The 144,179-nt window shown below is 43.2% G+C and overlaps 1 protein-coding gene and 1 pseudogene across 2 annotated transcripts; both read right to left on the bottom strand.

Annotated features, from left to right (window-relative positions):
• Positions 1-46,286: 46,286 nt before the first annotated feature.
• On the bottom strand, positions 46,287-73,529 carry LOC121445431 (transmembrane protein FAM155B). Of its 2 annotated transcripts, none has more exons than XM_041647569.1 (3): positions 71,737-73,529; positions 49,499-49,670; positions 46,287-48,283 (listed from the first exon to the last, which is right to left on the bottom strand). In XM_041647569.1, exons 1-3 carry the CDS (start codon positions 72,595-72,597, stop codon positions 48,129-48,131), a joined length of 1,188 nt encoding a protein of 395 aa, XP_041503503.1. In that variant the 5' UTR covers positions 72,598-73,529; the 3' UTR covers positions 46,287-48,128. The 2 variants fall into 2 exon arrangements, with proteins under 2 accessions (XP_041503503.1, XP_041503502.1); XM_041647568.1 differs by having other exon boundaries at positions 48,154-49,098.
• LOC121445434 lies at positions 72,974-92,260 on the bottom strand (annotated as a pseudogene).
• Between the last annotated feature and the right edge of the window lie 51,919 nt (positions 92,261-144,179).

Below are 144,179 nucleotides of genomic sequence, written 5' to 3'. Positions count from 1 at the left end.
ATGAAGTCTCACCACCAACATGGCTACCAAACATGACCTCAACAAGGACAACACCAGTAGACATGTTAACATGAAAGGGAAAAGCATAGGAAGCTTCAACCCTAGACTACAGGCAACTAAGAAATACTTGTAGCTATGGAAACAGTCTTCTCAAGGGAAGAGAACACCAATTGGTTATCTAGTATCACATGATCAGTCCTGAAAACATATACATACGAGCAACATTAAATAGGCTGAAAAGGATGTATTTTATACTTAAGAGAGAGAGAGAGAGAGAGAGAGAGAGAGAGAGAGAGAGAGAGAGAGAGAGAGAGAGAGTGTGTATGCTAACAAATAAAGAAAAACAGGCCATGGTTTTATTATTATTATTATTAAATTTATTTTTTAAAACAATCTTTTCTTATTTTACATACTTATCCCAGTTCCCAACTCCCCACTCCTCCCGCTTACCCCATCTTTCTTCACCCAGCCTCCCATCTACTTCCCTTAGTGTGGGTAAGGCGTCCTAAGAGGAGTCAACAAAGTCCCCTTGAGGAAAGACTGAGACCCTCCCCCTTATATTTAGACTGAGCAAGATATCCCTCCAAAAAGAATGAGCTCCAAAAAGCCAATTCAAGCACTAGGGAAAAATTCTGGTCCCACTGCCAGTGTTCCCACAGACTGCCAAGTCACACAACTGTCATTCACATTCAGTGGGCCTAGTTTGGTCCAGAGTCAGTGAACTCTCACTAGCTCAGATCAGCTGTTTCTATGGGTATCCCCATTATGGTTTTGACCCCTTTTCTCATATTATTGCTTCTCTCTCTCTTGGACTGGTCTCTGGCAGTTCAGCCCAGTGCTTAGTTGTGTATCTCTGCATCTGCTTCCATCAGTTGCTGAATAAAGATTCTATGATGACAATTAAGGTAGTCACCAACTGGATTACAAGGGAAGGCCAGTTCATGTACCCTCTCCACTATTGCTTAGGGTTTTAGCTGGTCATCCTTGTGGATTCCCAAGAAATTCCCTAGTGCCAGGTTTTTGCTAGCCCCAGAATGGCTCCCACAATCAAGATAGCTTTCTTTGTTCTCCGTTTCTGTCCTTTACCATCTCACCAAATGATCGGCCTTGAAAACATGCATACAATCAGCTTTAAATAGACTGAGCAGGATATATTTTATACTTAGGAGAGTGTGTGTGTTTGTGTGTGTGTGTGTGTGTTAACAAAGAAAAAGAGACCATGGATTTGAATGAGGGCAAGGGGGTACATGGGAGTATTTGGAGAGAGGAAAGCAATAGGAGAAATAATACAATTATAATCTCACAGATTGTTTTTAAAATGTGGGTATTGAGTGGAGAGTTAAATGATATCAGTCAAATGAGTTCTGGGAAGGCACTTTCTAGGTAAGAAGAAATGGATGCAGTTGTAACCCCAGCTCATCCCCTAGACCTTCATTTATCCCAGGCATCATAGCACTCTAGTGCCCAATAACTGCTTCTCTTTAGACATTCAACTCAAACATCATTTTTCTCTCTGGAGCTTCTGCCCTTCTTACGAACGACCATTTGATGCGAGGCAGGGATACATCATCACAATACCCTATATCAAATATTATGTCATCAAAATATAATTAGACTGTATCTTTAGGACTCCTTACGTCTATATAGGACCACCTGAACCACATGCCATATTGCTTTGGGCCAAAACAGTTATGAGAGAGTATGCATTCCCCACTCTGTCTTTCTCTTACTATTCTACCCAAGTGATCTCAGTGCCCATAGTGAACAATGCAACAGGTTTTTGTGGAATGAACCTGCCCTTCCTGAGAGCAAGAAATAAATTTGGTTGTACTTAGTCATGGAGATTTGAAAGCTCAGCTATTACAGCAACTAGCAATATTCATCACAACTATTGCATCATTTTCTACCCTGACTGTATCTCAGCACCACTGAGTGTGTGTGTGTGTGTGTGTGTGTGTGTGTGTGTGTGTGTGTGTGTGTGTGTGTGTGTTGTGCTAGGTCTCAGAGCCATTTCTAATTATTTAGTTCACTGGCTTGTTTACATGACTGTCTCCCCTCTATTAGAAACTACATTCCATGATGTATCTTTTTCCTTTCTGAATCTTCAGCAGCTACCACAGTGCTTAGCAGTCACAAATATTTAACTATTTGTTGAAAGAATTAATAACTGAACATGTAATGCCCAACCTTTTCAGCTGTCTTGCTCTCCCTTTAAAACCCAGGCCCACACTGGGAAACAATCACACTCTCTGGTTTCCCTTAGCACAGTTTATATTCTCTAAAGGAATTTTACTGAATCCCAAGGGAAAATAGAAATAGTAAGTGTAAGTAGAGTCGGGTTTCTGTACTACAGATTCTGAATCCCACAATTCCAACAATGAGAGGCTTTCTTTACTGAGTCATCAGACTCTCTTGAAACAAATGGATGGCTTAGGACAGTTCTCCTAGGCTTCCCCCCTCCCACAGCTTCTGCTTGCATAACTCACTCCAGTGGGTTGCAGTTCTCTTTGCAGGCAGGTGACTGAGAGGCACCGATGAGTTGATGCAACTTGGCAGCTTCCACTGGTCTTGTTTTCCTCCTGCCTTGTCCTGCATCCTTCCTCTTGTTTGCTCACAAATATATCGGGCCCCAAACTCTACCACCTACATCTTTCCATTTCTAGCTAACAGCAGCTAAAAACTTCACTCTGCTGCTTCCAATTTCCTAAGCCTTGAAAGGGTTTGCACTTCAATTCTGGTGTCTGGCCTGCAGTGACTACCCAGTTCATAGCCAGTTTACTGGAGAGGAGTGATTATCACCCTTGAGTCTCCAGAACTGGCCCTGGAGCTTTTTATATGAGCTCAGGAGAGTGTTTCTTATCTTTGTTTTGCAGGGCACTACACCATACCCGGAACAAGCCTGAAGTGAGAATTTGAACTCTGCAGAGGTATTCGCAGGAATTAGACAGGAGACACAGAGCAAGCTTTAAGCAGTAACTGTGTGAGAAAAGGTGTGCTAGGCCGTGCTGATGATGGTTGTGTGATTCACAAGTTTTTGTAAAAGGAAATAGCTTTTTGCTCCCCCTGTGTTCACTGGTCAGTAAATATGACATAAGTTAAGTAAAAATATAAAGCAAGATTAAAGAGATCCTCACTGTCTGTGCGTACCTGATGTTATAGGTGGACATTACCCATGCTTTGGGAATAAAGATAATCATGCTTCGCTCCCATGTCAATACCAACATTAGAAATTTACCCTATTGGTGCAACACAATGAAGTACATGGCTGTTGAGGGAGCTGCGGGCTGCATTCCTGCCGCCCCAGCTCCTGGTCTCCTGGCTAGCTTATGCCCCGAAATAACAACAAACAAATTGTATTCTTTTAAACACTGCTTGGCCCATTTCTATTAATGTGTGTAGCACCGAGGTGCGCTTACCGGGAAGATTCTAGCCTACATCCATCCTGGGTTGGAGCTTCATCGTGTCTGCCCCAGAGAGCAGAGCTAAGGCATATGAGCTCACTTCCTCTTCCTCCCAGCATTCTGTTCTGTTTACTTCACCCACCTATGTTCTAACCTATCAGAGCCAAGCAGTTTCTTTATTAATTAACCAATGACCTTCCCCCATCACATGGCGGAGCAGAAAACTGTGTATCCTGCACTGAATCCTTGGGAGCCAGCTTCACTTTCTAGAATAGACCACCTAGTTGCTGTTTGTTCAGTAGGTAAATTCTCAACAAATACTCATTTTTATTTTCATGAAGATCAAATTCTTTTAGGAGAGAAGACTTGCCAATTCATGATTAGTTGAGGAGATTGCATCCTCATGCCCAAAAGTTCAGATGGTGAGGGAGAAGACACTGCAAAAGGGAGTCCTGGCTACCATGACAAGCATATGATGCGGGTACTACAACTCCTTAGTTTGTTCTTTACCCCTCACAGACATTCCTAATCAATGCTGGCTCTCTCAGATCAAGTCCCTGGACAGCCTCGGACTCCTTAGCATACCATGCCAAGCATTTTCTACTATGCAGTTGGATGGTAAAATATCTTGAACTTAGCTTTCCTTGAATATAAAGAGATCGTGAATAAAAGCCTGAATTAAGAGTAAGACATTTCAATAGTAAGTTGAGAAAAATCTCTAAGTATACTATGACGCACATACACACTCATTTATGACTAAGTTTTTTTTTGCAGGGGGTTTCCAAAGATATCAAATTTTATTAAAGATACCTAAATGACCCAAAAAAGGAAAAGATACAGGTAGGTTCTGTTGAAATTAGTGTACATAGGCCTTGATTTCTTATATTTCTGAGTCTGGCCATGCATATTCTTTATTCTTGAAATGACATTTTCATTCATCTTTCTGAGGAGTACCTACATGTGCCTCGTAATCTAGGAGAAGCTGGAACTTCTCTCTAAGGTCTCATGCCCCCATTTTCCCCATTCCAAAGAGGGTTAATTATCTCTAAGTTATTTTTCTCTCTCCCCATTTGTTATGGTCTGGCCATGAAATGCCTCCTATGTTGGGAACATATACCGGGGGCTTGGCTGGCAGCTGATGGGGTTGGGGAAAGTGACAGAATGAGGAGGACTCTGGCTAAGCAGTACAGTGCCAGGGGGAAGTTTCCCCAATGCAAGTGGTGCAGCTCTGAAGGGAAAGACATCCTGGAAGTAAGGAGCCAAGGACTACCATAAAGTCACATCCCACAAAAAAAACACTTCACACAAGAGTTTTATTAGGAAAGACACAGAGAGTGGCTGCCTCTGCTCAGGAGAGGAACAGAAGAGAACTGAGCAGGAGGCAGGCTTTATATAGTGTTTCTTTGGGGTCATGTGGCCTGATCTTGGGCTTTTTTTTTCTCTGTAAGGCAGACTTTTGCTGCCTGCATCTAGAGGGGCTGGCTGTGGCCATGAGAGTAATCCTGAAGTAGGAGGTCGGGCCACCTGTCCCTTAAGGGGCTTACACTCTGCCTTCATGAATGGATTAATCCATTGATGGATTGAAATTTGAATGGGATACTGGGAACTGGTAGAATTGGTGGGAAAGGGCATGTTCCTTGGGACTGAATCTTGCCTGTGCCTTTTCCTGTTTCTTCTTCTCCTCCTCCTCCCCATCCTCCTCCCTGTCTACCTGAGACAGACACATGCTCTTACTGAGGCAGGAGAGAAAGACATGGAATTATGATCACATGGAAAGAAAACAAACAGGAGAGGGAGGAGGCTCTGTTTATGGGGCTTGATCTACTTCTGTGGCTAAGAAAGTCAACAAACTCCAAACTGCACTCATAAGGACCTAGTTCACGGAGACAGTACGTATTTTCTAAAAGGTGTCTTGTTAAATAAATAAATAGTTTGTGCTTGTTTCAGGCCAGAAGATACATTCTCAAAGATCTCAATCAAGGATGTTAATGAAAATAATCAAGCCACACTCACTTAGGACTAAAATGCCGAATAACCTTAGGCTCATAGAATCCCCTTAACCTCCCTTAGGCTTAAATGATGCCCCTCATAAATCCACCTTACAACTCTGTTTACTGAGAAAAGCTCCTTCAACTTTTAATCTTGCTACAAAATATACTCTGTGTACAATGTTAGGAAGAACGAGGGTGATTTCTCAGCAACCTTTAGAGATAAAATTTGAGAGCCAGCAACCTGTGATCTAGGTAGCCACTGTAAAGAAACCCGCTTGGGAGTTTCTCAGAGAAGACTATACTTGTCCTAAAGTGTGTGCCCCCTCCCTTCCCCGGCTCTGTTTCTTTTTTTGTCTTTCTCCTTTCCTCCCTCTCCCCCTCCTCTATCTCTAACCTCTCTTAGCTCCTTTATTTCTATTTTTAAAAAGCCTCTGCTTTGGATTTGACTATCTCTGAAGTAAATTTATTTCTTCAAACAATGCATCTCAATTTAGAGTGGATAGGGGTCTCGGAACAGAACTCTTCAGGAAGCTGCTGGCGTGTTGTGAAGCTGTGTTTCGATTAGCAGTGACCCCGCCACCATGATATTCGTTCTCATGGAGAATCAACAGAGCTAAGAGCCTTTGGCCTGAAATTTCTAAAACGATAAGCAAAAATAGCCTTCCTCCCTTAAGTTGTTTACATCAAGCACTTTGTCACGGCGTTGAAAAGTCGAATAGCAGACGTGTTTATTACATACTGACTAGAAGGCTCATCCCTACTCTTTATTGCATCTTTTAATGAATGGGTTCCACAAAGCTCTTTTCCCAGGTCCCCTCTTTGTTTTCTTCCTCAACACTATTGTTAGGTTATCCTAACCACTTTTTTGGCTTCAATGACCAGCCCATATTTATCAGAACTGTGTCAGCTTGACTGAGGCTAGAGTCATCTGGGGAGGGAGCACCTCAATTGAGAAAATGCCTCCACAAGATCAGAGTGTAGTTAAGCCTATAGGGCATTTGCTTGATTAGTAATCAATGGGTGAGAAAGCCATTGTGGTTGGGCCCATCCCTAGGCTGGTAGTCCTAGGTTCTATAAGAAGGTGGGCTGAGCAAGCCACGGTGAGCAAGCCCGTAAGCAGTTCCCCTCCATGGCCTCTGTATCAGCTCTGGCCTCTAAGATCCTGCCCTGACTTTCTTTAGGGATGGATGGTGATGTGAAAGTATAAGCAAAAGAAACTCTTTCCTCCATGTTGCTTTATGTGTGTGCAATGTTTTTCTCAAATAAGTCTAACACACATCCTGTATCTCTTGCCTGATCTTTAGCTCTCCGTATCTGTGTATACTTGTCTATTTGAATGTTTATAGGCACTTCAAAATCAAAGTACTCAAATCTGCATCACATTTTTTCACCTTACATCTGCCCCTACCCCGATGCTCCCCATCCTAGTACATGATATTGCCATCCACCTAAGAGGTTAAGTTATAAATCTGAGAAGTCTGACTCTTTTCTCCTCGGTCCCTATAGATGATCAATGATCACCCTAGTCCTGACAGTTAGGGCCATTTATCTCTTGTGCATGGTTCCAATTTATTCTGTCCCTGCTGCCACCACCCCATCCAGAGCAAGACTAGCTGTCATTTCCATCCCAATGTGGGCTTTCCAAATTAATGTATTTGCTTCAATCCTAGGTCCAATCTATTCCCCAATAATAAGAAGGAATAATTTTTTGGCCATGCTGGGGATAAAGCTCAGAAGCTCATGCATGGAAGGCAAGGATTCTATCATAGAGCTATACATTGAACTTAAATTATTTGTTTCAGTGCCTAGCTCTTCCTCTAGTCTGTGAGCTCCATGAAGCTAGAAACTGTGACTGTCTTATTCTCATTTGTCCATTTAGTGATTAACACAGTACTTGGTGCATAGTAGTTGTTCCACTGAGTGGTTGAAACTCCACAGACATGTTTGGTCTAGACTGGGCATCAGTTTGGAGGGGTGATAAGCAATCCCTGTGTTAGTTACTTTTCTGTTTCTGCAGCACAATACCCTAACCAAAAGAAAAAACAACTTAAGGAAGAAAGGGTTTATCTTAGTTTATGGATCCACCGTGGCAAAGAAGGAAGGCATAACATGGCAGCAGGAGCAAGCATCTGGCTGTTCACACTTTCATGCACACACACAGGAAACAGAGCAAGAGAACAGGACATGGAGAAAGGCTAGAAGCCCTCAATACCAGCCCCGTGTGGCATACTTCCTTCAACAAAGCTACCTACACCTCTAAAGATCCTATAATCTTCCCAAACAGAACACAAGCTGATACCAAGTACTTAAATACATGAAACTAGAGTAGACATTTTTCTTTCAAGTCCCCACAATCCTCTTTGAAGTAATGTTTCCCTATACATGTTGATTGCAAATGTTAATGTATGACCAACAAGCAATTGCCTTGGAAGCAGAACAATAGGTGAGAAACAAATTGTTCCCTGATATGTTGAGAGCAAGGCATGACTCAGGAAACAATAAAACGAATCAGGATTGAATTAGCTGCAACAAATGATTAGCATGAAATACCCTTGGGGAACCGAAGAGTGGGCAAGCAGGAAAAAGACTGAGTCCACAGCTGAAACTGATAAGCTGGAACAGGTTATGGCGCTGAGTGTTTTATAAAGCCCTGCACATTGACTGTTCACTGACTTCTCACAAAAGCCTACTATTCTAATTGTTGTTATTAACACTCCCCTCTCTTCAATTTTAGCGCAGAGGAAATGGAGGCTCAAAAAGCACAGCAAGTTAGCCAAATCCAATAGCAATCTAATAACAAAGCCAGGACTCCAATCGAAGTACACTAATCCTAGTAACGTGCACTCTGCAGCCTGAAGTACCTTGATAACAGGGGAAAGTGAGGCAGTCACGGCACCTGAGGCAGCTCTTGCCTTCCAGATGACGCACATATGTACCTCCCCTGACGCTATGACACCCCAGGACTACATTCAGCCTGCTTCGTTTATGTTACATTTATTTTCCTCTCCGTTAGTGTTGCTCCTGTTTTTTTTCTAACTTGCAGTGCTGCAGCCTTACTGAACAGCACAAAACAAGCTGTCTGAGAAGTGGGGACTAACAAGACAGCAGCTGAAAGGGAAAGGTAGCGAAGACAGGGGCAGAAAGCGCCAGGCCTGCGACTGTCCCTTCTCTCCAGAAAAACCACTCAGCTTCTTCAAAGTCTGCCCCTGTGAGGCCCAGAACCACATAACCAAAGAGGGAATTTCTTTTAAGAATGCTCGAATTCCCCTGGCCACAGGGTGCTCAGAGCCCTGCAGTGGTCATTCAAACGAATAACAGACAGCTAACAGACCATAAACATAGACAGAAGAGACACAAACAAAAGTCATGAAGCCTGAATGGCCTCATTTCTCAGGCAGCAGAGGACAAGGCAGAGAGCCTAAGGGGAATTAAAGGAGAAAACACCTTGGACTGTGAGATAGAGTAAAAATGGTCCCGAATAATATATCCAAATACCCATCCCCTGAGCCTGTACAGGTTATTTTTATGCCAGAAAATAAGGTTGCAGACATTAGTTAAGGATCATGAGTTTAAGAGATTATCCTGAATTACCTGGATGAACACTAAACACATATGTCCTTCTAAGAGAGAGGCAGAGAAAACTTCGACATGCAAATAATAGGAACAGGCAGTGCAACCATGGAGACAGAGATGGAGTGATGTGGCCACAAGCCAGGAGATGCCAGCAGCCACCAGAAAGCTGGAAGAGATGAGAAGCAGATTCTCCCCTAGAGCCTTCAGAACAAGTATGGTCCTGTCAATGCCTTTATTTCAGCCCGGTGATATGGATTTTGAATGTCTGCCCTCCAGAAATATGAGAAAATAAATCTATGTTACCCTAAGCCATCAAGTTCGTGAACATTTACCACAGCCAGATGACACTAAAACAGATGTTCTTTGACTTACAATTGGATTATGTCCCATCAGACTTCTAATTTCAAAATATGCTTAAGCAGATAATATATTAAGTGCACACACCATACTGAATGTTACAGTTTAGCAACACAGTACATTATAGCAGTGGTGTCCAACCTTTTGATATTGTGACATGACTCTGTCAACTACAAATATTTTGGATCACATTCATAGCTATGATGGGACACATGGGGCCCACTGGCCACTGGATGGACATGCTTTCAAATTGTCAGCTGCTCACTCTTGCCATTTTATCATTCTGTCCAATATCACAAGAAGGCAGTATACTGCATATTATTTTTAGCTTAGGCAAAGATCAGGAATCAAAGCATCATTTATACAGAATGTGTATTGCTTTCACACCATTATAAAGTAAAAACGCCAAAAGTCAAACCGTTATAAGTGATGGACCATGTATATGTATATGTATGAAGATATAACTGCTCCATGGTATGGTTACGGGAAAGGTTTTTTTTTTTTATTGTAGATATGAGAGAGAGAACAATCAGAGTCCAGAGCAGAGAGAGAAAGTGGTAGACTGAACATGATCAGCCAACTGGATCTGGTAGAGAGAGAGAGAGAGAGAGAGAGAGAGAGAGAGAGAGAGAAAGGTGGAGGAACATAAGGAGGGAGAGACAGCATATCACCAATAGCAGGGTTATAAGGAGAAAAAGTAGCTGGTAGACGGAAGCCTGTGAGCTAGAGAGAGTTTAGGGTGGGGAGGAAGTGAGAAAGGCTAGGATGCTAGCATGGACTTTGACACTTCTAGCAGGTACTTATGATACTGAAAGAGCCTGGAGGCCAGCATATGCTTTGATATGCTCATAGGCACCATAAGTAGCCATTTGTCCTTTTTGCCAATTATAAGGGAAAGGAGTCCTTTGGCAGAGAGGAACCAGCTTCACAAGTTCCTGAGGAATGCTGGTTGTTCTCTAACCACCAGATATTCTCCTTTAGTTGAGCCCATTTCTGGATATATGGATTGCCATTTAGAGTTTGGGGGACTGGAGTCTCCTTTGTACCTAAGTGCAAAGCATGTTCAGGTAATTTTTTTAGTCTGTCATCAGTATATACTGTACAGAGGAGACAGATGCCCGACCTCTTTCTGCTTTCTCACCTTCCCATCAGGGAGGAAATCTGGGGTCACTTGTCTTTGTTTATTGTTCCAGCGAGACAGATACATATCCAGCAATTTTGCTTCTGTGGCTTTTTTCTTTCTTTTTTTTTGTTTTTGTTTTTCCAGAAATACCTATAAAGCAAGATTTGGGTTAAGTGGAAATTGATGAGGTAAGAGTGATATCAAAGTAAGATGGTGGGATCTGTCTGCATTGAAAATTCTGGGAGGCAAGGTTCAAGCAGCATTGTAAATCAGGCCATAGCATGTAGAAGATACGGATGGTGATAATGCCAGAAATAGGCATATGAAGTCAGGAGACATAACCAGTTTCACTAAGAAATCAAGTAATAAAAAGCAACAGTCTGGCTAAGGCTACAATTCACAACCTCAGAGAAGCTAGGAAACAAGGAGGACCCTAAGAGAGACATGCATAGAAGCACCTGGGAAGGGAAAATAGGTAAGATCTCCTGAGTAAATTGGGAGGGAGGGAAGGAAGGGGTGAAGGGGAGTGGGGAGGAGAACATGAGGGAACAGGATGGTTGAGTTGGGGAAGGGACAGAAAGGGAGAGCAATGAAAGAGATATCATTATGAGGTTAGGAAGAAACCTGGTGCTAGGGAGATTCCCAGGAATCCACAAGGATGACCCCAGCTAAGACTCCTAGCAATAGTGGAGAGGGGTGCCTGAATTGGCCTTCCATTGTAATCAGATTGGTAACTATCCTAATTGTCATCACTCAACCTTCATCCAGTAACTGATGGAAGCAGATGCAAAGGGTCACAGCTAAGCACTGGGTTGATCTCCCAGAGTCCAGCCAGAGAGAGGGGAAAGATTATATAAGCAAGGGGGTCAAGATCATGATGGGAAAACCTACAGAGACTACTGACCTGAGCTAATGGGAGCTCACTGACTCTGGACTGATAGCTGGGGAACCTGCATAGGACGGAACTAGGTCCTTTGAATGTGGGTGACAGTTGCGTGGCTTGGGCAGTCTGTGGGCCCATGGCAGTGGGACCAGGACTTTGTCCCTAGTGCATGAACTGGATTTTTGGAGACCATTCCTTATGGAGGGATACCTTACTCAGCTTCAATACAGGGGGAAGGGGCTGAATATGTCTGACTTTGTTGACTCACTTTACTGAGAAGTGAATGGGGGGTTATGTGGGGGGGGGGGGGAATTCAGATAGTAAAACAGCCCCACTGGTCAGCCTTACAGACCAGGCAGTGGTGACACACACCTTTAATTCCAGTAGCCACACTAGTTTGCCATAGAAACTGGTGGTAGTGGTTCACGCCTTTAATTCCAGCCATAGAGAGGAATATAAGACTGGAGAAGACAGCTCTCACACACAATTCACTCTGAGATTCCTGGAGGCAGGATCGCCATTTCAGACTGAGGTAGAGGTAAGAGCCAATGGCTGGCTGTTTTGCTTGTCTGACCTTCAGGTGAACCCCAGTTTCTGTCTCTGGGAGAGGGGTACTACAGTTATTTCTGTTTCAAAGGCAAAATCATCCAAGTGTGGGGAGGTTATATATCTATTCAAAACCCAAGAAATAGAAGTTAGAAGAGAGGAAATTAAATCTGTTATTCAAAAACAGGACTGTCTGCCTCAAGGACCATTTGGTGGGTAAATCTCAGCTTCAGAGATGATTTGGGGGTTTTAAAAAGTGCCTCTGCCCAGGCTTTATCGCCAGAGTGTCTGATGTAAGACCTGCTCATCAGGAGAGCAACCAAAGAGATGTCTTGATAGAGGGGGTCTTTATGAGGTTAGGAAGAAGCCTGGTGCTAGGAAAATTTCCAGAAATTCACAAGAATGACCCCAACTAAGACTTCTAGAAATAGTGGAGAGGGTGCCTGACCTGGCCTTCCCCTATAATCGGATTGGTGACTACCCTAATTGTCATCGTAGATCCTTCATCTAGTAACTGATGGAAGCAGATGCAGAGATCCACAGCTAAGCACTGACTCCAGCTCTGGGAGTCCAGTTGAAATGAGGGAGGAGGGATTATATAAGCAAGGTGGGGTCCAAGATCATGATGAAGAAACCCACAGAACATAGACAGATGTGGAAGTGTCATATATCAATCTGTTGATTTCATTGGTTAAGCAATAAAGAAACTGCTTGGCCCTGATAGGTTAAAACATAGGTGGGAGGAGTAAACAGAACAGAATGCTGGGAGGAAGAGGAAGTGAGCTCAGAGACGCCATGCTCCCCGCTCCCGGGCAGACACACCCGATGAAGCTTCGACCCAGGATGAACGTAGGCTAGAACCTTCCCGGTAAGCACACCTAGCTGTGCTACACAGAAGATTAGAAATGGGCTAAATTAATATGTGAGAATTAGCCTAGAAGAGGCTAGATAGAAATGGGCCAAGCAGTGTTTAAAAGAATACAGTTTGTGTGTTGTTATTTCGGGGCATAAGCTAGCCAGACGGCCGGGGTGCCGGGGACGCAGCCCCGCCGCTCTTATTACAACAATGGACTCAAGATCAACAGCTAGTGAGCCTATATGGGACAGAACTAGGCCCTCTGCATACAAATGAGAGCTGTGTGGCTTGGCCTGTTTGTGGGGCCCCTAGCAGTGGGCCCAGGCTCTGTCCCTAGTGCATGAGCTGGCCTTTTGGAACCTATTCCCTGTGATGGGTTGCCTCGCTCAACCTTTGTTGTAGGAGGCCACTTGTTTGTTACTGGATGCCCAGACTCGAAATAACCACTCAGAAACTATATTATTTAAACCACTGCTTGGCCAGTCACTTAAGCGTATTGCTAGCTAGCTCTTATGTCTTTGGCTAACCCATTTCTATTATTCTGTATATCACCATATGGCTGTGGCTTACTGGTAATGTTCTAGCATGTCTGTCTCCGGTGGTGGCTACATGGCATCTTGTGACTCTGCCTTCTTCTTCCAGCATTCAGTTTAGTTTTCTCCACCTAGCTCTATTCTGCCCTATCATAGGCCAAAGAAGTTTCTTTGTTCATTAACCAAAAAAAAAAAAAAAAAGCAACACATATATAGAAGGACTTCCCACACCAAACCTTGATGCATGGGGGAAGAGGTTGGTCCTGCCTCTGCTTGATATTCCACCATGCTTTGTTGACTACCATGGGAGGCTTTACCCTTTCTGAAGAGTGGATGGGTATAAAGGAGGAGGGGGAGGTAACTGTAGGAGACGAGGGAATGGAAACTGTGGTTGGTATGTAAAATACATTTTAAAAATTTAGTAAGAAAGAAAAAATAAGACCTGCTCGTTGTTTTAGGAAGAAATATCCTTCCTGGGTGATGCTAATAGACAGAGTAAAGAACCATTAGACAAGGCTATTTTGATTTTATTTATCAATTTGTTTATTTTAAAACAGTCCCTTACCATATAGCACAGGCTAGCTTGGATTTTCTATGTAGCCCCGGGCTGGTCCAAACTCATCCAGTTTGATCTAGTGCTAAGGTTTCAGGTGTCGGGCATTCATTTGGCTTATCTTGAGTTCTTGATTCATATGGGTTCTTCAAGAGATGTTTCCATGTTATTGAAACAATTCCCTGATGGAGGAAACTTCAGGCTAAGCTAGTAGACATAGGAATAACTAAAATGATGATAATAATGATCCTACTATCTGTTCATAGTTTTGGCTTCTTCATTTCCAAAACAGCTTTTCATCCAAGTATCTTCCATTTACTCCACCAAGTGAACTTGGGAGATGACATTGTTAGCTATACTTTATAGATGCTTGCATTGACGCTCAGAGAGGTCACTGAATATATCCAAAAGATCCCATGGTTAGTCAGGAGAATGTCAGTCATGTAATTTCAAACTCCCGACTCTCGGTTACATCACATGTACATCTATCCTGGCTACAGATGAGCAGAGCGGCAGAGGACAGACAACAGCCATGTGTGTCTATTAAGAATGCTCCTTCTTTTCCCTGCCAGCAGCCCGTGTCCCAGTCTTTGTCTTCTTTCAGTTGGGTAAAATAGCTTGTGTGATCTCCATCTCTGTTCCCCACACTCTGTTTTTTCAAGGTCATGAATTCAACATTATTTTCTCCTTTGTAGTGGCATAAACAACATCAACTGAAAGGGAAGAAAAAAAATTGCTGACAATACCGCTACCACAATGAGTCATGTATTTCCGTTTTTATGTTCTCCTCTTTGGGGCTTTGTTACATACATAGCTCATTTTCACATAATTGCAATCATAGCATGGACAAATTTGTATTCTGTGTGCATTGCTAAGCATTATATGATATTCATTTGCTGTGTTGTTACAGTGTATTCATCATTATCATTTTAATGGCCACATAATATTCCATTAAGTGGACATAACATAATTTACTTATTTCCATATTTGACTACTATAGATGGTGTTACAGTAAACATAGAGCCCCTCCTTCATCTGAATGGTTTCCTGAACATTACATCATGTTAGCATGCTTCTTCTCATTCAGTCTTCTATTCGGTGTTCATTGATTCAGTCTACAAACATTGGCAAGGCATTGGAGCGTATACACAGAAGAGTTGGGCATGGGCCCTGGGCTCAGCATTGTGCTACAACAAGCTGTCACCCTAGTAAACAATTACATTGTTCTCTAAGTCAGTGGTGTTCAGTGGAGGAAGTGAGACATTCTGCCTTTTCTCCCCTAGGATGGCTTTTCAGTGTTCTCTTGCCAGTACTTTGCCTCCTATCTGGCAGCTTCAGTTAATCTCATTTGTTCAGTCTCATCTTTCTTTGTTGGCTGGCCCCTCCTCTCTCTTCCCAAGCACTCTTCCTTTCAGCAAACTGCCACAACTGAATGTTGGAATGCGTATACCCTAGTTCACAAATTCCATTTCTTTCTTAATGCTAATGTGTCCAGCTGCTACATCCTCCAAGAAGACTTCTCTAAGAAGTTTGCAAGTTGGCTGTGCAGTTTTCTTGCTTGGTGGGTGTTTTCAGTTGTTGGAATCGGAATGTCCCTGGACTGGCATTCCTCCGCTTCCCCTGAGGCCCATCCCTATCTACTGTCTCACACTGTCAGCAATATTCAGGTGCACTATTTCCTGCTTGATCCTCACTGCCATTGCAGACTATCAATCCTGATTCACTGTCTTTTCGCAGTCCCTGGCCCCTCTATAGAGAAATTAATTAATCTCGATAGAGAGATTAATTAAATCTCCTATAGTCCAACCTTTACAAGCACTCTTGTTATTAAATGTGTGTCCATTTGCCTCATTCATTTATTCAGTCAGATTACTGGCCAGATAAAGGAGACTCCCTACATCATGCCAGGTAGATCCTGACAGGTTGTTGACCACTAGCATTTATCTTTCGCTGCTTTCTGATTGTGGATTCAATGTGATGGTTGAATCAAGTTCCTGCCACCATGGCTCCTCAACCATCACGGATTGTACCCTCAAACTATGAGCCCAAATACCCTCCCTTCCTCAAGTGTATTCTCCAGTTATTTCACCCAGCAACAGGACAAGTAACTAATACATATATTTAGCAGAATTGCTGGGTCAAGTGGAAACTGTGTTTAACCTTTCAAAGAACAGTCAGGCTTACTTCTCTATAGCCTTGAGATATTGCCATGTTCCTGTTCCTATCAGTGCTATTTCCAAAATTCATAGTTCAGATTCCTCTCTGAGCTGCCTATGAACTGTTCTCCCTGAACTTACCAAGGATCCTTCAATCTAACATTTCAAAATGTAGCTAATCATCTATTCCTGATTGCATGCTATATTTCTTCTCTCCCTCTCATGTTACCTATCTCAGTATGTGATATGTTAATCTACCCAGGACCCAAATACCAGTCAAGCATGAGACTCTTACCCCTCCCTCAGTCTTCATACCCAGTTTCTCTCTCCCTCTCTCTCTTTCCTCCTTCCTCTCTCCTTCCCCAATTTTGATTGACAGATCATTCACTCTGTAGTCCAGGTTGGCCTCAAACTCATGATACTCTTGCTACAGTTTTCCAAGTGCTCTGTTATATCCAATTTATGTCTAAGCCCAAAGGCTCAGTCTTCCCAATACCTCACTAATCCACCTCCCTTTCTTCAACTCCTGTTGCCACTGCTCCAATTAGTCTAATTTTGCCCAGAATTTCTTTCATCTAAACTTTGGTTTCACTATACCGTCAGATTAGCCTAAATACCACTGTTATTGTGGTAATATATTTGTTTTGATTTTTTTGAGACAGGGTTTCTCTGTACCTTTGAAGCCTGTCCTGGAACTAGCTCTTGTAGACCAGGCTGGCCTCGAACTCACAGAGAGGTAATATATATACTTTTTAAAAATACTTATTTTTATGTGTATATTGTTTTACCAGTAAGTATATCTGTATATCACTTGAAAGTTTGGTATCCACAGAGGTAAGAACAAGGAAACAGGAACTGGAGAGATGGTTCAGCAGAAAGGAGCATGGTCTGCACTTCCCGAGGTCCTGGATTCAATTCCCTACATGGCAACTCTCAACTGTCTGGATCTCCAATTCTAGAGGATTTGATAGCCTCACACAGACACGCACGTAGATAAAACACCAACGCACATAAAATAAAAATAAATAAGTCATTGAAAACTGTAAAAAGGAAGAAGAGGGCCTTAGATCCCCCTAAGACTGGAGTTAGACAGTTGTGAGCTGCCATGTAGGTGCTGAGAATCGTGCCTGAACCTCAGTCCTCTGAAAGAGCAGCCAGTGCCCTTAACCACTGAGACATCTCTCCAGCTTGTATAACCCACTGTCTTAATCAAAATTCTTTGATAATGTACATATATACCATAAGCTGTGGGATAAAATTGACCTTTTTTGCCTCAGCCATGTTGAATGAGTTTTGGTCTCTCAACTGTCTGGGCCTTGGCTACACAGTTTCTTCAAATGCTTCTCCCAAGCCTCTTGTCTACCAAATAAATCTTGCTCATCTTTCAGAGCCTATATATCAAATGTATCTTTCTCTATGAAGCCTTTCCTGGCTTAGTAGAATAGATAGTGGTCATACTAGTCCTGTGTTCTCACAGAGCCTGTACAAATGCATATGACTTTTCCTGCTTCCTTGCCTATCTTCGTTTCTATCTATACTATAAAATAATGGAAGGCAGTGATTACTTCACATATGATTCTTTAGCCCCTAGCAGAGTGTGGAGCACATAGGTTTACTACTGGAATAAGGGGAGGGAGAAAGGAATAAAGTAAACTTTAGTGAGTTTATGGTTATCTGTCTTCTGTGGATCAAGAATTTTTTTTAAAAAAAACTTTATAACTCATTTAATACTCACTTAATATTCTATGCCATGTGTCTGTTGGGAAATGAGGTTTTACGTGACTAGGTAACTTGTAGTATATCGTGTGTGTGTGTGTGTGTGTGTGTGTGTGTGTATGTGTGTATGTGCACGCGTGTGTGTTACAAGGGCAAGGGTAAGAAAGTGAAAATACTTTCATTTTCTTAGGAATAGTGTTTTACAGAATCCTCACCAACATCCCCCCCCCCCCACCGCAGTGCTCAGCAGGAAACCTTTGCATATCCTAGACAAGTTCACTAGCACTGAGCTACATGCCCAGCTCTTCCCAGCTTGTCACAGTGTCCTATCTACAGAGCGCATACACTACCCAAAAGGTAAAGCTATAAGAACCTTCAAATCCCATAAAAATGGCCCCTGCTTTTATCCCATGCTTGGGATAAAACCGGACTTGCTGAACATAGTGGACAATGAGGACTCCTGAGAACTCAAGAACAATGGCAATGGGTTTTTGATCCTACTGCACGTACTGGCTTTGGGGGAGCCTAGGCAGTTTGGATGCTCACCTTACTAGACCTGGATGGAGGTGGGCTGTCCTTGGACTTCCCACAGGTCAGGGAACCCTGATTGCTCTTTGGGCTGACGAGGGAGGGGGACTTGATTGGGGGAGGGGAAGGTGGGTGGTCCTTGGACTTCCCACAGGTCAGGGAACCCTGATTGCTCTTCGGGCTGATGAGGGAGGGGGACTTGATCGGGAGAGGGGGAGGGAAATGGGAGGCGGTGGCGGGGAGGAGGCAGAAATCTTTAATAAATAAATAAATTAATTAAAATGGCCCCTGCAAGATCTACCTCAGGTTCCACCTCTTCAGTATGAAGCTTCAGCTGGGCCTATCAAGCCTTGCCCATTCCTCTTCTCTGGGTAGTTAACAAACTTTCTAGTCATATTGATCTTTCTATAGTCAAATGTTTTTCAGTGGAATTGATCTAAGACTAAGTGATAATTTTCTTTACTATTTTTATTTTTGTGTTTATGTGAATTGTACACATATGTGTATATTTGTTTTCCCGCATATGGGAGGGCACATATGGGCATGTATGCGCATGTGTGTGTAGGTGTATCTATGTGTGCACATGATTTCAGAGGGCTAAAGTTGGTGCTGAATGCTTTCTTCAATTATTGAACACCTTTTATATTGAGATAAGGACTTTCAGTTGAACCTAGCGATCACCATAACAGGCTTGCTTCGGGGCTCTGTCTCTGCCTCCTGTGCATGGAGATCACAGACTGGCCTCCATGCCCTTTCAATATTTATGTTGGTGAGGCTGGGTGAACTATAATCTTTACCCACTGAGCCTAGAAATAAATGAGTTTACAGTTTATGGTGATTCTTTTTTCCTGGTAGATTTCAGATAGACTGGGCTGGCACAGATTATCGGGCACTCAATCCCCATTCTTATTTTTGGCCTTGGTCCTGTCTGACTTGGACCGTTTTACTCAGACTTGTTACCTGGAAAGTCTGGCTTGGTGCCACTTCTCAGCCTGGTAGGATTCCCTGTCCATTCCAGAATCTGCTTTATCCATCTAGCTTTGCCAGAGGCCTGGGCAGTATCACTTGCTACATTATCTTTTGGCTCTACAAAACTCTGCACTTGCCCAGGGTACTTCTTCTGGCTCTGGAGAGAATTAGTTCCACGGATAAAGATGGCACTTTTCCTCTGTAGCCCCAAAGAGGCCCCTGTCACACTTCAAACTGTCTAGTTAGTGTTTCCATAACTCTTCTTAAATGGCTCAGTGAGGAAATCCAATGATAAACATTTATGAAGATATCATAATAGAAAGCATTATTTTGTATGCTAATCAAATAACAACAAAAATTCAAAATAAAATGTGATTGTCTTTGTTTTTATTGTCTGTTTATTTTTAAATTTTATCCTTTTTTGAGATTGTAATTTAATTACTACATTTCTCCCTTTTCTTTCCTTACTTTAAAATACTCCTTCCCACTCTCCTTCAAATCCTTGATGCTTTTTTATTGTTATTACATGCATATATGGATGTGTGTGTGTGTGTGTGTGTGTGTGTGTGTGTGTGTGTGTGTGTGTGTGTAAAACCTTTTGAGCCCACATAAGGTTGCTTGTATGTTTTCAGGGCTAACCATTTGACACTGCACAATCATTTGGTGTGCTCTTCCCTGGGGAGGACCTTATATTCTGATCCCAACTTTATTTAATTGCCTGTAATTCTTTGTAGAGCTGAAGCCTTGTGGGTGTATTCATTGGTATCACCCTTGTTCAGCTCCTATTTGGGCAGGCATATTGGTGAGACTTTAGGGGGTAGCTTCTGTATTTACTAGGAGACACAATCTCACAGCACAGTTCCTGATCCTCTAGCTCTTGTGATCTTTCTGCCTCCTCTTCCTCAGTGTGCCCTGAGCCTTAAGTATGGAAGTTATTTTTTTGTAGATGTATGCCTTGGCATTGGGCTCCACAACTCCTCATTTGATTGGTTGTAGCTTTCAGTAGTGGACTCTGTTGCTAAGAGAAGCTTCCTTGATGAGGGCTGAAGACTACACTTATCTGTGGGTATAAAGACAAATGTTTATAGATTGTTGCTAGGGATCATGCTCTTTTAGTAAATTAGTGGTTGTAGACGCTGCTATAATAACCATGATTTCACTAGCACTGAATAATTAGCTAGGTTTCCAATACCAGGTATGACAACCCTCTTGTTGAGCAGGTCTTGACTCACATTCAGTAGGAACGCCTCCATTCATAGGACCAAGTCAACCTTATGCTTAATAATCCCATTTCCTCTGCATCGTTCGTTGTTTCAGGATCTAGTAATCTGTTCCAATTTAACCCAATCCATGTCACTCTCTAGAACCTGAAACGGGTACTGGGATACATAGCAAGGCAGCCAGTCATTAAAGCTGGGTCCTCATGAGTACTAAGTAATGCATTAACCAAGAGGGGCCACCCACTTCTGTTTGGGGCTGCAGAATAGTGTTGATTCTTGGCCTTAGCCACAACTCCTCCTTGCACCTGAATGAGACTTAGATATCGACATGCAACCAGTGAAGCATCAGGACTAAAAATGGTCCTCCACTTACGATGCTTGATTGTTCTGCTTTGTATAGTGCAAAAGTCAGACACATTCAGTAGAAACCATACTTTCAATTTTCATCTTTTCTGGAGCTAGCAATATGCCAATAATACAATCACAAGGCTAAACAACTCACACTCCACTGTATAACATGTTGCTAAACTATCGTTCAACAGATTAGATTAATCAAGTGCAATATATATATATATATATATATATATATATATATATATATATGGTCAGGCAGTCCAACCTGACTCTCCAACCATTTTAAGTTGAGAAGCATGGGGGGTCTACCCTTCTGTGACACACTGTTATCTTGGGCCTGAAAAGAGATTGTTTCCATTGCTTGTGCCAAGGCTGACCCATAACAGTGTTTGTCTAGCTATTCTGTTAAGAATGACTTTGAAGTAGAATCAGCAATGAAGTTAAGGTTAGATTTCTACTCTGGTGAAGGGGTGGATACTCACATTGCTTCTCAGGTATTTTCAGACTTTCTCTGAGCTAATATCTGAGACGACTTCTGCCTATGAGCCTATGTAGCCTCTTTTTGATGTCTGTTTGCCTAGTTCATACACTGTGACCTTGGACAAATTTCCTCCCTTTTCAAGCTCCAATTCCTTGAGTGTCAAACAGAGACTGGGTCAGGCAGTCCCCAGGTCTCTGTTAGTTCTACGAGTCGAGCCAACCTCTTTATATGTAGACACCCTGTTTCTTCTGGCTTCATCCCCCTCTATTTCCCCTACGCAACAGAACCACTGAGTTCTAGTGGCTTCTTTGAGAAGCATCTCCAGTTCTCTGTTCATTGGCAGTGTGGAGAGGACTGACAAGCTTTGAGCCTGGGGAGTCACTGAACCCTTTCCTGCTCAAGTTATGGACTCCACCCACTTCCCTAGGGTTTCTTTGATGATTCTTTCAGGTGCCCCCTCTTATCCTTGAGAATGACTTTCCGGAATTTTATCTCCTCAGATTTGCAATAGGAACACACTTCACATGCTGAGTTTTAGTAACAGACAAAATCCATCAATGGCAGAGAGAGAGAGAGAGAGAGAGAGAGAGAGAGAGAGAGAGAGAGAGAGAGAGAGAGAGAGAGAGAGAGAATAGGCTGCAGATGCCCCCTCCCTTCAAACAGTCCTGCCTTCCCCACAACTTTCTCTGTTCAGCCTCAGCTTGTTCCGTTCCCCTTGCTAGGCTCTTCCTTTTGTAGTAACCCAGCCTTCACCATGTCCCCTCCCTGCCACCCAGCTCTAGCCCCATTGCCCCCCTCATGGGCCTCTCCCTCTGCAGCTGCTACAGACTGAATAAGCACAACAAAAAACTTACCACATGCATTGAAATGGAGCTCTCCTTGGACAACTGCATCTTTCCCTGGGCAGGATTTCAGTCTGCTTTTCTCAGGGTTCCCATAGAGCCTGAGTTCCTGCCCAGAGCTCCCCCCACAGATGTCTGGGCCTGTGGTGAACCAGAGCCCTTTGCTTCTCTGGCCAGTTCTGAAGGACCAGACTCCTCCCACTTCAAATGTCTCTGTCCACTGTTCATGAGTCTAACAAACAGCGAGGGCAGGAGAAAGTCAGCCAAACAGGCCAGGGAGGCAACAGTCTGCCCCAAGAGGGGCTGTTTAACTCAGAACCCGGGCCCCCACGGCAGGGATCCAAGCTCCCCTCACTGAAGCAGAAACCAATCTTGCAAACAAACATATAAACAATGATTACCCGTGAGTCGGGAAGGGCTGTTAAGGGCTGGAGAGCTCTGAGCTGTCCCTGGCACTTACCCCAATGTTTAGGCCTCAGTATTGCCCAGGAGGGCCTGAAAGTGGGATTCAGTCTCCAAAACCTAATCTCCACCCAACCTCTGAGCAGCAGAGGCTGATGGCTGGGGCCTCCCTGTCAATCATTGCCTCTTTCTTCCTGGCCTCTCCATCTTGAATCCCACTCCCACTCATTTTGCTTTGCAAGCCTGGGCTCTTGCCCATCTCTACTGTGTATCTCTGCCATCTTTTGGCAGTCTTTCACCATCCCCAACCACAATTTAATAGCCACAAAGTGCATTTGCCATAATGTCCCGCTCATATGGGTTCCCTTTCCAAATGCCTACTAGCAATTGTGAAAATGACCCCAGGGAACACGTCACATCCTGCCTTCTCTAATGTTTCAGTATACTTGGCATATAGTTTAAGTTTTCTTAAGACACTGAGAGCCCTGTTCAATTCCTGTAACACCACTGGGGAGTGCCTATATGCTAACAACATCCAGGTTCTGGGTCTCAGACAGGTTTCCCAGCTTGCAGCTTCTTATCTTTGTCCCTTTCTGCCATTCCCAGAAGAACCATTAGTGGCTGGTACTAAGCATTTAAATACTTAGGGGGGCTGGTAGTTGGTGAGGCTTCCTGTATGTCACAGCTTTCAGCCTTGGCCAGAAGCACGGACTATCATTGTCCAGTCTGGAAACCAGGCTGCAAGTTTCACTGATAGAGCCATGTCCTGCTATTGCACTGTCCAGCCTGAGCCCAGTATCTGTCATACAGGAGTCACTCAAACATGCTGAATATGCTTATAGAGAAGTATCTAAATGAGTACAGCTGCCAGCAATGCATTGCAAGGCCTGCCGTGACCTTCTCTCTGTAACTAAGCTCCCTAGACTCGTGAGTTAGCTTTCTGGGAATGTTGTAACATGTTAGCACAAACATAGCAGCTTATAACAGCACCCGTGGACAAGCTCACAGCTCTGTAGATCCGAAATCTGAGTGGGCTCAGCTGCGTTCTGTACAGGTCCCATAAGCCTTAGATCAAGGTCTGGGCTGCCTTGGAAATCTAGAGCCAAGTAAGAATCGAATTCCAAGTTTATTTAGGTTATTGGCAGCCTCCGCTTCCTTGTGGCTGTAAGTCTCTGACCACATTTCCGTGTTGGCTGTCACTGGAGGTCACTCACTGCTCGGAGAGGCTGCTTGCATTTCTTCTCATGCACCCTCTTCAAACTGGCAGCAGTGCCTCAAGTCTTTCTCATTTCTTTGTCGTTGCCTTCTGCCAACAGATGGAGAAAGTTCAGTGCTTTTGAGGACGCACATAATTAGATTAGATCCATCCAGATGTCCTCCTTTTCCTTTCTCCTTTCTTATTAGTTTTTTGAGAATTTCCAACAACGCATTTTGATCATATTTACTTTCCCTCCCTCAGCTGCTCCCAGATCCATACCTGGCCCCAGTTATATGAGGGCAAAGGTGTTTTTATTCCCCAGGGAAAAAACAACTACCAAGTCTAATTTGTAAGGTCTATATATTCTTAAATGTGTCGACTTCTACAGAAACGTGATTGCCCAACCAGGGTCACATTCCTGCAGGAAATGCATTTCTCCTCTCCAGCATCTGTCAGTTGGGAGTAGTATCTCAGCTAGAAGTGAGACTTAGTGCCCTCCTCCCCTTTCCGTGTTGAGGTTTGGTCTGGCTTGAGCTTGCCTGGCCTTTTGACGCCATCATGACTGTTGTGAGTTCTTATATGCAACTGCTCTGCTGGGTCCAGAAAACACTGTTTTGTTATAGTCGCCTACTGCCTCTGGCTCTTATTGATCCTTGAACCTTGAGAGGAGGGGTGTGATATAGATGCCCCATGTAGGGGTGAACATCTTACAGTCTTTTGTTCTCTACACCTTGTTCTGTTTTAGTCTCTGTGAAAATCACTATCTACCCCAAAGAGAAGGTTCTCTGATGACACTTGAGAGATGTACTAACCTATGATTATAAAGAATGAGTTCATAGGAGTTAGTTTACTAAGATCTCCCCCTAGGGTTTATGGTCTATCTGGTCACAGGTTCTTGGCCCCCCGAAAAGTAGGTATGAGTTTTATCTTGTAGAGCAAGCCTTAAATCCAATAAGAAAGTGAGTGGTTACTCCTATGACATCCTTGTCACGATTGTACCAGTGGGTATATCTTTCCGGGCCAGATTGGCAGCTGGATAAGCTTGAAGATTACTTTCTCTTCTAGTGTGTAAAGCATCTTCTAACCTGTGACAGCTAGTCAGTATAGACATAGCTTTCAGATGAGTCTCAATTTGATTTCTCAGGTAATGTGGTCTCTTTGGCAATAAGGCATTACTATCAAATTATGGAGGATCACTAAGAGCACTGACAATCACCTGCAATGTTTAGGATGTCCATGGGTTCTCAGTGACTAATAACACTAAGAGGTAACCCATTCCTGGCACTGGGGCTTTTATTTGTTAGCTTGTGATGTCTAGCAGGGGTATTGTCACCCTATTACAGGGAAAGTCCATTTGCACTCATTTAATATGTGTGTGTGTTTCCAGAAGCTTCTATAGCAAGTGAGTTTCCATACGACTTTTTGAAAAGGTCTTTAGTGTTAGTGATCCCTCTCCACTTATTGTCTCCTACACTCTGCTCTCCCATTCCCAATAACATTTAATCCTTCTGTTTCATTATTCCCCTTTCTCCTCTCTCTTGAAAGGCCACCCCCAGCCCCATTACTACCTTCCTGAACTCTGTGGATATTCCAAATGAAAGACACATATCTGAAAATTCAAATCTAACATTCACAAGCAAGATAAAATATGTAATGTGCATCTTTCTGTGTCTGGATTACTTCACTCAGGAGGACTTTTTTCAAGATCCATCCATTACCTTAAAATTCCATAATTTCCTATTTCTTTACAACTGAACAATATTCCATTGTGTAAATGTACCTCATTTTAATTATCTATACATCAGTTGATCAGATCTCTTTATTATGGTGGTAATAAGTGCAGAATATACCACTTACCTCTTTTATATGTGTAATATAGTAGTATTATTACACTTATTATGTATATAATATAGTATTATATACTATTATGTAACCATTGCCAACATCTGTTTCACAACTTTTTCATTCTCCTAAAGTGAAACACTGATCCTATTAATAAACAAACAAACAAAACTTCCTTTGCTTTCTGTTGCTGTGATAAAGACCATGACAAAAAGCAACAGGAGGAGGGAAAGGTTTATTTCATCTTATAGTTTATATTCCTGCACTATATATATATATACATATATATATATATGTATATATATATACATATACGTGTGTGTGTGTGTGTGTGTGTTGGAGAAGGGTTTTCTCTGTGTAGTCCTGGCTATCCTTGAACTCACTCTGGGCGATCAGGCCAGCCTGAAACTCACAGCGATCTGCTTGCCTCTGCTTTCTGAGTGCTGGGATTAAAGGCGTGCTCCACCACCTCCTGGCATATATATGTTTTTATCACTTTTTTTCACGTAGCATAATGCTTTACAGGTTTGTCCATGTTGTAGTATGTATTATGGTCTCCCTTTTGTAAGGGCAAATGGGCCATGAAATATAATGACTGTGGGAGACATAGCTCACAGATTCCAGGAATTAGGACTTGGAATCCTAGGGACAGTCTTATAAATTTTGTCTACTTCAGTCTCTAGTCCAAGGATATGGAATAATACCATTTCCTACCCCAGAGTAAAGGAGAACAGTGTCTCGAGCAGAGAGACCATGCAGGGACAGGGATGGAGAGTGGTCTGGGCAGTGCAGCCGGCTAGGCCACTCCTCTGTACCACGTGCCAACTTCATCCAAGGTGCAGTGCGGATGCTGAGCTTTCTTTTTTTTTTTTGCTTTTTTATTATTATTATTAAAAATTTCCAACTCCTCCCCTCCTCCCATTTCCCCCCCCCCACTCCCCTTCCCCCTTCTTCTCTAGTCCAAAGAGAAGTCAAGGTTCCCTGCCCTGTGGGAAGTTCAAGGTCCTCTCCCCTCCATCCAGGTGATGCTGAGCTTTCAAACTGAGAAATAAACTATATTATTCTGTCCCTTTGACAGTGGCACACTGAAGCTCAGGAACCTAGTTAAGGCGTTAAAACTCTAAGAAGACACATGCAGTTGACCCCAGTCTGGAACTGCTCCTAAAAGCTTGAAACAGGACAATGCCTATTTGTGAGGATGTGACCAAGTAGGCGGTTTTTGTACTTCTCACCAAACCCTGCCACCGGATTGTAAATCTGGCAGGGTAGTAGAGGGTGATTGCTGTGGACTGACAGCTATGTCCCACCTACATTAATATACAGAGGCCCTAACTTCCGATGTGACTACTGGGAGACGGAGCCTGGAAGAAGGCTGTAAAGGTCAAATGAGAATATAAGGACTCGATTCTGATCCGATAGGGCTAGTGCCTTTCTAGAAGAGGAAGAGAGGCCAGACCAGCGTTTCTACCACATGAGACTTGGATGAGAAGACATCAGCCTGCAAGCCTGAAAGAGTCTTCAGCAGAAACCCAAATACCCAGCACCTTTATTGTGGCCTTAGAGTCCCTAGAAGAGTAAGAACTTAACTTTCAGTTTCAGCGAAGGTCGTTGGGAGTATTTTTGTTCTGGCAGCCCAAGCTAACTACGTCAGTGATCCCGATACACTGCAGCAGCAACCGGGACCAAAAGGAAGTTTCCAGGCCACTGTGCAAGCTTCCCTCATGTCTTTGGCCTCTGTAGAAGTCATCGAGGGCCAGCCTGGTGTCCTGATGGTTTGGGATCTAGGGTCCGGAAGGAAGGGGAAAGAGGCTAGCATCTGAAGCTCTGACTGACTGGCATGGTGCAGCTGTCTGTGGACAGGGCAGAGTTGTGAGAGCAGCTGGGACTCTGGGTGCAAGGCCACCACACCAAGGGAGGCCAGGAAAGCTGCAAAGGGAATTAGCTCCAGCTGAACATCTGCAGCAAGAAGGGCAAGTGCATGGTGCCATCAATGTGCAATTCATTTGTGATTGTGAACAGCATACTTGGGATGTGACAGCAGACAGCAGGGTCAAGCAGCCAGCAGAGCTGGGGTGCTTTGGAGGCAGTTCAAGACTCTGAACTGAAAAGTCATTTTTTGGGGAAAGACCATGAGCATCTGTTTCAACTCTGAGACTGGCTCGTCTCTGCTGATGTTGCTGCCTTCTTTTGTCAGACTATGTAGGTCTAGGCTGTGGCCTTTGGAAGCGAAGCTCTCGGTTGTTTAATGGCATCTCAGCCTTGGGGGTGTGCATTAGTGTCTACTGTTGTGTAACAAATTACCATACGTTTAATGACTTAAAACAGCAGGGCTCCTTGGCTCATGGTTTCCATGCATCAGGAGACTGGGCAGAGTTTAGCTGGTTCTCTGTTCAGGCCTCCCCAGGTTAGAATCAAGGTGTCTGCAGGGCTGCAATTCATCTGGCTGCTGGCAGGGTTCAGTTTCTTGTGATTGTAGGACTTAAGCCCCTATTTTCTTGCCAGTTGTTGGTCAAGAATTACTGTCATCGGTGGGGGTCAACCTGAGGTCATTGTCATGAGGATCCTGTCATAAGTAATTACCAATATGATTGTTCCTACAATGTCAAACACAGTTTTTCTCTCTCTCCCTCCTTCCCCTCCTATCCACGCCCTGTGTGCTGTGTGACTGCCTTAGTCAGGGTTACTATTACTATGACGAAGCACCATGACCCAAAGCAAGTTGGGGAGGAAAAGATTTTTTTTTTTTTTTTTTTTGGATTACACTTACCCATGGTAGACCATCACTGAAGGAAGTCAGGACAGGAACTCAAGCAGGGAGGAAGGAGCCGATAAAGAGGCCATGGAGGAGTGCTGATTACTGGCTTGCTTCTCAGTGCTTACTCAGCCTGCTTTCTTACAGAACCCAGGACCACCATCCCAGGGATAGCCCACTATGGGCGGGGCCCTCACCCATCAATTACTAATTAAGGAAATGCTCTACAGGCTTGCCTACAGCTGGAGCTTGTTGGCGCCTCTTCTCAGCTGAGGCTCCTTCTTCTCTGATGACTCTGGCTTGTGTCAAATTGACAAAAAACCAGCCAGCACACGGGGAGGTGAGAGGGCCATTTTGTCGTGCTGGGTCTTTGCCTTTTTTCAGGGATCCACCTCTGGTCATCAAACCTTCATGTCAAGTGTCTTTAACCACTGAGCATTCTCGGTGGCCCCACCAATAGTCACATCTTATAAAAGTGCAGTACACTATCATCCTGAAACTGGCTCTGTTAAGTTCTAGGTCATTTTATCATGTGTAGATTCTTGAAACCACCCACAAAACGCAGTCAAGATTCAGAACCAATCCTGGCTTTAAAGGTTACCTTGTAGTACCACAAACTCTGTAATTATATTGAGAAAGTTATATACCATACGGTATGTAGCATTTTGTGAATCAGTTTTTGCCCACTCAGCGTAATGCTTTTCGGTCTCATCTGTGTGTTTGCAAGTATCAATAGTTCATTTCTTTTTTACTGCTAGATAGCAGCCCATATTGTGAATGTACAAATTGTTTAATCAATCGCCTAGTAAGGGAGATCGTAGTGGTTTTTAATTCTGGCCACTGCAAATAAAGCCTGTTATAAGCAAATGTGTGAAGATTTTTGTGTCAACCCTGTTTTGTTTTGCTTTTTTGCTCTGTAATAAACATCCAAGAGTGCAATTTTGGATTATGTGGTAATGGGTTGTATAGTTTTAAAGAAATTTCCAGTCCTCTCCAGAGTATACATTAGTATTCCCAGCAACAAGGAATGTGTGATGCTGTTTCTTATATCCTCGCCAGCATTTGCCATTGCTGTGATTTCCTCAGCCTTTTGGATAGGTGGTTGTAATTAGCAATTATCTAATGGCTAGTGATGTTAAGCATCTTTGCATTTACATACTTAGTATCCACAGATGTTCTTCATGACATGTTTCTTCATGCCTTTTCCTTATTTTCTAATTGGGTTGTGTATCTGTTATATTTAGAGACTTTATGTAGCCTTGATGATGACTATTATCAAATACATGGTTTACAAATATTTTCTCTTTATATAGCCCCTTTTCTTCTTAGCAGAATTGTGTACCAAATAAAAAGATTGTATTTTAATTTGTATTATTAATGTGTGCATGTGTATGTACTATGCATTTGAGTATGGGTGCATTTGTGTCGTAATACATATACTGAGTTGAGGGTTTGTTTTTGTTTCTGTTTGGTTTGGTTTGGTGTTAGGGATTGAATCCTGTGCTTTGCACATACTAATAGTGTTCTACTACTGAAAACTGGCTGTGATATTGAAGGCATATGATTCCAGCAATTGGAAGATGGAGGCAGGAAGATTGGGAGTTCAAGGTTATCTCTTGCTACATAACAAGTTCAAGGCTGCTATGGGCTGTATGCGATTTTGTCTTAGAAAAAAACCACAGAGAGAAAATACTTTAACACTGACCTACACCCCAGCCTATCCCCCAGCTTTCAATTAGTTTTAATGTAATGTGTCAACTTCATGCACAGTTTTAGCATTTGCCTATGGCTATCTAAGTGCAGCAACACTGTTTCTTGATTTTATGGTCTCACATGATTAAATTAGATCCAGTCCGAATAATTTCCATTTATTTTAAACTCAAAGTCAATGTACTGTGAACCTTAATTACACATGAAACATCTCTTTCCCCATATAACAATGTAATAATATGAATTACTATTCATTATATCTAAGGGTCTCACCCTCACTTTAGGGAAGGGGGATGGTGCAGCACTGTACTGTTAAGGGGGAAAGCCATCCTGAAATTCTACTTGTCCCAGGCTGTGAACCTTCTGTTGATACTTTTCTACCTCTTGGAAACTAATTGGCTGTTTTGGCAAGGCTAGGGTGAGGTACTGTTTGGGTGCAACAGCTTTGGAGAAGAGGGCAAGACTGCCACCAGGATGGCTTTTTCTTCGAAAACGGATTTGGGAGGGTGGTTGAGACAGGAGGATCAGGAGTTTGTTTGAGGCCAGCTTGGGTTACATATTCTTTCTTAATAAAGAGAGGGGGAGGGAGGGAGGTAAAGAACGGAGGGAGGGAAAGTACCCTTAGTTTAGCTAACTCACAGCAGAGCCCATCATAGGCCCCAGTGACATAGGAGTCTTTTGTAGTTTGTTTTCAAAACTTCACCCAAGTCATTGTTCTGGCATTAACATTAAGTTAGTAAGAAGGGCTTGGAGGTCAAAGTCATGACCTCCATAACTGTGAGATCTTTTCTATCTTCTCTGAGACTCCTATAATGTCTTACTTGCCTGAAAGAACCAAGCCTATGGAAGCAAATGCCAATCCAAGCTTTGTATCCAATGATTCGGCAGCCATAGCAGGCCAGCTACAAATCATGTGGCCCCTGGACCTCTTGACTTTTTGTTTGGCAGTACTAGGAGTGGAACCTAAGGTTCTGTGAGCCACAGCATCAGCCTGAGTTCTCTGGCTCTTGAATAAAAGGCAGCTTGGTGAAATCAAGTCATGAGATTGTCCTTTCAAGTTGGGGGCCATGGATGATTGCACAGAGAAAATGGTTGAGAGGGGTTTGAGAGATAGATGTGAGGGAACAGTCACTAGAAGAAACCCACTTGAGGTGAAGCCCCCCCCCCCCCCCCCCCCGAATCTGTTAATCAGCCCTTTGTAGGGTGGGAAGAAGAGCTAGAAGCACCGGAGTCTCCTAGGATCCCAGTCTTCTATTCTCTCACCCTCGTCCTACTCTGGGATCTCTGCTCTCAAGCTCTGTCATTACCAATGCAAATGGCACCCCTGGAGCACAGCAGGGTCCCAGTCCTGCTTCCAGCCTGTGCAGTGGAAATGAAACTCAAAGGTCAACAAACTTCCCTGCTCTTAAAACCTCTTAAGTGCTCCTGCTCTATCTACCTTCCACACTAACTGGTGAAATTAGGTTCTTCTGGCACCATTTCGGCACCACCCAGATCCTCCCCAGCCCAAACACCGCAGGGCTTCAAAACGGGGTGGGGCTACATTAAATCCCTGCAGCTGCTTCTGCAGCACTGAGCCGCACTGCTGGGTAAGGAGTCTTCCTCCTCTCAAAGGCATTCCTTCTGGGGTTATTACCCTTTCTACTGCTCCATCTGCCCACATTGTCATTTCACTTTCTCCATTGTCGGAGGATTTTTAATATCATATTTTTATTAAATTTGAGAATTTCATACATTCATACAATGTGTTTTGTTCATATTCACCTCCTAGCCCTCCCTTTAACTTTTTCCAGCTCCGGCTCTTCTTTCCCACCCCTTTCCAACTTCATGTCCTCCTTTGAAAAATTCTTTAATCTACCGAGTTCAGTGTTTATGCCCATATATTCATGGGTGTGGGGCCATCCACTGAAGCATGGGGCCTACCTACCAGAGTCCATCTCCTTAAAGAAAATTGACTTTCCCTCCCCAGCAGCCATCGCCTATCCGTAGCTCCTTAGCAAAGGGTAGAGTTTCATGAGCCCCTCGCTTCCGTTTCTGTGCTGAGATGTTGAGTGTGCTGATCATTAGCACATATTGTGTGGGCAACCACCCTGCTGTGAATTCACGAGCAACCGTCCCACCGCTTCTAGACAGAAAGTTCTACCCTAATCCTCCCAGCCCTCTGCTTGTCACCGTCTTTCAGTCCCCTCCTCTGAGGTGGAGCCTGAGTTCTGTGTGGAGGCAGTGATGGAGATGTCCTATTTACAGGCAAGCACTCAGAAGGCAGTTATTTTCTGCACTTTTCCCTAGTCGTCGGTTTCTGCATTAATGAAGGGACATTGATGACATGAAGGACAAGGGACAATAATGGGGTTTAAATGGAGAGAGAGATGGGAGAGCACAGCGGAGGAGGAAGTGACAGGAGGCAAAATCTAACACTAAGGATGTTTGAAAAAGACATATAGAAACCTATTTTATAAGCTGCCCCTCTCTCTCTCTCTCTCTCTCTCTCTATATATATATATATACATATATATATATATATATATACAATTGGCTATCTATAAGATAATTTGAGTTATCTCACATAGGGGATTATGACTCTCCCAGAAAGCACCGGTTAGCAAATACAAAGCTCTCTGCCAGGTATGAGACATCTCCCCTGGCATTGTTGGTGAGAGGTGCTTTGTAAATCCCCCAGACCAATACAGGTTATTGCCATTGTTCTTGATCGCCCATCAGAACTTGTTGAAGATTCCACACTCCTCAGTCAGAGGACTTGGAGAAATCAAGTTGGTACCCATTAGGAAGCTTCCTTTCTGTTAGCCAGCGTCCATACTGCTAGAAGGTGCTCTATAAACTGCTGTGGGGGAAAGTCTCCAATTGTCTTACTCAGCTGCGAATCCTGTGAAATGCAACGTTGACCAGCATGACAAGATAGACCCATGGGTGCAATAAATGATATGGTGGGACCCAACTACTGTCTGACTGGATTTAAGGCCCACTCCACCGGAGGAAACGCGTGCCTGGTACTGTAAATCCAGCCAAGAGCCTGTCTGTGAGGAGCTCACAGGCCTCAGAGAGTGAAACTACTGCTGTTATTTTGCTAAATGCATATCATAGCTAATTGTCCTCTAAATTCTTATCTCTCCACCCATAGATTAGTGCATCTTATCAACAAAGTGTCGGGGCAGGCTTCTGTCCCTCTCCATTCCAGTTCCGGGTGAAGCACTGGCTGATCGCTGTTGCTGCCGATGGTTTGTTCAATCTCGATCTCCACCATTTCCAACCTGAAATTGCTTAGAAAACCTTTAGGAAGTATGGCTTCTTGCTCAAGCCGATTGGTACTACATCTTCAGGGCTGCAATTTGGGCATGACTCTCTAATTTCTATAGGGATTCTCTGGTGCCAGGATCGCAAAGAATGCTTGGAAGCTTTTCGTTGCCTCTTCAGCCTAGAGCCAGCCTGGCCACACGGTGCTTCAAGTCTAAAGATCTCATCTCTGCTACACCTCAGGAAAGCAACCTACTACCTTCTAGCCGACATTAGAATCACCTAGAAGTTCATCGCCTCAACCTTTTGATAGCCCAAGAATAATAGAGCAGTCTTCTGCATTTGTTACTTGCCCCCTCCACTACCTCTTTCATCTCCGTAGAATTTTAGATTTTTGATTGCCCATAATCCTTGCTCCGTCCCCGACCTATCCTGACTCCAGGGATTGATTATTCCCGTCACTAACATTACCACCCAAGCTTGCCTATTAGTTTGTTGTTCTTGCCTTAAAAATTGCAAACCTTGAATTGATATGACAGCCAAGATTCCTGTTCTTCAGCCAGAATGTCCGGAGAAAACCTGGGTGCCATTTGTATGGGTGCTACTACAAATATGTGGTTTCTAGTTTTAGTTTATAAATGTAGTTTAACCTGTGAATTCATCCCCCCCCCCTTCCGTCACTTCCTCCCATGTTCCCTGGCCACTATTTTAAACCGTTGTACCTTTGTAAGTAGCAGCCATGACTAGGCACTCCCTTTCCATAACTACAAGCTTGTTTCCATCTTCCACTGTCCTTTTCCTTTTACTGTTTCTCTATACAAGGCTAATTATTCTTTCTATGTTGTGGATCATATCATCATGTCCTTTTCTCTGTTGAATCTTCAACCTCTGTCAGCTTCTTCTTCTGATAACTGAGAATGAACACACACACACCCCTCCCATCTCCTCTCTTAAGCTTGTATTCCCCTTCAGTTACCATCTTCATTTATTTGATCCCAACTAATTTTTTGAGAGTATGGTCTAACTCATTGTCTCCATTTCTTCACCTTTCACTTATATTTCAACCCATGGCTATGGGGTTGTCCACTAACTACACAGGCAATGGGCAGGGCAGGATCCATACAGACATGCCAGACCTTTTTCTTTTGTGTTCTGTAAATCATTTGTGCAAACGACTTCAGTGTTTTCAAATCCTCCACCGGCTTTCATGATTCTCCTGTACCATGGCTCATTCCCACCTCCCTACCTCTTTCTTCTAGGTCTTCACTGCTATACCATGTACAGTCCTTTATGTGCATTCCAAAGGTTGGAAAAATTGAAAGTTATCCCCTTGGTTGTCATGTTTCATTTTCTGCCTATATCCTCTCCAAAGATGGTCACACAGTGAGGTTTACCAAAGTCCTCCATTTAGTCTAAGACTCTTGGTTGAACCCTAGGCCTGTGTATCTTCTATCTTTCCTCCTCCATTTCCTCAAATGTGTTCCCCACCAAGATTGTTATCTTCCAGAATCTTCTTCCATACAACCACAAAATCCGAGTTCTATGTTCCGTACCTTAGCTGACGGCATCATCATTAGCAACAGAAACTGAGCTTTAGCTATCTCAGGATGATCTGTCTCCCCCTTAACCTCCATGTGCAATTTGTCAAGTCCAAACAGCTTTACTTCTTAAATGGTCTCTAATAAATTTACTTCTCGCCATTGCCACTGCCTTCATTGAGTGTGGTGATGGTGACACGGCCTTCAGACTTGTCTCCCTACCTGTGGTTGGATTCCTCCATGACGTTTCTACTGGGCAGCCAGAGTGATGGAAGGCCCCTAGAATGGCACTTGAAATACAGTAGCTGCTTAGTGAAATTCTTATGGATGCGTGAGTGTCCAAATCCTCGCTGGATGGTATTCCAAGCCTGCTCCTATTCTGGCACCCTTCTCCCTGCATTGACATTTAGATTTTAGATAAGAGAAGTTCTCAGATGGGGTCTTTGGTTAAAGATGGAGTACTCCTTTAACTTGAGCTCAGTTGCCTCTCTCAGTCTCATTTTTTTTTTTTTTTTGGGTTTTTTGAGACAGGGTTTCTCTGTGGTTTTGGAGCCTGTCCTGGAACTAGCTCTTGTAGACCAGGCTGGCCTCAAACTCACAGAGATCCGCCTGCCTCTGCCTCCCGAGTGCTGGGATTAAAGGTGTGCGCCACCACCGCCCGGCTTCTCAGTCTCATTTTATGGAAATCTTAGAAACCTTCTACCTGAGAACAGTTGTACAGAGACAGACTGGAGGTGAGAGACAGGTAGCAGGACCTCTCAATTTTATTTCCCATGAGAGAATTCCACGGTCTTAGAAACACAACTGAAGGAACGAGCTAGATTCTGTGTTGCTTGTGAATGTGGAAGACTTCAGACAATAAGGGCATTTAGGAATTCTTTCAATTCCTTAGTTCCAGGATCTGTTCCACACCTTGAGGGTATGATGTGGGCTCACTGCCCTCAGGAGACTTGGTGGGCAGTGGCAAGAAGTTTGGACACAGTGAAAAGCGGAAGGATATAAGCCTGTATCAGCCGAGTGGAGGTGGGAGCGAAATGCCTCCCATATCCAGCGAGACTAGCCAGCAAGTTTCTCTAGGGCGTATCCTGACCATCAGACTACCAAAGTGGTGAAAAATCATGACATGGTGGGCAAATGGGGTGTCTTGAGTCTGTAGAGAATCATTACCTCAGTCCCTCGCTCCTTGCTTTAACCATATATTTAACCAATCACTTGCATCTCCCTGGATGCCTAGGATGCAGCCAAGCCAACCTTCCTAGCTGTGCCCAAGACAGGAAGTGGCATAATCTTTTTTTTGAGAAAGGAATAATATGTGAAAATTGACCAGGCTTCTCTGTATTCTAAACTTTCTCCCATAACCCCCTAGCTAATTGTTGGTGACTCATTCTGCTGTCCCCAAAGGATGTTCTTTCATCCAAAACCAGGACTTGGACAGTGTTTGAGAAACCACTTTATATTGTAGCCAGTTGCTGCCAACATGGTCAGTGGAGAAGGGCTGGCCCTTCCCACAGCTACTGACCAATAAGGATAAGGCAAGCAGCAGGGATCCAGTTTGCAAAGGTGGGTGCCAGAGAAATCGGGTGTTGTGACCCCCTGTCTTCTCCCCAGGGGTCTGCTAAGATGGCCTTCTCCTGAGTCCCTCCCCTGCCTCCTCCCTTTGTGGGCAGGGCTGTACCAGACCAAGAAGACGCTGCCCCAGGGGCTTGTAATCTGAGTGAGACAGTCCAATTATCTACAATTTATGGAGCTCAATTGGAGTGAGTTCAGAAAAGAGCAACCTGAACAATTAAGGAACCGGAGGGCTCGGCTTCTGGGGCAAGATAAAAGGCAGGAGGTCTCAGGCAGCATCAGTGGTTTCAGGAGAGCCGGTGAAGGGGGAGGGCCTTCAAGGATGTCTGCCAGCAAAGGAGTGTTAACGGGGCCAACACCTGGGAGCGAGGGGGTGGATGAGCAGGAACAAGGCAAGGGATGTGAGCCCCCAGGAAGTGTGGCCAAAAGGCTTGGAGCACAGATCCAGGTGCTGGGAGCCAAGGCATGTTGAGCAAGTAGTAAATTTTGGCTTTCCTGTCCCAAGTCCTGGCTTGAGGGAATCCCAGGAAGCCCTGGAGAGTGGGAGCTGGCAGCAGGGTGGTGCCTTCACCGAAAGAAACCTAGATTGGGGCTTAGAAAATGTTCAGGCTCCAAAAGAAGGCTGCATAATGGAGAAAAATGATGGTTAGGGTTGAACGCCAAAGAGTTCTGGAATATCCGTTTCAGCCATGCAATCATCCTATAGGGAGAAAATCCTTAGGTCAACACAGTTCTGAACTAAGACATAAGACTCCCTAAGCCGGGAGGAAGGGGGCCTGTTTCAGTCCATCTGTGCCTCAGCCAGGCTGTGTGATCTTGGGAAAGTCCTTTTCTTTCCTATGAGTTGGATTCCTCCTCTCTCAAAAGGAGAACATCTAAAGCAATTGAAGGCTCCATTTTATTGAAATCATCCATAGAATCCTACTCTGAAAAAGAGAGAAAGCAATACTTGGTTAATAGAAAAATGCCCATTGAGTTTAAATTTATGTCATATATCTTATTACAAAGTCAACTGAGTCAACAGAATTATGGGGGAATTTGTATCAAGTCAGTAGTTTGAAATCAAATGTTTCAGCTCTCACTTGCTACCCAAATTCTCTCCTTGAAGCCCAAGGGCACCTTAGAACTCTGGGGGAAAGCCATTCACAAGGTTTCTCTCTCTAGAGTCCTTCCAACACTGATGCTTCCAGGATGAATAGTGAGAATCCTGAAAGGGTAGCTATTGTCTTCTTTCCCTTGTGTTCACAGTGCCTTGGGGCCTTTCACACCTGCCTTGGGGCTTGGCTCAACTGCATCCCATTGAACTGTGGGTCTCTGATCAGGCAAAAGAGGCATTGCCAGAGGCATGCCATTTGGCTATTTCAGTCCACCCACCCCCAGATGGCTCTAGAAGTGTTTTGTAGGGGGAGGACTCACAGCAGCCTGGGCTCTGGGGGGGACTGCTCTTACCAGTCCCCCTTTCTCTTTGGCGAGTCCCCAGAACTCTTCACATCTGGGTGTCAACAAGGTGGCCCACATCACAAAGTTTTAGAGCTTGAGTAAAGTCAATCTGACCAAAGAGAAGAAGTTGAAGAGCGGGCCTGCTTTAAACACACGTGGGCACCGAGTGTTGGCTGTGTGAATGGCACCACAGAGCAAAGCTCAGAATACTACAGGTTCTTGGTTGTTTCTTGTGGGGCCTTCCTGGAATGGAAGGTAATTCCAGGTCCCCTCGCAAGAATACTGAAAAGGACTTATTAGAATGAGGTACATTTTCATTAGGTTAATAATGCAAAATTCAAAAGGAATATAAAGGAGTATAATCAAAATGTACACGTGTATACATGATTATATTTTCCATTTCTTTTCCTTAGGAATGTGAAAGCGTCTTGTCCACACTGCTGTTCATATTCTTTAAAGTGATTGTATAATATGCCATTGTATATACTCATCAACATTCATCAAAGCCTATCTTCTGTTGATTAAATCTAAGTTCCGGTTATTTATATGACTTACGATCTTACAACAGCGATTATTATGTACACATCATTCAACAGATGTACAAGTCATAGAGTTCTTGTGCCTCCTTTTAAAGTCAACTTGGAGGTGGCCGGGCAACGTGCTCTGGAATGCTATGGCCTCATTCTGCTACCCTTTACCAGTTTTGATGCTCTCAAGACCTTTGGTCTTCTGAGGCTGAATGACGTTCTGCAACATTATGGGAAAGTAATCCAAAAAGCTCAGACTGGCCTGTAGAGCGGCTCTTGAAATGTACCCACTAACTAACAATTTCCTGTTGGGAACAATGTTTTGCTCCTTGAACCACTTGAAGCCGTGGCCAGAGATGACGGACTACTTTTAGAAGCCAGGCAGATAATGAAAATCCAGGAAGCCAGCTTCACGTAGGATGACAGATGGCAACTGACACCTAGCTCCGGTGAGGGACCAAAGGGGAAGGTGTGACAGTGGGGCTGGCTTCCAAAGCAGGCTCAATTCTAGCTGCCAGCACTTCCAGCTATTAATGGAGAAGTCAGGAATTTGACTTTAAATGAACTCTCCCTGGCACAGACAGAAAAATAATAGAAAATGCATAAGCTCGGAGCACGTACTATGTGTCAGGCAGTGTTCTAAGGGTTTGGACATGGGTTCCACCCCTAACCAAAGAACTATTTAGAATTGGCACCTGCTGGGAAAATCAATTTTCTCTAAAGAGGTGTCATTGGGTGTACCAGCCTTACCTCAGGATAGGTCCCATGCCCAGAAGTAATTGGTAAACAAAAAATAAACTCCCATTTAGGCATATTTTTTGTCTTGCTGTCTTTTTGTTTGATTTTCTTTCCAGTTTTTTTTTTTTTTTTTTTTTTTTTTTTTTTTTTTTTTTTTTTTTTTGTGGAGAGAAAGAGAGAACATAAAGTTGGGTGGTAGGGAGGACCTGGGAGGAGTTGGAGAAAAAACATGATCAAAATATATAATAGTATTGATTGTAACCCAGGGAGATAAGAGCACTGTTGTTTATCTCCGTATTACAGACAAGCTAGAGAAAGCTCAGATAATTTAAGTAAGCTCCCAAGAGCCATACAGATCAAGTGTCAGAGTCTAGCTACAACCCTAGGCTGTGCTCTTAACAATTATAGTACACAACCACTTACTGCAGAGCCCTAACTGAGACCTGAGGGCCACTGAGATCAGCTCTGCCAAGCCAAGCTAAATGTTGCTGGAAGCTTCCTAGGGAGGTCTCTACTTACTCTGGAAAGAGGCTGGGTGTCAGTGATGGTCCTAAAAACCTCAACACTGGCCAAGTTTACTTGCTAGCACTCCTGCCTGTAAGGACTGTCTCATGAGCAAGCCTTTTTAGCCGACAGTAGCCTGCAGTTTCAATTGCTCTTGGGAACAAGGTGAGGACATAGTGTTGGGTCAGTTGGCCTAGCCTTGGGACCACAAGAGGCCTCTAAAAGATGATGACACTTGGAGTTACTTTCTTATTCTCATCTTCCTCCTCCTCCTCCTCCTCCTCCTCCTCCTCCTCCTCCTCCTCCTCTTCTTTGGTTGTGCTGGGGATGGACCCCAGGGCTTTGAACACGCTAGGCAAATGCATTCCCACCAAGCTACATCCTTAGCCCTTGGGTTTGGGGGAGAGAGTTTTACCAGGTAGCCAAGTCTGGCATGAACCTCACTAGGTAACCCAGGCTGACCTCAACTTTGCAGTGATCCTCCTGCCTCCCAAGTACTGGGATTATAGACATGTACCACCATGCCTGGCTAGGTCTGACTCTGTTGGCTTGTTTGTTTGGAGTGGGTGGATCTTTCGGTGTCTGTCAGTCTGTTTTCTCACCTGTAAACCCCAACGAGTAGTCTGTCCTGCACAGGCTTATTGTGAGGACCAGCAGGATGCTGTGTGCACATGAACAGTACAAATAGGATATTCTTAGCGTTAGGGCTTGTTTATAGACAAGATGCCATTTCCTGGGGAAAGCTACCCAGAAATGGAACCAGGAATGATGAGCTGTCTTCTTCTGTCATTGCGTACTTCCCAGCGTTCTAGCTTTGATTCCAAGCCCTTTCATCCACCAGGCCACATCTATGGCTATATCTGACCATGGGCACTGATCTCTGGAGTTCAAGGGCTTAGAGCATTTTGAAACTTACCACAAGTGCTTGTTTGCCAACAAATCGCCCTTTGTCACTTTTGTTCACTCTCTGTTTTTAAATCTTTATTACATTTATTTACCTGTGTGTGTGCTTACATGAACACACACACACATCCACAATGCATGCATACAAGGTTTATCTTTCCACCAAGTGTGCCTTGATCAAACTCAGGTTTGGGAGCAGGAGCCTTCACCCTCTGAGTATCTTGAGGACTCTACTTTTATAATTTTTTCACATTAATTTACAGATTTATGTTCTGAGTTCAAAAAGACAAAGCATACACAGAGAGAGGGGGAGGGAAGAGAATGGGGAGGGGAGAGAGGGAATATATCTTTTCCTCATGAAGAACTATCAGTTGTCTTAGAATATGTAAATATTAGGCTTCGTAAGAATACTAAAAACAAAAGCAGCCTGCAGAAAGTGAGGCTCAACATGGTGGTGAAACTTGACCATGCACGCCATCAGCAACTTTGTGATAAGATCAATGTATGCTTGCTGAGAATCAGCCTCCATTAAGCAACAGGAAGGGTAGGAGGGGAAGATGTGGGAGGGTCGAGGTAACCAAGTCCAGTAGTTCAGGAGGGCAGGAGAGGACAATGCAGAGAACGGAGATGTACTCTGCTGCTCTGGGAAGACAGGTACGTGTTCTTGGCTTCTGGTCTCCAGTCTTGTTACGATGTGCTCCTGAGAGAGAAGTGCCTCGGAACCCCTTCACAGAGTTCCCTTGAATTTCTCACTGTTCCGGTCCCACTCCCACTCGGAGCAGCCCACCAAAGTAGGTAGGTCGCCCTTCGAGTACAGATGAGTGGAAGTCAACTGGCCAGAATGGTGTGGTCAGAGTGTGGTGGGCTTTGAATGGCAACTTTTGCTTTTTCCAACCAGTGGGAACCATTTGCAGGGGCAGGAAGCCGGACCAGAGCTCTAGAAGGCTCCTGGCCCCGTTCCAGGGTGTCTTTTCTTCAAGTGCTGGAGGCTGGAGGCAGGTGCGGAAAGAATGAGTGTCTGGGGACAAAATAGCAGACATGAGGATGGATCAGTAGGAGAGAGGAGGGAGGGAGAGGGGACTGAGAGGAAGGAAGCTAGGGCAAATGAGAGAGAGAGAGAGAGAGAGAGAGAGAGAGAGAGAGAGAGAGAGAGAGAGAGAAGGAGGGGGAAGAAGGGAGAGAGGGAGGTGGAGAGAAGCAGAGAGAAAGAGAGAGAGAGAGAGAGAGAGAGAGAGAGAGAGAGAGAGAGAGAGAGAGAATGTGTGTGTGTGTGTGAGAGAGAAGAGAGAGAGAGCGAAACAGAGACAGACAGACACCCAGACACCATCTGGGTCATGTGATGGGAGAGTGGAAGGCGCCAAAGGAATCCCAGATGATGACTGGCTGGCTTCTTGCTCTAATCGCCAGGGGGGAAAAGCAGGCTATTAGCACAAAATTAGTGGCTCTCTTCCTTCTGCACCAGAAGGCTACCCATGCGGCCCGGTACATCCTTTTATTCCAGCCTGGCTGGACGGGGCGGCCGGCTCCCAGGCTGAGGCTGAGGCTCTGGGACTCAGAGCTGCATTGCTGCACGGCGTGGGTTCCGGGAGGCCCCAGCCTTCAGGGGCCTCAAGGCCGGTGCTCCCGCCCAGCCTCCTGCGCCCCGCCCAAGCCCCAGCTCGGCCTGCCTTTGGCCTGACAGGGCAGTGGGAAAGCCAAGACCGTCAGAGGCGGAGGGGAGCAGGCAACCGAGGGCCTGGGTATGGATGGAGGCGGGAAATGGCCCAGACGTGAGGAAAGCACGAAGAAGGAGAAAGAGGCCAAAGAGAGAAGGCCGGCAGGGCGGGCTGCAGCGGACCCCGGCTCCCGGGCCTTGTTCAGCGGCTGGGCCTCCGCCTCCCTGGCGCCTCCCGCCTGGGTAGGAGGAGCCACAGCGCCACCCAGCGGTCGGTGTCCGGGAAAGGCAGTTAGGGCTTTTCCGTTGCCCCGGAAGAGCTGGGAGCTGGGTGGTACAGAGCCCAAGGGAAGCTCCTGTAGGAAAAGTTTGTGCAAAGACTTAACAATTTGTGGTTGATGAGCTTTCTAAACCAGACCCTTCGTTTGCTTCATCCACCAATCCATCCAGAAAATGGCACTACTTGAGGCTTACTTCAGGTCAGCTGACAATCTTTTTCTCAGGCTCAACAGTCTTCCATGGCTGCCAATGGGCCACGATGTGAAGCCAGCTCAGATTTCCTGGTCTGACTGGCCTTCAAGGCCTTCCATGTTTTTACCTTAGGCAATCTTTCAAGCTCATCTCTTGCAGCCCACTCTACACATTCTAAACCACTCTCTTGCCCAAATGAACTACTCTTACCACCTCCGCATTCATTCATTCTGTGGGTGTTGACTAAAGCAGTAAAGAAAGGACAAAAAAATGACAACAAGGTCCTTGTCTGCCTTAGAGATTCCATTCAAATGCAGAGACAACAAACAAGATGTAAAAACCAGCAAAGCAGATGCAAAAAACCATTGTCCCGTGTCCAGTTAGCATTTAACATGCTCCTTGCGGTCTAGATGGCATAATAAGCAGGGTGGCGCGTTAGAATATTGGGGTAAGAAGGGTACTATTATGCACTGAGTAGTCAAGAGAAGCCCTCTGGGAAACTGACATATGGGCTGAAACCCGATCATGAAGAGTTGGCCTTGGAAAACTCTCAGGAAGAACATTTGAGCCTGAGGAATTCAAACATAAGCTCAGCATAGCAGAGAAAAAGAAAATGGGTGGCATGACAGTAAGTGGGGTGGGGGGAGTGATGAGGAAGGAGCAGACAGACAGTTGCCTCTGGCTGATGAACCATCGAAAGGAGTTTAGATTTTATTCTATGTGTGATACGAAACAACGGAAGTGGTTAGCAGGGAAATATGGGATGGTTTTCATCTTTAGTAGATTTCTGAAGAAAGGATACAAGCTCAGAAACTGAAAGACAACTTCCCCACACCCCTACAGCATTTGTTGTCAGTTATTTTGTTGGTCTTTGCCATTCTGACTGGGATAGGATGAAATCTCAAATTTGTTTTGATCTTCATTTCTATATTTACTAAGGATGATGAACATTTTTCGAGTTATTTCTTAGCTATATTTTTTTTGTCTTTTGAGAACTCTCTGTTCAAATATCAGGTCCATTTTTTTTGGATGAGTCATTTGTGAGACATGTTTGACTCTGGACTAAGAGTCACTAGTGACCTGAACTAGGTGACACCAATGGGCATAGAAGACATTCTCAGAATTTAAAGGCATTTTGAGAGACTTCTCTTCAAGGCTTTCTCCCTATCCATACCCGGAGCTCTTGAGGGAAGATGCCATGTCAGAGTAACCTGTTGACACTCATCCTATGCTCCAAGGCAGTTAGCCCCATGGCATTCAATACTAAGTGAATAGATTTCTGTGTGACGCACCACATTGCGTGTCACAAGCGGGACAGACTTTGAGCCTGTTGCTGTGATGGACTTCTGTCATTTTCTTTCTTTATCCCTCAGTGTCTTCTGTGCCAGCAACTGGACCCAATGCTTTCACTTATGCTACTTTGAGTTGTTCTTTATTTAATGCTTAATCTCATCCCTTTGTTTTAGAGACCAAACCCAAAAGGAGAAAAAGGAGTCTATGGCTGTTGGGTAGAAAGTCAAAGTCATCATAGCATAGAATGGTCACTATTTTGAGTCTACATAAGCTCTTCTTCCTGCTTATTGTTTATCTACATCCATTATGCTAAAATTGTGTTTTTAATTGTTGTGTTGCACTGTATAGCTCAGTGCAAGTGAACCTCGGGGTGAAGTTGCAAGTCTTAAAGAAGATTCAAGCTTTCGTGATGTCAAGGAAAGTGATAATGGAGACCATTTCTAATGTCACACAAAACCCTTGCTAAATGGAGGCTTGGCAATGATAGACCCGTTAGCTCCCATTGGCAAACTACCTGGGTAATGACAGGATCAAGGTTTCAAAGAGAACAACTCAACTCTCAAAAGGAATAGAAGTGGTCCTTTGGATAATTGAGGAAAAGCTCTCTAATTTTAGAAAAACAAAACCTTGCTTATGACTGTGACGCAAAAGTCAACATTGTGCACTTCGCCCTGGAAAATTGTACTATCCTGCAACATTTCGAGCCATTTTTTGTTCACTCTAAGAATTAGTACCCGTTTTCAATTGTGCACACATTTTAAGTAAGAAATTAAGAGCTTTTCAACATGTTCAACCTCATTTCCCAAGCTCAAGTTCCAATCAAGGCTTTCCCTTTTCTCTGACTCTGCTGTGAAATATCCGTCCCCACTGCAAGCAGCTTCATTGCAACTTTTCCTAGCACCACTTCTCCTGAGATAGCAGGGACTTCAGGGACCTACGCAAACACCTCTTCTCTGGGGCCAACCAGGCCGGCTTGCACCACTTGTGGAGTTTGTTAAATAATGCTAAAGCTGGGCCCCTCACCGCACACTAATTACATCAGACTCTTTGCTGATGGGGCCTGTGCTAACATTTTCCAGGTGATCATGGCGCATTGCCAGGGCTTCAGACCACTGAAGTCCTCCCTGCCCCACCCCTTCATGCTGTGCCAAGAGATGGAGGCAGGCTGTAGTTGCACTGACCAGAGGGAGGGTGTCAGAGTCTGGGTCGAGATAGAGGGGTGCACAGAGAGAGGTAGTTGCAGGGTGATGCTGGCTTGTTTCAGGAGTCAAAGGGTGGCATACAGCTTGTTGAGCTACTCGTTTGGCACAGCCATTGTACCCTGTACTCCCTTTATGCATATTTCCTACCCCTTGACTTTTTGTGGGCAGTAGCTAATAGAGAGTCCATCTCTCTGCCCTATGCCCAAGGCCAATAGAGCTTGGACATGTGTGTGGTCAATGCATAGTGAGCATATTATGGTTTAAATAAAAAAAATCATGTTGTGTGTCTAGAATGCATCTATCCTGCTACTGCCAGAGTCCAACACCGTCGACATATTGTAATTCCTCCAAAAGTCTATTTTGAACCAGTGTATGAGTTGAACACAGGCAGGATGTGATATGCACGACGATTAAAGTACAAAGTGTTATTGAAGTACAGGGAAAGATTATTTCCTGCTAGAGAAAAGAAAGGATGTGAAAGTGTTCATGGCAGAGAATCCGCAAACAGGATTTTGAAATCTAGCTAAGGGAGAAGATATTCCAGGAAGAAGAAACAGAGGGGAGCAAAGGGCAGGAGGTGAGAAGGTGGAGGGCTCATTCAGGGAACAACCCATGGTGATATTTTGCTTATGGTGCAACAAAGAAAGCTTGCCTGGAGATCAGAGTGTGAAGCTAGCCACTAGTTAACCACAGAGGCCAGGCGGTGGTGGTGCATATCTTTAATCCCAGCACTTGTGAGACGAGATGACAGACAGATCTCTGTGAGTTCAAGGCCACCCTTGAGCTCCTGTCTTAATAATAAAAACCCAGAGTCAGATATTAGGGGGTGAAAGCTGAAAGATCAGAGAAGCAGAGCAGCTAGCCACTAGTTCTTACCTCTATGAAATCCTCAGACCAAATGGGGTATCCTGTCTCTACAAGTCCTCAGACTGAACGCCTTGAAGTTCTTACCACTACAGACAGATTGAGCCTGTGTTTTTCCTCGGCTTTGTTACAGTTACCAGCTGACCACTGCCGGGGAGAGTTTTGTGACCTTCTTGCCTAGAATGGTACACTACAGAATCTGCCCCACCCTCTGAGATTTAAACCACCTAGAGTGTTGGCCTCCTCGGGCCCATTGTCTGCCTCAGACTTTAGACTGCATTCTAGGGCAGCGAGCTCGATTCCACGGTATAAATTCATGAAGAGAGACTTATCAACTTTTACACCATTTATTTCTTTAAGGGGGATAAACAAGAGCAGAGAGCTCACTGCCCCACAGCGCAACAAAACAGAAAGCAGTACATACACAGACACTCTCACTGAAACACAGAGGCAGGGAAGAGGGCAGAGACAACTGAACCATAGCCAGGGGAAGGAGGAAGGGCTGGGAGACTACTAGGGAACCAGCTTGGAGACTCACTTAGAGGAACTAGTGCAAGAAGATCCTACTAATGAAGCACAGTGTAGAAAATGGCATAAGAAAAGCCGCCCAGCTCTGCTTCCTGTGACGGAGGGCAGGGGCAGCCAGGGAGGTGGAGGAAGGTCGGGGGGGGGGGGGAGGGAGATGGGGACAGTCAAATGACTTTGAGGTGGAGTGTGGTGCCCCTTTCCCCTGCCACTGGGCAAGGCCTTGGGCTGGTCTGAGCCAGGGGTCTCCAGGGCACTTGGTGAGGGGGAAGAGAGGATGGGAGTCTCCAAGGGTCCATTCCCTGGGACCATGTTGTCCCCCTTTGCTGCCCAGTCCTGTTTCCCCTCCTGAGGATGCAGGAGTTAGAAGGCAGTCCTGGGTCTCTCTGGAGCTTAAAGCCTCCACCTTTCTCTAATACATAAGCACATCTGGGAAGGGTCCAGCACCTCTTACCCTCCCCAGCTGAAAAGAGCACTCTAGGGATGGGGCATGTGGCCAGACCCCAAGTGCTGAGGGCCCAAAGATGGAGGACACAGGGTCCAGGCAGAGGACAGGCTGTGAGATATGAGTAAACCGGCAGAGAGAAGGGCTCCATAGGCTCATGAAGCTGAATTGGGATCCAACCACCGCCCTCGGATGAAGAAACCCTTTTTGACTAGGGAGGCGTCCATCCATCCTAAAGCTGGCAAGATGCAGCTCCTCCTTCCCTTGCCCTCGCCTGTTTCTCTGTAATGCTGCCCCACGGCTGTCCTCCTTTACTCATCATTTTGATCTCTGAAAGCCCCTGGCCTGCCCCATAAAGAATCCGGTTCCTGTTCTTGTCAGCTTCCATTGGCTTTTTGGCGCCCAGGCAATGTGGCCTACCTTTTCCTCAGATCAGTGCAGGCCAAGGGCTTCCGAGCCTCATCTCACTCACCCTTCGAGACTGAATGAAGGTTCTCAGCCAAGGGTCAGCAGCAGCACATTAAGTATTATCTCCAGGCAGAGGCCTCTTGCCAGTCTCTGAACTTTGTCCAGCAAGGGCAAAGGGTGGCTAGAGAAAGGGACCCGCTAAAAGGTGAGGAGGAGACTAGCTGTCCCTCAGTGGGACAATAGGCTACAAGGTTAGGGATGGGAAGGGATGAATACTCTTTGGTAGGCTGGGGATGGACACAGGTTGGGTTAGGGAAGGCTCATCTCTGGAGAGCTCTGGGGCAACGCCACCAGGTTCTCCTTCATGGAGGCCTGGGCTAGGACAGGATGGGGGAGTGTGGGGACCCAGGCCAGGCCTGACACACTTGGGCTCAAGTCCCTCCTCCCTATGGAGATTGGAAATGAAAGGTCTGTGGCCACAAGGCCAAGATTTCCAGGGCAAGGGCAGCCCTAGGGAGTGTGTGCACCTTCTGTGAGATATGTCCCTCCAGATAGCGGCAGTCCAACATGCGCCCTCAGCCTTCTGGGTTTTGGCTCCTGGGCTCTTTCCCCAGGGGCCTCCTTGTGCACCTCATTCTGATTTAGAAGACCTTTCTTGAGCCTCAACGCTAATTGCCCACCTTCCCAGAGACAGGTGGCAGTATTCAACCATCTCCTCATGCTCTCTGTCCACCTCTCTCTCCCCTGTCTTCTTCCATTCCCTATCTTCCTTCTCTTTTACCACCCATTCCATATCCGGTTCCAATCCCTCATTGCCTAGGATGGTGGGGGCAGCTTAACTGGGGCATCTTCCTAGCTGTGGCCCTGTGGGCCTCAGGCCCCCATCTGATGCTTCTCACTGTGACGGCCCCACACTCAGGGTGCGCTGAAGTGGCAGGAGGGCGACCACACTGTCTGCCGTCACCTGTAGGGATACGGGCAGGAGGGAATTAAGGATCTTGGCAACGAAAGGAATGAGGGGGGAGAACTACTCCCCTCTGTGCCCCCCAACATTCCATGCAGAGATGAGGCTGGGGTAGGCAGCCTCCTTCCCTGGGGTCAGGGCTCTTGGCAGGAGTGGGCAATTCCAGCTCTCACTCCCCCACCACTTTTCACTAAGCCCTATGGGTGGGGCTTGGGGGGGGGCACCTGCTGCTCCTACCTTTTTCTCCAGGGTGAGTTTTACAGCTCCTTGTGGGCCTTCTGGCCATTCTATTGGAGCTGCTTTTAGGGAAGGGGTAGACTGGGGACAATATATGGTCCCCCATTTCTCCCCCAACCCACACCTGGTCCTACATTTCCCGTGGGAGGTGCTCCCTCCCCCCCAACCTGGGGCAGGGCTGGAGCTGATGTCAGGATGTGGTGGAGGTCACTCTTCCTCTAGGGCAGGCAGTGTCTCCAGCCCCAGTCCCCCGCCACCCTGGCTGCTAGAGAAGGACACTACGGTATGGACAAGTATAAGAACAAGGAAACAGAGCCGGATCCTGCTGGGACTGAGGCAGGAGCCCCCAGAGACCGGCAGCAGGGAGGGTTTGTTGCTGGCACGGTTTGGAGGTTCATGGCGGGGGTGGTAGTGTTGATACTGTTGGGGGTAGTGGTGGAAAAATGAATGGTGAAATTGCTGGTGGTGGGTTTTGGGGTGCTCAGAGTCCTTGAACTTCTTCTTCTCCGACTCACAGGAGACCCACTTCACGTCACAGCACTTGGTTTCCGGCCGCTTTGGTGAAGTATCAACCAACCCTGCCAAGGGATAAGGAAGGTGTGTGTGTTGGGGGGGGGGGCGTGCTTTGGGGGATCATGGCTCTGCCTTATCTGAAAGGGGATGTTCAAAGTTGAGGCTCAGGTAGCCCTACTCAAGAAACCCTCCCTTCCAGCCCTCACATCTTCCCTTCTAAGATCTCTTCTTCCAGGGACTACGCAAGTTTCTCCAGAGTGACTTGTGGCTCAGTATATTCTGAATAGATATGGTCACTCTGGTCTTTTTGTCATGTTCCATTGGGCCCTATCTCAAATTGGGGACCTGATTGCCCACTCCTCTTGCCACTGACCTCCATCTAGCCTGACTCCCCTTAATGCCTTTCTGTCCCCATGCCCCTAACCCCTTTCACTTCCTCCTTCTTCCCCAGGGCCCTGAGTTTACCTGTACAGATAAAGCCAGGGAGGCCTCCGTACACCATCTCTGCGTTGTCAGGGAGGATAAAGGGGCACCGGGTCTGCACCTCCAAGCAGTATTGCTTGCAAGGCACCCAGCTCTGGCATTCCTGTTGGGTCACACTGAAGTATTCTGAGCACAGCCAGGCCTTGTAGACAGCCTGTGGAGGAAAGAAAACAGCGTCAGCCCCTGTGTCATGTGGGGGAGGGGTTCTTGTGTCTCCCTATGCGGCTAAGCCAACTTAATCCCAGAGTTTGGAGGAGGCCTTGTTAGAAGTGTCTACATCCCAGCCTAAGATGACCCATGTCAAAGCCAGGGCTCTTGAGTTCTCTAATTCACCACCATTGAAAATCTAGAATTGTTGGCCAAAATCACAAAATCAATCCTATGTCAGAATAGAAGGAATGTTCCTAATCAATTCATCCCGCTCTATCATTTTACACTTGGTTCAAAGAGGCGTTTTGATCCCTCTGAGGTTCCCTATATGTAATGAAGCAAATCTCAGTTCCATTCAACTTGATAAACATTTCCTTTGTTTATGGTGGTAAGCTTCTAAGTTCAAGAAAGAGATGAGAACAATTAATGCTCTACCTCATTGGACTACTTTGGACTACATAGTATGGCACATATGAAAATGTTTTATAAACGCTAAAGGGCAATACAAATGTGAGGGGTTATTTTTAATAAAAACTGTAATCTGCCTTTCCAGGCACCACATGTGTCTTTGAGCTCTACTTAATCCAGGCTTTGTCTTGTTGGCTTCAGCCCTGGTCTGGACAGACATCATGGCCACTGCTCCATTGCTCCTGGAATCTTTCTTTGTGGTTTCACTCCATCTGTACTCTCTTTCCTTTATCTAGGCTACTCTCACCCCAGGCCGATTCTAGTGAGAAAGTTCCCCTGCTCTATACCTTGTCTCTCCTCAAGTCTATGCTTCCTCAGAAAAACTTGAGGCACTTAGAAACAGATAATCATTTGTCTTAGGGCTTGTGCTGTGCATTGAAGGGTACTGAGTAGCATTCCTGGCCTCCACACATTAGACACCAGTAGCAGTGTCTCCTCTTAAAGAATGTCCCCAGCTTTAGTCCAATGTCTCCTGGAGGAAGCCAAAGCCACCTTTTTGGAGATCACCATAATCTCTCACCTGGATAACAGATGCCTCCCACCCCCACTTTTGCTTGTTCCAATCTACTGTGCGAGAATAAGAGTGGAATCAAGCTGCTATCAAATTATGTTACTCCGGTGCTTCAGGCCCTGAGATGCATTTAGACTAAAAGCCTAATATCTAAGCACAGACTTCAAAGCCCTGCAGACCTCTGCCCATCTCTCTCCAACCTCATTTTCTATCTCTCTTCAAGCCCATCATGCTGCACAAAGCAGGTTTTCTTTTTCTTGAACGTGCCCTACTTCTTTCTACCTCTGGGCTTGGCACACATGATCGCCTGGCTTGGACTGTTCCTCACCCGACTGTTGATATACATGAACCCTTTACATCTTTCGGGGCTCAGGTTAAATATCCCTTCTGCTGAGTGTCTCTTTCAGTACTCTCAACAAAGGACACAGCCCTAATTATTCTTAACTGTTTATTCGCCACAGATGCTACTTGGTCTGCATCCTTGTTTTCGTTTCTGTTGGCTCCTCTAAACTGTGAGCTGCATATAAGATCTTTATTAACCACCATGCATTCAGTGCAATATACATTTTAAAAATCTCATGACTGAATGAACAGGATAAGTTAATGAGGACAGGTCCCTTCCCCCATGAAAATTCCAGTTTCATAAGCAGACATACCTAACAATCTGTGACATACGATTGATTCTACAACAAGAGTTGAACGATGGTTCCTGGTAGCTAATAGTATACTGGGAAAAATTTCAATGAGGAGACAGCAGCTGAGATTGGGCGCTATGAATAGGGTTTAATTAGTAGAGTCCTTGCACAGAGTGCACAAAGTTCTTGGCTCGATCCCCTAGCAAGCCATAAGGTAGGTGTGTTGGTACCTTATGTGTGGTACGGTAATCCATCCCGTATTCAGTCCCTAGAACTGTACAAAGTAGCTATGGTGGTGTGCTTGTAATTGCCACATTTGGGAGGTGGAGGCAAAAGGATCAAGAGTTCAAGGTCATCTCTCTCTACATAGTGAGTTTTGAGCTCCTGTGTAAAAAAAAAGCCGTCAAGATTGGACTCAAAGAAGGATTTTTAGATAAGATGTGCCAACAAGGCGACAGTTTGAGCGAAGATATAGAAATGAATGAGTACACATGGGCTAGGAGAAGAGAATGGCTTCAGATGAATGGCATGGACATCTGAGAGTTCCTTCTAAGTGCTGACCATGGGAACAGTGCTTCACCGGATATCTTTACAGACATGTCTAAGTCTAAGGCACGTGTCTTCGGTTTTATTTATACAAACTCCTGAGATGAGACATATATCCAAAAGGAGGATAGTAGATTCAAAAAGAGAGTGACAATGAACAGGCAAAGGTAAGAAGAAGGGAAGGAGCTGGAAGGGTAAAACAGGGCAGTAAGGAAGGCGCTTAAGGGCTAAGAGGAAGTGGCAGTGGTATATGTAGTAAAAGAGAAGGTCGTAAGGAAGAGGATAATAAAAAGTAGGGGTGCACAGGATGAGAGATGATAGCAATCACCAAGGTAAGATAACAGTTGGGAATAAGAAGAGAAGGAGAGAGAGAGAGATGGAGGGTGTGCATGGGGTACACAGGGTAAGAGTGAGGTGAATGTGAGAAAAAAGTAAAAAAGAGCAGGAAAGTAAACTCAAGCAGGGGCAGAAGGGGTAAGATGGAGGCAAGGGGGGATGTTAAGAGAAGGGGTCACTAAAAAGATAGAAGCAAGAGAACATGGGGAAAGATAAACAAGGACAGGAATAAATTAGAAAGATACATGTTAAAAGAATGCTCGACAGCCGAGAGGAGGTGATGCCTGCTTTCAATATCAGCACTCAGGAGGCAGAGGCAGGCGGATCTCTGTGAGTTTAAGACCAGCCTGGTCTACAGAGTGAGTTCCAGGACAGCTAGGGCTGTGACACAGAGAAACCCTGTCTCAAAAACAAAACAAAACAAAAACAAACAAACAAAAAGGGTTGACAATTGGACAGAGGAAAGGAGAAGCAGAAGTGAGACAGAAAAGAAACTAAAATCTCGAGAGCCAAGGGCCTCAGCACCCAAGAACTCCCTCCATCCCTCCATCTTCTGGGTCGCTAAGTGCCAAGGTGTGTTTCTGTCCACAGCCACAATCCCACTGCAGCAGCCTAGACCAAGAGCCCACCTCACTCTCTCCCTAAACTGTGTAATCAGCCCCCTGCTCTGCGCTCATCAGTGGAGCGGGGGCTCAAAGGACCCTGGGGGAGTCTCCTTGGCTCTTCCAGTCCAGTGTTTCTGCCTCTGGACAAGGAGTTCCCAGTGACGGGCCTGCTCTCCTCAGGGGTGACTGCAATTAGCTCAGTAACAAACTACAGAGTCTGGGCGCTCCCTTCATCTGAGAGGGTGGGGGAGGGAGAAGGGATGGCCTGACAGTGGGAGTATGGCCTTTCTCCTTAATTAGCCGACCCCCCTTCAGTCCTCACACCCCCAGTTGGAGTCACCATGGCAACAAGTGGGTGAGCAGATTGCCTGGGGAGGACACCAGGCCTGTGGGTGGTGAGGCAGGAACAGGCAAGAAGCTAATGAGGGGAATAGAAGTAGAAGAGCCACAGTGAGCTCAGAGGTAATCCAATTCCTAAGCCCCACAGCTGGCCAGCTGAGACACTGCTGGCCCATATGCATTAAGGTGGCCTGGGGACTGTTTCAGGTGATAGTCTGGCTTACAATGCTACCACCTGGCAATAAGGCCACCTTAGACTCTAAAACTCTGTTCCCAAGATCAGATCGTACTATCTTCCTTGTCCTGTCTCACCGGTGTGATTGATGCCTGTGCCAGGTGGCTGGCTGGTTGGGGCTGGGACATAAGACCAGCACTGCTCGGAAAGAATAGGAAAGGGCTATAAGGGCTTGTTGAGGTGAGCATTGTAGGAAGAGGAGGAAGTGCCTTAGAACCAGATAAAGGAAGTTGGGAGAACCCTGGAGACCTTTTGCTCTCAGATTCTTAACTCTAGTTATATACCAGGACCACTAGGGAGTTTAAAAATATATATACCCGCCTGGTTCACATGACATGCAGACCAACAAAGTCAAAATCTCCACAGACAGAACCCCACACATCTGTAATTAGAAAATGACCTCAAGCACTTTTCACCTGCAGCCAGGGATGAGAATGTCAGTTTTACCATTATATAGGTGGAGAAACTGAGGTCTAGCAAGGGGAGAAGAACTTGAGTATAACCACATAAAATAATGGTAGAGAAAGGAACTGGAAACCCGCTTTCATAATTCCAACTCCAGGAATCTTCTTCCTACTGAAAAATTCTCTTGGTAACTGGATCCTCAGCTAGGGGCCAGACACCAGGGGCTGGACAGGAGAGGAGAGCTGACAAGAACAGGCCTATTCTAGAATTTCAGAATCTTCAAATCAACCCATCAGAATGCCTTCTCCATTATGCTCTGTTCTCTTAGTGGAACCATCCTAGATCCTTGAGGGAGCAGGGATAGGGAACAAGAGGTAGTTAGGAAACCTTGAACTACCAGTACCCCCTTTTCCCCACCTCAATAGGGCCACCACAGGTCTCAATCAAGTTCTGGCTGCTACAGCCCAGTTGCTATGGGAACTGGGAGGGGAAGGAAATAGGGAATAACTAGAGGGAACACCAATTAACCCAAAAAAGGAAGCTAGGAAGTCTGTCTCACCCCTCCTCCTAGCTGGGCAACAGAACCACCCCTCAAACTGGAGGGGTGAGACAAAGGGGATCCCCACCTCTCCTGGGCCCTGCAATTGTCAGTTTAGGGAGGAGTGGAATGACCCAGCTAGCCTTATCCTCAACTTACTGGCTTGTAGCCCTGGCCAGGGCATTTTTGTTCTACATTCCTTTACAAAGAAATGTCTGACTTCATAGAGGATTGTGGCATAGCCACACCCCAAAGTCAGGCCTCAGGGCCAGAAGGTTTAGAGAGAGGAGGCCATTGGCAGCTCCTAGATTTGGGGCTGGAAATCCCTCCAAGGGGAAAGTTTCAGTTAGTTTACAACCAGGAAGCAAGCAGTTTCCTTCCTGATTTCCAACTCACTTCTCTCCCTAGGGTCTGTTTCCCCATCCAAATCTTCCCCACAGACCCTTTCTTCATGGCTGCTTATTTTCTTAATGTACCCGTGGGACCCCTGGCCAGGAGCCGCAGCTGCAGTGCTTGTAAAAGCAACTCAGCAAGGAGGGCTGAGCTTAGGACAAAATCTACGTCTGCAAAAGCCAGAATACAAGCTACCAACCTAACCTCAGTTTTTACCCCCACGGAAACTGAGGTCCATAAAAAGGGAATAACTGAGTTAGAGATCTGAGAGACACCCTGGCTCCTAACTTGATGCCTTCTTGCACAGAATCTATGAGCGAACATCGGATTATGGGAGGGGCTCTACCGGGCAGAGAAAGTGCTTTCCTACTCTTGACTCCAACAGAGTGGGACCGGAACAGAGTAAGGCCAGTGTCAGAGCTTGGATGTAATTCTGCAGTAGTCAGCTGGGATTGGTAAAGTCAGAACCAGATTAGAGGCATTACAAGGCAAATCCAGGTTATGACAGGGCTTTGCTTTAGGGTCTATAAGCACAGCTGTCCTTCTTAGTATGAGCAATTATGAGTCACAGTGGCCTGGTCTGGCCTGAAGGAAAGGTGGGGGAAAGAGCTGGAGAGGTGGGCGAGAGCCTAAAGCTACTCTGGTGTAGAGGGTCCTCATACTTCCACGTCTCTTCGACCATCTGCTTGAAGGCCGGATGTGCCCAGTCTGGCCAAGGGTGGACTAATGGAAAAGTATTATCCCTGATCTGGGGACAGTTCGGAAAAGGCCTAGATGAGTGATGGCAATTAGATGAGCAGAGGAGGCGAGGGCCTAACTATTCTGTAATGGAAAGGACTGTGAGAGTCATCACTCCACCAAATTATCCACCCCATCATCACAGTACAGTGTCATGCAGCTTCTAATCGTAAACACTGTCACAGAGAGCTCCTGCCTTCTTAGGTAGCCCTTAGCTTCCGAGAACGCTGGTGATTCATGAAGTTCTTCCTTCTTTGGAGTCAAAAGAAATGCCTTTCTGTGACTTCACCCATGTATCTTACTAGCTCTTTTGGGGCCATATATAACACTTACAGCCCTGCTCCTCCTTGAGCCAGCTCTTAGGAATGTGTAAACTCTGAATCCAGTCTCCTCATTCATTTGTTCCTACAATAAGCACACCCTGGATACCTGAGTGCCTGGCTCTATGCTAGGAGTTGCAGATAAAGGGGATGAGTAGGACAAGATTCCTGTCTCGAGCAAGGGAAACAGCCATGTGAATTAATCAGTATAAGCTTCTGTGTGAAATCGCATGTACTTGCCACCATGGTGGGATAAAGGGAAGAGTGATTAACTGTGTTTTGGAGGCTGAAGGACAGAAAACACATTTCCATGTAGGGAAGGCTTGAATTAGAACTTGAAGGGGGTGGGGTAGATGCTCAATGGGTGAACTAGAGAGGGAATAAAGTACTCTTCAAGCACGGGAACCAGCAGGCATAATAACCTGCAAGTAGGAAATAATTCTGGGTTCAGACAATGCAGGTAGCTCAGTGTAATTAGAGGGTGCAGACGGGAGGTTACGAAGGAACAGGGGCTGCACAGGAAGGACATGGCCATACCAACATGCCTTGGATACCAGGGAGAAACTAGGATCCTTCCTATAGGCAGTGGAGAGCTTTTAATGTGTTAGAATAACCGCTTATTTAAATATGTTTACTCCTGGCCTGGTGTAATCCCTGCTGCTTGGTAGGCTGAGGCAGGACTATCACCAATTTGAGCCAATCTGGGCAATTTAGTATGACCGTGTTTCAGGGGTTTGAAGAGGTTGCTTATCACTTTTGTAACTAACTTTTCCGACTTTTGTCTGCAAGTGCGGAGGACTGAGTGTTAACATTAAGAGTGGAGGCAGGGAGACGAGCTAGAGTATTGCAAACGTCTGAATAAAATACTATGAAGGCTTCGATTAAAGCAGCAGCAGCACAATTTAATATTTGAGAGTGCAAAAAATGTAAGTATTAAAATAAGGTGAGTAAGTATTAAAACAATGGATAAATATATTTTATGAGTGTAGGAACCTCTCCTAGCACTGAGGTTAGCAATAACGCACACTAAATGAATGAATGTTAAGATACATTATTAAGGTTTTTGTGAGACTTTGGTTTCACAATGGTTATGAGAACGATCCAACAAAATTTAAAATTTTCTTGCCTGAGGGAAAAAATTGTGAGGAAGGAGTGGACGTGAGAAAAAATGTTAATGAAGTGAAACTGACAAGATTACTTATAGATGCAGAAAACAGCCAAGGTAGACGGGTCGAGGGTAACTACTAGACTTCCAGATTGTGTGGTAAGATGAATACAATTTCATTTTAGTCTTTTAAAAATTGTTCTTTTGAGACAGAGTCTCATGTAGACCAAGCTGCTCTCAAACTCACTAAGTAGCCAAAGTTAGCCTTGAAGTCTTGTGATCCTCTCCCCTCTAAATCCTTAGTGCTAGGATCGAAGGCATGTGCCACCACACCTGCTGGTTTTGTTTATTAAGGACAGAGATGCAGGAGGGGTGTATCTGAGAATGAAGATGAAGTCAACTTGGAGACATGTGGCTTTGAGGTATATGAGGGTCTACTAAATGGAAATGTTAAGGATGCAGCTGGACTAATGGCCTGAGCTCTAAAAAAAGGATCTGAAAGTGATGTGGTAGCACATGCCAATCAATAATCCTACCATGTAGTTAGGAGCCAGAACAAGAGGGCTTGCTGCAAGTTCAAGGCTAGCCTTGTCTACATGGTAGATTCAAGGAAAATCTGAGCTACATGAGACTCTATCTCAAAAAACTTAAGTAAAAAATAAAAGATGGGAATCTTGACAATGATCTCCAAGTCATAGGGAGCTCAGGGATTAGTCATTAGGAACACAGTGGGACTATGCTTTCTTTTTGAAGTTGGGCATGATCATAAGCTTTACATAGTCAATGAAACCTGACTTGAAGTCACACAGATAGGAGACAGTTTAGGGCTGACACATGTTTGCCATATTCTTTCTTCTGCTTCTAACTGTGGAAGCAAAGTTGAAATAGATGATCCCTCTTCCCTATACAGTGATCATTATAAAAAGATGTTTCATCCCTGTTGACCTGTCTTGGGCATGAATCATGGCAAGAAATAACCATTTGTTGTATTAAAGCCTCTGATATTTGGTGGTAACTTTTTATGACAGTGTAACCTAGTGCGCCCCAGGTGCTAAGGTGATATAGAAGTCTAGGGAGGAGACAAAAGAGCTTCTTTATAGACAGTAGCCTTAGGGAAACAGTAACTTAAGTTCAGGTGGAGGAAAGAAATAAGATGAAGATGGAGGAGTGGTTTAAGAGGTTGGAGGAGAACTGGGCGTGTTGCTCAGTGGTAGACTCAGTGGTAGAATATTTGCCTAGCTTGCACAAGGCTCTGCTTTCAACCTCCAAAGCAATTAGAGGAGAAGAGGAAGAGAGCAGCATTCTGTAAATTAAGAGAGGAGAGAATGTCAAAGACTGGGGGTAGGGGTGGCCAGCAGATAAGGATTTCTGTAGGTGAGATCACTTTTGTTTGGGTAATTAAGATACAGTCTCCTCACAGTGAGAATGGTTTCAGTGGAGCAGCAGGGGAAGGAACAAGACTGGAGGAATCTGAAAAGGGAATGCAAGAAAAGAAAAGTAGAGGTAAGTATGTGTACACAAAGCTTCCAAGAAGCCAAACATCCCTCCAGGTTTTCCAACCATTTCAAAAGATGGAGTTTTTTAGTTCCCTCTTCTGTATGGTCATTCAGGCACAAAATCCACTGTTGTCTTTTTTTCTGCAACTGAACATAGTCCCCAGATATGTTTTATTGACACAAAGTGGAAGAGCTATCAGGCTCCCTGTCCTAGAAACTGTTTCTGTTACTGTAGTCTGAGATACCCTTTGCTCTCTGCGGGAATATATCTTAACTTACTGATAACTCATTGCAGAAGGAGAGGGGGAAACTTGCCTCAAGTATAGGACCAAAGAGATGACCTAATTCAAAGTCACAGGATAGAGTCCAAGCTTTCCAATGAGACATCGCTAAGACTTTAGACTTGTTGAGAACAGAGATCATATCTTACTTTCATGTACATTCTTTTCAGGGTCTCACATGGTCTCTTGATATAGACTGGAGGATGTATGCATAAGAAGCTGTTGGCCAAGTACCTGAAAGCTAAGCTCCCAGCAGCTAGCTCAACGTGAAGACCTCCAAAAAAGGGAAAAATGAAAATAATGTGTTATGAATATGTCTTCATGGATTTTTACAGTGAATGAAGAAATTGGCAACATGTTAGCAAAATGTCAAAGAAAACCAAGCAAAGGGGAAATAAGTGGCTATTGTTAACTCCAAGAAATCAAGTTGACCAAGGAATGAAATATTAATCCTACAGTCTTACATTGGTAGATGTAAACAATGGTTATAAAATTAACAATGTAAATAAGTTAAACTGCTAGAATCAGAAATTTGGATGCACCAATATTAGATGTATGGAAGGAGGAAAAGTGTGTGCACACATATGGTCCTGCCCGTAATAAGAGAGCTAAATCTTCCTCTAACCAGATTTTTTTTTAAAAAAGTCAATAGATAATTTAAAACAGAACAAAAGAAATAGCATATTGACGTGCCATTTAGAAATGTGAAGAAATATTAGCAAAACAACAACAAAATCAGTCAGAAGAATAAGAAGTATTTAACACTCAAGAGTGAGCTCCAGGGTGAAACACAGCCTACTATTTCAATGACAAGCATTCATCCGTATTTACATATTATCAAAAAGACATATACATGCACAAACATACACATGTTGTGGACTTTTGTCTGCTTATATGTGTATGTACACAGGAAAAATCAAGTAGCATTGCAATATTGGCATAGCATTTAATACTGTGGTTGCAAAAACAAATGCAACCAGGAAAGTTTCAAGTCTTTAACTCTGAAGAGCAAATTTAGGAGCCACTGGAGACATACACACATACATGTGCATATGTGTATCATGTGTATCGTGACGGTAACTGAAAAGTATGAGCATGTATTACTTTGATAAAATGAAAAAATAAATAGAAACTCATCTGGAGTCAAGAGCCTCAAAAACAACAAAGCAAAATACCAAAGACTTGATATAACCAACGTTGCCAGACTCAGTCCACATGGCCCTTCCCCAGAGACCCTGGGTCACCTACTCCATCATGAGTGTCTGGGCTCTGGGCTCCATCCAGGTGCACTTAACAAACTAAAGAGCAAACAAGGAGTCTTATAGACAAAGAGGGAAGCTAAGATGGGCGGGGGGGGAGTTTCTGAGGCTTTTTTTGCACAGTGGTTACGCTGGTCACCACAGGAATAACACTGGTGTGACACAGGCAAGTACAGCATCTTTTGAGTTGCACATACTCCTCTCTCTCTGCAGCGCACTTGTTTTTTTATTTTTGTTTTTTTCAGAAAGCTATCTTCACCATCACTTAGTGGCACTGAAAAACCAGTTCCCTTCTCCTGTCTCCCTTCCCTCCTCCAGGTAGATGAAAGGCTGGGAAGAACAGAGATCTGGTCAAAGGTGACTATGGCCATTCTTTTGCTATAATGTGAATCACGGCCTTTGGGAGACCTTTTTCTCTCTCTCCACCTGCCACCTCACCCACCTAAACAGGTCTTTATGCACTTACTAAAATGTTCCCAATTGCCTTCTAGCTTCTAATTCCCACCCTCACTCCAGACACTTTACCTCTTCAAACACTACTTTTTCCTCCTCCTCAGCAGCCCACCTCAGTGTTGAGAATTTCAACTGGGTATTAAGCAATCGTTTAGACTAAGCACATCTAATCAAGATGAGAAAATAGCTACCATTTATTAAGTGCTTACTGTATGCCAAACTCTATTCTAAGTATTTACTCCTGACATTTATTAACTCATTGATTCCCCATAATCACCCACTGAGAGACAAACAAATCTTTACAGATAAGGACAGAGAGGACCAGAGAGTTTAAATAACTTATCCAAGGCCCATAAACAATGATAATCATAACAGTGGTTAGCATTTCTTGAGTACCTTCTACCACAAAGACACTGTAAGAAATTATGATGATGTCTGTCCTTCAAGCCTCACAATGACTCCACTTCTTAGTTTTGAAGGTTAAAAGTGGGGTTCCAAGTGAGAGCAAAGACTACATTAAAGGCTAGCAAAGAGGGTGGCCTGAGGGGAGAGTTCAAACTCCAGGATCCACTTTATGGAAGAAGATAAATGGCTCCCAGAAGTTGCCCTGGTGTGCTGTTGGATGTGCAAGCCCCATTAACACAAATCAATAGAATTTTAAAATGTAAAAAGCATAATGCAAGGACGGGCACAACAACTGGTCTACAGAGAACCCCTGTACTTCAGTGCGCCAGCTCTTCTATACCAACCATATTGCCCTGGGGACAGTCCCTTCAGTTTGTCACCATCCAACTCTGTTACTCAAATGTCTTTTTGGTGTAGTTTCAGGCCCTTTTGAGGAGAGGTTTCTAGACTTGGATAGAGAATGATTCTCCAAAATCAATCTATCCATCCCACTTCCTGTAGAAGTAGAGTTTGATTTGTAAGTGGGTGCGAGGGAAAGGACATTCGAATTCTACAAGTGATCACTTCTGCTCCCTGTCAAAGCACTCCAGTCGGACTGGAGATGTAGTTCAATGGTAGAGCACTTGTCTAGCCAATGCAAGGCAAGAATTCAGGCTCCAGCACTGCAAACCAATAAACAAGAAGCAAAAAAAGAGTCCCAAAGTATTCCTTTCCCCTCTTCCCCTACACATACACACAATTAGTTCAGGCCTGGAAGCGGTCTCTAGTAGAAATGTTTTCTTGCCCCTAGGGTATGAGTTCTATCCCCAGTCCTACCATTTTAGGGCTTCTAGGAATCTGGAATAGCCTTGTCCTGGAACATTCAAATGTCAGAGACCAGAGAAAAAGGTGACATCTTATGCACCCCACATAATTGCTCCTTTCCCATAAAAATTCTTTATCAAGAAGCCTTGACTCTAACAGATGGGCAGTCAAAACTTGGTTCTGGTTCTGGTTCTGTCTCTGCCAATAACTAGCTGTGTCAACTTAGACATATCACTGGAAATGAGCTGTGACCATTAATTTGCTTATGACTATGAGCCAACTACATCCTCCCTACCCCTGAGCTGCAACTTGAATCCGAGAAGATGGTTGTTAAGTAAGCCACGTGGGTGGTGGGAAGTTGGAGTCAAACATCTTTATCTCAAACAGGCCTGCCCTCAAAATTCCAGGTGTGCTCTTGCCAGTAATAAAAGCACAGGCAAGGTTGTGGACCTCCCCGACCCACCCTTTCCTGATAAACAAGCTGTGTCCTGCTAAAACAACAGCCTCTCTGTAAATGATGTCTCCAAAACAAAAGTAGAAAGCTTTATCCATATGCGCACTAGCACAGATTGAGTAGTAGTGCTGTCTGCCAACCTGCAGTTTCCAGCTCCAACTCCATGGGCTAGATGACTCCAAGCTGTTTGACTACTCTGCCACTGTAGTGCCCACTGCAGAAAGGGGATGGTGTGTGCACACTTCACAAGGCCTGCATAAGAACTAAGGAAGATGGATGACATGACTAGGATGGTGCCCTTCCGTTTCATTCTCTCCTTTCAGCTCTAAGATCCAAGCAGCAAGCTCTGCAAATCTGTCACAAATGTGATCAGAAAAAGGGTAATATCATTAATCCATAAGAAGGAGAGCAAACAAATTGTTAATAAAAACGGAAAACATGAACTAGCAATTCACAAACAAGCATTACAAATGACTTATAAACAAGGGAAACAAATGTCTAACCAAAGGAACGCCAATGAGAAGCTGAGGTTAGATCATTTTTCAAGCAAATTAGCCTCACATTTTTTGTTGAGGGTATAAACTAGAATAATCTAGTAATTTGAAAGAGATTTAGTAATGTATGCCCGTAGCACTACAGAGGTTAATAATGTGATTCTATAAGTCTAGTTTTAAACTTCAGTCTGCAGAATGGATGTTTATACTTCCATTTGTATGCAAAACAAAGACAGTCATTTTGTGTAGTTGTTTATGTAAGCTTACAGAGAAGGAGAGGATATACACAAAATTGTTAACATTCGCGACCTTAGGGCAATGGAACTAGGAAAGACTGAATAGGAGGATTATTAACGTTCTCTTTCTAAATCTCCATATTGTTAGATTTGATAAAATAAGCATGCATCATGTGTGATTCAAAAATTCAGCAAAGAACAGGAATAAGGAAAAAGAATTGAAACTCTTTATTAGCAAAAACCATAGATTGGAAACAAGTCTATGATAAAAGATATCCACCACAGGGTTATTTATAATTGTAAAAAGTAGGCAGTAATGTAAATATCTAACGGTACATGGCCTGTTAAATCAATTATGTAACTTGTGACAGAATATCATCCACTCATCAAGGATGGAGCTTATGAATATTTAAGTACATGGAAAGGTACTCAGAGTGCCAGCAAGTTAAAAAGACCTACAATAAAATATTAGGGGACCATGTGGCCACATCAATATGGGTATTATTAAAAGAGCCCAGAAAATCACAAGTGTTAACAAAGATGTAGAGATTCGGACCCTTGCTCACGTCACTCCTGGTATGTATGTAAAGTGGTGCAGATTGCAAAATGTAAGAATGGAGTAGAAAGTGACACAGATGCTCTAGAGACCTGGGAGGCGGTCACTCAAAAAGTCAACTATAAGCTGGGCACAGTGGCACATGCCTGTCACGTCAGCACTTGAGGCTAAGGAGGGTGGATCCCGAGTTCAGGGATAGTCTAGGCTACATAGCAAGACCTTGTCTCAAAAACAAACCAATAAAATTTCAGCATGGAATTATCGTACGGCCAAGTAATTCTTCTCCTAAATATACTCAAAAGAAGTGAAAACAAGTACTCCAATATTAGTAGAACAATGTTCATAACACACATTATTCACAATAGTCAAAAGTAGAATATTTCAAATATCTACTAAGAAATAAATAGATAAACAAAATGTGGCATATGTACACAGTAGAATATTATTCAGCCATAAGAAGAAATGAAATACTGATAGATGCTAAAACTTTGAAGAACCTAAAAGCATCATATAATATAATGAGCCATGCACAAGGACAGATAATGTATGATTCCACTTCTGTATGGAGTCAGAAAGTCAAGTTAAAAGAGATAGAAAGCACATTGTTGGTTTCCAGGGAATAGAGTGAAGGAGAAAAGAGGAATTATTGTTTAACAGGTAGAAAATTTGTGTTTGGGAGAATGAAAATGCTTTAAAAGTAGTAATGAAATGGAAATGTACTCAATGCCATTGAATTATATCCTTGAAATGCTAAGTTCTGTTACGTATACTTTATAACAATGAAAAACCCCTAAATGTCTCTAGGTCCTTTTCTCTACTATAGTTCTTGTTTCTAACAGTTCTCAAAGACTGTATTTTTAATAAGCAAGGAAAAATAAAGATTTTGAGTCTATTATTTAAAGAACCAACTAATTTTGAAGAATTAACTTGAGTTGAAAACTGAACAGACATACTTCACCTTTCAGAAGTTAGCTGGGTAGATGTGCTAACTGCTTCAAACAAAGAAAGATGGAGACACTGGAAATGTTCACACTACCACATGTACCTCTTTCTTTCTGTTTCCAAGGCATCTCAGACTGGGGACTCAACAAAGTCCTGGCATGGGAACTGGACATCCAGAGTCCAGGCAAGACATCATATGGCTTTTAGGTGACAAGATCTCACTGCATTTGTTTTCTCTTTTGGTTCTGCCAGCTTCCAGTGTGTGCTAGGGATGGGGTGGGGCTCCAGCAGGCATTAGGCCTGTGTAGGGCACTTTCTCCTTTTCTATTCTCTGGCGGATACTTCCAGTAGACTGAGACTGGGAAACTAACAGATATATACCTTTTCTTAAGATATGTGGAGCCACGGTCTTCCCTTCTTCTTTGCTAAGCCTGTAGATGAGGAAGGCACAAACCTCCCTTCTTCCGATCTTCCTGTTACTATCCTAAGAGGACACCTCAGTGATTCCACTGGGTCTTCCTTTGAAATCAAATTTTAATTGATTTTTTTGAGAACTTCCTACACATGTACTGTATTCACATCACTTCTACCCCTCCTTCATCCTATAACTCCTCGCATGCTATCCCTACTCCCCAATTTATGACCTCTTTATTATTGGCACATATATACACATACACATATAGAAATCTGCTAAGCCCATTTAATGTTGTTCCCATGTTTATGTGTTTAAGGTTGACCACTTGGGATTGGATAGCCTATCATGAGGCAAAATATGGCTGCCAAGAGAGGGAGAAATCTGTTGCTGGATCTTAAGGACAAAAAACAGGTACCTTGAACAAAGAGGTTGCTGGTGAATCTGAGCTACTCCAGAGGGTACCCTAAGTTTCCAATAGGTTCTGCCAAGCCTCCCATATAGCCAGCCCAACTTCTCGCCACAGTCTATTCATAGCTAGCAGGGCATTGCCTCCAACAGCTGACAGACAATATTAACATCTTCTTTATACATTTGTGCACTGGGGAAAGAAAAAGGTTTTTTAACCCAGCTCCCTGTCCTATGTGACTTAAGGAGGTCATTTCTTCTTGCCAAACCTCAACTATTACATTTGTAAAATGGGGATAATAATGGTGCTTTCCTGCTAGGAACATTGTCAAGACTGAGTTTACACACACACACACACACACACACACACACACACACACACACACACACACACACACACACTCTCACATGCATACGCACACGCGCACACACATTGTCTAGGTTTTCAAAAGCTTGATTTTTGTTTTTGTTTTTTAAACTTCCTTTTCTTATCCCTTTCTTCTTTGGAGCCAGCTGGACTCATCTTTTGGCCCAAAAACTTGTGGCTCAGATTCCAGATCCCATTTCCAGAATCCATTTGAACAAGAACTTTGGCTGTGGGAACCCTTCTCCTTTTGTAGTAGCTCCTTCTTGCCACAAGCCTAGCCCACTGAATGCCCTCACTCTTCCCTCTAAACCCTACCTGACAAGGCCTCAAATTCAGGCTTCTCTGAACTCCCTCTTCTGAGCATGAACAGAACACTGATATGTCATTCCTCGAATAGATCCTGGTCTGTACCCCGTAACCACAGGGATGCAGACGTAACCATTGTCCAGGGTCCTACCTGACCATTGTTGAAGAAATGTGTTTGTGAGCCCCCAGATTGTGCAGAGTCCCCAGAAGGAGGGGTGGCTCCTAGCATTCAGCACACACCTGCAGCTGGCATGCCACGTGACTGAGAGGAGCTGAGGGTCAGGTTAGTTGGCCACTCTACAGAAGCATGATGCAGGTAATTAGCCTTGGTGCATGGGGCTCACAGAAAACCTGCCCCAACAGTGAAATTTTTCTAAGACAACCCCAAACCCCTGAGTCTCAGGTGTTGGCCTACATCCCCAACCACATACAGTAGAGCGGGTGTACTTTTTCTCTCAGGTACTAATGTCTACAGAAGGTACCAGCACACATTCACATAGTTTGGGAGCACCCTTCCAGCCTTCTTGATGTAGTCAAAGATACTTGACTCTCTTTTTATCTTGGTCCATCACTTTTTTTTCTTTCCTCATCCCCACCCCATGTTCAGTAGACACTTCCAGCCAGAACAATATTGGGTGGCGGGTTGCTGGGCGCCTTTCCTCCCTCTTTACTTCCCACATCTTCAGGAGATACCAGTACATCCTTCCTGAAGGTTCCCATTGCTATAGTGACTATAGTAGTCAGGTCACCAGCTTGTAGGAAAGATGGGAAGTAGCCATGAAGACTATGGGATGTGTGTACCTGTGTGTCTATGTATATGAGTGTGTGTGCATGCCCTGTATGTGTGTGCATGTGTGTGTGTGTGTGTGTGTGTGTGTGTGTGTGTGTGCGTGCGTGTGTGTGTGCCCTGTATAGGCTGTAGAAAGGGGAAAAAAAGGACAAGAAAGATCAGAGGAGAGGATGAAGGGGGAATGGGGCAAAAGAAGAGAAGATCGGAAGATGAAAGAAAATCGGGGCAAGAAGAGAAATGGAACGAGGGAGATTCATTGTGAGTAGAGTGTGAGGGATGTAAGGGGCGCGGGGACATGGAAGTGCCAAGGGCAAGAAGTATGGTGCCAAGGAGGGGAGGCAGGGGAGGCAGAGAAGGGTGTGAAACACGCAGTAGAAGTTGGCAGGGTTGGGAAGGTGGAGGTAGATGGAGAGTGGGATGGTGCCATTCAGCTGCTGGAGATCAACAAAGTGGGGCAGGAGGTAGTCAGGCCAGGAAGACAAGGGGTAAGTTCTGGGATAAAACAGAGAAGAGTAGATACATGGATGAGGGTTAGTGTGGTGTGGGATGTAGTTTGGGAGGGGTTGAGGGTCGTAAAACACTGTCCAGTTAGCGCTCACTGAAATCTGGATAGGAATGTCAAGCCTGGCCTACAATGCAGGCAGAGCATAAGGGTTGGAGTGGAGAGCGTGGTCAGGATGTAGGTCAAGGATCTAGAGGTGTATTTCAACAGGTGACTACGTTGTCACTCCCAGCTGTAATTTACTAACCCTTGTCCCAGCGGTAAGCTTTGCCTCTTCTCTGTGCCTGCTCTGAGATGCTGTGCCCCTGACCTCTCCTAGATCACCATGTGTGATGATGAGATGAACTGCTCTGGATCTGGAGGCCCCGCCCCTAGGGCCAGCTTTGCTGTGAAATCCCAGGAGGCTGCTTATTAATGTCTTCCGTTTTCCTCTGCCTCCAAACAGGGGCCGGGGGCCCTCTTTCTGGCTTTAAGAGTTCTGGGCCAGAGAGAATGCCTGAGCAATAACAAGAACCACCACTTAATTTAAGACTCCTGCCCTTTGCCCAGTACTTCAAACCCCTTACGTTTAGTTCCCATTATCTCCAGTGTTAGCCCGACAGTCCTGCTTGACAGGAAAGCTGTGGCAGGTGGGAGGAGGGAAGGCAGTGAGGCAGAAACAGCTGCCAGGCCGGACTGGAGGAAGAGCAGGGCCCCAGTGGGTATGGGCAGAAGGCAAGGTGCTGGCTTTGGCAGTCCCCACCCTCTCCCTCAGTTGGGGTGTTGAGGCCAAACCTCTTTCCTTAGCCTCTCCCATCCAACGCTGTTGATCAGGGAGCAGGCTCTACTTTAACCTCTTAACCTCTGTTCTGAGGCAGACCTTTGAGGTCACCTGATCCAATTCCTTCCTCCATGCAAATAGAGTCCTCGGTCGGTCATCGCCGTGGCATTTCACCCAGCAGTCCACTTGTATTGGGCCAGATACTTCCTGGGGATAGGAGCTCTAAGGCAGTCTGTTCCTTCTCACAACAAAAACCAGAAGGGAGAGTGTCTGATGTGCTAAGCCTAGATGCTGTACAGACTTCACATTAATACTGAACTTACGGAGCTTTCCTGATGAATAAGCCCCATTTGACAGATGAAAAAGTGAGGCTCAGAGACTTGAGGTCCATAGGTTCAAGGTTACACTTGTAAGAAGGGAAATCTAAGTTGGAATGCAGGACTTTCTGTGAAGTCCCTCGGGATCAATCAAGACATGCATACAAGGACAACCCTTTTGAGGCATTAAATCTGAGACCATACCTTCCTGAGCCCCCTCTTTCCCAAGTCAAACTCCTTTAACTCTCTCCGGGGAATTCAGGCTCTAGCCTCCTTCTCAACCCCATCAGTTGATCCGTCCCAGTATCAAACACGCAAGCTGCCAGGTGGGTGTCAGACAGTCTGGAGTGGATCGACACTAGCAAATCCTTCTGCAACTAGCTGATTAGTGCAGCTAATGGCTGCCAAAAGAACTGACGATGTCCCTTCTCTTAGTCCTCTTGGCCTTCTTGGAGGAAGAACTCTGAGAAAAGAAGCCAGAGTTTGCTCCTCATTCTCCTCACCCTGAGTGTTCTGAACAGAGAGGAGGAAAGAGACAGAAGTGGGAAAAGCAATCAGCAGCAGGCAGGGGCAGGGCAAGATTAGGAGGATGGAGATGTGGGAGGGGATTTGTATGGTAACCCTGGGCAAGGCCGAGGGAGGGACTGTGTGAGTGTGTGTGTGTGTGTGTGTGTGTGTGTGTGTGTGTGTGTGTGTGAAGGAGGAAGGGATTCACGGGGAAATAAGGAAGTATCATATCATCCTCAGACCTAGGAGAGGCCAGTATGGGGATGGGCATTGCCTCGGGTTAGCCTCATCTCTGTTATGCGAGAGGAAGTCAGTCGCACATTAAGGAAATGTTGCAGCTGGTACTAAATTGGGAGGTGTCACAGGCAGCAGCGAGGGCAGGTATGATTCTTGGGGCCCTGTGTGGCCCAAAACAGGGGCAGACATCTCAGAGGCAGAGAAAGGGGTTTCTAGGGTCACATAGGAAGGATCTGACCAAGGCACTTAGAACAAGGGCCCTGGGAATAGGGGGTCATTTGGCTCAAGAACCAGTCTCCAGACTTGGTTTACAGATGTAGAAGAAACCTTCTTATCCTCCTAGGATTTCAGATTGTCACTTCAGAGGATTGTAGGTATGGGGCATTATCCCCCACGGGATCCCACTTGGGATGTGGGCTGGAAAGGAGGGCTCTGAGCTCAGGGGAAGGCTTCTCAGGGTGAAGAAGGCCTGTGAGAAGGTGGGGTGAGTGGCTGAGGAAATGGGGACCAAACTGCCTTTCCCTTTCATCCCATCAGAAAACGGGACTAAAGACTACAGGTTTGGGCCTCAGCTGGAGGAGAAAGCTTTGGAAGAAGTGGGAAACACAGAGGAATCGAGAAGTTGCCACAGCCCTGTTGCCAGCATAAGACAGGAAGAGCTGGAGAACTCTCACTCGGGCTGGAGAGGAATGATCCAGGAGAGAGGGCCCGGGGAACTTGATAGGAAGCCAGGGAGGGCAAAAGCAAGGATTTAGCATGAGGACAGGGAGCTGGAGTGCTGGAATTCCTGCTCGTTGCTGTGGGGCAAACTGTATGACCCATATGTACCTCAGTTTCCTCATCTGTAAATGGAGGTAACCTAGGTAGTTGTACTCTCATAACAAACGTGAACAACTGAAACATTACATCTAAGCCAGGTGTTAAATTCTTAGTACAAAATGCTACTAGCCATGCATTCCCATGTAAATATCACAAAACATTCAAGACTTTGGCAGGGCAAGGATATTTTTCCTGCATTACAAATGAGGAAACAAAGGATTAGAGGAAGTGAAATAATGCGCCCCAAAGCAAGCTGCTAACTAGCCCTCGACAGCGGCCAGAAACAGAGCGAACCACTGCCTCCTCGGACACCAAGCTGCTTTGCATCAGCAACCAATGCGAGGGATTTTAATTCAGTGTGAGGTCAGATGGAGCTTGGAGCCAACTATAGCAGGAAGAAAACCCCATAGAAAAGTTGTGCCATGGTTTTCATTCATTTTGGATATTGAAAAAGAACGGTTGTGGCTATAGGCTTGGAAAGAGGACTGCAAGATATCATTTATTCTGTCTGCTAGGGGACAATATCTCTGCTCTCACCAAGGGTATGTCGGTGGCAGGCAATTAGAGTTCGTGTCTCTAGCTCTGTATGACAAAATGTGTCTTTCCTCATGCGATTGTACGCATGTCTCTGACTCCATAGGGAGATGTGTGTGGCATGGTGCCTGCTTTGACAGCACTGCTTATGAAAGTGGCAAACCTCACTGTTTCTCTGGATGACTTAGTCTGGAGTATCGCTGGTGGTGCATGGCTGTGTATGTCTGTCTCTCTGTCTGTACACCTTTAAGAAGTGGAATATCTCATTTGGTAGTGTGAGTGAGGCAGTGAGTCAGCTGAGGCTGAGCGAGGCGGGAGGAGACTGCTAGGTTACGAGAATAGGAAAAGGAAGAAGGAGAAAGTGAAGTCAGAATCTAGGAGCTACTCCTTCCCTCCCCAGTCCTCCACCCCAAATCCCTAGGGGGCCCACAGAGAACAGCAGAACCTTGTAGAAGTCCACAGAAACAATGCTTGCGGGAAGTGCTTGCTGCCTCTTCTCAAAGCCTGGGGAGGAGAAGATCTAGACCAGGGGGCAACTGCCTTACTCTCCAGCTGGTGGCTCCCAGCTCCAAAATGTATGAGACCCACCTGGTCTCATTGTCACTTGACCTTTTTGACCTTGCTGTGCTCTTTCTTCCCAAAGCAGGCCACCTGGCCAGGCAGGAAAAAAAAAAAACAGGGGAGCAGCTTCAGGCCCCAAATGTGCACAGCCCCACCTACCTACTATACAGAAAAACCCGACTGAGGGTCAAGAAATTTCTCAACACCCAGTTCTTCTGGAGGAAAGTCTCTTCTACAGTTGTTTGCCCCCTGGTTTCCTCTAGATGCCCATCCCTAGCAGCCAGTAACCCAGCTTTTCTCGTCACTAGCCAGGAGCCCTGGGAGTTTTTGCTTTGTGTTGCACCAACCTTCCATGGCCCCTCCACAAGCTGAAAAGCCCTGTTCCCCCGAGCGTTCTCTCATCAGAATTCAGAAGCCTACAGGTTCCCTCCTTAAGAGAAGACAGGCATCCTTGGGCTCCCCTGTTTAGGATCTGGCCAGTATCTTGGGTTGTATAAGGTCAACAGTGTAATGTACCCTGTCACCAGGCGTGGTCTGGTCTCTCATCCATTGGCAGGAACTAAAGGGTGAGGATTAGGTAGTCAAATATTCTTCCTCTTACTGTACACCCCCCTCCTTCAAAGCCAGTTCCAGAATTAATTCTAGCCGAGGAATGGGGTTTAAGGCCAACCAGGATGCTGGAGACTGGGGAGCACACTCCCAATCTCCCCTCAACCACTTTGTCAGTCCAGAGCCCCGCTCCCCCTCATGCGGGAAGGGAAGCAGTGCACCAGAAGCTCCAGCCTTAAAAGGTTCAAACCTTAAACTCGAAGAAGTTGACCCAAATCCCTACGGGTCCTTCTCTAGGGAGGGGATCCAGGTGACACAGTGCTACACTGGGAATGGTGGGAGTGGTGTGATGGATAGAGAGGGAGCCCCTTTTTTCCCCCTAGTCCCACTGCCACAGAAACTGCCTCGAGCCAGGTAGCTGTCGTGGCATGGGCCATCAATGCCTACCTTGCAGCCTTTCGTGCAGGACCGGATAGAGTACTCTTTTGCCTGCAAGTATTTATGCATCACGAGGTCGAACTCATCATATTTTTCCTGAGCATGTCGGTCCAGTCGCTGGTACGCCTCGATGCAGTTGTTACATACCTCCCAGGTCCCGGAGCCCGGGCTGGCCATTACGGCCAGCAGGTCCCCCAGCAGGGTGTCCAGAGTGCAGTCCAGTCTTTCTGGGCGGTCCATGCCAAGCAGCAAGTCCCAGACTGTGTAGGTGTCGCAAAAAGAGAGAGTAAAGTTCCGAAAGTGGCCTTTGAGCAAGTTCTTTTTGGCGGGGGGGAACTCAGCCGGGGTATGAGAAGGCGCGTCAGGGGGCCGCAGAGGGGGAGCCGGGGTGGTCGGTTCAAAAAGTCTCTGCAAATATTCCAATTTGGTGCAAGCTGCGTCCAGCCCCGTGGGCTCTGGGACACCACCGCAGACCGGCCCGGGGCCGACGGCGGGGGCGGCTTTGGTCAGGTTGCGGTATCGCGGGCTGCAGGTGTCCGAGGACGCGCTGGACTCGCCCTGCGACGGCGGTGAGAGCGGCAACACCGCGCGAGGAGGCACCCGCTGCCGCTCGCGGCCGGCCCCCCAGGGCGGCCGCAAGGTGCTGCTTACCTCCCTGCCCCGGGGCCGGGCCCCCGCGCACAGCCACAGATGGTCAGCGAGCAGCACGGTGAAGAAGAGCAGGGACGCCAGGGACAGTCGCCATCGCTGCGCCCGCTCAGAATCGGCGCAAGGTTTGTCGCTCGACCTGGGAGCCCAGCAGCAGCAGCAGCAGCAGATACTCAGCGCGGCGGCGTCTTTCCCGGGCCACATCCAAGCGCCCCTGAACATATTTCAGGGGGGTTCGGGCTGGAGGGAGTAGGTAGGCGCGAGGCCGGACGGCCGTCTCAGAAGGGCGGGTTGCGCACCGCTCCGCGCTCCTCAGCGCCGTCCAGGCTCTACCTCGGGGGCTGCATGGCGAGGCAGGCCAGCCGGCCCGGGGGACCCCGCTCAGATCGGAGTCGCGGGGCGCTCTCGGGTCGTCTCCGCGCCCCTCCCGCGCTCCCTCGCTCCCTCGCTGGCAGCCGGGGCGCCGCCTCCCGACCCGCTAGGCGCAGCCCGCCGTCCCGGCGGGGGGCGGTGCGGGGCACTGGGGCGGTGGCGGCAGTGGCGGCGGCGCCGCACTCATAATGTCGGGTCCCTCGGCTGCCCCGGGCTCCGCGCCACTTCACTCCGTGCCACCGGTGCCCTCCCCGGCTCGCACTCCGTCCCGGCCGTCTCGGCTCAGCAGCGCGGCTCTGCGCCCCTGAGCGCCGCCGTGCGGGCCCCGCCGCGCTCCGCTCCGCTCCACTCCGCTCCTGTCGCCCGCGCCGCTCCTCTCCCGCCCGTCTGCCCGCTGCCCGCTCCGTGCAGCTCCCTGCCTCGCTCGCTCGCTCGCACTTCTCCTAGGCCGGCCCTTCGGGCTTTGCTCGAGCTCTGGCCGTCCGCCGGGGCCGGTCCCGGGTCGCCTCTGCTCCTGCCTCGGCACCCGCGGCTCCCGGAGTTCCGGCTCGGGCGGGCCACCTGGCTCCCCGCAGCGCCCCAGACGCCCGGACGCGGACGCCCCGGCTTTACTTAGTGCGCCTCTCGCTTCCGCCTCTGCTTCGCACCGCTGTGGCGGCCGCCCAAAGGCATGGCCCCGTGGCTCCCGCTGGCCATGCCCCCTCAGTCTGTCGCCATCTTCCGCTGTGCGGAGAACACCTTGAGAGCCCGTGTGCGAGTGTGTTTGGGGGGGAGCGGGGCGGAGAAAGAGGCACCGGGAGGAGGAGGGAACGGGACTGGGGCCCCGACTGCGCCTGCGCCTCAGGACTCCCCCCTCCCCAACCCCAGCCCCCGCCGGCCGCAGCCTGTGCTGTTTGGGGATGTTTCCAGTCCACCCCCAACTCCATTCACTTCAGCGCCTCCGTTCATCCGACCGCTCCCCGCGTGCACACGCCACACGCAGAGTCCCAGGCCTGGCGCTCCCCTTCCCCCCACCAAACCGGCGCCCGCCTCCCTCCCCAGGACCGCCCCTCGCTCCCCCCGAGGGCTAGGGGACTTCTGAGGGTGATTCTAAGAAGCAGGAGGCATCTCCTTAGGTTCTTGCTACCTCTCTGGGTAGCGTTGCCCTCGTCCTCTTGACTAGGGGACACTGGAGCCGGTTGCGGATCGGACCGGTCCGGACTCCCTAACTCCACTGACGCCCTCACTGTCCTGCCTGAGGCCAAGGCTGCCCTGGTGCTGAAGGACAGCTCCCAGTTTAGCTGCTGAATAGTACTGAGCTAGGAGTGTGTCTAGAAGGAGGCAAGGCAGTGCACTAAGACGGGTAGTAGTGGTGGGGTGTCGTTTTTTTGCCCTTAGGAAGATTTCAAGCAGCCTCCCCCAAAATCCTGTCCTAGCTTCCTGGCTCCCCCTACAGGCTGCTGAGAATAGCTGAGCGCCAGAGTTAGAGAAGCTGCGCCGGGTGGAACCATGTGCTTGGGGCTTATAGAGTCACATGGCTCTAGGAACTCGGACATACAAATGTCCTGCCGCGCTACTAACCTTGTTTGGACTTCACAAAAATCACAGGTCTCCAGTGGTCTACGTCCTTTCTTCATTCCCTTTCCTCTGTAACTCTCTCCTTGTAGTTTTTAAGGGATCACTGCAGCAGAGATTCGTCACTAATCATAACAATGGAGAAAAGAGTCTTTATTGAGCAGCGTTCAACTTGCTAGATACTGCACTTGGCACTTTAACTTGCTTTATTCTTCTAAGCTTACTTATGAGATGGATGTTAGCGTTCCTTCATTTGCATACAAGGAAGCTGAAGGTTAGTGTCCTTAAACCGCCCAAGACAACCAGTGCATCTCAGACAGAAACCCAGGGAGTGTGTCCCTAGAACGCTCTACAGTTCCAGGAAGGCTATAGAAAGATGAAGGAATAGAAGACACAGACCAGCCCTAAAGGAAGCGACAGTCTTTGAAGTAAGGAAGTGAGACTTACATATTGGCTAGTAGAATTTATGGATAGAGTTGGGTTCAAGTAATACTTCTAAAACTGGCCATGCTTTGTCCTCATTTTGGCAACGCGAGGGGATGCTAAGGGCTAAATGAGATGGGTGGGAACTGTTGGCACTACTCAGAGGAAAACTGCAAAGCATGCATGGAAACTTTCTGAGCGGGTGCTGGAAGAGGAACTGGTCCCTAAAGAAGTGATGAAGTTGGGTGGGTGAGTGAGAAGGACATTCCAGATGAAATGAGAAGGAAAAAATTTTCAGCAGTAGAAAGCAACCATGTATGTGTGTGAATGTGGTAGTTTAGACTTTAGAGGCAAAGTAAAACAAGATATGGCAAAAGGAAAAAACTGTCAGACGTTCACAAGACTTATTCATTCATTATATTTGAGCACTTCATGGACCTACATAGGATGTAATTGTTCAGACACAGCCTTGCTATGGGAGTACTTGCTGTTGAATTGGGAAAGTAGTCATTAAAGAAGGGATTGTAGCCAAATATGAAAGAATGGTATCAACGAGAGGTCTCCTTCCCATAGAGAGATGAACTAGTCATCTCTGGAAGCTTTCCTCAGAGGCAGTTTTGCCATAGCCAGGCGAGTTGGAAAACATCTACAGAGAATGTATTAAATTCCATGTGCCATACTGCCTAACAGTGATACAGATGTGAGTACAATGTGTGTCTTAGGATAGAAAGGATAGTTGAGGTGCTAAGGGATAAATGGGTTTAGACTAAAGAGAAAGTAGAGAAGGTGGTGATGAAGGGTATCGCAGGAGAAGGGAAGTCATGTATAAGGGTGTAGAAGCGAAGCTAGGAAAGACACGGTAGAAACCTACAAAGTAGCTTGCTGCAGCTAGACGCAAAGTGGGAACACTGCCAAAATGAAGACTGAGCATTTTGCGGGAACCTAATCATGAGGATCCTGGACTTTATCCTAACTAAGGGTACCTGAAGCCACAGAAAAGGCTGGACAATTTTTGAGAGGAGATATCTGATCAGATTTGTATTTTCAAAGGATTGACTTGGTTGCGGCATGGAGAGTGCATTGGAGGGGCAAGGCTGGCCGCAAGGAGACAAGTTAGAAGACTGTTTAGGAGTCCAAGTGAGAGGCATTGAGGACTGGACAAAGACAGCATCAGCTGGAGTGGGAGAAAAATGTGCTTGGGAGGAGAATGAACGAGGTGTGATTAATGGGAAGGACCTGGAACTGGCCTAGATGTGAGAAGCAGAAGGAGGGTGAAACTAAAGAGCTCCATTAGTGACACCGGCAGACCTGCTCCTTCCCACCTAGGAACGGTCTTTGGGAGCTCTTCTCTGTTTAGTCTTTGGAAGATTCAATGTTGTGATTCATAGAGAAGGCTAATGGCTACAGATGTCTAGTTTAGAGCTGATTGGCAGGCCCGTGGTGATTGACACCCTCTCTTGCCAATTGAAAGAGCAACCTGCCTGGCCCAGGCTATTTACACTGAGCACCTCTGGAGCTTTCTGTGAGAAGTCACTCAGGCAAGACTCCCTCTATCCCTGTATACACAAGGAGAAAAGTGTCTCACAGAGGTCCATTTATCATAGGAGCACAATATCACAATGGCTTCCGCACACAGCACCTGGTACACACAAAGGAGAAGTGGTAGCACACTAGCAGGCAGAGGGCGATCTCATTCTCTCACTTTCGATTACACTGGAAGGAGGAATGGGGGTGGGGAAAACATTGGCCTCTGCTGGAGCAAGGAAGCCAAGGTGAGAAGCAGGAGTGGAGCACTCTGATCTCTGCACCCGGAAAACTCCAGTCATCCTTTTTTTCTAGCTCTTGCCATCTAGATGCACTCCAAGCGGAGACCAGAGGCTGAAGGATAGTCTTGCCTGAAGGGATACACACTATCCAGGAAGAGCATCCTTAAACTAGACGACTTGGAATAGAGGGAGGAGGGAAAGGTTTCCATGGTGAAACACTTACAATAGGAAGAAGACAGTGGCAACTGTTTGAAGAGATCAGGTCTTTTAAAAGTCATGGGCACAAGCAGGAAAGACGAGCATGCAACAGAGGGTGAATTCAAAAGGAGTGTCAGGGTGGCTAAAGCACAGTGTGGGTTAAAGTTTGTCACACTCTCTATCACATTGCAGGACACCTTCTCCTTCCATAATCTGAGGATTTTTTTTTTCTGTCTACACCCCACACCTATACAAACATGAGAAGGCTTCAAGTAAACACAGTGTGCCTCAACTCCCAACCTGGAATACAGCATCAGTTTGTCCTTTTACTGCTGTTCCGAGTTTGGTCCCAAGTTTCCCAATTCTCTGCCTTATTCTCCCCATGTCTTTTGACTTCAACCTTGAGTCTCACATCCTATACCCAAGCTCCAGCTTCATACTTATCGCCTAGCAAGTCTCAGTCTTGGTCATGCTCTTCTACCCCGCCATCTAGGGAGGAAGTACTGACCCTGAACCTGAAGCTTAACTCCATTGCAGATGCCTCCTGGCAGGACCAGTTGCCTATGTATTGCCTAAGTAGCCCCTTTTTTGATTTCTAGAGTCCTCTTTGCCTTCATTTGGATCCTTAGTTTGTTATTACTTTGTTCCAGTTAGGAATGTCCTTGGCTACAAATAATAAACAAGTCTACAGCTGTAGCTTAAACAGATAAATATTTATTTGCTTCATTTAACAAAGTTTCCTTGGTCCAGGGCTACTGGGGCAGTTCAATAGCATTCTTGACACCAGGGCTTCTGTCAGGTGTGGTGGTGCATTCCTACCGTCCCATTACCTGAGAGGGTGAGCCCGGAGGATAATGCAGTTGTGGCTAACCTGAACAGTGTAGTGTATTATCAACACTCACCCCAACAGAAAGATCCCTGCTTTTCATTTCTACTCTTTTTAATGTAGGCTTCCATTCATTTGCATTGTGCTTTAGGATCACAAGATAGCTGCTTCAGCTCTGGGTTTCTTGTCTGTATTCTAGACAGAAGGAAAGGAGCACACTGGATGGGAAGAAGACTAAAGGCAGAGATCAGTTGACAGAGCCTTTGCTTTTTAATTCACAATGATGTCCTGCACCAAGTGACATCCACCTGCACCTCTTTGACTGCAGCTAGATTATACGAACATTCTAAACCACAAAGGAAGCTGAGAAATACAGTATTTTATTTTTTAATATTTTTTGCTTAGCACATTGCTGCTCTGAATAATTGTGGTAATCTGTAACTAAGGAAGAAGAGGAGAATCCTTAATGGACAGGAAACTGGTTGACCTCCAACCATCAACAGCTTGCCTATACCGTCTTTTGTCTGTAACTAAACTCTGTTGATACGTGGCTATGATTGCTGCACTGGACTTTCTCCTAGCAATTACAGCTGGTTTGTTCCTCTAGCATAGGATAGAAGATACCTGCCTGGTTTAACAGCAGCATATGTGAAAAAGACCTTGATTTGATTGTAAAGTCAATGTGAGCCAACTGAGTGATGATGCTGCCAAAAAAGCTAATTAGATTTTTAGGCTGCATTAATAGAAGTATAGAACCAGAACAAGAGAAGTGATGCTCCTGCCCTTCCCTACACTTGTCACATCCTACCTGGAGCACTATGAACCATTCTAGACAGCCCATTTCAGCTGGGGTACAATGACAAAGTGCAAGATGTCCAAAAGTGAGTTACTAGGCTGGTATAACAGCAGCAACACCATATGGAAAACTGTTGATAGCTCTGGGCACGTTCAGTCTAGAGGTAAACAGACTCAAAGAAGAACACAGCATGACGGAAGGTTGAGAAGTGCTCATTTAGGTTAGGGTCCAAAGCCTTGGACATGCTAGCAATCAGAATGGTATAAAGTGATTAAATTGGAGGTCAGGAGGGAGGATAAACATCAAAATAAACATTTCCATTGAACACAACACAACCCAATAACCCAATACTGTTTTATGCATTTGTATATACTGTCACTTAAGTTTCCTTTTCTTTCCAAAAGAAATGGCTTACTAGTATATAATAATTATATAAAATAGCAGATTTCATTATCATATTTTCACATACATGAGCATATTTTTATATTTGCCCCTCATTGTCCCCTTATATTCCCCTCTACCCCATCCTCTTAGTTTCCCCCAAATAATCCCTCCTTCTTTTGCACCTTCCTAAAATATAGATTCTGTACATAAGATAAAATATAGTATTTTTCTGAATTCTGAGTTATTTCGCTTACCATGATTATCTTCAACTCCATCCATTTTTCTGAAAAATGACATAATTCTATTCTTTTACCAAATAAAAACTCCAGTGGATGTGGGGTGTGTGTGTGTTGTATTTTTTTCTACTGATAATTATTCACTGATGGGTACCTAAACAGATTCCATAAGTTGCCTGTTGTGAGCAGTGCTAAATATGGGTGATGCCCCTTAATTTTCTATGACAATAATTCTGCAAAGTCAGAATTATTATTGTCTCCATTTTCCAGATGAAGAAACTGAGGTACAGATAGGCTATTTGTCAGAGGTCACACAACTAACAAGTGCCTGAAGTAGAATGTAAGCACATGTAGTCCTACTCCAAAGTCCATGCTTACCGTAGCTCCATTCAGAAGCGGTGGGCTGTGGCTAGTCTGACATCTCAGTTAACATTTTCCACTTCTTGATTATTTAGTATTAGTCTGATGTATGCAGGGCTTAGGGGTATAGAGTGCTATTTTAAGGTCTATAGCCTAGATTCCAAGTAAAGATCTCACTATCTTCATAGTCAAAAGCCATAGAAGTGAATGTCTATGCTTCCTCCTGGTGCGCTTTTCCATTATTAATGAGGAAGGTAGCAGATCCTTAGATACTGACAGAGTGGCCTCATCCCAATATCCACTTCAGGACACAAAGGAGCAGAGGTGCCTGTCCCTACGATTTCTAGTACTCCAGAGCCTACAGGGTCCACAGTCTGAAGGTACCGCAGCTTCCATCAACTCTGACAGACCGTGATATAGACACATGTCTAGCCACTAGGCGCAGCCACCCTCTTCAAAGCTCCTGTGAATGACTTCATTCTGCCCTATATGTCAGCTCCCAAAATGTAAGCCCTATATCTCCCCTCACACTTATTCACAAACTGCTCTGCTTTTATCTTCAGGCTATCTAGGCTCATTTTTTCCCTCTACCTTCTCCAACTGCCACTCTGTCAGCTCTTCCCAACTGGTATTCTCAAGCCCTTTGGCCTAACTGAAACCTAGCTCTAGCTGGAGGACTCTGCTTCCCCCAGCCTTCCTCTAGGAGACCTACTAGTTGTCCTTCCCAGATCTGTGTGGTCCTCTAAAGAGATGTGTTGAGATCCTAACCCTAAAGTACCTTATGAAGTACCCATGACCTTATTTAAACATAGGGTCTTTACAGATGAGGCCAAAGTAAGATGAGGTTGTACTATAGTAGAGCGAACCCCAGTCCCGTGATTAACGTTCTTAAAGAATGGAGACATTTGAACACAAGTGTGCATAGAGACAACACATTTATGTGATAACAGAGGCAGAGATTGGAACGATCCTGTTGCCCACATTCAAACACCCAAACTCAGACTTTGTAGCCTCTCAGATGACAAAGCAGATGACAAAGGAATAAACTCTTGTCTTAAGGCATCCAGTTTTTGACAATCTGTTAGGTCAGATATATATATTACACCAACTCTCTCATTGAAGACGTTGGTTTCTATCTCCCTTTATTCCCCACCTGTAGCCACAAGGACTGCCCTCATCTGGGATGATATCAATGCATAAGTTGATCACCTGAGTCTCCTGGTTCTTAAGTTCCATCATGTATTCATTCCTATGCAGCTTAGTTACTTCCCCTGACTGTCACCAGCTGTACCCCCAATAAAGTCCTCATCACTGCTTTGCAGTCCTACTAAGAATTTTAAGTGCCTCTCATTTTCCAGGCTAACTTTTTAAAGGCTTCTTCACTGTTTTCTCAGACCGTCAGTCCCCAGGCCCACCTTCTTACTCTTAGCAGATAACCTTATCATCTATTTCATTGAAAAAAAATGCAAGTATCATGCAGCGCCTCCTTTCCCTGCCACTGTATTTACACATCACCCCATCTCTCTCCTCTGCAGGTCCTCTTGTCTGAATTGGTGGAGGATATCCTTTCTTTTCAGGGACCACGCTTTCCATGGGTGCTTCTTATGTCTTCCTAGCTTCCCCTTTTCTCTCCAATATGGTAAACTTTTTTCTTTCAATCAGGTGTTCCTTAGGGTGAAATAGTCCCTCCTATCTTATCCTATCTTAAAGTAATGCCACCCCCAAGTCTGAATTCCTTGAGTTATCAGTCTTTGCTTTTAAAGAAATTTCTCAGAAGAGTTATCTCATCTTACTCCAACCTCTCATAAATAGCTAGAATCTTCTTTCTCCAAAGTCACTAGTGACCTTCATGTTAGTAAACCCAAAGGATGGTTTTGTAGTGATATTTCATTTGTGTTTTAATAAATGAATCTTGCTTGAAGATCAGAGAGTAAAACAACCACACTGGTCAGCCATACAGATTAGGCAGTGGTTGCACACACCTTTAATCCCAGTAGCCACACTAGTTAGCCATAGAGGCAAGGCAGTGGTGATACATGTCTTTAATTCCTACATTAGAGACGAGTATAAAACAGGAGGAGACAGATATCAGTTCAGTCTCATTCTGAAATTCCTGGAGGTAGGATCGCCTTTTTGATCTGAGGTAGAGGTAAGAGCCAGTGGCTGGCTGCTTTGCTTTTATGACCTTCAGGTTGAACCCCAATATCTGTCTCTGGGATTTTATTATTTGTGCTACATGTTTTCAATTCTTAGTTTATCTATATCTTCAGTTCATTTTTCCCCTGTTGAGCTTTCTTCCATTAATTTCATTTCTGTTTTCTACTACTTCTTTGAGAATGTCTTAAAGTGTCCTTTGGGGCCTGTTTCTCTCTCCCACTGATCTGTATCCTAGGACCCTTTTCTACTTTTTATGACGAGATAGGGGTCTCACTAAGTTGTCCAACATAGCCTTGAACTCAGTCTGCAGCCCAAGCTGACCTTGAACATAAGTCTTTCTGCCTCTGCCTCCCGAGTCACTGGGACTAAATGTTAGGGTTCTCAGAATCTGTCTCTTATACTCTACTATTTCCTTGGGAAATCTCATGCATCCATGCTCATGGTTTGCATCCCACATCTTTGTATTTACTGAGATGATCTTAGTCCCCTCTTCTGCATATCCAGTCCATCCATAAGTTTTCTGTATTTGGAAGTCTTTAGTCCAGCCATGTATATGTAGTTGTTCTTCTAGACACCAAGTTTAGCATGATCTTCCCACCTCCCTACTCACCCGTCTTCATGCTCTTTTATGTTCTCTCTCTGTGTTTCTATTTCTCGAAAATAAGAAAAACAACACAACACAAAACAATGAAAACCAAAACTGAAGAAGATCAATGGTAAGATATACCCAAAGGAAACAAAATGTGCTCAAGAAAAAAAAAACATGGGGTTTGTTTTGTGTTTGCCTGCTACTACTGGGCATGGTCTTGCCCTGAAGTGTGTTTGATATATTTAGTGACACTTCAAGGATAAATCAATCTCCTCTTCCTAGCAGCTATCAATTGCAAATAGCTTCTTTGTTAGTGGTGAATGTCCATGTGTCCTTATGTCCATGCCCCCTCTTAGTACTGGGATACACTCTGTGGCTTAAACCTGTACAGGCCTGTGTGTGCTGTCACAGTCTCCATGAGTGACTGTTGTATCTGTAAGGTGTTGTCTCCTTGGAGTTACCCACCACCGCTGGCTCTTACAACCTTTCTGCCTCCTCTTCCACATAAATCTCTGAGCTTTGAGGGAAGGGGTTTGATGAAGACATACCATTTAGGACTGGGTACTCTGGTGTCTCTTACTCTCTGCATATTGTCCAGTTACCCCCAACCACTTTTTAAAAACATAACTTCCAGAGTAATGTTTTCAAAAGTTAAACCTCATAATATTATCATGTTGTACCAAAAATCTCCAATAATATGTATTAATAATAATAATAATCATTAATGTGGTCTGCAAAGTCGTGTACAGTCTTGACCAACACTTCTCCACATACTACACTTTCCCTCATGGCAAATGCTCTTCCTTTCTTCATATCATTTATTTGTATTTTCACCCATATTTGTATAATTCCTTGGATCTCTCCCACTATATTCCAAACTCCGGAAGAGTAAGAATCATGGCTTGTTTTGCTTTTCCTCATTTCTCTATTGCGAAGAGCAGTGCCTAGCTCGTATTGTTCCATGTTTATTGAAAGAATGAATGAGTTAGTGAAGAGATGCATCAAGTTAAATGATCCATCATGTGGTAGGGCTTTACCCTGATGCACCTTCTAATGTGACTGTTGTAATAAGAACCATGAGCTGCACCATGTAGGAATATAATCATTTCCTCTGGTTGCCTCCAGAGTGACTGAGTGCATGGAGACAGTAACTCCTGCAAAGAGGATTCAGACCCTCTTGCACATAACTGGAACAGGTATACCTCTAAACTAAATCCCCAGCCTTTAGTTAAGGCTGAGTGCAAGTTCCCACATTGCACAGCAGAGAGAAATGAGGTGCTATCTGTGGAAGAATCAGTTCCTTGTTGTACTGTTGTGCTGGTTTGAATAAGAATGACCCCCCACAGACTTATAGATTTTAGTGCTTGGTCACCATGGAGTGGCACTATTAAGAAGTGTGGTCTTGCTGGAACAGGTGTGGCCTTGTTGGAGGAAGTGTGTCACTAGGGGTGGGCTTTGAGATTTCAAAAGCCCAAGCCAGGCTCAATGTCTCTCTCTATTTTCCTGCTGCCTGCTGATTCAGGTGTAGAACTCTCAGCTCCTTTTCCAGTACCATGTCTTCCTGCATGCTTCTTATCAGGAAAATCATGGACTAAACCTCTGAACTGTAAGCCATTCCAAATTAAATGTTTTCCTTTATTAGAGTTGGTGTGGCAGGCAGACCTGGGTTAACACCCCAGCCTAATACTTGGGTGTTTCTTCCCAGCAATAGAAACCCTAACTAAGACAGCTGTGTATAGGTAATTCTTGGTATTTGGATGTTAAGGAATTGTAAAGCCGAAGTGTTGTCAAACTAAATAGCACAATGTGGGGGTTAGTTCTCACCTGGGTGTGGCCTAATAAATTGTATCGATTGTAACTGAGTTCTGAGGATGATCTTCAGAAGAGATGTATTCCTTATGGAGGGAATCCAGGCTTGAGTAGGGGTGAGTAGGAGGCTATGAGTCTGTGGACACTGGGCTGCTTTTGGCTCTGCTGTGGTCCTTTCTTCTCAGAGTGGTTCAGGCAGTTCTTTGTGCTGATGCTTCCTGCTGCCCACACTGTGCCCAGGAAAAGTCAGGTTTGGGCTCTGTGGCCCTCTCAGGCCAGAGTGTTAAAAAATAGTGACACACACCTGAGGCTCTGCAGGGGAGCAGCAGGGGCCATGAGACAAAGAGAGAATCAGGTTCTCTCTACTATGACTTCCTCCCAAAGATCTTTTTCATTCTGACCTGGAGGTCCCCATGTCCCAGTTACCAAGGGAGTGAAAGTGTTAAGGTCATAAATAGATCGAGAACCCTATAGGGAGACTAGAGATTCAAAGGGTCCAAGCTGAAAGAGTGTCTATGACCTCTTCCCCCATGGAGACTTCTCTTGAGTCTCTTGTCTCACATAGTACTTTGTCATAGGTCAACAAAACAGCTACCCATGTAGACAGAGGTGGACCTCCTCGCTAGCAGCGGGTGGATGGGGCCCCACCAGCACTGCTGTGCAGATCCTCTTGAGAGCCAGTCTCTAGGCAAAGAAAGGCCCCATGGCTCTGTCCAGGCCAGAAAGCTCCCTAGGAATCCCATTTCATTGTATCTGGGAGTGCTGTCTCATGGAGGTGGGGATAGGTGGGCCCAGGTGAACAGAAAAGGAATCCTATCTTTCATAAACCAATACAATATCAATGTGTCCCCGACCTCCTGCCACTACAAAAGCTGTCTGTAAGTCTTAAGACAGCAGACGTGGGCATATGCACTAGAGTCCATGGAGGTTGACCCATTCATGAACTGGGAATTTGTTCCCAATGATGGTTAGTTTGGTTGAAGTGGACTCAGAGCTTCAATTCAGAGTACCTCCAAGAGCCTGTTTTTCCATTGTCCCTGGGTGGATAGGAGGCATAACCTGATACATGCTGCACTTGCGCCCTGTGGCTTTCTTGTGCTCCATAGGGCCTGTGGTCTTTCTCCTGTGATTTGGACCATTATCTGTTTTCTTAAGCTTGCCTTTTTAATCTAGCCTGGTAGGCTTTAGTTTATGATTCTGAGAGTCCCAGACCTCCCACTCTCTTCAGAAAGCAACCGATTATGGGTAGTGGATGCAACATTCACTTTGGAGTCAGGTAGACCTGGGTTAACACCCAGCCTGTTACTTCTATGTAACACAGCCATTTCCCCCTTCAATAAAATGAGGAGATATCCGCTTTATAAGGTTGGTGTGCACCTTAAACATTATGATAGCTTGATAGCTCTATACTATGTTATACAGAACCCTTGGTACATGTTAGTCCACCTAAAACTATTCTTTGTAGGACAGGATAAACACTCCATTTTCCTCCCCTCCTGGTGTCTTTCTGTGCTGTTCTGTTGCTTGAGACACATTCCCAGGCAGGTTATTAAGTCTGAGTCTCTGCTGGGAGGAAACTCCCTAGAGGGGACGGTTTCTATGTATAGCTGTGGGTTGAGTGCTTCTTTTCAGCACCCAGTGCAAATAGCCTCAGAGCTCTAGACTCCTTATGCAAAGAAGGGAGGCTGGCACAGCTTTGCTTTAGGTGTGTGTTAGGAGGATTGTATCTGTGTAACTGGGTAAGGGGAGTGTGTTGTATATCACGGAAGGAGTGACTCCCATCTTCAGGATAAGGAAAGTGCAGAAAATAAGTCAAAATGAGCTCCAGTGGCCGTCTAGGAGATAGATTCCGAATGCCAGCTATCCTGTCCCTGGAAGATGGAGCCTTTTGTCATTTTATATTTATTCCAGTGTAACAGTTTACCAAACCCAGCAAATGCATTCTTTTTTATTTTGTAATCTCTGCTCTTCTTCGCTTTCATGGTAGCTAGTAGATTCCTTTTACCTGAAGGTTGTCTTTGGAGTTAGCTGTGGGGAGTATGTTAAAATGGTTTCATCTCACTCTAACCCAAAGGAGAAGTGTATTTCACACAAAGAGATGGGCTGTTGCCAGCAGCTTTAAGGAGAAAAGGAAGGGACTGGGTACCTGAGCCTGTTGTAAGGAAGCCAAGGAATTGGCTTGAACCTGGCGCATGGCCAGGAAATTTAAGAGAAAACACATATGAAAAACCATAGGACCTTTCTCTGAGAATCTCAGAGCCCTCCTTTGTTGATCTGATCGAAGTTCCTATCTGGGCTAGTTAGTCGCATTGTCTACGTGACCTCCAGAGCAGATGATGTCTGGGGCTTCGGTATATCAATTAGCAGCCTTTTTCTTCCTGTTCTGAAATCTTAGCTTTCCTTTTGACTTTCCTAGTTCAGAAGTGCTTTTGGCTTTTAGCTCATTCTTAGGGTTTAAAGAGTCAAGTCTTTTGTATTTATAACTAAGCAAGCTAGCACATGTAACTACCCTCATCTTCCAGACTTGCCACTCTGGTGTATCAGAGAAGGATGGAATGCTTCCTAATAGCAGCAAATGACATCCTCACAAAACCTGAATACCCTAAATTCATGAGCTGTAAAATTAAGAAGGTAGATCTTCCATGCCAGAAAGGCCCAGCATGGTGAACATGGAAAAAAAGTTGCTGCCAATGTGATCTGGGGCTGAAGCTGAGGCAATTCTTCGGAGCAGTTTTAGGCTAGGAGAGTTGAGCTTAGAATATCAAAAGGAGGGAACTAAAATGTAGGACTGAGTCAGCTGGGAAAGAATTCCTAAGCACAGATACAGTGAGGGTGGAACTGAATTGTATGCAAACAACGGTTTCCTTTCTTACCAGACATTTCTCTATTGCAATGTCTGTCTGTCCTACTGTCCTGGAACCTTCCTATTCTTGAACTTCTCTGACTGCTTTTTGGATCAGTCCTCTACCCGCCAGGTCAGGTCCATGTTGGCCAGCAGGAATGTGCGGAATGGGGCTGATCCCAGACATGAATTGGAGCATCCAAACAGGGTAACCCAGGAGTTCTTAGTCTAGGCTTAAGGTTCTGTAAATTGGCCTCTGCTGCCCCCCCATGGTAACCGAGGTTACTTTTCCTCATGTGGGGTGACTTCTGAGGAAAGGCCGAGACTCCCACACTTCTACTCACGTCGTCATGTCTTTCTTCTGCACAGCACCTTTAGGAACATGACTTCCTCCTGGGAGAAGGGCAGGACAAAATTCAGGAAAAGACTGAGAGTGTTGAGATTTTGGTTGTAGCAGAGGTGTTGATGTCCGCTCTGGTCTGCACCCAGACTCGCCATCTCTGCGCTGTTCTGGGGATCGGGAAAATGTGCAGAGAAAGGGAAGGTTTCTAAGCACTAAAAATGGAACCACTTCTCGTAGATTCTTCTTATGTTCCAAATCTGCAGCCTGAAGCTCCCGAGGACCCCAAGAACTCAGCACAAAGGGACAGTAAGTTTCCAAATTTAACTTTGGAACCATTATTTGGATTCTACATCTCTTTGCCTGGTAGCTCTGAAAGATCAGAGGTAGTCCAGAATTCAAGTTTGTCCCAACATTCTACCCTCTGGTCTTAGTATACCTTTGTGCATTGCGGTGGTTTAAATGAGAATGGCACCTATAGGCTCAGATATTTGAATACTTGGTCCCCAGTTGTTGAAACTATTTGGTAAGGATTAGAAGGTATGGCCTTGTTAGAGGAGGTGTGCCACTGGGGGTGGGCGTCGAGGTTTCAAAAAGCCCACACCAGCTGGGTGGTGATGGCACACTCCTTTAAGCCCAGCATTCACTTGGGAGGCAGAGGCAGGCAGATCTCTGTGAGTTTGAGGTGAGCCTAGTGTGCAAAGCTAGTTCCAGGACAGCCAGGGCCACACAGGGAAACTCTGTTTCAACAAAACAAACAAACAAAAAAAAAAAACAAAAACAAAAATCCCACACCATTTCTAGTTAGCTTGTCCTGCTTCCTGCTTGTGAATAAGATGTAAGCTCTCAGCTACCCACAAGGTTAAACAGAGACAAGAATTATGGGTTAATTTAAGTTGTATGAGCTAGTTAATAATAAGCCTGGGCAAATAGGTCAACCAATTTATAGTTCATATAAGCCTCTGTGTTTCTTTGGGAGTGAATGGCTACAGGACCAGACAAGACAGAAATGTTTTGTCTACAAGCTACTGTTCCAACATGATGTCTGTCTGCCTGATGCCAGGCTTCCCACTATGATGGTCATGGACTCACTTTATGAAACTGTAAGCCCCCAACAATCTCTTTTTTCTCTATGTTACTTTGATCATAGTGTTTTCTTGTCTCTATAAAAGTAAGACATGGTTTCAAAGGGTTTTCTGTCTATGGAGGGAATGTATGGTAGAAAAGTTCACAGTGTCAGGAGTGGATGGGAAACGTTGTTCACATCATCGCAGACCAAGAAACAAAGAGCAAGGCAGGAACCATGTGGCCATGTCTATATGGGATTACCTGATTGTTAATTGCTGTAGAAGGGCCCAAGCCAATATGAGTGATACAATTCCTTGGACAGGTGATCTTGGATTGTGTAAGGAAGCCATCTCAGTTAGGGTTTCTATTTCTGTGATGACACCATGACCACTACAACTCATATAAAGGAAAACATTGAATTAGGACTGGCTTCCAGTTTAGGAGATTTAGTCCACTATTATCATGGCAGGAAGCATGGCAGCATGCAGACAGATATGGTGCTGGAGAAGGAGCTGAGAGCTCTACATTTTGATCCACAGGCAACAGGAAGTGAAAAGTCACACTGGCCAGATTTGAGCTTATAAGAGCTCAAAGCCTGCTTCCACAATGAGGCCACACCTACTCCAACAAGGTTACACCTCTTAATAGTGCCACTCCCTGTGGACAACCATTCACCCACATGAGTCTATGGGGACCATTCTTTTCTTTTTTTCTTTATTTATCTATTTATTTATTTTATGTACCAATTCCAGTTTCCACTTTCCTCCTCCTTTCCCCTCTGCCCTACCTAATCCTCATCTGCTCCTCAGAGAGGTAAGGCCTCCCCTGGGAACTCAACTAAATCTGTCCCATCACCTTGTTTGAGGCAAGACCAAGCCCCTCCTCTCTGTGCCTAGGCTGAACAAGGTCTCTCTCCATAGAGAATGGGTTCCACAAAGTCAGCTCATGAATTAGAGCTAGATCCTGGTCTGGGGGCCATTCTCATCCAAACCACCACAGAAGCTATCTGAATGTGAGCCTGAGAAACCAGCAAGCAGTCGATGGTTTCTGCCTTCGGACTTCTGACTTGATCTCCTGCTCTGACTTCCTTCACGATGGACTGTGATTTGGAAGTGTAAAGTGAAATTAAACACTTTTCTCCCCTATGTTGCTTTTGGTCAGAGCATTTGATTACACCAACAGAAAATTTTCTGTGTGTATCAGATACTTCATTCTATTTTTTGTAGTAGTTTCATTGATACACAATCCATATGCTGTATGATTTACTTACATAAACGTATAATTAAGTAGTTTTTAGTATGTCTAAAATACCATGTAGGTGCTGGAAACTGAACCCAAGTCTTCTATAGGAGCAGTAATTCTCTTATTAGCTGAGCCAATTCTTCATCCCATGGAGGGTACTTTCTTGAATAACAATCTGTATTAGAGAGCCCAGACCAATGAAAATGGTGCCACCCTTTGGCATATGGTCCTAGGTGGTATAAGAAAGCAGTCTGAGCAATCATGAGGAACAAGCCAGTAAGCAGTTCCCTTCCATGGTCTCTGCTTTACTTCCTGCCTTTAGGTTCCTGCATTTAGTTCCTGTCCTGGCTTCTCATGATGATCTGTAAGCTGTAAGATAAAATTAACTCTTTCCTTTCCAAATTGATTTTGATCATGGTGTTTATCACAGGATAAACAAACTAAGACAAAAACTGATACCCGGATCTGAGGGAGTTCTGTGACTGACCTGAACATGTTGTCTTGGAGAAAATTGTGGAAAGAGATTGAAACTTTGGGCTGGAAAAACCATTGAGTGTTCAGGACTTAATGAGTTGTTGTGGGAGCTTGGGAGATAGGAATTCTGAGAGTGTTGCCAATGATAAAGGCCTGACTTGTGAAGTTTCAGAGGGAAGAGGCCATTTGTGTGGTATTTTGAGGATAAATATGTGACTTTTGGTCAGCTGCAGAAAGGAATCAGCTGTGACGAACAAGTGACCAGAATCACTAAAACGAAACTTCTGCTTTCCTGGGACAGAGATTAGCTGAGGCTGAGACATGAACTGTGATTCAGAGGTCAGCATCACTGAGGTGAAGCCTGTGACTATGTCCTCTCGGTCTGCACACAGAAGCTGTGGTTCCGGGGGTGAATGGGGATGGGTTGGGGGGTGGAGAGAGCAGGAGGAGGGAAGTGGGGGACTGTGGTTGGTATGTAAAATAAAAAAAACCCTGCGTTTGGCATCAAAACCATTTTGATTGAAATATTGTCAGTATTTCTAAGGTAGAAATATTTATGTTAACAAAACCAGTTCTTACTCTCGAGTTTATTCTTTAAACAAATTGTGGAGAATTCGTGTAGAGGCATTTCAATTCTATTTTAATAAAGCCTGCCTGAAGATCTGAGAGTAAAACAGTCCCACTGGCCAGCCTTACAGACCAGGTTATGGTAACACACACCTTTAATCCCAGTAGCCACACTGGTTGCCATAGAAATCGGGTGGTGCATGCCTTTAATCCCAGCCCTAGAGATGAATACAAGACGAGGGGGGGGGGGGGGAGGGTGGAGGGAGCCTGCTCTCAGACATAGTCTTATTCTGAGATTGTGGGAGGCAGGATCGCCATTTCAGACTGAGGTAGGAGCCAGTGGCTGGCTGTTTTGCTTTCCAGATCTTCAGGATGAACCTCAATTTCTGACCCTGAGGTTTTATTAATCGTGCCTCAGAATGGAGCGAAAAAAATATGTTATTTACAGAAGATATCTTTATATGTACTCAGGAACAGACTTGGTGATAGAAAAGACTTCAGCACATGCTGGCATCTCAGAAGCAGTTCTCAAAGGTTTGGTTTTCTCAGATTCTATTTTTTTATTTTTTAATTTATTTATTTATTAAAGATTTCTGCCTCCTCCCCGCCACCGCCTCCCATTTCCCTCCCCCTCCCCCGATCAAGTTCCCCTCCCTCATCAGCTCGAAGAGCAATCAGGGTTCCCTGACCTGTGGGAAGTCCAAGGACTGCCCACCTCTATCCAGGTCTAGTAAGGTGAGCATCCAAACTGCCTAGGCTCCCCCAAAGCCAGTACGTGCAGTAGGATCAAAAACCCATTGCCATTGTTCTTGAGTTCTCAGTAGTCCTCATTGTCCGCTATGTTCAGCAAGTCCGGTTTTATCCCAGGTTTTTTCAGACCTAGGCCAGCTGGCCTTAGTGTGTTCCCGATAGAACATCCCCATTGTCTCAGTGTGTGGGTGCACCCCTCGCTGTCCTGAGTTCCTTGCTCATGCTCTCTCTCCTTCTGCTCCTGATTTGGACCTTGAGATTCTAGCAATACCTAAGATCCTTTTTTCATCTTCTATCTTGAAAGTCAAATAATAATATAAGTGTCCCACGTCAGCAATATTATACCCTACAACAAGGGGTCCCTCTGCAGACACGCTGGGTGTTAATGTAGGAGACGGGGGAGTGGCTGTTGTAAAACAGTTCAGGTATCTCAGTGAAAAGTTAGCTGAACTGGCTCATTTATCTCTATGGTTACAGTATCCTCCTCTTTATCAGCATTACTTGTTTGTGACAACTTAATGTTTCTATTTCTAAGCGCTCCACTTGCAGAAAACTTCACCCTGCCCTTTGCAGAGGATACAACAACAAAATCTCCAGTATGGCTAAGGGCTAGGCATCTAATTGCAAATTCACCAGAAGACATCTTAATTGCACAGCTGTATTCCTGTTCTGGGATACCAAGTTGTTTAACATCTAAGCCCATTAACTTCATGTCATGAGCTGAAACTTTCTCTTGATTTGGTGCTTCAAATACTAGCCCTAAGGCGTCAGCATTATCCTCAGTCCTTAATATAATGATGTCTTCTTTGCCAGCACATGTTAATATTTTGGACATACTGGTGAGGCTCACGCCCACGGCCAGGTTGTTTGAAGCAGCCTTTGTGGAAGCCTTCAGAGTGCTGCGTGAGAGATATGTAAGGAGCTATACAAAGCATCTCTTCTCAGCAGGTTCATACCATACAAGCTGATGACCCAGCAGGTGCCATTGATGAGGGGTTTGAGTAACCAGCACCTTCTTCAGGATGGAGCCCTGGACCAGATGTGCCTCAGAACATGGGGGTGGAGTTGCAAGGACTAAAAACTGGAGACTGTGAGAGGAACAAGGTCTGGCTGCTAAGGTCTCCCGAGCCATAGTGTAGACCCACAGTAGATGGCTAACTTGGATTTTAAAATGCTGAAATTATAAAAGACTATGGCACTTTTAGGGACCAAAAAAGATGATGGTTTAGTGGTTAAGAGCATGTATTGCTCTTGCAGAGGAACTAAGTCTGATTTCCAGTACCCATGTCTGATGCCTGGAGCACCTGAATACATGTGCACATATCCGGGCACAGACATACCCATAATTAAAAGAAAAAAACACCTTAAAAGACATCGTAGGACAAAAAGACCAGGTAGGCTGCCCATAAACATTCTCCATTCTCTCTGTTCCCCCAGACCCAATTCTCAGGGTTGTCCCTAGCACTGCAACAGAGCACCAGCAGCAGGCTCCCCTCCCCCCTCCACACCCCCATGTTGTCGCTGTATCCCAGTCCATAACTCAACCACACCACCTGCTTAAACACAAGCCACACCTGCCAGACTACCAGGTAGGCTGCCAGTGGACCTTCTCCACCCACTGTTACTCAAGAGCAGCAACCTTGTCAGGGTTGCCCCAGCACTGAACAAACCATCTCTCCCTGACCTCCCCATCCCCCACCTTCCAGCACCAGTAAGCATTCCTCTTGAACACACCAGCCAAGCAGGTCAGTAAAACACACAGTCAACCCACTCTGAAAATCCAGAAAAGAAACAGAAACCAAGGAACAAAACACCCACCCAATAAAGACCATTCCAGATATCAGCAGCTAGGTCTATAATCATCTAGATAACTAGATGCCAGTATAAGAACACAATCAGTATCGCTCAGGGCAATATGTTACCATGAGAGTTTAGCTATCCTATCACAGCAGCCCCTGGATATTCCAACACAGCTGAAGCATAGGAAAAAGACATTAAACCCAACTTTGTGAAGATGATAGAGATCCTTAAACATGAAACTAATAAACCCCTTAAAGAAATCTGAGAAAACATAAACAAACAACTGGAGGAAAGGAATAAATCATTTAAAGAAAGCCAAGAGAAAACGAACAGTAAAAGAAATGAATAAAACTGTGAAAGCCCTGAAAATGAAAATAGAAATGATAAAGAAATCACAAACCAAGGGAATTCTGGAAATGAAAAACTTGGGAATTCGAACAGAAACTAAAAAGGCAAGCCAACAGAATACAAGACATGGAACAAAGAATCTCAGGCATTGAAAATACAGTAGAAGAAATGGATACATTGGTCAAACAAAATGTTAAATCTAAAAAATTCCTGACACAAAACATTCAGGATATCTGGGACACAATGGAAAGACCAAACTTAAGAAGAATGGGAATAGAGGAAGAAGAATCCCAGCTCAAAAAGCCAGAAAATATTTCAATTATTCATAGAGAAAAATTTTCCTAACCTGTTAAAAGCGACGACTTTATGAAATTCGCTAGAAAAAAATCATCCTGAGTGAGGTAACCCAGACCCAGAAAAACAAACATGGTGTATACTCACTCATAAGTGGATATTATGAGTTCAAGGCCAGCCTGATCTACAGAGCAAATGCCAGGACAGACTCCAAGGCTACACAGAGAAATTCTCTGTCAAAAAACTAAAAAAAGTGGTTATTAGCTGTAAATAAAGAATAATCATGCTACATTCCACAGACCCAGAGAGGTTAAGTAACAAGGAGGCCTCAAGGGGGGGGGGGGGGAACATGGATCTCCCTGGGAAGGGGAAATGGACGAGATTTCACTGGTGAACCGGGGTTAGGTGGGAGATCAGGTGGGGTGCAGAGGTCCTGAAAAGTGGGGCATTTGGGGATTAGATACCAGCAAGGAAAATTTCAAGGATTCTACAAGGATGACCCCAGCTAAGACTCCTAGCAATAGCAGATACATAGCCTTAACTGACCATCTCCTGTGACCAGGCAAGACTTCCAGTGGAGGGACTGGGACACCAACCCAGCACATAACCTTTGACCTACAGTCTGTCCTGCCTGTGAGATATGCTGGGGTAAAGGTGGCACAGAGATTGTGGGAGTGGCCAAGCAATGACTGGTCCAGCCTGAGACACATGTCACAAGAGTGAGCTTACCCACGACACTGCCTGGAACACCAGGATCCAGAGGCTGAATGGTCCAGAGACCTAGACTAGAACCAACACAACTGGAGAAAAAAAATTCAATGTCATAATGCCTAATGATATTCTGCTATACTCATAGATTGGTGCCTAACCCAACAATCATCAGAGAGGCTTCATTCAGCACCTGGTGGAAACAGATGCAGAGACCCACAGTCAAACATTAGGCTGAGCTCAGGGAATCCTGTTGAAGAGAGGAAAGAAGGATTGTAGGAGCCAGAAGGATCAAGGACGTCACAAGAAAACTCACAGGATCAACTAACCTGGCCTCATAGAAGTTCGAAGAGACTGAACCACCAACCAGAGAGTCTGCATGGGACTGACTTAGGCCCTCTGAACGTATGTGATAGTTTTGTGGCTGGGTCTTCTTGTGTAACTCCTAACAGAGGGAACAAGGGCTGCTTTTGACTTTTTTTCGTGTCATTTGGGATCCTTCTTCTCATACTGCATTGCCTGTCCAGTCTTAATATGAAAGAAAGTGCCTAGTCTTAGAACTGTATATGCCATGCTTTGACAATATCCATGGATCCTTTTCTGAATAGAAGCAGAGAAGTAGATGGGAGAAGCAGAAGGGTGGTGTAGGAGGGTCTTCTTTCTATGTGTTGCTTTCATTGGTTAAATAAAGAGACTGCCTTGGCCTTTTGATAGGACTGCAGCTTAGATAGGTGGAGTAGACAGAACAGAATGCTGGGAGAAAGGAGGTAGAGTCAGAGAGCGGCCTGCCATGAAGCTGCCAGGTCAGACATGCTGAATCTTTCCCTGTAAGCCACGATCTCCTGGTGACATACAGATTATTAGAAATGGGTTGAATCAAGATGTGAGAGTTAGCCAATAAAAGGCTAGAACTAAAGGGCCAGGCAGTGTTTAAATTAATACAATTTGTATGTGGTTATTCCGGGGGTTAAGCTAGCCAGGTGGTGGTATGCAGCCCGCCGCTCCTTTTACAATAGAAGGGATGTTAGGGGAGGTGAGGGACTGGGGGAGAGGAGGAGGGAGGGTAAACTTTGGTCTTTGTGTAAAAAAAAAGGGACTAACAGAATGAATTTGATAATAGGATCCATCTTTCTGTTGTATACAAGAAACACACCCCAACATCTAGAATAGACATTTCTTCAGGGTAAAGGGTTGGATTTTTCCAAATAAATTCCAAATAAATGGACCTAAGAATCAAGCTGGTGTAGCCATTTTATCTAATAAAACGGAATAGACTTCAAAACAAAATTAATCAAGAGATAATGAAGAACAACACTTCATATAATCAAAGGAAAAATCCACCAAGATGACATTTCAATTCTTAATATCTATGTTCCAAATATGAGAGTACCCACTTTTGTCAAAGAAACACTACTACACCTTAAATCATATTTGATTCTCACACACTGATAGTGGGAGACATCAATACCCCATTTGCACCACTAGACAAGTCACTCAGACGAAAACAACACAGAGAGATGCTGGAGTTAACTGACATTATAAACCAAATGAACCTAACAGATATTTACAGAACATTCTACTTAAACATGAAAGAATATACTTTCTTCTCAAAACCTCGTGGAACTTTCTCCAAAACTGACACCATACTTGAATACAAAGCAAGTTTCAATAGATGTAAGAAAATTGAAACAAATCCCTGTGTTGTGCTATATTAGTTTAAGATGTGTTACATTCATTCATGACGTGGAATATTTGTTTAATGGTACAAAGACGTGTTGCACTTTCTTATGTCCCATTTGTTTAACTCTGTAAAGCTGTGTTTATTTACCTGTCCTAGAAAGCCAATTTGTCTAATAAAAATCTGAACAGCCAATAGCTGGGCAGAAGAGAGAGATAGATAGAGTTGCTAGGCAGAGAGAATAAATAGGAGAACTCTAGGCTTGAGAAAAGAACAGAAAGGGTAAGGAGCAAGAAAGGGAGGAGAGGAGGACACCAGAATCCAGCCACAGAGCCACACAGCCAGTCTCAGAGTAAGAAGGAAAGAGAAATATATAGAATAAACAAAAGTAAAAAGCCCAGAGGCAAAAAGTAGTTAAAGAGAAATGGGATAATTTAAGTTAGAAAAGCTGGCTAGAAATAAGCCAAGCTAAGGCTGGTCATTCATAAGTAAGAATAAGCCTCTATGTATTTATTTAGCAGCTGGGTGGTGGGCCCTCAAAGAGTAAAACAGAAAAAAAAAACCAGCTACATCCCTGCATACTTTCAGACCACCACAGATTAAAGCTGGATATCAACAATAGAAAGAATAGAAAACTTAAAACTCATGGAAACTGAACAATTCTTTACTGAAAAATGGGTCAACACAGAAAAAAAAAGAAAGAAATTAAAGCCTTTCTAGAACTGAATGAAAATGAATACACAACATACCTAAACTTATGGGACACAAAGAGAGCAGTGAGATCTCATAGTAGCAACTTAACAGCACATCTGAAAGCTCTAGAATATAAATAAGTAAGCATACCCAAGAGGAGTAGAAAGCAGGAGATAGTCAAACTGAGAGCTGAAATCAATAAGATAGAAACAAAGAGAACAATACAAAGAATCAATGAAACAAAGAGCTTGTTCTTTGAGAAAAATCAATAGGATAAACTCTTATCCATACTAACTAAAAGACAGAGAGGGTGGCATTTGGGGAATTGGCATAGGCCCTCTGAATGTGGGTGACAGTTGTGTGGCTTGGACAGATTGTGGGACCACTGACAGTGTGATCAGGATTTATCACTAGTGCATGAACTGGCTTTTTGGAGTCCATTCCCTGTTGAAGGGTACCTTGCTCAGCCTAGATACGGTAGGGGGGGTTAGGGGAGGCCTTGGTTCTGCCTCAAGTGATGTGAGAGACTTTGTTGACTCCCCATGTGAGGCTTCACCCTCTCTGAGGAGTGGATAGGGATGAGGTGAGGAGAGAAGGTGGGGGGAGTGGAAGGAGGGAAAGGAAAGGGAACTGAAATTGATATGCAAAATAAAAATAATTATTTTTTTTAAAAAGACAGAATAAACAAATTAAAACCAGAAAAGAAAGGGGTGACATAAGAATAGACACTGAGGAAATCCAGAGAAACATAAGCATATGCTTTAAAAGGTGTACTCCACAAAACTGGAAAATCTTGAAGAAATGGATACCTTTTCTTATAGGTACCACTTACCAAAATTAAAACAAGATCAGATAAACAATTTAAATAGACTTATAACCCCTAGTGAAATAGAAGCAGTCGTTAAAAGGTTCCCAACCAAAAATGCCAAGGACCAGACAGTTTTAGTGCAGAATTCTACCACACTTTCAAAAAAGAGCTAATTCCAATACTTCTCAAATTATTCCACAAAGTAGAAACAGGAGGGACATTGCCAAATTCATTTTTGAGGCTACAGTTACCCTGATACCCAAGTCACATAAAGACAAAACAAAACAAAATACATACCAATTTCCCTTATGGACATAGATGCAAACATACTCAATAAAATACTCACAAATTGAATCCAAGAACACAGAAAAAGTAGGCTTTATCCTAGAGATGCAGGGATGGTTCAACATATGAAAATCTATTAACGTAATCCACCATATAAATAAACTAAAAGAAAAAAAACGCATGATCATCTCATTAGATGCTGAAAATACCTTTGACAAAACCTAACACACTTTCATGATTAAAAAAAAAGTCTTGGGCAGATTAGGGATACAAAAGACATATATAAACATAATAAGAGCAATATACAGCAAGTCAATTGACAACATCAAATTAAATGGAGAGAAACCCAAAGCAATTCCACTAAAATCAGGAACAAGACAAGGCTGTTCACTCTTTCCCTATCTATTCAATATAGTAGTTGAAGTTCTAGCTATAGCAATAAGATAACTAAAGGAAATCAAGGGAATACAAATTGGAGAGGAGGAAGTCAAAGTATCATTATTAGCAGAGGATATGATTGTATACATAAGTGATTCCAAAAGTTCTACCAGGGAACTCTTGTAGCTGATAAACATCTTTAATCAATTGGCTGGATACAAAAAAATCAGTTGCCCTCCTAAGTACAAATGACAAACAGAATGAGAAAGAAATCAGGGATCCATAATTCAGCCCCACACAACAGCCATCACAATAGCCTCAAATAATATAAAACATCTTGGTGTAACTCTAACCAAGTAAGTGAAAGACCTGCATGACAAGAACTTCAAAACTTTGAAGAAAGAAATTGGAGAAGATATCAGAAGATGGAAAGATTTCCCATACTCATGCTCAGTAGATTTGCATAGTGAAAATGGCCATCCTATCAAAAGCAATCTACAGATTCAGTGCAATCCCTATCAAAAATTCCCACACAAGTCTTTACATATTTTAAAGTACAATACTATATTTCATATTGGAAACACACACACACAAACAGGATAGCTAAAACATCCGGAACAACAAAAGAATTGCTGAAGTACCACCATCCCTGATTTCAAGCTATACTACAGAGCTATAGTAATAAGAACAGCATGATACTGGCACAAAAACAGAAACATTGATCAATGGAATCTAACTGAGGACCAGACATAAATACATACACAAATGGAAACATGATTTTTGATAAAGTAGCTAAAAATACACCTGGGGGGAAAAAGACATTTTCAACAAATGGTATTGGTCAAACTGGATTTCTGAATGTAGAAGAATGCAAATAGAACCATATTTATCACCCTGCACGAAACTCAAGTTTAAGTGGATCAAAGACCTTATAACCACACACGCTAAACCTGTTAGAAGAGAGAGTAGGGCAATGCTTTGGCACAGGAGACAATTTTCTGAACAGAACACTGATAGCACAGGCACTAAGAACAACAATTAATAAATGGTACCTCATGAAACTGAAAAGTTTCTGTAAGGCAAAGGACAATGTCAATTGGACAAAGCAGCAACCTAGAGAATGGGAAAAAATTTTTACCAACTCTACATCTGATAGAAGGCTAACATGCAAAATATATAAAGAACTCACTCAAGAAACTACACATTAACAAACCACATAATCCAATTAAAAATGGGGCATATATCTAAACAGAGAATTCTCAATAGGGGAATCTCAAATGTCTGAGAAACACTAAAAGATATGTTCAGCATCCTTAGCAATCAGGGAAATACAAATCAAAACTACTTTGAGATTCCATCTTACATCCTATGTGTCAGAATGGCTAAGATCAATAATGCAGGTGACAGCTCATGCTTATGAGGATGTAGAGCAAGGGGAACACCTCTGTATTGCTGGTGGGTGTGCAGACTTGTATGGCCACTATGGAAATTAATATAGAGCTTCTTCAGAAAATTGGGAATTGATCTATTTCAAGACTAAGCTATACCACTCTTGGGCATATACCCAAAGTATTTTCCATCCTACAACAGGGACACTTGCTCAACTATGTTCACTGTGGTATATTCATAATAGCCAGAAACTGGAAACAACTTTGATGTCCCTCAATAGAAGACCAGATAAAGAAAATGTGCTACATTGACACAATGAAGTATGACTCAGCTCTTAAAAACAGTGACATCATGAAATATGCTGGCAAATGGATGGAACTAGAAAAAATCATTTTGAATGAGGTAATCCAGACTGAGAAAGACAAACATGGTATGTATTCACTTATAAGTGGACATTAGCTGTAAAGGATAACCATGCTACAATCCACAGACCTAGAGAACTTAGTAACAAGGAAGGCTCAAAGGGGGACACATGGATTTCCCTGAGAAGAGAAAATAGAATAGATTTTGTAGGTAATTTGGGGGCACATGTGGATCAAACAGAAGAGATCAAGTGGAGAGAGAGAGAGAGAGAGAGAGAGAGAGAGAGAGAGAGAGAGAGAGAGAGAGAGAGAGAGAGAAGAGAGACAACTGGAATTGGGGAACATTTTTTGGTGTTGATGTAGACCTAGTACAATGGAAACTCCCAGAAGTCTATGAGAGTAACCCTAGCAGAGACTCCTAGTATTGGGGGGATACAGAGCCTGAATCAGCAATATTCTGTACCAGACCAGGCCTCCAGTGGAAAGACTGGAACACCAACCCAGCCACAAAACCTTCAACCTACATGCCACGAGATGAAATTCCATGGCTGACATTGCCTGGAGGGCCAGGAAGCAGAGGCTGGATAGCCCAGAGACCTAGCACATAACCAAAGACATCTGGCAAAAAGTCAAAGAAATGTTTCATACTGATACTCAGACCAGAGCCTACCATAATCGCCATCAGAGAAAATTTATCCAGCAACTGATAGGAGCAGATGCAGAGACTCACAGCCAAAGTAAGCAGAGCTCTGGGAATCCTGTGGAAGCGGGGAAGAAGTACCATAGGAACCAGAGGGGTCAAGGACACCATAAGAACATGGCCCACAGAATCTCCTAACCTGGACTTGTAGAGGCTCCCAGAGACTGAACTGACAGTCAGGAAGCCTGTGTAGGTCTGAACTAGGTCCTCTGCACATATGCATGGTTGTGTAGCTTGCTGTTCTTGTGGGACTCCTAACAGAGGGAGTGGGTGCTGTCTTATGGAGTATTATTTTAACTATCGAAAGACATATTGCACTTATTTATGCTGCAGAATATTCCTTTAACTGTGTGAAGATGTGTTACTTTTGTTTCTGCTGCAGTAGTTTAACTAGGTAAAGCTATGCTGCATTTGTTTCACCTTGCCCACCTAAGGCAAGTGTTTGATGTAATAAAAAGCTGACTGGCCAATAGCTACACAGAAGAGGGATAGGTGGGCTGCTAGGAAGAGATAATAAATAGGAGGCGAAGTCTAGGCTTCAGAGAAGGAAGAACAAGAGGAAGTAGGAGGCCTGGCGGTGGGGCACACACCTTTAATCCCAGCAGCACTCTGAAGACAGAGGTAGGTGTTTCTCAGTGAGATCAAGGCCGGCCTAGTCTACAGAGTGAGTTCCAGGACAGCCAGAGCTGATACACTAAGAAACCCTCTCTCGAAAAACAAGACAAAAATACCAAAACAAAACAAAAACAAGGAAGAAAGAGAGGGACATGCCTGAGCAAGAAGCCAGGCGGCTGACAGACAGACAGACATGAGAAGCAATGAAAGTAAGTTACACAAAAAGAAAAATAAAAACCCTGAAGCAAAAGGTAGGTAAAGAGAAACAGGTTAATTTAAGGTAAAAGAGCGAGCCAGAAAAGAACTAAGCTAAGGTTGGTGCATTTATAACTAATAAGAAGTCTCTGGGTCGTTATACGGGAGCTGGTTGGTGTCTCAAAAGAAAAAGCCTGGTACATTGTCTCTGACTCTTATGCCTGCTTTGGGGACCCTTTCCTTATACTGGGCTGCCTTGTCCAGCCCTAATATGAGGGTTTGTGCCTAAACTTATTGTAACTTGTTATGTGTGGTAGGTTGATGTCCCTGGGAGGCCTGTTCTTTTCTGAAGGGAAAAGAGGAAGAATAGATCTGGGGGAAAGGGGAGGTGCAAGTGGGGCTGGGAGGAGAGGAGGAAGGGAAAACTGCAGTTGGGATGTAATAGATGAGAGGAGAATAAATGAATAAATAAAAATTTAAAAAGTCTTAATTTCTTTCTGTGTACAATCTTCATTTGCTGCACTTGACACAGTTTGATGTAAGGCATTTTCGTTAGCATTGATTATAAGTATTTCTCATTTACATACGGTTCCTTCTTTGATCAAGAGTTAACCAAATATGCATGCTTTTACATTAATATGTCTGTCTCTCTCTTTAAAAAAAATTCAAAACACACACACACATACACACACACACACGCACACACACGCATACAAAGGACAAAGTATTCCCAAACAACAAAGTGAAACAAAAGGCCCCCACAAACCACATGGTGTTTGTTTCGTGTTGGCTAACTGCTCCTGGACGTGGGGTATACCCTGGAGTGCAGTAGATACGTCCAGTGACACTCCACTGGAGAAAACTGATTTCCCTTTCCCAGCAGGTATCAGTTGCAATTAGCTTCTTGGTTAGGGGTGGGACTTTGTGTCCACTTCTCCTTCCCAGTGCTGACATTTCTGGCTGTTTGGGACCAGGGTAGCTCCTGTGTGTACTGTCTCAACCTCTGCGAGTTCATGTGCATCAGTCCTGTTGTGTCTGAAAGATGCTGTTTCCTTGGAGTCATTCCAACCTTTCTGTCTCCTCTTCCTCATAGATCCATGAGCCCTGAAGGGAGAACTTTGATGAAGACATCCAGTTTAGGGCTGAGTGCTCTGAAGTCCCTCACTCTGTGCACACTGCACAGTTGCGGGTCTCTGTGCTGGTTATCAGCCACTGAAAGAAGCTTCTCTGATGAGGGCTGAGTGCAGTAGTACGCTGTAAGAAGTTATTTTATTCTTAAGTTCTTTTAGCAGAATAACAGAAGGAGTTTTTCTCCCTGGGGCCCATAACTTATCTAGCATCAACTTCTTACTTTAGCAATCTTGGGTTCGGAGTCCATTTCACGGTGTGGGCCTTAAATCCAATCAAAACGAGGTTGCTTACTACCTCGTTTATAATATGTGTGCCACTATTGCACCAGTGCATCTTGCAGGCAGGTTGTATTTATAGGTCACAGGGTTTATAGCTAGGTGATCTTGATAATTGTTTTTTCCCTCTAGGAGGGTGGAGAATACTTTGCAGAATATGGACGCTAGTCAGTAGGAATGAAACATCCAGTTGGGTACCAGGTCCACTCCTCCATATTTGATGACTTAAGTAAGTTGTGTCTTCAGCAATAGGGCCTTACCATCAGGTTATGGAGAATAACCAACAGTCTTGGCAATGGCCTGTAATGTTTGGGAAGTATATAGGACCCTTTGGGCCAATGACCCAATGACTCTACATGCAGTAACCCATTTCTGGTACTAGAGGTTGTATTTGGAGGTATAAGATGTCTAGTTGGGGGACATTGTCTGCTCCATTATATGGTGATTCCATTTGAATTCCTTTAATATATGTATATAATTTAGGAAATATCTACAGTTGCAGGTTTCCATATGCCTTTTCAAAAGGCCTTTAGTGTTAGTTTTCCCTCCCCCAAGCCCCTCCTTATCCCTGCCCTCCCATACTCTCCTCCTCCTCCTAAACTAGTATCACTTCTATTTCTTCATAACAAACACTATATTCTATTTCCCATTCCTTGGAAGATTTCCTCCTCCCTCCTGGTCCCTCTCTAGGGACCTAATATCTGTGGTTATTCAGACTGAGCATACTTATGGAAAACTTAAAAGCTAACATCAACGTACAAGAAAAAAACTTGCAATATCTGACTGTTGGAGTCTGGGTTACCTCAGTCATGATAATTGTCTAGATCCATTAATTTATACAAATTTATAATTTCATTTGTCTTAGTAGCTGAATAATGTTCCCTGGTGCAATGTACCACATTTTCATTATCGCATTTATCAGTTGTTGGACATCTAGGCTCTTTCCAGATTCTGGCTATTATGAATAGAGCAGCAATGAACAAGGATGAGCAAGTATCTATGCAGTAAGATGTAGAGTCCTCTGGGTATATGCCCAAGAATGGTAGCTCTAGATCTTGAGGAAGATCAATTTTTAACTTTCTGAGAAACCTCCATACTGATTTCCATAGTTGATTTAATAGTTTGTACTTCCACCAAAAATGAATGAGCATTCCCCTTTCCCTACATCCTCATAAGCATATGCTATGATTTATTGTATTGGTCTTGGCTATTCTTACTGGCATGAGTTGAAATCGCAAAGTACTTTTAATTTGCATTTTCATGACCGTGAAGGATATTGAACTTTTTAAAAAGTGGGTGGATCTGGGGGAGGGGGAGGAGGTATCTGGGAGGAGTGGAGGGAGGAGAAATTGAGGTCAGCATGTAATGTATGAGAGAAGAATAGAAAAAGTGTTTCGCAGCCATTTGTGTTTTATCTTTTGAGAACTCTGTTTAGTTCCATGCCCCAATTTTTAAGTGAGTTGTTTTATTGAGAGTATTTTTTTTTAAAAAAATGTTCTTTATATATTCTAGATAATAAGCCTCTCCAAGATGTATAAATGTTTTTTCCTTTTCTGGATGCTGCCACTTTGCTCAAATGATGATATCCTTTTCTGTGAGAAGCTATTTAGCTTCAAGGAGTTCTATTTATTAATTGTTGCTATTAAGGCCTGTGCTATTGGCATCCAGAAAGTTCTTTCCTATGCCATTGACTTCAGGCCTATTACGTACTTTATCCTCTGTTCCTCAGAAGATATTACTGACAAAACTTAAAGGTATGCTACAGACTGGAACAAAATTTTGTAAGAAATATGCATGACAAAAGATTTTTCATGAATATATAAAGGATCTCTATAAATCATTGGTTCTCAACTTGGTGGGGTTTTTTATCTTGGGGATATTCGATCATGTCTAGAGATATATTTGGTTTTCAAAATTGGTGTGGGGAGGTTTGTTTCTAGTGTTTCATAGGAGATAGAGGCAGGGATGCTGGTAAACATTTTACATTGTACAGGGCAGCTACAAACAAGAAAGATTATCTGGCCCCAATAGCAATAATACTACCACCCAGAAACCCTATTATATAAATCAATAGCAAAAGGATAAACAGTCTATTTCCCTTTTATTGAAAATAGATTCTTTTCTCACATAATATATCCTGATTATGGTTTCACCTCCTTCTACTCCTCCCAGTTCCTCCCCACCTGCCCTCCTGACCAGATCCACTACTCCCTTTCTGTCTTTCATTAGAAAAGTGCATGCGTTAAAGAGATAATAGAATACAGCAAAATAAAATATAAAAAGATAAAACAAAAATTATCACATCTGATCTGGACAAGACAAATTAAGAGAAGAAAAAAAGTCCAAGAAAAGGCACAAGAATAGGAGACTAATTTGTACACTCACATCAAGTAGGGCGAGGCTCTAAACCTTTAGAGACCCCCGCTCCAGATAGACTCCCTGCAGCAAATCTGTACCACTTACTGTTTCCACAATCTTCCTCCAGCAGTGCCACCAACTGGGGACCAAGTATTCAAATATATGGGCCTTTGGGGGATTTTCTTTTTTCATTTAGACCACCACAGGTAGATAAAATAAATTTCTTTCTTTTTGGTGCTGGAGATCAAATCCAGGATTTTGTACATGTTAGATGAGATGCTCTGCCACTACCACAGGGCCGAGTGTAAAACAAGATTTTGAAGATATACTTTTCTCTTAAATTAAAAGACTTAGTACTGTAAATACTGTCCAATTTCTCATAATTAGCCTAAAAATTAGAAACATTCTCAAAAATTCTAAGCATTTTAAGGAAACTTATCTGAAGAAAAAATATTAAAGAACAAAAGATATTTTGAAACATAAGAAAGAATTAACCCAATCGTACACTGAAATTCATTATGGACTTAAAAATAGGCCGGAGAGACTGTTTGCTCATTACAAGCAAATACTGCTTTTGCAGAGGACCTAAATTTGATCTCCAGCATCCATGTAAGGCAGTTTGCAACTGCCTATAACTACAGCCCCAGGAGACCAGACACCTTTTTCTGGCCTCCAAGGTACACGACTCACTTACACTTACATAAATATATACACACTTAAAAGTAAAATCTTTTAAAGCTACATTTATTTTTTAATTTCTTTCTATTTTATTTGTTAAAAAAATCTATCTGTTTAAATTTTATATACCTATCCCAATTCCCACTCCTCCCTGCTTCCGCTCCTCCCACCTTCCCTCATACTCCACCCCCCATCACTCCTCAGAGAGGGTAAGGCACATTACTCTGAAGGAGAACCAAGGCCCTCCCTATTATATCTAGACTGAGCAACGTATCCCTCCAAAGAGAATGTTTCCAAAAAGCCAGTATAAGCAGTAGGAATGAATCCTGGTGCCACTGCCAGTGTCCCCACAGTCTGCCCTCGCCATACAACTGTCACCCACATTCAGAGGGACTAGTTTCATCCTATGCTGGTTCCTTCCCTGTCTGGCCAGAGTTGGTGAGCTCCCATTAGCTCAGGTAAACTGTTTCAGTGGGTGTCCCCATCATGGTCTTGACCTCTTTGCTCATATTCTCACTCTTCCTGCTCTTCAACTGGACTTTGGGAGCTCAGCCCAGTGCTCCAATGCAGGTCTTTGCCTTTGCTTCCATCAGTTGCTGGATGAAGGTTCTATGGTGATGACATTTAAGATAGTCATCAACCTAACTACAGTTCGGGCCCCCTCTCCACTATTGCTTAGGGTCTTAGCTGGGGTCATTCTTGTAGATTCCTGGGAATTTCTCTAGTGCCAGGTTTCTTGCTAGCCCCAAAATGGTTCCCTCAGTCAAGATATTTCTTTCCTTGTTTTCGGTCTCTGTCCTTACCCCATCTTGTCTATCCTGTTCCCTCAAATGCTTCTTCCTCCTTCCCTTCTGCACTCCCTTTTCTTCCCACCCCCAGACTCCTGATTTTCTCAGGAGATCTTGTCTATTTCTCCTTCCCAGGGGGATCTACATATGTTTCTAACTAGATGTCAACATGTAGAAAAATGAAAATAGATCCATATTTATTCCCATGCACAAAACCCAAGTCCATATGAATTAAAGACCTCAATATAAATCCCACCACACTGAAACTGATAGATGAGAAAGTGGGAAGTAGCCTTCAATGCATGAAGATTACTTCCTAAATATAACAATAGTAACACAGACACTGAGAGAAACAATAAATAAATGGGACCTCCTGAAACTGAGAAGTTTCTGTAAAGTAAAGGACACAGTCAATAAGACAAAAAGGCAGCCTACCGAGTGGGAAAAGATCTTCATCAACCCCACATCAGAAAAAGGACTGATCTCCAAAATAGATAAATAACTCAAAAAATAGACATTAAAGTATCAAATAGTCCAATAAATAAGTGAGTACAGATCTAAACAGAGAATTCTCAGCAGAAGAATCTCAAATGGCTGAAAGACACATAAGGAAATATTCAACATCCTTAGCCATCAGGGAAATGAAAATCAAAACGACTCAGAGATAGCATCTTACTCCTGTCAGAATGGCTAAGATCAAAAACACCAATGATAGCTTATGCTGGAGAGGATGCTGAGTAAGGAGAACACTCCTCCATTGCTGGTAGTAATGCAAACTTGTACAACCACTCTGGAAATCAGTATGTCAGTTTCTCAGAAAATTGGGAATCAACATACCTCGGCACCCAGCAATACCACTCTTGTGCATATACCCAAAGGATTCTCAATCATACTACAAGGACATTTGTTCAACTATGTCCATAGAAGCATTATTCATAATAGCTAGAACCTGGAAACAACCTAGATGTTTCTCAACTGAAGAATGGCTAAGGAAAATGTGGTACATTTATACAATGGAGTACTACTCAGTGGTAAAAAAAAAATGACATCTTGAAATTTGCATGCAAATGGATGGAACTAGTAAAAATACATCCTGAGTGAGTTAACTTCAATCCAGAAAGATAAGCATAGTATGTACTCACTTATAAGTGGATACTAGCTGTAAAGCAAAGAATAATGTGTTGTCAGGGTTTCTGTCCCGCCCAGTTCCCACAGTCATTAAGTCCCAAAGAAATCACACAGAGGTCTTCATTAACTATAAACTGATTGGTCCATTAACTCAGGCTTCTTATTAACTCTTACAACTTATATGCTTCTTATTAACTCTTACAACTTATATTAGCCCGTTATTCTTATCTATGCTAACCACATGGCTCAGTACCTTTTTCAGCAAATAGTCACAACTTGCTTCTTCTGTGGATGGATCAGGACTGCAGAGGAATGGGCTTCCTCCTTCCCAGTATTCTCCTGTTCTCATTGACCCACCTCTACTTCCTTTCTGGTTGTCCCGCCTATACTTCCTGCCTGGCTACTTGCCAATCAGCGTTTATTTAAAATATAATTGACAGAATACAGACCATTCTACCACACCAATAATGAGCCTATATTCCACAATCCCAGAGAAGCTAAGTAAACAAGGAGAACCTTAAGCTACATTTATTAAATATTATAATATCCTAATAAGAGAGAAATAATTCCTTAGCGATGGTGGCACACGCCTTTAATCCCAGCACTCAGGAGGCAGAGGCAGGCGGATCTCTGTGAGTTCGAGGCCAGCCTGGTCTACAGAGCTAGTTCCATGACAGGCTCCAAAGCCACAGAGAAACCCTGTCTCGAAAAAAACAAAAACAAACAAACAAACAAAAATCCAGAAGTCAGCTCCAAATGACAAATTTATGTTGTTAAAGGACTCAATTGCAAGTTAATAGACAAAATAAGTGTTAATATATCTAGTTAGTTGTTTAGAAATTAAATAAAGCTATAATAATGTCTCCCTCCTATGGCACACAAAACTTTGGTATAACAATGAAAGACATAACAAAAACGAATCAGCAGGAAATATAAGTGAGCATTTTTATAATCTCATGGTACCAGAGGCCTTTTGGGGCATAATATGAAATGCATAAACCATAATGAGAAGATTGACAGATTTGACTACATAAAAATAGAAATTTTCCATATAACAGAACATGTCATAAACAGGATTAAAAGACAAGCAAAATGTTTGGAAAGAGTCATATAAAGGATAAGGTTTCTTTTTTATCTCACAAGCTATTAAGAGAAGTATAAATACTCCAATGGAAAAGTGGACAAAGGACACAAATAGAAAAATAAGCACAATTGTTAAAACATTAAAATGCTGTTCAACATCACATTTAAGAAAACTGAGAATAAACACAGTGATATGGACTTTACCATTTTGGGGTTATGGAATATTTTAAAGTAGTCTTTGTTTTCTGAAACAGCTTTATATTTCTAGAAAAAATGATATTTCTGAGTCCCCATGTACCCCAAAACCAATTTATCCTATTATTAATGCTTTATATAAGTATGATATTATTCACCAAAATAATGAGCTAGAAAAAACATTATTATTGCTAATGTTCATACTTGAGTGAAAACAAAGAAGTAAAAAGGAAGGATATGACTGTTCCTAAGTATGGTGGAGGTGAAGGTTTATTGTAGATATTAGAGCACAAAACCAGAGGCAGAAACATCTGGGAGAGTTCAGAATGAACATACCCTGAGCTGGGCCATGTAAGGAAAGTGGGGGAAGCCAGGAGACCAGGAGACCAAGAAGCCAGGAGGGTAAAGGGTAAAAAGAAAAACAGGACTAGCATAGCCAAAATGTCTGGATTGTATAGGAAAGAGTTGACGAGGCAAGATGGGAGGGGGAAGAGAAGAACCTCTTGGCTGGAGAGTTCAGTATAGGGACAAGGTATGTCAGCCACACTCTTTAACACTAGGGACTGGGGGATGCTGGGATAATCTGACACCCAGGTCCACTTTGATATGATAAATAGGCTCCACAGTTAGCCTGTTTTTCTGGGTTTAAGACCTAAAAATACTTTATTTAGATTTCCCTAGTTTTAAACCTAATATCCATCACTCTCACTTTCAGGATTTCACTAAGAATAGATGATATGCTGACAGCATCTTTCCTAAGTTCCTTTCGGCTACAGCAATCTCTCAGATTTCTTTGCAATTTTTTTAGCATCAGTTAGGTATTTTCTAGGACCTACACTATGGAATTTGTTGAATATCCTTCTCAGACAAGCTGTAAGACTGGATCGTGGATTACCAGAAGGAAGAGTACAAAATTAAAGTACCATTTTATGACACAGTATAAGGATACATATGATAATGATTTCTGTCTGTTGCTCTTGATCTTGTCAGGGTAGTATTGTTAGAATTTGCTATTTCTCCCCCGCCCCGTGCCATTCCACTTGGAAGGAAATCACAATGCCCTACCCACATCTAGAAAGTTGGTCATTATGTTCTCCTTTCTTGAGGGTATAGTACCTGCATAAATGTTAATAATTATTCTGCAAAGAATACTTGTTTCCTCCCTATTTATTACCTTATCTTGATATTTATGTCAGCATAGATTTGCAGATATCTATCTTGTGGTTTAGGTTATGATCAGGTACTATTTTATTTCTTTTCTTGCCAGCTTGATTCTGACTTTAGTCATTGGGAATTCTTTAAGCTGGCTCCTGGGTTCCTTTTGAGGCCTTGTGCCCCAGGAAAGGGGAGAAGGGGATGAGAGATAAGTTTTCAGATCCCCTTCTCTGCCCTGTTAAGTTTCTTCTTCCTGGCTATTACAACAGAGTCCTCCCAGGTTAGACCCCAAGATAAGCAACCAGCAGTCATTTCAGTACTAGAGACCCTTCCAGCAAGTATCCACTTGGAAAGAAATGAGCAACCCAATCCCTGTGTGAGGGGGACACATTGATACCTTGGACCAATAGAGGAGATAAGAGGATCACCAGGAAGAGGGTGTTTAGAGCCCCCAAAAAGCCTAGCCCCCTCAGAATCAGTAGGACCCAGATCTGGACCTCCTTCTCTACTCCAGAAGTCTGTACCACTTGCCAAAACACTTCACTCTCACTTTTCTCTCTTAAAAAATTTATTTCTTCTAAATTATGTATATGTATGCATATCTCTGTGTTGTTGTGTACACATGTCAGAGGCTAGAGGCATTAGACCCCTGGTCCTAGAGCTACAGATAGTTATGAGTCATTCAACATGGGTTCTACAAAGTAGCAAGAGCTTAACTGATGAGTTATCCGATCTAGTGTCTTTTAATTTTTTAACTCAAGGAGAAAAAGAACCAATCATCCAGCTTTAGCCGGTACCACTTTGCCATAACCTCGGTGTATGCGTGCATTTAGCACTTCCTCAATTTGTGACATTATAAAATGCTAGGCTTTCATTTCATGTCTTTTCCACTACAGTCCTAAAATTGCCCATTTCCCCAAAAAGCTTTCATGCATTGTTTTGTTTTTTTTTTTTTTAAAAAAAAAAAAAAAGAATGGTATTGGAAACCAAGATCTGTATGCTTGGTTCATTGCTTTCAGACAGTCTCAGCTGACAGAACAAAGAAATACATTCATGAATATTAATGTGTTTATATAGATATTTCTATAACCAGTTCTATACTTAACCATCTGTATCTACATTGAGTTAAATCTGAGCTCATACTGATGTCTCCAGCTTTAACTTACCACATGGATCATTTTAGCTTTCTCCTCTTGCTTATCTATACATTTCTACACCAGCAGTGAAAAATCTGGTTCCCACCATAGGCTATCTATATAATTAATTGTTCACTTCAGTATGTATGCATAGCACTATCATAATTGATAACACATAGTCCTATGGGAAACTGGTTTTATCTGCTTTATCACAGTACTTATGAATAGATCTTTGTGGTACTCCTGCAGTTTCCACGTTTCCAAGGCTGTGAGGGTCAGGACCCTTTCCTCCTCACTTCTTTCACTGACGTTGTTTCACTTACTTGTGCTCTGAGAGTCTCCTGTCACAGTCTGCATTCCTTGCCAGGATCCCTGGCCACCCAGCTGACATCTGAGAACTGCACACTCTACCCTGAGATCCATTCCTTGTCCCATGGGTTTTGGGAAATATGTATTACCTAACATTACATTATTATGAAGTTATTTTTGTGTCCTAAAACATCCCTTCTGCTTTATCTTTCATCTTCCCACCATCTGAAGCACTAGTGATGATTAATGTTGTGTCTAAACCTGCCTCTTCTCTAAAATGTAATATTCTCTAAATGGTGTGGTACATAATTTCCTTTGGCTGACTTATTTTACTACATTTACATTTTCTTCCATGTGTTTTCATGAATTGATATTCATTTCTACTTTAGAACTGAATATATGGGTGTACCAAAGATTATAAATTTACCCATTAAGAAACATCTTGGTTGCTCTCTGGTTTGGGTAGTTATGAACAATACTGTTGTAAGGAGGTTGCTTGTTGGTTCCCAGCTGCTCAGCCCTGAAATAATCACACAGAAACTATATTATTTAATTCACTGCTTGACTCATTAGCTCTAACGTCTTATCTGCTAAATCTTACATCTTCATTTAACCCATTTTTATTAATCTATGTATCTCCACATGGCAGTGGCTTACGGGGTAAATTTCCAGCATCTGTCTCGGGCGGGGCTAAATGGTTTCTCCTCGACTCTGTCTCCTTTCTCCCAGCATTCAGTTTAGTTTTCTCTTTCTAGCTCTCCTCTGCCCTATCAGGCCAAGCCAATTTCTTTATTCATTAACCAATAAAATCAACATATAAACAGAAGGACCTCCCACACCACAATACTGTTATAAGCATATGCAGACAAACACCATAGTGCGCTCAAGAGGTTCACACAGAAAGATCACCAGTCTGAAGTCAGATTAGGTTACCTTTCAAGACCCTGTCTTCTAAAAAGTATGCAGGAGTTTGTAAGGACATGGCTTTTTCAATCAGCTGTGTAAAAATCTAAAAGAACAATTGATGCATCATTCAAGATTATGTTTAGCTTTGTAAAAAAAATAGCAAACTCTTTTCTCTTTTTCTTTCTTAAATTCTATGCAATATACAATGTATTGTGATTACATTCATTCTCCCATATTACTCTCTCTTATCCTCAGCTCCCTCCCTCTGAACGCTTTTCCTTCACAAGGTCCCCTCATGCTTTGTATCTACCGAGTTTAGTTTGGACTGGTTGCATAAGCATGGATAGGGGAATATTTGCTGGAGCATAGGCAAGTCATGTTGCCCCCTTCACTGGAACCATTAACCACCAACAGCTCTTTAAGAAAGGGTAGGAGCCTCAGGGGCAATTTCTTCACTGCTTATGAAACATTGATGAGCCCAATCCTGTACAGTCCTTATATAGATATGAACAGATACTATATATTTATGATTGTAACATTTTCTACCTGGATGTCAGTTTCCTAGCACTTCTCTCTATCCTCCAGATCTTACATTCTTTCAACCCCTTCTTCAACAGTGTTCCCTGGGTGTTGACAGATATGATGCAAGTGGACTGTTTACAGTTGACCTTCAACAGTCATTTTCTCTCAGTCCACTGACCAGATATAAGTCTATTCACTAATCTTCACCCACTGCAACAAAAGCATCTTCGTGCAAGGTTGAGAGCAGCACTAGTTTATGGGCATGAACAGAATTATTTAGAAGATATTTGAGTACCTGCCCATCAACAAAGTAACAGTGGTAGGCTCCCCACTAGGGCCTATGAACCCTCCTCCCAGCCATAGGTTTTGATTTAGCTAACAGTACCAAGAGTGTATTTCTTCCCATGGTGTGGGCCTCAAATCCTACCACAAACCTGTTGGCTACACCCCCAAACATTGTACCAGTGAGCATATCTTGCCTGGCAAGCAGTATTGTATCATACGGGTTCCACAGTTGGGTAAGACCACCAATACCTTTTCTCTTCAAGCAGTCTGCACAGCAGTTTCTGGCGCTATGAGCACTAACCAGCAGAAATCTCCCAACTCAATTCTATCTTGGATTCTCTGTGTTCAGTGGACAAAGTGCTATGTTTTGATAATAGGGTCTCACCATCTAACCTTGGTGGGCATCCAAGAGCAATGGCGATAAAGGTATTTTATTTGGGGAGCTAATAACATATGAATATGTCCTGCACCTGGCCCTGGAATTTGTACACTAACATGCATGCAGAAGTAATTATTAAAACAAAAAATATACATGTCATGAATTTGAAGGAGAGTAGAGAATGGTATATGAGGGAGTTCAAAGGGAGGAGAGGGAAGGGAGGAATGTTGTAATCAAATTATAATCTCAAAATATTAAAAGTAACTAATACAAAAACAAATAATAACAACAAAAACACCGTGACTTCAGAGAGCAGCATTATTCACCTATATAAGCTCTTTTTTCAGTTATATTTTTGGTTGGATTGTAAAGTAATATGATTCTGTATGGCCTTTTCATATTTCCTTTGTTTTTCTTAACCCTCTGTCTTATCTCCCCTTTCTCCATCCTCATCCTATTTAAACCTTTTCACTCCTAGTTGTCTGTTGTGTGATATTTTGTTTTTGTTCCTACAAATAAAGCTTGCCTGGCAATCAGAGGGTGGAGCTAGCCACTGGTTAACCACAGAAGCTAGGCAATGGTGGCACATGCCTTTAATCCCAGCACTCAGGAGGTGGAGACAAGACGTGATAAGGTAGGGTGTAGACAGGCTCTCAGTACTTTTGGCCTGAGGAATGAGAGAGCAAGGAAGCAACTGTCAGCTTCTCCTGGTTCTTTGATCTTCCATATTTTTACCCCGATCTGACTCCTGGTTTTTATTGATAAGACTAATGAGGATCATATTTGAGTAGTTGTTGGGTCTGGCCCAATGGGTTCGTATGTTCCAGAGGAGGAGAGTATGGATTGAAGAAAGGAATAGATAAGAGACAATAGACAGAATTGAAGTGGCATCCAGTGAATACTGTGATCCGCCTCAAGTTTATTACTCAAAGTTCTAATATATCCCAATCCAAAAAGCAAGATGGCAAGTCAAAAGACTTCCTTGCCATGATACAAAGAACAAACAAAGTGATTTCCTCCATACATCTCCAAACATCAAGTAACCATACTGTAGGTCAAAATATCATTTTGTCTAGGCAAAACACTCTGGAAGCACACCTTAGGTCAAAATATCCTGTTATAAAACCTTGAAGGATCATATGCTCCTTCAGTCCCAGTCCAGCTTGCTTTGGTGAGTTCCCATTAGATCAGCCCCACCATCTCAGTGGGCAGGTGCACCCCTCGTGGTCCTGACTTCCTTGCTCATGTTCTCCTTCCTTCTGCTCCTCATTTGGACCTTGGGAGCTCAGTCCAGTGCTCCAATGTGGGTCTCTGTCTCTAGCTTCATCCATGGCCATATGAAGGGTCTATGGTGATATGCAAGATATTCATCAGTATGGCTATAGGATAGGGCCATTTCAGGCTCCGTCTCCTCAGTTGCCCAAGGATCTAGCTTGGGACATCTCCCTGGACACCTGGGAGCCCCTCTAGAGTCAAGTCTCTTGCCAACCCTAAAATGACTCCCTTAATTAAGATATATACTTCCCTGCTCCCATATCTGCCCTTCCTCCATCCCAACCATCCCATTCCCCCAAGCTCTCTCCATCCCCCCCTTCTCACTTTTTTGTCTCCATCTCCCCTTACCCCCACCCACCCCCACCCCCAAGTTTCCAATTTATGCCTGGCAATCTTGTCTCCTTCCAATATCCAGGAGGATAACTATGTTTTTCTTTGGGTTCCGGACTCTCTGAACGTGGCTGACAAGGAGGGCTGACTGAGAAGCCAAGGACAATGACACTGGGTTTTGATCCTACTGCAGGTACTGGATTTGTGGGAGCCTAATCTGTTTGGATGCTCACCTTCCTAGACCTGGATGGAGGGGGGGGGACCTTGGACTTCCCATAGGGCAGGGAACTCTAACTGCTCTTTGGACTGGAGGGGGAGGGGGAGAGGAAGTGGAGGGAGGGGGAGGGAAATGGGAGGAGGGGAGGAGGTGGAAAATTTTATGTAAAAATAAATAAATAAATAAAACCTTGAAGGAGCAAGAATAGGTCTGAACTCTCTGACCTGTAGTCAAGGTGGAACGGACTCATTACTGTGGGCCCCCACAAGTAGTCCCTCTTCTATTTTCATATACTATGTATTTTACTGTACATCTTAATGCCCTCTGGCTCCTTTCTTGCATCCTGGCCTCTGTAAATACTCTAGGTTAGGCACAGAAATCTAAAAATTTGAAGCCAAGGTCTATACATGAGAAAGAACCTGTAGTATTTATCTATGGAATCTGGGTAATTTCATTTGGTGTAGCTATTTTCAACTTCATTCATTTCTTATTTCATTTTTCTACACAACTTGATAAAATCTCATTGTGTTTATATACCATACTTTCATTACCTATTCATCAATTGATGAATATATAGACTGATTTCATTTCCTACTTATTATAAAGGAAGTACCCATGAATCATCTACCCTTTCCTGAAGAACTATGGACAGTTAATGGTCTCATCCTGAATATTTTTAAAAAAGAGGGTCTCAGAATATAGTAACATTGAACACTGATAAACAAGCATCTCTTTTGCAATAAACAGAGTCCTTTGGCTAGATGTCCAGGAATTATAGTATAGTCAAGTCATGTGGAAGCTCAAGTTTCAGGTTTGTGAGAAATGCCACATTGACTTCCATGGTAACCACGTCATTTGATACTCCCATCAGCAGTGAATAATGGTCTCCATTTCCCCACAACTCCAACAGTGTTTGTTATCCTTTGATCCTTTGGTGACAATCATTGTGATTGAGTGAGAAGAAATATCAAAGTAGTTTTAATTTGCATTTTCCCAAAGACTAATGATGTGTTTAAACACTTTAATTTGTTTAGATTCTGTAGAACGAGCTGCGGGCCACGTTCCTGCCACCCGGCTCCTGGCCGCCTGGCTAGCTTATGCCCTGAAATAACAACACACAAACTGTATTCTTTTAAACACTGCTTGGCCCATTATATCTAGCCCTTACTGGCTAATTCTCATATCTTGCCTAACCCATATTTAGTAATCTGTGTAGCACCAGTCTTACCGGGAAAGATTCAGCATGTCTGACCTGGTAGCTTGCTTCATTGTGTCTGCCCTGGAGAGGAGAGGCATGGCGTCTGGCTCACTTCCCTTCTTCCCAGCATTCTGTTCTGTTTACTCCACCCACCTATGTTCTAACCTATCAGACCAAGCAGTTTATTACTTAACCAATGAAATCATCAGACACTCCCACATCAAGATTCACTATTTTATGTGTATGAGCGTTAGTGTGAATATATGTATATATGCTACCACAGGCTTTGTGCCAAAGGAGTTCATAAATGGGTGGTGAATATCCCAGAACTGAAGTTACAAATGGTTGTGAGTCACTTGTAGATGTTCAGAACAAAATCGCAGTCCTGTGCAAGAGCAGCAAACACTCTTAACTTTAACCACTGAGCCATCTCTCAAGAACAATGTTGAACACTTTTTAAAATATTTAATAGCCATTTATATTTCTTCCTTTGAGACTTCTCTGTTTGGCGTTTTTGAGTTATTTGTATATTTTGAGTATTAATTGCTGTCAAATGTATAGCTGGAAAGATTGTCTTCTGTTTTTGATGCTGCCTCTTCACTTAATTGACAGAAAAACTAGCAATCTGTTTTATAAAATCATTGTATCATTTCAGTAACACAGCTAGCAGTGATTGAGAGTCCCCATATCTCTATGTTATTATGAGCCTTGAATGTTGTCATATTTTATACTTTAAAGGTTCTAATAGATACATAATCATAAGTCATTTTCATTTGAATTTGTAATTACTAAAGGACAGATGATGTTCATATGTTTACTTGTTATCTGTTTTTCTTGATAGTGGAGATATCATTTCAGGTATTTTGCCCATTTTTAACCTTATTTTTCATTTTCATATTGTTGACTTTAAAGTGTTATTGGTAAGTCCAGTATGGTGGATATATGCCTTTAATCCCAGCACTCAGCACTTGGGAGGAGGAAGCAGGTGGATCTCTGTGAGTGCCAAGCTGGTCTGGTTTACATGTTGAGTTCCAAAGCAGTCACGGCTGTACAATGAGACTTGTCTCAAAAAAAAAAAATCTAAAGTGTTATTGATACATGTGGGGTACAAGTCCTTTATTATATATGTGATTTCAAATATTATACTTCTAATTTGTGGCTTACTGTTGATTTTTTAAACAGTATCTTTGACAGAGAAGTTTTGAATTTTAACTGATATCTAACTTAACAATTTTTCTTTTCTTTTTTTTTGTTGAGTTACACTTTCAGCGATGTATCTAAAGACGAATTGCCAAACCTCAAGTCACATAGATTCTTCTCCCTCATTCTCTGGAAGTTTTATAGTATTGAACTTTATATTTAGACTATATTCTACTTTAAGTTCGATTTTATGAAAGACCTAAGGCCTTTTTCTAGAGTCATTTTGGCATATCGATAGCTGATTGTTACAGCACATTTTTTGAAAAGACACCCTTTTTCTACTGTTTTATGTTGCATGAGCCTATTTTATGGGTTGTCTGTTCTGTTTCATTGGTCTATGCTACTTATTCTTTCAGTAAACACACACTAGTTCAACTATTGTGACTTTATTCTTTGATATTGCATTGGATATTCTGATTTTTTGAATTTTTCATATAAACTTTATCATCATTTGACTGATATCTATAAAATAGGTTGCTGGGATTTTTTATCAAGATTGCATGTAAAAATGAAGTTGGAGATAATTTAGATATTAACAAGCTTTCCTAGCCATGAACAATGAACATTTTTCCATTTGTTCTGAGCTTTGCTTTCTTTTATCTGATTTTTATGGTTTTCTGCATGTTGATCCTGTTCACATTGTGTTAAAGTTGTGGATATCACTGTTTTTCATTTTCCGCTGCTACTGTAAATTATACTGTGTTTTAAATTTTATATTCTCATTTCTCCTTTCTGTTTTTAATATTAATTTTTAGTGTATTCTACATAACTATTAAGCCATTTATGAACAAAGAGTTTATTTCTAACTATGCATATTTTATTTCCTTTCTTTCTTATTAAACTATCTAGGCCTCCGGTCACTGACGAATGGGAGTTGTAAGAGGACATGTCCTTGTTCTGTTCCTTATGTGGAGAAAGCATCCTGTTTCTCAGTAATTAAGTTTGATGTAAGCTCTTATAAGTTTTATAGCTGTCTGTCAAATTGAAGAAGTGTTCCTTAATTCTTAATTTGTTGAGAGAATTTTTTGATGTAAAGGAATGCTCAATTAATGAAAAAGATTTTTAAGGTATCTATTGACATAATTACTTTCATACATTTTGCATCTCATTTCCTAGTATTTTATGGGGGATTTTCACTAATGTTCATGAGATATAATGGTCTGTGGTGTTTGTTCTCTTTTCTTGTAATTATCCGTGGATTTCTGCTGTATAAATTATATGTTCCTTTTATTTTACTTTATAGAAAATACTGCAGGGAATTAACATTTTCTTTAAACATTTGGAAGAATTAGCTACTGAAACTAAGTTTAGAACATTCTTATTGATCCAGTGTTTATATTATAACCTGAGGGATCAGTAATGATGACCCTTAATCTTCTTTTTATGTCTCATTTTGGAAATCTGTGTCTTCTTTTGGTGTGCCTAACAGCAATTTTACTGCTCATACGTGTTTTTTTAAAACTCAGCCTTTTGTTATGCTAATTTTGTGCATTATTTTCCTGTTCTCAAGTTCTTGATTTTCTGTACTAATTTTGATATATCTTTTTTCTTCTTGATTTAATCTTAAATTGCTCTATTTTATCTTGTTGTATAAGTGGAACTGATAATATGCTGATTACTGATTTTAGATCTTCTTTTCTAATATATCCAATATATGCTATAAATTTGCCTTTGAAAACCTCTGCATCAGAGAAATTGTGACAAGTCATATTTTCATTTTTATTTACATCAAAGCATTTTTAAATTTTCTACTGAGACTTCACTGGCTGTCTTATTTATAAATGTATGCCTTATTCTCTAAATATTTTGACATTTTTCAGGATCTTCCCATTTACAGATTTCTATCCTAATTCTACTGTGTACTGAGAACATACTTTGTCAGATTTCTATTTTTAAAAATTGCTAAATTTTTATGGCTCTTAATATGGCCTGTATTGATGAATGATTGTTATAAGCTCAAGAATAATATTCTTCTCTTGCTGCATGAAGTACTCTGTAGATGTCAACTATACCCAATTGATTAATGGTTCCCTTCAGGTTTACTATACCCTTACTGGTGTTTTGCCTGTTTGATCTATCAATTATCAAAAGTAGAAGTCTGTAACTGTAATAGTAGATTTGTTTGTTTATCCCTGCACTACTGTTAGTTTTTTCTTGTTTATTTTGACATTCTATAAACACATATGCATTTTATATCTTCTTGGAAAACTGATCCTTTTATTGTCTGGTAGAACTCTCTTCATCCCAGATAACTATCCTTGTTCTAAGTTTCTTTTAGTAAACTTAATATATGGACTTCAAGTTTCTTTGGCTAGTGTTAGCATGGTATATGTTTCAACTTTTATTATTTTTGAAGTTGGAAACTCAGGTATTACTGCGATGAGCAATCCAGATGTGGTTCATTATATAAAATTTGCCTTTTAAATTACTTTTTACACAATTCAGTACTGTTAAGTCTATTTATGATATTAAGAGGACCCCAGCACCATTTACTTCCAAAATGCTTTCACAACCTTCCTATAGAAACTCTGTAATCACTAAACTATAGCTCATCAATCCCCTCTTTCCCATTTTATGTTAGTCTCTATTTTGTTTCTGGATTCACTAATTATCTATGACTCTTAGAAATATAATCAAATAGTATTGGTTCTTTGTATCTGGCTTACTTCACAGCATAATGAAACCTTTAATGTCTATCTATGTTAGGGCATATATCAAAATTGAATTCATTTATAAAGGTGAGAATAATTATCACATGTGTTTATTATAATATACCTATTCACTCACGTATTTATGAACAAGTGAGCTGTTTGCTAATTTGGGTTATTAAGAATAAACATGGATTTACAAATATCTTGAGTCTCTGCTTTCAATTATTTTGAATATTCTTGGTAATGAAAAGTAGGCTAACGTAGCAATTCTGTCTTTAAAAATCATAAAATTGCATTCCAAAGTACCTATTTTATTTTATATGCCCACTAGTAATTCACAAGGGTTCCAATTTCTTCACATCCTTGCCAATGCTTGTTATGTCCTGTTGTTTTTGTTTTTCCAAATGAAAAATGAAAAGTCTAATTTAATGAGGAATTGTTAGTAAGTAGCACAATCTCAGCTAATCCACAAAGCACTGAAATACAAAGCAAAAAAACAACATTATGTAAAAAACCCAAGCAATACCACTTTCAATATCAAGATCAATCTGAAAATCATCACTAATGAGAGTATGAAAATTATAGTCATATGAAAGGGTACAACGAGAAAAACAAGGCAATTATGTCTGTGATACACTTGCCAAAATCATGCTCTGAGTCTAATAATGATAAATCAGAAAATTCCAACTCTAATGCATTGTACCTTCAAAGATCTGAGGTCAGGAGATCCACGAGAGACTGAGGAATGCACAGACTAATGGAGCCTATGGCGCAAACTACTAATGGGGTCTAAGTAATCCATGCTTATACATGGGATCTTTTTTCATATGAAGAACATTATAGACAAGTAACCAAACCCGGAAAAGAATCTAAAGGGTCAGTGATAGAAAATGTTAGCATTTGCTTTCTAATTAAAAAGACCGTGTTGCACAGAAAGTTCTGACTTGTAAGACACACACACTAACGTAAGCAGGGTTGGTAGCACGGGTCAGCAATTTGGTTTAGAAAGTGGAATTTCTTCATACTACTTTTTCTCTATCTTTAAGACCATTTCCAAAAGTAAACCAATGATGTATAAATAATAACAGCAAATAAACAAGCAGAAAAGGCCAAAATCCTTGGGAAACTGTTTCCTCCTGAACAACAATAAATTATTACTTAAAATTAAAATCTTTAGGCAGACTGGAGTGACAGCTCATCAGTTAACAGCATTTGCTGTTTTTCCAAAGGACCCAGGTTCAGTTCCTAGTTCCACATGGTGGCTAATAATTGTAACCAGCTCCTGGGAATCCGACACCCTCCATAGACTCAGTGGATGCTGCATGTGGTACAGAGTCATCCATGCAGGCAAGATACACATCATACACATGAGATAAAAATAATAGATTTGGGCTGGAGAGATGGCTCAGCCATTAAAGGCTAGGCTCACAACCAAATATAATAGATTTTTTTAAAAAGTGTAGCTCTCAACATTCTAAATTATATGCTTAGAAATACTGTAGAGTTAAATACTATTTAGTTATAAAATACATGACAGAAATAGTGTACCAAAAGACTTTTGTCTGAATCTTCTGGTCAATACTGTTACATGTTCATAATTCTAGCTATCCAGGAGGCAGTGCAATTGTGATTTCATGTCCATTCTAATGGAAGGTAGGGGAGAGGATTAGAGGAAGAATAACCAACACTAAAAATGTTTTAAAGAGCTGCATGAAACCCTATTACTGTATAAACTTCCTTAAATCTATGCACATATTTATTTAAGGATGAACACATGTGTGTTCATACACAAGTGTTCAGTTGGAGCTGCCTTGCATGAGAGATTATGCTTCTCCCAGGTTGGCATATCAAAGGCTCAGCAACACGTGTGTGATATCATCTCTTGTCTCGTTGCTAAGAGTTGTCCTGAAGACGGCCTCCCAAGACAGTATAGGATATTGCTGCTGCTCTTGGTTGCCAGCCACAGCTTGATTGTAGGACCCTGTTGCTGAAGACAGCACGTACATTGGTCACAGGCTATGAAGAAATTAAATTGGCACTGACTGGGAAGCTTCCTTCCTGCTAGCCAGTTTCCACAGTAATGAAGGGTGTTACCTATACTTCTGGGGATAATATTAATCCTTTAACCCAGCTGTGAATGTTGGAAATTACAATAATGACCAGGGTGGCAAGATACACCATGGGCTCAATAGTGGCAAAAAAGCTATGGTAGTGACCAACCCCTTTCTGATTAATTTTAGGCCTGCTCCACAGGAGGAAATGCACACCTGGTACTGTAAATCTGGGTGAAAACCCCATGGGTGGGGAGCTCCCAGACACCAGGAGTGAACTTACTACTCTTATTCTGATAAATGAAGTCGGTATAGAAGTGCCCTCTAAACCCATAGCTTCTATGCACATAGGTTAACACAGCACTCAGAGCTCACCAGTAGATGATGGTAACATGGAAACTCACCACTGGTTAAAGTGCAGAGACGAATTCTATGAGGGCTCAGCCGTAAAGGGACATCTATACCATCCTTTCCCCTCAAGTCTAAGGAAGAATCATGGAAAAGGGGGTAGAAGGTTCCTAATAGCCAAACGTCGGGGAAGACTGGAGTGAAACCATATCTTCTGGGTATGGCAGGATGGCTTCCTTCAAGGAATCCCAGCAGCCATGTTTGTCAGCAGAAGATCGAACAGTCTAACACCAACAGGGGAGGAGTTCCCAGTTCACGCCCCCAAATAAAGAGTTATTGGCAGTTGATGGTTTCTTGGAGAGGGAGACATAGTTTTCTCTAGGGGGTATGGTTCCTGGTAGATTGACCAAACACCAGTGGATCACTGCACACCCGGGAGTGCGTGGAAAGCACAGATTAGACTCAATGGGTTTTCAAAAAATATGTCACAAAGTTAGGGCGCTAAGTAGGTGAGGGTGTACCCTAGAGGAATTTCTTTCCTCTAAATAACTAAAAGATGGATATGAAGTCGTGTCATATTTGATTGTTATTTTTTTTAGGTGATAACTGAAGCTCAGCATTGCTACATGTGCTTTTATGGCCATTTGTATATCTACTTTGGAGAAATGTTTCCTGAAGTTCATTGTTCATTTTCACATAGGATATTACTTTTGTTTTTAAGTTGTAGAATTTTTTTAGCAAGTCTAGCTATTGATTCCCGTCAGATATAGGATTTGTGAGCATTGTCTCTCAATATAGCCTCTCATTTTCTTCTTGGTATTTTTTTGGCAAACAAATAGATTTTAATGTATGAAGGGGAAAGTGGCACACTACTGTAATTCCAGTACTGGGGAGTGGGGAGCAAGAGGATTGCAAGTTTCAAGCCAGCCTGGACTACAAAAGAGTCTCAAAATAAGGGTTTGAATTTGAGAAAGTCTTATCTAGTCGCTGTTTTGTTGCCAGTCGTTTGGTGCCATTTGTGGGACACTGCCAAATACTCCTTAACGAAGAGATGTGAAGAGATGTTCTTATGTTTGCCTGAGTTTCACAGTTTTAGATGTTATGTTAGTTCTCCAATCCATTTTGAGTTTTTTTTTTTTTTTTTTTTTTTTTTTTTTTGGTTTTAGAGACTGGGTTGCTCTGTGTAGCCCTGGCTGTCCTGGAAATCATTCTGTAGCCCAGGCTGGCCTTGAAGTCACAGAGATCTTCCTACCTCTGCTTCCCAAGTGCTTGGATTAAAGGCATGCACCACCACCGCCCAGTGCATTTTGAGTTCCTTTTTTGTTTAATATCAAGTAGGGGGTTCTTTTTAACTGGAGACTTTGAAACTGGTAAACTGTAAACTTTTGATTGTGGAAATCTATTTTTCTTATGGCAGTTTTTGAAAAGACTGTCCTTTACCAATTTAATATACATTTTGCTATGTTTTTCAGTGTCTAGAGCACACAGTAGTAGCCAATAAATATTTGTTGAATTACTTAATGATAAACTAGCGTACCTAAAAGTGCCTGGTATATAATACACATGAGATAAATACTAGTATCCTTTCCAAGCCCCTGCTTTTGTTTGCTTAACATGATAAAAAAAAAACCATATATGAGAAACCCACAGCTAATGTATTCAGTGCTGAAAGATGGCAATTTTCATTTTACTCAAAAATAAAATGTTGTTCACATATGCAAGAGTTTATTTCTGGGCTTTCTATTCTATCCCATTGGTCTATATGTTTGTTCTTATGCTAATAGCAAACTATTTGGATTACTATAGATTTGGAGTTTCCAGATCAAGAAGTCTTAGTCCTCCAACCTTTCTTTTTTTCCTCAGGAGTGTTTTGGATCGTTGGGGGTCCCTTAAGATTTCATGTGAATTGTAGAATGAGTTTTCTATTTCTATAAAACAAGTAACAAGACAAAGAGAATTTTTTGACAGGGAATGCATTGAATCTATAAAAAGCTTTGCATATTATTGTCATCTTAATATTGAGTCTTTTGATCACAAGTTGCCCTTCAATTTATTGATGCTCATTTTCATTTCTTTCAGCAGTGTTTCATAATTTTCAGCATATAAGTCCTTTGCTTCCATGGTTATATTTATTCCTTTTGATGCTACTGTAAATAGAACTATTTCTTAATTCCTTTTCTGGACTGTTTATTACTGTGATTGTTCATTGCTACAAAATACAACTCATTTCTACATGTTGATTTTCCATTTTGCAGTTTGGCTGAATATATTTATTAGCATTATCAGTTGTTTCTGATATTTCTAGTATATTCTACACATAAGACCATGTCATCTATGAACAGAGATAATTTTACTACTTCCTTTCCATTTGGATGCCTTTTACTCCTATTTCTTGCCAAATGATCTGGCGAGAACTTGCAATATTATGATAATTAGAAATGGTAAAAACAAGCATCATTGTCTTGTTCCTGGTTTTTGAAGAAAAATCAGTCTTTCACTTAAATATGATGTTAACTGCGAGCTTTTCATACATGGCATTCATCATCTTAAAGAAGGGGAGATGGGGCTGATAAATGAAAGCAATATTTATTGCACATATTTTATATTCCAGATAATAGTCTGTAATCATTCAAAAATGCTTAGTGAGTGCTTGCTGTAAACTAGGTACTGTAATACAATGGAAAAGAAATCATTTTTGACCTTTCTATCCTGGCAACTATAGTTCGCTGAGTGAAACAGACATATATGCCTGTGAGTGAATAAAAAAGGGGGGCTCTTTTTCTTAGGAACCCCTCAGGAAACAAGGGGAAATCAGTAGAGTGCAATTTTTTAAATCATTGTTAGAAAGACTGCTCTGAGAGAGGTTTGGCTGGTTTTTTTTTTCTTAAAAAAAAACTGAGGCTTAAAAAATGACAATAGATACGATTATATTTGAGGGAAGAAGATTCCAAATAGGAAACAACAAAGTTCTTAAGGTGAGAATTGACAAGTTTTGTGAACACAAAGGAGGCCAACTCGGCTAGAAGGAAGGAAGTGATAAGGCTTGAATGATGCGAGGTGTGAAGATTAAGAACACAAAGGGCATTCGGAGAAAGCGGTAATGAATTTAGATTTAATTTCCTGAGGGATGGAGAGTCATCGTGGGGCATGAAATACAAGAGATCCGAGTTCTATGTACAAAAAGCGACTGTGGCTGTGGGCTGGAATCAGGTAACTAAGGTGGTAACTAAGCACGAGGAACTGGGGGAGATAATGAAAATGTTCTGTGTCTTGATGGCAGCGATGTTTTCTAAAGTCTCAATGTCTGTCAAAACTCATCAAAGTGTACTGTCAAATCATACCACCAAATATCAAGTGCTACTATTGAATTGATTTGCTTCTGCACAGAAATTGTGTGTCACTTTAGCATTTTACTTTCTAGTTGTTGCACAGGGAGTGGGCGGGAGGGGGCAAGAGTAGCAGAGATGTTTATCAGAGAGCTGTTGTGGTTACTTTAACCATAGGCATTGATATCATATTTACGCGTTACAGGCAACTTCACAGAGCACAGTCTTCATTGTAGAGTTGGAGAAATAGACTCAAAGAAGTCAAGTAACTCAGGATCACCCAACTAGGAAGTGGCTGTGGTAGAGCTAGAAAACAGGCCTATGACTCTCTCTCTCTCTCTCTCTCTCTCTCTCTCTCTCTCTCTCTCTCTCTCTCACACACACACACACACACACATACTCTACTGCCCCCTCAGATCCAAAGCATTGGAGTCCAAAGATAGAAAAATTTACCTTTGACCCAGTAGTATGGATTCTGTCTACCCACTCAGTTGGTGTATGTGTCCTATGCTCCTAGTTCTTGAATAAAATACCCTATGTGATGTCTGATCCCAAGCCCTTGCCTGTTTTCAAGGAGCTCAGCTCTCAAGAGTACCCAGGAAGACAGAAAACCAGTGTGTTCCAGATTCCTTGCATATAACTCAAACGGATCTAATTTCTTGTGATCTTCCAGGAATTTATGTACCATGGTAGAGAAGCCAGAAAAGGCCCAAAAAATTATAGTTTGTCATAAAATCATCTCTAGAAACCCCATGACTTAACCTAGTATGGCCAAATATAAAATACTGTGGCCTGTTTTCCTCCTTTTCTCCCTAAAGTAAAATCTGAGAAGCAGGAGTTTGAGTCCTACATTCCAGCCCCTCTTGACTGCCCGTGCCAGAAGTCTAACTAACAAGTGCTGGAGGACATGCGGGAACATTCCGGAGTGCAAGTGGCAGCTGTACGCATGTCTTTCCAGCAATTTCAGCAAAGTTATCAGTTATTAATCTAGAAGGTCTAACAATAGCCCGGCCAACGAAATTCCTCATTGATACGCTGAAGAAATTATCTAACCAGTCTGGTTAGTTAGGTCATTTACTATGCTGTGAATGTGGCAGGTGGGATGATTTCCCCATCTGGATCTCATGAACTAATTTAGGAGGAATGACTCCCTAAAGAGATGCTGCATCAGAAATAAAAAGCATATGGCCATTCAGGGCTGAATTCCTCCTTTCTACAGATGTCTTAGATGCCCCCTCCTACCAGAAATGATCTCATACTTAGAACTTGGAGGAAAATCAAGTGGAGCACCACCCATAGGACACTGAATGAGGTGACCGAGTAGCGCAGAATACAGGCTAAATACAATGGTGGAGTTTCAAGTTGCGTAAAGCACTCCAAGTCACCATAACCAGAATATGACCAGTGAAGACATCAAAACATCAAGGCCAGAAAAATGAAAATAAAGCTAAAAGGAGATCGGGGTGAGGTCTAAAATCAAGAGGATAGGAAAGAGATCAGGAAGTATGATGTAACAGCGGGAATGGAGGCTAGCCCCTGTAATTACAACATTCATGAAGTTGAGATAGGAGGACCATTGAGAGTTGAAGGTCACCAAAGAATACCTGAGCTTGAACAAGAGAATGAGACTCAATCTCAGTCTCAAAGACAATAAAGTAATGGAATGGGGAAAATGATTCAAAATCAAATGAAGAGGTTCTCTTGAAGCCTGAGGTGGGAGGGTCACAAGTGCTAGGCCAGCCTTGGCTAAAAAGATTGTCTTAAAATGGTTCAAAACTAAGTATAAGGTCTGCTTTTGTGTGACGCCTGTTTTAGGGCATGAATGAAGATATGACAACTTAAATGTATTGGGTAATGGAATATATTTTTAAAATCATCTGAATCTCAAAATAGACGATGGTTCTTCTTGTACAAGAACATTTCCAGTTTCTGATATCATAATAAGACCCTTATTAAACTTCCAGAACATGATCCATGTTTTTAATAAATGCTTGCTGGGAGACTATCTTGGTATCTAAATAGATTTCTAAACAGATACTTGAAAAAGCACTGTGTATAGTAACTTGATGTCGAATTATATATTCCATATTAAACCAAAACTTAGCCCAGGACTACCTCATGTAAGAGGAATTCTTGGCCAAAACACAATATTCAAAGTCTAACATGAAGAGGTACAGACCAATCATGGTCAAATACTGATGTCAGTGTGAGAAAAATAAACCGCTTAGAATACTTAAGTCTAGCAATTTGGTAATACAGGTTATAGAGGCGCCGAGGAACCAAACAAGGAATGGCCACATAGTACGGAGATGGGGTCTGCAGCCTGAGTGACTGCTGACTGTAGAAAAGTTCACGGGAAGAGGTAAAGCCAAGGCAGGGTGATAGAACCTGCGGTCATGCTGATGGCCGCCAGGAAGCTGAAATTCTGAAGGATGATGCTGCCACTGCCAGAAATTCTCCCCCAAGGATGGGGATACCTCATTTTTTTTTACTTCTTTTCCCATCAGTATTTCTGTCAGCCAAAGCCCAGTTGTCAAGGGTACCTGACCACATAATTTATGCGGGAAGAGCAGGGTATGAGGCTGGGGCACCTGGGCAATGTCCATAGAACGTTTCTTATCAATAGAATGTTCACCGTCAGCAAGTCTGGACTTCCTCTTCATTGACCAGGTCATGCGTTTCTTCCTCTTTTGATACAGATTAACATACATTGTGACCCACAAAATTTCCTCAGCCTCTTCTTCAAACCTTCCATCTGTCTCCTGCCAAAGTTATAGTCCAGATGCTCCCTTAGCGTGCCGCTTGCTTTCTCGTATCAGATATATCAGTGATGTAATTACTTTTCCCTGTGTTTTTTCTTAAGGACAGATTTATTTTTACGTGTGTGTGTGTGTGTGTGTGTGTGTGTGTGTGTGTGTGTGTGTATTGGTTCCCCTGGAGCTGGAGTTACAGGTGTCGGTAAAGCCACCTAAAGTGGGTCCTGAAAACTGAATTCAGATCCTCAGAAAAAAACAGTAAATCACTGACTCACCAAGTCCAGTCCCAGTTTCTTCGGAAGCTATTAAAATGTTGCATATGGGACTCATATGATTTTGAATATCACCTCACCCCTTCTTCATGGCCACTATCTACCAATACCCTCTTCCCACTCATATTCTATTCCATTCCTCTTGATTAAAGACTTTGGAATCTATCTCATGCCATATTTCCAAACGTAAAAGAAAGTCCTAAATCAACTGACTTCAACAATAGATAATTACATTTCTCATCCATAACAAGTGCTCTAGAGAAAAAAAAGGAAGACTTTAGGCTGCTTAATAAAGTGGCTCTATAGTATCTTGTAGGTATGGCCACCTGTTTTCTCTGTCACGGTAGCCATGATGTCATTATCTACATGTTGTTCTCTTATGCTGACTGCCCTTTCAATTGTAACAGCCCCGTCTAAACCATAACGGCAAACCCTCTTCCATGCTTGCAAAGAGTAAAAGAAGTCAAAGTTATAGCGAGAAACTTGTTTGTTGGGTATGATAGAAAATAAAGGGATATTATGGTTACGTTGTTTATATAAAACAATCTAGCCAAGAAATTTGGAAAGGTCTTGTAAAATATGTGGGGTGTCCGGGATAGGTCCTCAGGCCGGGTAACTCTATTATTTGGAAAGCGTCTGGAGTGCATTTGCTCGTATTTGTCTTTTGTTCTGTGTATCCATCTATGGTTGACCAGCTCCCTTTCTATTTGATGTATTATTTCTTTAGACACACCAATAGCTTCCATCAGGTTACAGTCAACTTCTTGCTGCCAAGGGAGCCGTTCTGCCTTATTAAGGTGCCATTGCAAATTTTTGTTAATATTCATCTTACATTAATTCAACAGTTCAGTTCTCAAGAGCAATCTTAGTTCTTTTTTTTTTATTTCTAAGCTCCATACATACACTTTGCTTAAGTGGGAGATAGTGGGACATGACTTTATTCTAGAATAGCCTTCCACTGACACTTTCAATTGCTGAGCCACAGTTTTGTCAATTGTGATGCGAGGATCAGAAAAGTACTTAGTTTGCAAGGTTGTTGTGAGGATGAAATGAGAAAATAATTTGAAAGCATCTCCTGCAGTACTGGCGCACCGAAGGCACTCAATAAATGTTATCTATTGTCATTATGATCACAGATTTTCCTCAATTATCATTTTTGTTTTACTATTAGAGAGAAGGCAGAATACAAAAGCCCCAACACATTGGCAAAAGATAAATGCTACCTATTATCCTTATTACCAAAGTATATTTCTCCAATTATCTTTTTTATTTTAAATCCTAAATAAAGAAGAGCACAAAAGCCTCCAGACAAGATGAAGCACGATAGAGAAAATGCAGATAATCCAGTATGGTGTGAGGATAGATGCCCGAAGGGATAAGCAAGTGCCCAACCCAACTAACTCTAAAGCTTAAGAGACATATGATACAGAATTGTTTTGTCTTGTTTTTGAGACAGGAGCTCATTATGTAGCCCTGACTGTCCAGAACTCACTATGTAGACAAGGCTGGCTTCGAACTCACAGAGATTTACCTGCCTCTACATCAAGAGCTGGGATTAAAGACATGAGTCACCATGTCCAACCATGCCTTAGAATTTTGACATTGTGCTGTTGTTAAAACTTGACTATCAAATATGTCCGACAGGATCATTGTTGAAGGCTTGGTTCCTAATTTATGTTATGTAAGAAGTTGTAAACACTTTCAGTGATGAGTTCAAGTGGAGAGAGTGAATCACTGTGGGTGTGTTCTTGTGTAGCCAGCATCTTATCTGAGGCTGGCACTCTTTTTCCGCTTCCTGTCTACTATCAGGTGAGTGGAACCTGCCCCATGCGCTCACCATCACAACAGATCTAGAACTGGAGGCAAAGAGCATAAATTAGAATGTTCCAACTGTGATCTCATGCGTCAGGTATTGAATATGGTACCAGAATATCTGATGCATACATTCGTACATGTTGGGAAGTAAAGACTCTGACAATTAGGAAGGGAGATAGGTTTTTATCTTTAGAAACAATCCGCTCCAGTGGTGGTTATAAGCATGGCTTAGAAGAGCAGTTAGAGACAAAGAAGCCCAGAAGGAGTTTATTCCAATAGAACAACTCAAATGATGAGGCTGGTATTGAAAATAGGAGAAAAGGGCGAGATCTAGTCCCAGGAAGGACAACATAGCTTGTATCAGCCTAAACTTCCTACAGGAAATAATTATAAACCTTAGACAAAATAGTTTAAGGTACTATTTGAAACAAGACAAGTTATTTCAATGCTTTGGAGACTGAAGAAAAACAGACAGAAGAAAGCCCGTTGAAAGCCACAAATATATATCATTTGCCCTGTGTCTAACAGGTCCTTGTATCTGTATACACAGTTCTTGGATCACAGAATGAGAAATTTATGGTTCTTCCTTCTGCATTGTCAGAAGATAGAGTTTGGGCTGGTCCAAGCTGCCAGCAGTTGGGAAGGGAAGTCTAGTAGAAATGAAGCCATGGGGAGACCTAAAATCCTTGACTGATCCTGGGTTTTATGGGCATGGAAGGACTCCAAGGACTTGGAAGAAAGCAATAGCTAGAAGGTTGCAAGTCCTGCACAGGGCTTTCAGCCTATGCCTACTTCAGAGAAGACAGAATTCAGCGTTTTGAGTATTGCCAGCTGAAAGGGTAAACATTTCAAACTTCCCGTTGAAACTCAGAAGGCTTATGGTGGGAGCAAAGACTATCCAAGGATGAAAGGACTTGGCCTGAAGCTAAAGGCAAATTGCTGGAACAGACCTCCCATTAAAAGGTCTATGAGCAGGCTGTTGGGAGTAAGTTCATTGGTAAGCACTTGCTATGCAACCCCAAGGACCTGAGTTTTGATCCCCTGCACCCGTGTAAAAATCTGAGCATGGCGATGTGCAACTGTAACCCCTGTGAAGACTGGCGGGTCTCTGGGCCTTGCAAGCTAGCCTGGCTAGTGAAATTAGGTGCATGCCAGGTTCACTGTAAAGCTCTGTCTCAGAAAATAAGATGGAGAGTGACTGAGGAAGACACCGGGCATTGACCTCTGACCTCCACAGACATGTCTACACACAGTGTACACACATGTAAAGCATAACACAAATTCCTATGAACCTTATATTGCTAACTAGTGATTTGTCTGCCCACTAGAATGAGAAATCAACAATCTGTATACTCCACAAGGTCAAAGACAAAAAGACACATGAAGAAATGGCAATATGCCACTCAGTGTTCAAAGAAACAGCAACTGGTAGAAGCCAGTCCGAGATAAGCCATTAGAGGGACCCAGGGACAATGGTTTATACTCGATGAGAGAAACCCAGGAAATAATACCAGACTTAATCCAATGAGAACTCTGAGAAGTGGAAAAACAAAGCTGGACTCACTGGTACTTAAGAACGGGAAAACATTAGAAGGACGTTCTATGACTTCCAGCCCAGAAGAAGGATACACAGGCCCAATGTTTACTGATTCCGTTCTAGCAACAGAGGGCTGACGGATGGAATTTGTCTTTCCCTGGGTGGTACAAGAATCCCAGTGGAAATTCTGCAGCAAAGTGGCTGCATCAAAAGGCAAAATCAGCTCAAAGATTCGCAAACAAGAAGGGGCCAAGAGAAGTAATGTCCTTAGCACCGCTACTCCCATTCCCTGCAAGAGAAAGCAACTGGTTTAGCTCTGGGAGCACTAACGAGGGGCATCTACACAACATGGCTAGGTTCAGGAAGTAATCTTCATTCTCATTTAGTGGCCTGGGGAAACTCCTTGTGCCCACGTAGTATCACTATAAGAAACCCGCAGGAGCCCCTGCACCACTATATAAATCAATCTGCAAAAACAGCTTTCCGAGGCTCTCAAATTTGTCACTGGAATCAGGGTCCATAGGCAGAGTGCAAGATCTGTTTGTCACACGTAGAGTTACTATGGCTTAAACAAAGGCTTTAAATATAACCAAGAACTCCTGAAATAATACATGTCTAGGACACAATAAAAATTCTAAAATAAACTTTTTAAAAAACTTATTAGAGGGCAGAGCCAAGATGGCCCTAGTGGAGGCGAGTCTCTCCTGCACTCCCTGGCCTCAGGTATCCTACACCAGGCCAAAGCTGATGACCCGCAGCAGCCATGCAAGGCTCAGTGCATGGATGAGAGATGCTTCTGCCAAGCCAGTGCCCCCTCCTGCCTTCTCCATTAGCCCTGCAGTCATGGAGGAGCCAGAGCTGCTGGAACTTTTTAAGAAGGCAGATCTGATGGGGAGATGCTTTTAAAAAGTAAAGTCATGAAATTGAAAGGAGAGATGGCAGAGCAGAGGTGATGTGGGCGTCCCCTCTGTGTGCTGTGATTATCATTAATGAATAAAGAAACTGCCTTGGACCTATAGGAAGGCAGAACTTATGTAGGCAGGGAAAGCTAGGCTGAATGTTGGGAGAAAGAAGGGCGGAGTCAGAGAGAAGCCATGGAGCCACTGCCAGAGTCAGACATGCGGAAACTTTGCCAGTAAGGCACTGCCACGTGGTGATATACAGATTAATGGAGATGGGTTAAATTAAGATGTAAGAGATAGCCAATAAGAAGCTAGAGCTAATGGGCTGAGCAGTGATTTAATGAATATAGTTTCTGTGTGATTATTTCAGGTCTAAGCTAGCTGGGAACCAACAAGCGACCTCTTTCCTCCAACACAGAGACAAGTGCACACAGTGGAAAATGGCAAAACTACAGATGCCTGGGGGAAAAAGTATAATAAGCAATCCATATGGGAGAGCATGGCCAGTGGATAAAGAATGTGCTGGCCCACAGCATGGAGCCTCCACTGGCACAGTCGGTGCTGCTGGCCCAGCTGGGAGGAGGGAAAGCACTGCTGCAAGTACAATGGTAGCCCTGGTTAGCTTTGGGGTAGCCGGGGTTGGGAGGTGTGTGGCAGCCTAAAGCTCTCATGGATCCTGCCCCTAGATTCTTGGACAACAGCAGATATCTGATATGAGTCTCAGTGATAGTCCTGTATTTATGGCACTTCAGAAGCCAAAAGCCTTGAATCTGAACAGTGACCCATTGCAATGAGGATTTGCACGTAATGCTGTTTGAGCAAAACACACACACATACATACTCACACACACTGTGTAGCACACTACAGCTTGCAATGTCACTTCAATGAAGAAATATGTGAGGGAGAGATGGGAAAGAAGGAGGAATGAAGCACCCGGTGCTCGGTGGAGAGAGGCGAACTAGAGATGTGTCGGCCATGACAGGTGTGTGAGAAGGCTGTGATGGACAGGAACATGCTGTTGCTGAGTGAAGTCCACAGAGTTGTGTGCAGCAGTTGGAGCTCTCACAGGCTCTGCCCCTGACCAGGCTACCCATTCTACCCTGGCACTGAACAACAACCAATGTCCGAGATAGAGAATGGCTAATTTTCTGCATTGGGACTCCTTGAAAGACCTCCATGCTCCTTGCTGACCACAAAGTCCATGTTGGTATCCATGTCTTGTGCTACAGGCTTGGGACATGCTCATCTCCATCATCGGTGCTGCCACTCTAGGCCATGTTGATGCTCAAGATCCATGTTGATCTGTGTGACCTGTGCTGCTGCCTGAGACTGTGTTGACATCCCTGGTTTGTGCTGCCACCAAGGACCATGTTGGCATCCACGGTTCTGCTTTGTCTGGGTGTCTGTGATCCTATTACTCCCTGAAGGTCATGTGGATGTCTGTGATCTGGGCTGCCCCCTGAGGCAGTGTCGATGTCTGTGGCTGCTGCTGGAGGCCATGTTGAGGTATGATCTGGGTTACTGCCCAAGGCCACGTGGATGTCCGTGGTCTGTGCTACCAATGAGGCCCATGATGGTGTCCATGGCCCGTGTTACAGTGGAGGGCTGTGTTGATGTCTGTGGTCTTTAGTGTGGCTAGAGACCATGCTGAGGTCCACGGTCAGTGCTAGGGCCCGAGGCCATATTGATGTCTGTGATCTATACTGCTGCCAGAGACCATGTGGAATTCCGTGATCTGTGCTCCTGCTGACTGTAACTGGCAAGGAAGCTTCTTTTGTGTGGTATGAATGCCTGCAGGCTCACAGTCGAGAAAGAGGGACATAGACGGCTTCTGTGACAACTTCTCTCCCCACCATTCTCAACTCCCCCAAAGAAACAGTTTAGACAGGAAACCCTTGAAAATTCATAGAAATTGTGATAGGGATGCTGAAGCATAGCTCTTCACAGTTAATGGATTCTGGCAGGGGCGGGGTCAGGTCAGAAAGGGTTCAGTTTTCTTTAAGGGGCCGGCCACTGGGAGTTTGACCATGATCCAGTGAGTATATAGGCAATGCAAATTGGACTTGGCATTTTTTTTTTATCTTTTTTCTTTTTCAATTTTTTTCTTCTTTGGGGGGAGCCGCAAGGGTGGGGTGGACCTGGAAAGACTGGGAAGTGAATGTGTTTGGGGTACATTATGTGAAACTCCCAAATAATCAATAAAATATCATATTAGAGGGGCTGGAGAGATGGCTCAGAGGTTAAGAGCACTGGCTGCTCTCCCAAAGGTCTTGAGTTCAATTCCCAGCAACCACATGGTGGCTCACAACCATCTGTACTGAGATCTGGCACCCTCCTCTGGGCGTGCGGGCATACATCGAGGCAGAATGTTGTATACATAGTAAATAAATAAATCTTTAAAAAAATATATCATATTAGAAAAATGCTTATTAGTTTTACATAGGTGTGTGTGCAAACTCATGTGCCATGTCATAATATAAAGGTCAAAGAACAACTTTTAGGAGTTCACTCTCTCCTTCCACAATATGGGTTTGGGGGCTTGAACTTGGGTCATTAGGCTGGCAGCAGCAGCCTTCAGCTCCAGGCTTCTCAATCTGTGGATCACGTCCTCTTCGACAAACCTCTACCTCCAAAACTATTTAATCACAATTCATAACAACAGAAAAATTACAGTTATGAAGTAGCAATGAAAATAATTTTGTGGTTATCACCACAACATGAGGAACTGCATTAAAAGGTTGCAGCATTAGGAAGGTTAGGAGCCATTGCTTCAGCGGCTGTGCCATCTCACTGACCCTCTCGTAATAAGAATGAGGAAAATAAAAACTTACATGAGAAAAAAATGATAAATAGAGTTGGTGTTAAGATGAATCAGATGTTGGAATTATCTGACACAGATTTTAAACTAATAATCTTAAATCTTCCAACAAATAACTAAAGCTATCTTGAAACAAATGAAAAGCAAGACATTCCCAGACACAAAATAGAAGCTACATAAAATAATCAAATAGACATCACAGAACCAAGATACAATAATAGAAATTAAATGCCTATTACATAGTTTCAATTATTTAGTGAATCAGTAAACTTGAGGATAGGCCAATGAAATTTTCTCATTCTGAAGAATAGAAACAAAAGAGATCAAGGGGGAAAAAGAAAGGCTCAGTATCTATGGGATAATAACAAAAATAAGACACTGATGTCATTGGAGTCCTAAAATTAGAAGGAAATAGGCTGGGTCTGGGGCTTAGTGGAAGAACACTTGCCTAACACGTGCAAAGTCCCTGGGTTTGATCTTAACAAAGAGGATGTGGTACTTAAGCACTTAAAGAAATGATGGTGGAGGGCCAGAGCTATGGCTTGGTGATTAAGAATGACTATTATTACTGTTGCAAGGGTCTTGAGTATAGTTACCAATGCCCATGGTTTTGTGACTTGTAACTTCCTCTAAATTCAGCTCCAGGGAATTTGATGCTCGCTTCTGGACTCCATGGCTACCTCCAAGCACATGATACACATACCAAGATGCATACTCACACATACACACACAAATGCACATAATTGAAAAAAACTTCAACAAAAAGAAAGAATGGATAAAAGCTCTCAAGAACTGAGCAAGACTTAAAAAATTACCCTTCTAAGGGAAAAAACATATTGAGATAAATCATAGTGGAATTTCTGAGGAGTAATAACAAAAGAAAAAGTCGAGACAGAGAGAAATGATAGATTACCTGTATCGAAATACCCAATTCTACTTTCAGAAGATTTCCTATCTGAAAGTATCAATACCAGATGGAAGTGGTATGTTTTTCAAGAGCTTAAAAAAATACTCTCAAGTATGATTTTTATATCTATTTAAAGTATCCTTCAGGTGTAAATGAGAAATCACAATCTCACAAAAAAGATGTTCAAAAATTGGTTGCCACTAGCATTTCCCTTCATTTTTTTCTAAAAGAAGTGATTCAAAAAGAAAATAGTAAAAGAAGGACTATTGAGGCAGCAGAAAGAACAGAATAAATATAAGCATATAAAGCAGAGTATCTACATAGGTTTTCTGAATGGTATTTGGTGATCGGAACATGTCTGAGATCCAAAACAACAATATTTTCTGGGTGGTGGTGGTACACACCTTTAATCCCAGCACTTGGGAGGCAGAGACAGGTATATTTCTATGAGTTCCAGGTCAGCCTGATCTACAGAGTTCCAGGACATCCAGGGCTGTTACACAGAGAGAAAACCTTCCTCAAAAACAACAACAATAAACAAAGAAAAATAATATTTAAGTGTGGCAAAAGAAAAATGTAAATGGGAGTAATGATTATCTTTTTTTTTCATTTTTTTATTGAGAAAAGGAGAAAAAAAACAAGTTTCCACCTCCTCCCAGCCTCCCATTTCCCTCCCCCTCCTCCCACCCTTCTCCCCCTCCTCCCACCCTTCTCCCCCTCCCCCCACTCCTCTCCCCATCCCTCTCCAGTCCAAAGAGCAGTCAGGGTTCCCTGCCCTGTGGTAAGTCCTAGGTCCTCCCCTCTCCGTCCATTTCTAGGAAGGTGAACATCCAGTAACTAGATTCTATATTTTTTTTGGCACTCTGGCGTCTAGGAGATTGCTGACTGGGGAGAAAGTGTCTCTTCCAGAATTAGTCAGCATTTAGAGATAAACTCAGCATAAAGCATATGTTTTATACACAAACTAGCCAATACCAAGCCTATGTTCTAAATTTCTGCTTTTAAGACTAAATTGAGTAACTAAATGTGACGGTTGTGAAAATTTTGACAATATAAAGTTTCTGAAGGTTTATGACCAAAAATTAACTCAGTACCAGACATGTTAACAAATCTCAATTTTTTAAAGATTTATTTTGGGTTTTTAAAATTATGTGTATGTGGGGGCTTGAAAATGGCTCAGAAGTTAAGAGAACTTGTTGCTCTTGCAGGAAAAACTGGGTTTGATTCCCAGCAGCCACAGGAGAGCTCACAGTCATCTGTAATCCAGTCCCAGGATATCTGATGCCCTGTTTTGAATTCTGTGGACTCCTACATGCATATGGCATACTTAAATACATGCATACGTACATACAATAATGTATGCACACATACAGAGTAAAAAATGTGTACATGGGGGGGGGAGCTATATGCATATGAGTGTGGGTGCTGGTGGAGGCCAGAAAAGAGCATCAAACCCTTGGGATGGAAGTTTGGGTGGTCATGAGCCACCTAATGTGAGTGCTGGGAACCAATCTCAGGTCCTCTGGAAAAACAGCAAGCATTTTTTCATTGATTCTTTTTCTTTCTTATTAATTTTTTTTCATCTATTTTAAATGTCAACTACAGTTTCCCCTCCCTATTCTCTTCCTATTCCTATCCATCCCACCTCCTATCTAAACCTCCACCCACTCCTCCTCCATTCAGAAAGGAGCATGCTTCCCATGGGAGTCAACAAAGAATGTCCTATCAAGTTAAGGCAGGACCAAGCTCCTCCCCCTACATCAAAGCTGGGCAAGGCATTCCAGCATGAGGAATAGGTTCCAAAAAAGCCAACTCATGTGCCAGGGACAAGTTCTGATCCCATTGCTAGGGGCCCTACAAGCAGACTACACAATTGTCACCAACATGCAGAGGGCCTAGGTTGGTCCCATGAAGGCTTCCTAATTGTTGGTCCAAGTCTATGAGTTCCCATGAGCTCTGGTCAGCTGTTTCTGTGGATTCTCCCATCATGATCTTGACCTCCCCTCCCCCTTTGCTCATACAATCCTTCCTCCCTTTCTTCAACAGGACTTCCAGAGCTCTGCCCAGTGCTTAGCTGTGGATCTCTGCATCTGCTTCCATCACTTACTGGCTAAAGGCTCTTTGATAACAGGGTAGTCAGCAATCTGATTACAGGGACAGGCCAGTTCAGGCACCCTCTCCACTATTGCTAGGAGTCTTAACTTGGGTCATACTTGTAGATTCCTTGGAGTTTCTCTGGCACCAGGTTTTTCCCTAACCCTGAAATGTCCCCCTCTCAGTACTCTCCTCTTCTGTTCCACCCCCAACTTGACCAACCTGATCCCTCATGTTTCCATTCCCCATCCCTTCCCTTCAACTTACTCCACCCCAGGAGATCTCATTTATTTCTTCTTTCCATGGAAACCCATGCACTCCTCTTGGGGTCCTCCTGTTACCTAGTTTCTCTGGGACTGTGGATTAAAGTCTGGTTATCCTTCTGCAAACACTCTTAATCAGCAAACCAAATCTTCAGCCCTGGACAAATCTCAAATATTTTAAAATTGAATCATGCATGATTCAAACAGAAATCGGTAGCAAAAAACCAACATAAACTGGTAGAGTGGCACATGCCTTTAATCCCAGAGACAGGCAGATCTCTGAATTCAAGGCCAACCTGGTCTACACAATGAGTTCCAGGACAGCTAGAGCTATGTAGAAAGAGCCTGTCTCAAAAAACAAAATAAAATGCAGCATAAAGAGTTTTGAAGAATACCCATGACATGACCAAAGAAACAGGAATCAAATAAGAACAGCTCACATGGGCTAACAGAGACTGAAATGGCAATCACCAGGGCTACAGGGGTTTGCACCAGGTCCTCTGTGTGTATATTATGACTGTTGGCTTGGTGTTCTTGTGGGACTCCTAACAGTGGAAGCAGCAGGTGTATCTCCAACTCTTTGGCCGGCTCTTGGAACTATTTTCCTCCTATTGGGTTGGCTTGTCCTGCCTCTACATGAGGGGTTTTGTCTTGTCTTGTGGTATCTTGTTTTGACCTGTCTAGCTGTTGTCGTTTGGAGACCTGATCTTTTCTGAAGAAGAAAGGGGGACAGAGAAGGTGGGGTGAAGGGAGAAGGAGGAAGCATGAAGAAAAAATGGAGGGAGGAGAAACTGTGGTTGGGATATGTTGTAGAAGAGAAGAATCTATTTTCAATTAAAACAAAATAAGTCGTAAAGAAGATTTAAAACCTATACCACTTTTGTGGAGTGGGAGCTCACCATTTGGCACTAGAGTCTAATGACTAGACCATCAATTGATGCCTAGTCTTATAGAGCGCCACCTTTTCCACTCCTAACCTTACTCAGTTATCTGTAGTTATTTTTGTAGGGTTGAAGCTTCATGGGCCTTTTCCTGTCCACTTTGGCATGTTCGTTGGTATCTTCTTTTATTATATATAAATAACATTATATGAACTCAACAAGTTACAATTAGGAATACATGTGAATTTTATTTACACACACACACACACACACACAGAGAGAGAGAGAGAGAGAGAGAGAGAGAGAGAGAGAGAGAGAGAGAGAGAGAGATGCGTAAAATAACAATTGATGAAAAAAGCCCATGAGTTTGAAGGAGAGCGGGGAGAGGTATATAAAAGGGTTAGGAGGGAGGAAATAGAAGGAAGAACTTTTGTAATTGTTATTCGATGTCAAAAAATGTACACCTCTAAATAAAGATAAAATATCCCAAAATCATGTGGGCTGAAATAGATGGAAAAAAACTAAGATCAGGGCAGATATTGATAAAACAAAATTGAAAAAAACAAGAGAAATAATCCATTGAAATGAAGACCTGGTTCACTGAGAAGACAAGTTCAATAAAATCAAATTAGTAAAATTGGAGGTAAAATGGCTATCATCACAACAGATATTAATAAAATTTAGAAAATTATAAGAACATGACTTTAACATCTATGATCATATTCTACTAAATTTGAAAGTCTACCAAAGTTAAATCAAGATGAAATTTAAATAAAGTGGATCTATAACAAGTAAGGAGATTTAATAAACAATAAAAAAGAAATCTCTAAACTTGAGCCAGTGAGATAGTTCAATGAGTGAAGGGCACTTGAGCCAAGCTTGACCTAAGTTTGAACCCTAGGACTCAAATGGTGGAAGGTGAGAGCCCAACCCTGAAGGTTGTCCTCTGACCTTCACATATAGCCATGGAACACGAATGCACACACACACACACACACACACACACACACACACACACACACAGAGAGAGAGAGAGAGAGAGAGAGAGAGAGAGAGAGAGAGAGAGAGAGAGAATTAATTAATGTAATTTTAAACTAAAGATCCAGATCCAAACGGATTCCCTGCAGAATATTTCCAGACCTTTCAAAAACTCTCACCAGTATTTATCAAAATATTTCATAAAAGAGAAAAGGAAGGAACACTTCCTCTTTTTAACAAAACCAGTACTAGTCTGTTGCCAAAATGGATAATGACATAAATAAAGAAATGAGAAAATCTCCCTGATGAACATAGATATAAAATTTCCAAATAAAATACTTGCACACAGGATTCAAGAGCTCATCAAAAAGATCATCCATCATGAGCAAGTTGGCTTCATTCTAGAGATGCAGGGATGATTCAACATATGCAAATCAACAAATGCAATTAATCACATAAATGGACTCATGGATTGAAATCACATGACAAGATTCTACATGGCTTCATAATAAAAGTCCAGAGGAGACTAAGAAACATATCTCAACATATGTAAAATAAACCTATAGCCAACATTTTACTAAATGGGAAGAAAACTTCATGTATATATACTGAAAGCAAGAATATATACTGAGAACAAGGGTGTCAATTTTCTATACTATTTTTTCAATATAGTGCTTGAAGTACTAATATTGTGCTAACACATGGGAATAGAGAGGCTTCACACAGATAAGGAAGAAGTCAAAGCATCCTTATTTGCAGATAATATGACTGCATACATAAGAAACCCTGAAGAATTCATTAGAAAACTCTCATTAGAGGTGATAACCACTTTCAGAAAAAAATAGCAAGATATAGCATTAACACACAAACCCAGCAATCTTTTTATGTATGAATGACATATTGAGAAAGAAATCAGGGAAATAGTCCCATCTCAATTGCCTGTAAAGACATACCTTGAACTAAACCTAAGCATGGAAGTAAAAGATCTTTACAATGGAAGCTTTAAAACTCTGAATAGTGAAACTGCTGAAGTCACAATAAGTTGCAAAAAGCTCCCATGCTCAGGGATTAAAAACAATTGATATTATTAAAATGGCTGCTCTACCAAAAATGATTTACAGATTCAACCTGATCTCCTCCAAAGTTCCAACATAACTCTTCACAGAAATAGAAAAAAATTGTCTTAAAGTCTTAAAATTCCTATAGGCATAGAGAAGGCTCTGGATGGCCAAAGCAATCATGAATGAAATTAACCCTGCTGAAAGTATGTCCGTATCTGTTTTCAAGTAAGTTCTTAAAAAACAAAACCTAACTAAATGTATGATGTACATGTGGCCCAGCACTGTACTCCTTGGCATTTACTCCAGAGAAATGAAAGCTTAGACTTAAACAAACATTTGCATGCGTATGTTCATGGCAGCTTTATTCAAAATGACCCAAACCTGGAAAAGATTCATAATTTTAATAGGCAATTGCATAAACAAACAGTTATATGTTCGGGCCTTGGAATGCTAATCATCAAAGAGGAATAAACCATGCTATACACAGCCATGTAGATTAATCTCAAAGGAGTCATCTTGACTGAAAAAAAGCTAACCCTGCAATTTTATAAGCAGCATGATTCAACTCATGCATTTTTGAAATGACAAAATTACAGAGATGTAAAACAGATTAGTGGCTGCTTATGATTGAGTATGGGGGCCAAGGCAAGAGTGAGGCAGATCATAACAACAAAGTTGCCCACACAAACACTTGGTATATGTAAAACTGGGTAAATTCAAATAAAATTGCTCTCTCATTCTAGTGTTCATATCCTGATTATGATATTGTACAGTACTAATGCACGGTGTTCCCACTCAGGGAAACAAGCTGAAAATTAAATGGGATCTCTGTTGTATTATTTATAGTAAATTCATATGAGTCTACAATACATTTAATTTAAAAATATGAAAACATTGGTTGTCATAGTCTTTTTAAAAAATAAATATTTATTTATTTATTATGTATACAGTCTTGTGCCTGTATGTATGCTTGGATGCCGGAAGAGGGCACCAGATCTCATTATAGATGATTGTGAACCATCATGTGGTTGTTGGGATTTGAACTCAGGGCCTCTGTTGTAAAACATCTCTCCAGCCCTTATTGTCATATTCTAATTTGAATAAAAATAAAAACTTATGTAACATTTTCAAGGAAATGATTACTAATTACTACTACTACTACTTCTTTTGCACTTTTCTTTTTTTTTTTTTTTTTTTTTTTTTGGTTTTTCGAGGCAGGGTTTCTCTGTGGTTTTGGAGCCTGTCCTGGAACTAGCTCTTGTAGACCAGGCTGGTCTCGAACTCACAGAGATCCACCTGCCTCTGCCTCCCAAGTGCTGGGATTAAAGGCGTGCACCACCACCGCCCGGCTCGCACTTTTCATTTTTAATTCCTTTTTTGATTGTTTTTATTCTTATTTATATGTATGTATGCATGTATGTATGTGTGCGTGTTTACCATACATATGGGAACACATCTGTGAAATCCAAAGGAGGACACTGAATCCCCCAGAGCAAGAAGTTGTGGACCACCCAATGTGGGTGCTGGGAAACAGTCTAGAGTCCTCTGTAACAATAACTATGTGCTCTTGACTAATGAATGAGCTGTCT

Source organism: Microtus oregoni, unplaced genomic scaffold, assembly GCF_018167655.1.
Source record: "Microtus oregoni isolate MIOR12 unplaced genomic scaffold, Mior012 000190F_ref0000421, whole genome shotgun sequence".
NCBI classification, from domain to species: Eukaryota; Metazoa; Chordata; class Mammalia; order Rodentia; family Cricetidae; genus Microtus; species Microtus oregoni.
This window is presented reverse-complemented; position numbering and strand designations above follow the sequence as displayed.

Bases quoted from the DNA above. Each gene is read 5' to 3' on its own strand.
- LOC121445431 (XM_041647568.1), bottom strand. From the start codon at position 72,597: ATGTTCAGGGGCGCTTGGATGTGGCCCGGGAAAGACGCCGCCGCGCTG. The intron at 49,671-71,736 runs GTAGGCATTGAT...TTTCCTCCACAG, and splicing joins CCTGCACGAAAGGCTGCAAG to GCTGTCTACAAGGCCTGGCT. The intron at 49,099-49,498 runs GTAAACTCAGGG...ATCCCTTGGCAG, and splicing joins CCCTGGCTTTATCTGTACAG to GGTTGGTTGATACTTCACCA.